The 130,108-nt window shown below is 47.4% G+C and overlaps 2 protein-coding genes across 2 annotated transcripts; one reads left to right on the top strand and one right to left on the bottom strand.

Moving 5' to 3' along the window:
* Nucleotides 1–36,906: 36,906 nt before the first annotated feature.
* Nucleotides 36,907–51,332, bottom strand: LOC139280424 (probable pancreatic secretory proteinase inhibitor). Its single transcript, XM_070899980.1, has 4 exons — nucleotides 51,131–51,332; nucleotides 39,174–39,205; nucleotides 38,962–39,074; nucleotides 36,907–36,980 (listed from the first exon to the last, which is right to left on the bottom strand). The coding sequence occupies exons 1-4, from the start codon at nucleotides 51,183–51,185 to the stop codon at nucleotides 36,935–36,937; spliced, it is 246 nt and encodes an 81-aa protein (XP_070756081.1). The 5' UTR covers nucleotides 51,186–51,332; the 3' UTR covers nucleotides 36,907–36,934.
* Nucleotides 51,333–58,548: 7,216 nt separating this feature from the next.
* On the top strand, nucleotides 58,549–120,864 carry LOC139280277 (trypsin inhibitor ClTI-1-like). Its single transcript, XM_070899978.1, has 4 exons — nucleotides 58,549–58,790; nucleotides 94,414–94,448; nucleotides 94,556–94,671; nucleotides 120,637–120,864. The coding sequence occupies exons 1-4, from the start codon at nucleotides 58,736–58,738 to the stop codon at nucleotides 120,701–120,703; spliced, it is 273 nt and encodes a 90-aa protein (XP_070756079.1). The 5' UTR covers nucleotides 58,549–58,735; the 3' UTR covers nucleotides 120,704–120,864.
* Nucleotides 120,865–130,108: the final 9,244 nt, after the last annotated feature.

The raw sequence follows: 130,108 nt of genomic DNA, 5'->3' as shown, positions 1-130,108 counted from the left end.
AGAGTGAGGTGTTGGGGAATGGAGAGTGAGTGTTGGAGAATGGAGAATGAGTGTTGGAGAGTGAGTGTTGGAGAATGGAGAGTGAGTGTTGGAGAGTGAGTGTTGGAGAATGGAGAGTGAGAGTTGTGGAATGGGGAGTGAATGTTGGGGAATGGAGAGTGAGTGTTGGAGAGTGAGTGTTTGGGAATGGAGAGTGAGTGTTGGAGAGTGAATGTTGGGGAATGGGGAGTGAGTGTTGGAGAGCGAGTGTTGGGAATGGAGAGTAAGTGTTGGGGAATGGGGAGTGAGTGTTGGGGAATGGGGAGTGAGTGTTGGAGAGTGAGTATTGGGGAATGGAGAGTGAGTGTTGGGGAATGGGGAGTGAGTGCTGGAGAGTGAGTATTGGGGAATGGAGAGTGAGTGTTGGAAAGTGAGTGTTGCGGAATGGAGAGTGAGTGTTGGGGAATGGGGAGTGAGTATTGGAGAGTGAGTGTTGTGGAATGGAGAGTGAGTGTTGGGGAATGGGGAGTCAGTGTTGGGGAATGGGGAGTGAGTGTTGGAGAGTGAGTGTTGGAGAATGGAGAGTGAGTGTTGGAGAGTGAGTGTTGGAGAATGGAGAGTGAGTGTTGGGGAATGGGGAGTGAATGTTGGGGAATGGAGAGTGAGTGTTGGGGAAAGGGGGAGTGAGTGTTGGGGAATGGAGAATGAGTGTTGGGGAATGGAGAGTGAATGTTGGAGAGTGAGTGTTGGGGAATGGAGAGTGAGTGTTGGGGAATGGGGGAGTGAGTGTTGGGGAATGGGGAGTGAGTGTTGGTGAATGGAGAGTGAGTGTTGGGGAATGGGGAGTGAGTGTTGGGGAGTGAGTGTTGGGGAATGGAGAGTGAGTGTTGGAGAGTGAGTGTTGGGGAATGGGGAGTGAGTGTTGGGGAGTGAATGTTGGGAAATGGGGGAGTGAGTGTTGGGGAATGGAGAGTGAGTGTTGGGGAATAGGGAGTGAGTGTTGGGGAGTGAGTGTTGGGGAGTGAGTGTTGGGGAATGGGGAGTGAGTGTTGGGGAGTGAGTGTTGGAGAATGCAGAGTGAGTGTTGGAGAGTGAGTGTTGGGGAATGGAGAGTGAGTGTTGGAGAATGGAGAATGAGTGTTGGAGAGTGAGTGTTGGAGAATGGAGAGTGAGTGTTGGAGAGTGAGTGTTGGAGCATGGAGAGTGAGTGTTGTGGAATGGGGAGTTAATGTTGGGGAATGGAGAGTGAGTGTTGGAGAGTGTGTGTTGGGGAATGGAGAGTGAGTGTTGGAGAGTGAATGTTGGGGAATGGGGAGTGAGTGTTGGAGAGTGAGTGTTGGGGAATGGAGAGTGAGTGTTGGAAAGTGAGTGTTGGGGAATGGAGAGTGAGTGTTGGGGAATGGGGAGTGAGTGTTGGAGAGTGAGTGTTGGGGAATGGAGAGTGAGTGTTGGGGAATGGGGAGTGAGTGTTGGGGAATGGAGAGTGAGTGTTGGGGAATAGGGAGTGAGTGTTGGAGAATGCAGAGTGAGTGTTGGAGAGTGAGTGTTGGAGAATGGAGAATGAGTGTTGGAGAGTGAGTGTTGGAGAATGGAGAGTGAGTGTTGGAGAGTGAGTGTTGGAGCATGGAGAGTGAGTGTTGTGGAATGGGGAGTTAATGTTGGGGAATGGAGAGTGAGTGTTGGAGAGTGTGTGTTGGGGAATGGAGAGTGAGTGTTGGAGAGTGAGTGTTGGGGAATGGAGAGTGAGTGTTGGAAAGTGAGTGTTGGGGAATGGAGAGTGAGTGTTGGGGAATGGGGAGTGAGTGTTGGAGAGTGAGTGTTGGGGAATGGAGAGTGAGTGTTGGGGAATGGGGAGTGAGTGTTGGGGAATGGGGAGTGAGTGTTGGAGAGTGAGTGTTGGAGAATGGAGAGTGAGTGTTGGAGAGTGAGTGTTGGAGAATGGAGAGTGAGTGTTGGGGAATGTGGAGTGAATGTTGGGAATGGAGAGTGAGTGTTGGGGAATGGGGAGTGAGTGTTGGGGAATGGAGAGTGAGTGTTGGGGAATGGAGATTGAGTGTTGGGGAGTGAGTGTTGGGGAATGGGGAGTGAGTGTTGGGGAGTGAGTGTTGGGGAATGGAGAGTGAGTGTTGGGGAGTGAGTGTTGGGGAATGGGGAGTGAGTGTTGGGGAGTGAGTGTTGGGAAATGGGGAGTGAGTGTTGGGGAATGGAGAGTCAGTGTTGGGGAATAGGGAGTGCGTGTTGGCGAGTGAGTGTTGGGGAATGGGGAGTGAGTGTTGGGGAATGGAGAGTGAGTGTTGGGGAATAGGGAGTGAGTGTTGGAGAATGCAGAGTGAGTGTTGGAGAGTGAGTGTTGGGGAATGGAGAGTGAGTGTTGGAGAATGGAGAATGAGTGTTGGAGAGTGAGTGTTGGAGAATGGAGAGTGAGTGTTGGAGAGTGAGTGTTGGAGAATGGAGAGTGAGTGTTGTGGAATGGAGAGTGAATGTTGGGGAATGGAGAGTGAGTGTTGGAGAGTGAGTGTTGGGGAATGGAGAGTGAGTGTTGGAGAGTGAGTGTTGGAGAATGGAGAGTGAGTGTTGGAGAGTGAGTGTTGGAGAATGGAGAGTGAGTGTTGTGGAATGGAGAGTGAATGTTGGGGAATGGAGAGTGAGTGTTGGGGAGTGAGTGTTGGGGAATGGGGAGTGAGTGTTGGGGAGTGAATGTTCGGAAATGGGGAGTGAGTGTTGGGGAATGGAGAGTGAGTGTTGGGGAATAGGGAGTGAGTGTTGGGGAGTGAGTGTTGGGGAGTGAGTGTTGGGGAATGGAGAGTGAGTGTTGGGGAATAGGGAGTGAGTGTTGGAGAATGCAGAGTGAGTGTTGGAGAGTGAGTGTTGGGGAATGGAGAGTGAGTGTTGGAGAATGGAGAATGAGTGTTGGAGAGTGAGTGTTGGAGAATGGAAAGTGAGTGTTGGAGAGTGAGTGTTGGAGAATGGAAAGTGAGTGTTGGGGAATGGGGAGTGAGTGTTGGAGAGTGAGTGTTGTGGAATGGAGAGTGAGTGTTGGGGAATGGAGAGTGAGTGTTGGGGAATGGGGAGTGAGTGTTGGAGAGTGAATGTTGGAGAATGGAGAGTGAGTGTTGGAGAGTGAGTGTTGGAGAATGGAGAGTGAGTGTTGGGGAATGTGGAGTGAATGTTGGGGAATGGAGAGTGAGTGTTGGGGAATGGGGAGTGAGTGTTGGGAAATGGAGAGTGAGTGTTGGGGAATCGAGAGTGAGTGTTGGGGAATGAGTGTTGGGGAATGGGGAGTGAGTGTTGCGGAGTGAGTGTTGGGGAATGGAGAGTGAGTGTTGGGGAGTGAGTGTTGGGGAATGGGGAGTGAGTGTTGGGGAGTGAGTGTTGGGAAATGGGGAGTGAGTGTTGGGGAATGGAGAGTGAGTGTTGGGTAATAGGGAGTGAGTGTTGGCGAGTGAGTGTTGGGGAATGGGGAGTGAGTGTTGGGGAATGGAGAGTGAGTGTTGGGGAATAGGGAGTGAGTGTTGGAGAATGCAGAGTGAGTGTTGGAGAGTGAGTGTTGGGAATGGAGAGTGAGTGTTGGAGAATGGAGAATGAGTGTTGGAGAGTGAGTGTTGGAGAATGGAGAGTGAGTGTTGGAGAGTGAGTGTTGGAGAATGGACAGTGAGTGTTGTGGAATGGAGAGTGAATGTTGGATGGAGAGTGAGTGTTGGAGAGTGAATGTTGGGGAATGGGGAGTGAGTGTTGGAGAGTGAGTGTTGGGAATGGAGAGTGAGTTTGGGGAATGGGGAGTGAGTGTTGGAGAGTGAGTGTTGGGGAATGGAGAGTGAGTGTTGGGGAATGGGGAGTGAGTGTTGGAGAGTGAGTGTTGGGGAATGGAGAGTGAGTGTTGGGGAATGGGGAGTGAGTGTTGGGGAATGGGGAGTGAGTGTTGGAGAGTGAGTGTTGGAGAGTGAGTGTTGGAGTATGGAGAGTGAGTGTTGGGGAATGGGGAGTGAATGTTGGGGAATGGAGAGTGAGTGTTGGGGAATGGGGAGTGAGTGTTGGGGAATGGAGAGTGAGTGTTGGGGAAATGGAGAGTGAGTGTTGGAGAGTGAGTGTTGGGAATGGAGAGTGAGTGTTGGGGAATGAGAAGTGAGTGTTGGGGAATGGGAAGTGAGTGTTGGGGAGTGAGTGTTGGTGAATGGAGAGTGAGTGTTGGGGAATGGGGAGTGAGTGTTGGGGAATAGAGAGAGAGTGTTGGGAATGGCGAGTGAGTGTTGGGGAGTGAGTGTTGGGGAATGGAGAGTGAGTGTTGGGGAGTCAGTGTTGGGGAATGGGGAGTGAGTGTTGGGGAATAGGGAGTGAGTGTTGGGGAGTGAGTGTTGGGGAATGGGGAGTGAGTGTTGGGGAATGGAGAGTGAGTGTTGGGGAATAGGGAGTGAGTGTTGGGGAGTGAATGTTGGGGAATGGGGAGTGAGTGTTGGGGAATGGAGAGTGAGTGTTGGGGAATAGGGAGTGAGTGTTGGGAATGGGGAGTGAGTGTTGGGGAATGGAGAGTGAGTGTTGGAGAATAGGGAGTGAGTGTTGGGGAGTGAGTGTTGGGGAATGGGGAGTGAGTGTTGGGAATGGAGAGTGAGTGTTGGGGAATAGGGAGTGAGTGTTGGAGAATGCAGAGTGAGTGTTGGAGAGTGAGTGTTGGGGAATGGAGAGTGAGTGTTGGAGAATGGAGAATGAGTGTTGGAGAGTGAGTGTTGGAGAATGGAGAGTGAGTGTTGGAGAGTGAGTGTTGGAGAATGGAGAGTGAGTGTTGTGGAATGGGGAGTGAATGTTGGGGAATGGAGAGTGAGTGTTGGGGAATGGAGAGTGAGTGTTGGGGAATGGGAAGTGTGTGTTGGAGAGTGAGTGTTGGAGGAATGGAGAGTGAGTGTTGGAGAGTGAGTGTTGGAGAGTGAGTGTTGGGGAATGGGGAGTGAGTGTTGGGGAATGGAGAGTGAGTGTTGGGGAATAGGGAGTGAGTGTTGGAGAATGCAGAGTGAGTGTTGGAGAGTGAGTGTTGGGGAATGGAGAGTGAGTGTTGGAGAATGGAGAATGAGTGTTGGAGAGTGAGTGTTGGAGAATGGAGAGTGAGTGTTGGAGAGTGAGTGTTGGAGAATGGAGAGTGAGTGTTGTGGGAATGGAGAGTGAATGTTGGGGAATGGAGAGTGAGTGTTGGAGAGTGAGTGTTGGGGAATGGAGAGTGAGTGTTGGAGAGTGATGTTGGGGAATGGGGAGTGAGTGTTGGAGAGTGAGTGTTGGGAATGGAGAGTGAGTTTGGGGAATGGGGAGTGAGTGTTGGAGAGTGAGTGTTGGGGGAATGGAGAGTGAGTGTTGGGGATGGGGAGTGAGTGTTTGGAGAGTGAGTGTTGGGGAATGGAGAGTGAGTGTTGGGGAATGGGGAGTGAGTGTTGGGGAATGGGGAGTGAGTGTTGGAGAGTGAGTGTTGGAGAGTGAGTGTTGGAGTATGGAGAGTGAGTGTTGGGGAATGGGGAGTGAATGTTGGGGAATGGAGAGTGATTGTTGGGGAATGGGGAGTGAATGTTGGGGAATGGAGAGTGAGTGTTGGGGAATGGAGAGTGAGTGTTGGAGAGTGAGTGTTGGGGAATGGAGAGTGAGTGTTGGGGAATGAGAAGTGAGTGTTGGGGAATGGGAAGTGAGTGTTGGGGAGTGAGTGTTGGTGAATGGAGAGTGAGTGTTGGGGAATGGGGAGTGAGTGTTGGGGAATAGAGAGTGAGTGTTGGGAATGGCGAGTGAGTGTTGGGGAGAGAGTGTTGGGGAATGGAGAGTGAGTGTTGGGGAGTGAGTGTTGGGGAATGGGGAGTGAGTGTTGGGGAATAGGGAGTGAGTGTTGGGGAGTGAGTGTTGGGGAATGGGGAGTGAGTGTTGGGGAATGGAGAGTGAGTGTTGGGGAATAGGGAGTGAGTGTTGGGGAGTGAATGTTGGGGAATGGGGAGTGAGTGTTGGGGAATGGAGAGTGAGTGTTGGGGAATAGGGAGTGAGTGTTGGGGAATGGGGAGTGAGTGTTGGGGAATGGAGAGTGAGTGTTGGAGAATAGGGAGTGAGTGTTGGGGAGTGAGTGTTGGGGAATGGGGAGTGAGTGTTGGGGAATGGAGAGTGAGTGTTGGGGAATAGGGAGTGAGTGTTGGAGAATGCAGAGTGAGTGTTGGAGAGTGAGTGTTGGGGAATGGAGAGTGAGTGTTGGAGAATGGAGAATGAGTGTTGGAGAGTGAGTGTTGGAGAATGGAGAGTGAGTGTTGGAGAGTGAGTGTTGGAGAATGGAGAGTGAGTGTTGTGGAATGGGGAGTGAATGTTGGGGAATGGAGAGTGAGTGTTGGGGAATGGAGAGTGAGTGTTGGGGAATGGGAAGTGTGTGTTGGAGAGTGAGTGTTGGAGAATGGAGAGTGAGTGTTGGAGAGTGAGTGTTGGAGAGTGAGTGTTGGGGAATGGGGAGTGAGTGTTGGGGAATGGAGAGTGAGTGTTGGGGAATAGGGAGTGAGTGTTGGAGAATGCAGAGTGAGTGTTGGAGAGTGAGTGTTGGGGAATGGAGAGTGAGTGTTGGAGAATGGAGAATGAGTGTTGGAGAGTGAGTGTTGGAGAATGGAGAGTGAGTGTTGGAGAGTGAGTGTTGGAGAATGGAGAGTGAGTGTTGTGGAATGGAGAGTGAATGTTGGGGAATGGAGAGTGAGTGTTGGAGAGTGAGTGTTGGGGAATGGAGAGTGAGTGTTGGAGAGTGAATGTTGGGGAATGGGGAGTGAGTGTTGGAGAGTGAGTGTTGGGAATGGAGAGTGAGTTTGGGGAATGGGGAGTGAGTGTTGGAGAGTGAGTGTTGGGGAATGGAGAGTGAGTGTTGGGGAATGGGGAGTGAGTGTTGGAGAGTGAGTGTTGGAGAGTGAGTGTTGGAGTATGGAGAGTGAGTGTTGGGGAATGGGGAGTGAATGTTGGGGAATGGAGAGTGAGTGTTGGGGAATGGGGAGTGAATGTTGGGGAATGGAGAGTGAGTGTTGGGGAATGGAGAGTGAGTGTTGGAGAGTGAGTGTTGGGGAATGGAGAGTGAGTGTTGGGGAATGAGAAGTGAGTGTTGGGGAATGGGAAGTGAGTGTTGGGGAGTGAGTGTTGGTGAATGGAGAGTGAGTGTTGGGGAATGGGGAGTGAGTGTTGGAGAGTGAGTGTTGGGAATGGAGAGTGAGTTTGGGGAATGGGGAGTGAGTGTTGGAGAGTGAGTGTTGGGGAATGGAGAGTGAGTGTTGGGGAATGGGGAGTGAGTGTTGGAGAGTGAGTGTTGGAGAGTGAGTGTTGGAGTATGGAGAGTGAGTGTTGGGGAATGGGGAGTGAATGTTGGGGAATGGAGAGTGAGTGTTGGGGAATGGGGAGTGAATGTTGGGGAATGGAGAGTGAGTGTTGGGGAATGGAGAGTGAGTGTTGGAGAGTGAGTGTTGGGGAATGGAGAGTGAGTGTTGGGGAATGAGAAGTGAGTGTTGGGGAATGGGAAGTGAGTGTTGGGGAGTGAGTGTTGGTGAATGGAGAGTGAGTGTTGGGGAATGGGGAGTGAGTGTTGGGGAATAGAGAGTGAGTGTTGGGAATGGCGAGTGAGTGTTGGGGAGTGAGTGTTGGGGAATGGAGAGTGAGTGTTGGGGAGTGAGTGTTGGGGAATGGGGAGTGAGTGTTGGGGAATAGGGAGTGAGTGTTGGGGAGTGAGTGTTGGGGAATGGGGAGTGAGTGTTGGGGAATGGAGAGTGAGTGTTGGGGAATAGGGAGTGAGTGTTGGGGAGTGAATGTTGGGGAATGGGGAGTGAGTGTTGGGGAATGGAGAGTGAGTGTTGGGGAATAGGGAGTGAGTGTTGGGGAATGGGGAGTGAGTGTTGGGGAATGGAGAGTGAGTGTTGGAGAATAGGGAGTGAGTGTTGGGGAGTGAGTGTTGGGGAATGGGGAGTGAGTGTTGGGGAATGGAGAGTGAGTGTTGGGGAATAGGGAGTGAGTGTTGGAGAATGCAGAGTGAGTGTTGGAGAGTGAGTGTTGGGGAATGGAGAGTGAGTGTTGGAGAATGGAGAATGAGTGTTGGAGAGTGAGTGTTGGAGAATGGAGAGTGAGTGTTGGAGAGTGAGTGTTGGAGAATGGAGAGTGAGTGTTGTGGAATGGGGAGTGAATGTTGGGGAATGGAGAGTGAGTGTTGGGGAATGGAGAGTGAGTGTTGGGGAATGGGAAGTGTGTGTTGGAGAGTGAGTGTTGGAGAATGGAGAGTGAGTGTTGGAGAGTGAGTGTTGGAGAGTGAGTGTTGGGGAATGGAGAGTGAGTGTTGGAGAATGGAGAATGAGTGTTGGAGAGTGAGTGTTGGAGAATGGAGAGTGAGTGTTGGAGAGTGAGTGTTGGAGAATGGAGAGTGAGAGTTGTGGAATGGGGAGTGAATGTTGGGGAATGGAGAGTGAGTGTTGGGGAATGGAGAGTGAGTGTTGGGGAATAGGGAGTGAGTGTTGGGGAATGGAGAGTGAGTGTTGGGGAATGGGGAGTGAGTGTTGGAGAGTGAGTGTTGGAGAATGGAGAGTGAGTGTTGGAGAGTGAGTGTTGGAGAGTGAGTGTTGGGGAATGGAGAGTGAGTGTTGGAGAATGGAGAATGAGTGTTGGAGAGTGAGTGTTGGAGAATGGAGAGTGAGTGTTGGAGAGTGAGTGTTGGAGAATGGAGAGTGAGTGTTGTGGAATGGGGAGTGAATGTTGGGGAATGGAGAGTGAGTGTTGGGGAATGGAGAGTGAGTGTTGGGGAATGGGGAGTGAGTGTTGGAGAGTGAGTGTTGGAGAATGGAGAGTGAGTGTTGGAGAGTGAGTGTTGGAGAGTGAGTGTTGGGGAATGGAGAGTGAGTGTTGGAGAATGGAGAATGAGTGTTGGAGAGTGAGTGTTGGAGAATGGAGAGTGAGTGTTGGAGAGTGAGTGTTGGAGAATGGAGAGTGAGTGTTGTGGAATGGGGAGTGAATGTTGGGGAATGGAGAGTGAGTGTTGGGGAATCGAGAATGAGTGTTGGGGAATGGGGAGTGAATCTTGGGGAATGGAGAATTATTTTCAGACACTGTTGCCCGGAATTTAAATCACAATGTGGAAATAAAAGCATCCTAATTCAAAAATGCTTTAACATTTTGGATTAAATATATATACACTTCCTACCTCTAGTCCTGCTTCAGTGTTTTTGGCTGTATGTATCAACATGGTATGAAAGAAATCATAGTCACTGCACTGGTATAACACAATTTATAAAAACAATGGGGATGAAATTGCCCCTATTACAGCCCCCTTAGCGTCTCCGGTGGGAGATAACCGGGGCGCAAAGCACTTTTCGCCCAGCGGAAGGGACGCTACCACTTCCTGGTTTAAAAAAATGCATGTGTTGATAAGGTCACTAAATCGAGCAATCAGACAATTCTTCCCCCATTGTCACTTCAAATCTGAAGCAATTTCAGATCAGACAGTATAAGGCACCAATAGAATATGTTGACCCCAGTTCATTACTAGCACATCTGTTACTTAACTCAGAAAACAAATAAAAACAGGTGATCGGGGAAATAGAAGTTCAGGGGCGTAAACAGTGATATTAAGAGGAATGTACCCACAGTGCAGAATAAGAACATGGAGAGAAGGGCAAAAGCTGAGAATGGTTTCATTCTCCTGCAGCAGAAGCCCTGGGTCAGTAGTGTGCAGTTGTCTTCTTATATTAACACTTGTCTCTCAGTGTTATGCTGCACATGATGGAGCTGGTTTATATAAAGGGAAGGCTGCTCAGTGACTCATTGAGCAATGTGAAATATACAGTTGGTTAATGTTTACAGAAAATGATTGTGTGTGTATGAGCCAAAAAAGGTGTGTGTGAGCCAAAAAGTATCAGTAATGACCTGGAACAGTGTTAAACACTGCACCAATGATCCAGGTACAGAACAGGCCTACAAGGACACAATCACTTAAGGGCCTCCCAGAGTTGCTATCCTTTCACTGTGTCATGTATGTACATTCTGTTTGTAGCCAACAGATGGCGTCATTGTTGGAGGCCACTGAGCAGCATGCACATGGTGCTGCTCAGATATAAAAGGCCAGCCATTTTGAGAGTCAGGCACTTTGGGCTTAAATAAAGCACAGCCAAGGTTGTACCTTGCTTCGTTAAACAGTACTCAGTTTGAACCTTTATTACATACATAACATTTATACCCCCCTCTGAGATCTTATCACAGTCTTTCACAGGTTAAGACGGTCTGGTGCTTTGCACTCCCGGGTTGACCGTCTCAGTTCGATTCCAGCCTTGGGTGAGTATGCAGGGTCTGTTGTGGCTGATGGCTGGATGACTGACTTGTTGGGGATGGCAGTGGCCATGTCAGGAATTGCAAGTCCGTTTTTATTGAACAGGTCCGTGATGGAAATTCCGGGTTCACTGATGACCCTTGAGTCCACTGAAGACTGCTGGTAGGTTGGTTCGTCGTCGATAGTTTCTTCGTCCGACTGTTCTGGCTCGGCTGTGCGCCTCAGCTTTGTCTGATCCATGTGTTTCCTGTAAGTTTGCCCATTCTTGAGCATAATAACGAATACTCTGTTGCCCTCCTTGGCCATGACCAGCGATCCATTTGGGACCCTGACCATAGTTCAACACATATACAGGATCATTAACAGAAATCTCGCGTGACACAGTTACACGATCGTGGTACCCTTGTTGACTTTGTCTTTTGTATTCAATATGATTATTTAAATCCGGGTATACCAGAGATAGCTTGGTCTTAAGACCTCTTTTCATCATGAGTTCAGCAGGCGAAACCTCTGTGAGTGTGTGGGGTCCTGTCCTGTAACTCAGCAGTATGCAGGACAAGCGGATCTGCAGTGACCCTTAAGTTACTCTCCTCATGCTTTGCTTGATAATTTGTACTGCACATTCAGCTTGCCCGTTGGACGCAGGCTTGAACGGTGCTGACCTTATATGTTTTATGCCGTTAAGTTTTACAAACTCATGAAATTCCTAACTAGTGAAGCACGACCCATTGTCACTCACCACTATGTCAGGCAGACCATGTGTCGCGAACATGACATTGAGATTCTCTATGGTTGTCGTGCACGTACTGGATGACATGATTATGCATTCCATTCACTTCGAATAAGCATCCACCACCACTAAAAACATCTTGCCCAGGAAGGGACCTGCAAAATTCTCATGGATCCTGGACCAAGGTTTGGATGGCCACGACCACAGACTCAGCGGCGATTCCGCTGATGCTTTGCTGAGTTGCATGCAAGTGTTGCACTGATGCACACATGTTTCCAGCTCAAAATCAATTCCTGGCCACCATACATGGGACCTGGCGATGGCCTTCATCATCACTATACCAGGATGTGTGCTGTGTAACTCATGCACAAACTTCACTCTCCCTTTCTTGGGCATTACAACGCGATTGCCCCACAATATGCAATCTGCTTGAATAGACAGTTCGTCCTTGCGACGAATGTGCAGTTTGGCCTCCTTGCACATTTGCTTAAGTTTGGCAGACCAATCCCCTTTGAGGATGCAACCCTTTACCACCGATAAAATCGGGTCCTGGCTGGTCCAGGTCTTAACTTGTTGAGCCATGACAGGGGTTCCTTCACTCTCAAAAGCATCCATGATTAACATTAAATCCGCCGGTTGTGGCGTTTCCACCTCCGGTGTGGGCAACGGCAACCAACTCAAAGCATCAGCACAATTCTCTGTGCCAGGTCTGTAGCGAATCACATAATCATAGGCAGATAATGTCAGCGCCCACCTTTGGATGCGAGATGAAGCATTGGTATTGATATCTTTGCTCTCGGAAAACAATGAAATGAGCAGTTTGTGATCAGTCTCTAATTCGAACCTCAGACCGAACAGGTATTGATGCATCTTTTTAACACCGCACACACATACGCTAAAGCTTCTTTTTCTACCATGCTGTCAGCTCTTTCCACTTTAGATAAACTTTTGGATGCATACGCGACAGGTTGAAGTTCCCCGACTCATTGGCTTGTTGGAGTACGCAACCAATTCCATATGACAATGCGTCACAGGCCAAAACTAAATGTTTACATGGGTCATAATGTATCAGCAGCTTGTTCGAGCAAAGCAGATTGGTGGCTCTCTCGAAAGCTCTGTCTTGCGATGCATCCCACACCCAGTTGTCACCTTTTCTCAATAGCATGTGCAGTGGTTCTAGTAAGGTGCTCAATTTAGGAAGGAAGTTACCAAAGTAGTTGAGTAGACCCCGGAACGAACGCAGCTCCGTCACATTCTGCAGCTTGGGTGCATTCTTGATGGCCTTGGTCAGTAGGTCTGATGCCGTCAGCGGCGATTTTCCTCCCGAAGAATTCGACCTCCGGTGCCGTGAAGACGCACTTCGAGCATTTCACTCTGAGTTCCACTCTGTCCAAATGCAGTAGAACCTCTTCTAGGTTATTCAGATGTTTCTTGGAGTCATGACCGGTGATCAGGATGTCATTTTGGAACACGACGGTTCTGGGAACGGACTTCAGTAGACTTTTCATATTCCTCTGGAATATTGCTGCAGCCGAGCGAATTCCGAAAGGGCACCTGTGGTAAATAAACAGTCCTTTGCGCGTGTTAATTCACGTAAGTCTCTTCGACTTCTCGACCAACTCCTGTGTCATATAGGCTGATGTCAAATCCCGTTTTGTGAACAACTTCCCTCCAGCTAGCGGCGCAAACAAGTCATCAGCCTTCGGTAACGGGTACTGATCTTGTTTCGAAGCCCTGTTGATTGTAACCTTGTAGCCTCCACAGATCCTGACTGTGCCATCACTTTTCAGCACAGGAACAATGGAACATTAAATTCAACCAGTGATATGATCCCTTCATGCTGGAGTCTGTCCAGTTCAATTTTGACCTTCTCCCTCATCATATACGGCACTGCCCGAGCTTTATGATGGACAGGTCTTGCATCTGAGCCCACGTGTATCTGCACCTTGGCTCCCGTGAAGTTGCCGATACCCGGTTCGAACAGCGAGGGGAACTTGCTCGATACTTGAACACATGTATCTTCCTCCGATGACAACGCCTTTATGCCGTTCCAGTCGCATCTGATTTTCTCCAACCAGCTCCTGCCGAGCAGCGTTGGGCCATTGCCTGGAACAATCCACAGCGGTAACTCGTGAACCGCACCGTTATATGATACATTAATTTGTGCACTGCCAATCACCTTTATCAGTTCTTTGCTGTACGTGCGCAGCTTGGCGTTAACAGGGCTCAGCCTGGGCCTCACAGTCTTAGTATCCCACAGCTTATAAAATGCCCTCTCATTCATGATCGATTGACTCGCCCCCGTGTCCAGTACCATCGATACCGGTATCCCATTAAACTTCACATTAATCAAAATTGGTTTACTCTTGGTTATTAAAGAGTACAGTCCATACACTTCCTCCTCTGGCATCTCAGATTGTGTTTCCCTCCATGAATCGCTCTAAAAATCCAATCGTGCTCATTTTGCAAACAAAGGTTCTTGTATTCTCGTCGCCAAATGTTATGTATGCAATAAAGGTTCAAATTGAGTACTGTTTAACTAAGCAAGGTACAACCTTGGCTGTGCTTTATTTAGGCCCAAAGTGCCTGACTCTCAAAATGGCTGGCCTTTTATACCTGAGCAGCACCATGTGCGTGCTGCTCAATGGCCTCCAATAATGATGCCATCTGGTGGCTACAAACAGAATGCACATACATGACACATTGGAGTACACAATGAGGTCGTTGTCTCACCCCACTCCTCCCTAAAGCTGAAAGTAACAAATGATGGCCATTGGCAGTTTCCTTGTATATAATGTTTTGATGAAGCACACACAACTCCCTGTTAAGCTTATCTTTATAAACAAGTCTAAAGTCACTGCAGGTTATATCATTACAGGTGATCTTTGTTCCAACAATAAACATCCTGTTCCCTATCTAGCTCACGGATGGATACACTACATTGCTTCAACAAAAGCAAAATACTGCAGATGCTGGAATCTGAAATAAAAACAGAAAATGCTGGAAATAGCAGGTCAGGCAGCATTTGTGGAGAGAGAAACAGAGGCAATGTTTCAGGTCAATGAAGGATCATAGACCTAAAACGTTAACTCTGTTTCTCTCTCCACAGATGCTGCCTGACCTTTGAGTATTTCCAGCATTTTCTGTTTTTATATACGTTACATTGCTTCTCTTTCTTTGATGTAAATTGACAACATAAAATAACCAGATTTTCTAAAACATAACGTGGAGATGTTTAAACAACATAGTCCTTTAGGTACACTGGGGGTTGCCTGATTCTTGAAAGGGAGATCACTGCTAAGCTTTCTTGCATGTAGCTTATTTGATATCAGCTACAGTGACCGCATTTGGTGTAGAATGGTGCGCGACTAAATTACTGAATTCTACAGCACGCACCAAATAACGATTTGTGGCAATATCCAGATCTGGCATAAGAACATAAGAAATAGGAGCAGCAGTAGGCCATTTGCCCCTTGAGCCTGCTCTGCCATTCAATATCATGGTTGATCTGATCTTAGCCTCAACTCCACTTCCCTGCCCGCTCCCCATAACCCTTGACTCCCTTATCGTTCAAGAATTTATCTACCTCCACCTTAAATATATTCAATGACCCAGCATCCACAGCTCTTTGGGATAGAGAATTCCAAAGATTCATAAGAACATAAGAAATAGGAACAGGAATAGGCCATACTGCCCCTCGAGCCTGTTCTGCCATTTAATAAGATCATGACTGATCTGATCATGGACTCAGCTCCACTTCCCTGCTCACTCCCCTTATCCCCTTATCGTTAAAGAAACTGTCAATTTCTTTCTTAAATTTATTCAATGTCCCAGCTTCCACAGCTCTCTGAGGCAGCGAATTGCAACACTCTGAGAGAAGAAATTTCTCCTCATCTCTGTTTTAAATGAGCGGCCCCTTATTCAAAGATCATGCCCCCTCGTTCTAGTCTCCCCCATCAGTGGAAACATCCTCTCTGCATCCACCTTGTCAAGCCCCCTCATAATCTTATACGTTTTGATAAGATCACCTCTCATTTTTCTGAATTCCAATGAGTAGAGGCTCAACCTGCTCAACCTTTCCTCATAAGTCAACCCACTCATCCCCGGGATCAACCGAGTGAACCTTCTCTGAACTGCCGCCACAGCAAGTATATCCTTTCGTAAATATAGAAACCAAAACTGCACGCAGTATTCCAGGTGTGGCCTCACCAATACCCTGTATAGCTGTAACAAGACTTCCCTGCTTTTATAGTCCATCCCCTTTGCAATAAAGGCCAAGATTCCATTGGCTTTCCTGATCACCTGCTGCACCTGCATACTATCCTTTTGTGTTTCATGCACAAGTACCCCCAGGTCCTGCTGTACTGCAGCACTTTGCAATCTTTCTTCATTTAAATAATAACTTGCTCTTTGATTTTTTTTCTGCCAAAGTGCAAGACCTCACACTTTCCAACATTAGACTCCATCTGCCAAATTTTTGCCCACTCACCTAGCCTGTCTATGTCCTTTTGCAGATTTTTTGTGACCTCTTCACGCATTGCCTTTCCTCCCATCTTTGTATCATCAGCAAACTTGGCTACATTACACTCAGTCCCTTCTTCCAAGTCATTAATATAGATTGTAAATAGTTGGGGTTCCAGCACTGATCCCTGCGGCACCCCACTAGTTACTGTTTGCCAACCAGAGAATGAACCATTTATTCTGACTCTCTGTTCTCTGTTAGTTAGCCAATCCTCTACCCATGCTAATATATTACCCCCAACCCCGTGAACTTTTATCTTGTGCAGTAACCTTTTATGTGGCACGTTGTCAAATGCCTTCTGGAAGTGCAAATATACCACATCCACTGGTATCCATCCTGTTCGTTATACGACCCTTTGAGAGAACAAATTCCTCCTCATTTCCATTTTAAAATGGCGACCACTTATTCTGAAATTATGTCCCCTAGTTCTAGAATTCCATAAGGGGAAACATTCTCTCTGCACTTACCTTGTCAAGCCCCCTCAGAATCTTATATGTTTCAATAAGATCACCTTTCATTCTTCTAAACTCCAATGAGTACAGGCCCAACCTGCTCAACCTTTCTTCGCAAGACTACGCTTCATCTCAGGAATCAACCCAGTGAACCTTCGCTGAACTGCCTCCAATGCAAGTATATCCCTCCTTAAATAAGAAGACCAAAACTGTATGCAGTACTCCAAGTATGGTCTCACCAACACCCTGTACAGTTGCAATAAAGGCCAACATTCCATTTGCCTTCCTAATTACTTGCTGTACCTGCATACTAACTGCTTGTGTTTCATGTACAAGGAACCTCAGATCCCTAGTACCACAATATTTTGTAATCTCTCCCCATTTAAATTATAATTTAAAAAACCATGTTTTTAATGTCATATACAAGACATATAGGGCTAGATTTTACACTTTCGTGCAGATCACCCAAAAATGGGCAGTATTTCTGGGGTGGCCGGTAAAAATGGGTTTTCAGATTGCCGCTTGTCGCCTATTCTCAAAGTCCCTAGCCTCCATTTTTGAAATTGGGCGTTACCGCGAGCGATATGAAATGGGCGGTAGCGTTAAATCTCTCTGACATTCTGCTGTAAAGTGTCGCCGTCCTTAGCAATGGCATGGCAACACTCGATTCCCGTTCTTCAGGAGGTCAAGGGTCATCATGACATGTGCAGAAGAGGAGACAGATAGAGAGGGAGCTGAGTGAGAGTGAAGGCATGTGTGGGTGTCGTGTGGCTGCTTTGGGAGGAAGGAGGGAGAGTTTAGAGCTTTAGAGCAAATAGGGAAACAGAAATTAGCTGTTACCAGCCAGATATTTGCCCGAATTTGGTGATTATAATGGAGGGCGAGGAGGAGGAGGCGACACAGCACGCTGTGGAGACTGATGCTGGCGAGAGCAGTGAGGTGGGAGAGGAGCACATTGGAGTGTGCAAAAGAGCGAGGAGGTTCACGAACGAGGTAAATGCCTCTCTCCTGCAGGAGGTCGAGTTACGCTGGGGTGATTTGACCCAGGGTTGGCGTTTTTAAATTTGTCCTATAAATAATGCTGGCCTAATGAAAATCATTGCAATGCAGAATGTGTTGATGGTCATGAAATGTGATGTCTGTGAGGATTTTGATAGTGGTGATGCTTTTGTCGTGCATATGCTGTGTGTAGCGCTGGAATCACCTTGTGACCCTAGCACCCCCTTCTCCTCTAATAACCTCATTTGTGTTTTGCAGCTCAGCCAGCAGCCAGCAGCAGCACAGAGGCCAGAAGATGGGGGCACGGGGCCCGACTCATCGGATGATCCTACATCTGGTGCTGAGGAGCTCCAAGTCTCACCCGTCAATCTGCAATGTCTGTTCTCTATGGATGAGAGCACAGACTTCGAGGAACCTGCATCGCCACGCTCCAGAAGCCATTCCACCCCAAGGCCATCTAGTGCTCCCCTGGTCATTCCCACTTCTACTCTGGAGGTACTGGTTCCAATCACCTCGCCACAGGGCATCCCATTTGTCCCCAGGATGGCGCCGACCCTGCAGAGGTTTCGTGGACGCAGCAGGTCACATGAGAGCAGAGAGATGGTACAGTTGTCCAGGAGGACTGTAGACATTGGCGACCAGATCCTCGATGCATTGAGGGGCATATCTCAACAGCTGGCCAACATGGCTGAGTACGTTCCGTGGATAGCGGAGGCCCTGGAGGCGATAGTCAGGAACACTGCTGGCACAGGCCTCCCAGTGTTCCCGGAGCACAGCACTCCACCACTAGGTTCCGCACCACCACTGCGAACGACAGATGAGAGGCAGGACCAAGATCCTGCTTCTGGATCAGAGAATGTTCCCCCCTCGGCACCTGCTCCAGTACCCATCCAACCACCGCCTCTGTCTTCATTCCCCCCCAATGAGGCACCACCTGAGGAGCTCTTCAGCCAGGTGGCATGGAGCGAGGAGGGGAAGGGGTAGAGGTGGGGAGAAAAAGGGGAGGGGGGAAGGAAAGTGAGGTGCATATCTGCAGATGATGGCTGTGTTATATGTCCATCTGGGTGTTGTGTATGTTAACTGGGTTTTACCTGCCACCGGAGGGCACGACTGTCGGAGTCCTAATGGTCACTGGCAGACATGTGCAAGCCGTGTATATAATGTTGGCAGCCATGTTGAATCCTTACTTTGAGAATAAATAAACTGGAGTAAGGTCATGCCTGAACTAACTCACCGTACTTAGCCTCATGGAGTTATTCGATACTTAACAATTGGCGACGAGTTAAAAATACGAACTTTCATGCAACCCTGTCTGTTGGAATTTTGGAGAGATTTGTGGAAGGGGAAGACTGGGAGGATTTCACTGATTGCCTCGACCAGTACTTCGTAGCCAACGGATTGGAAGGAACCGATAACGCAATTAAGCGCAGAGCGGTTCTCCTCACCGTTTGTGGGTCAAAAATTTATGGCCTTATCAAGAATCTACTCTCACCGACTCAACCAATGGATAAGACTTACAATGAATTGTGTACGCTGGTTCGGAACCACTTTAAGCCGAAGGAAAGCATCATCATGGCGAGGTATCATTTCTATACGCACAATCGCTCCGAGAGCCAGGATGTGGCGGAATTTGTCGCTGACCTGAGACGTCTCGCTGGGCCATGCAACTTCAGAGCTGCGTTGGAGGAAATGCTGCAGGACTTTTTCGTGCTTGGCATTGGCCACGAGGTCATCCTTCCAAAGCTGCTGGCTGCTGAATCTCTAGAGCTGAGCAGGGCCATCACGATCACCCAGGCATGCATGTCCACAGACGAAAACTCAAAACAGATATCTTCCCAGCATCGAAACTCACTGTGCATAAAATAATATCGTCGTCAGGCAGAGCTGCACATGGCAGGGACTACTCATCCGCGTTCGTACGACCTGTAACTGCTCAAAGTCCGCCATCGGGGGTGAATCAAATCTCGCCTTGTTGGCATTGTGGGAGCTATCATCGGGCCCATCAATGCCAATTCAAGCCATACGTGTGCAAAGGCTATGCAATAATAGGGCAACTTCAGCGAATGTGTCCGCAATCGAGCAAGCGTGCTGCGACACACCGCGTGGCTGAGGATGACTCAACTAAACTGGCAGGGGGATGGGAATCTATGCAGGGAGATAGAGGGAAGTAAAAAGGGAGCAGAAGCAAAAGATAGGAAGGAGAAAAGCAAGAGTGGAGGGCAGAGAAATCAAGGGCAAAAATCAAAGAAGGCCACATTACAACATAATTCAAAAAGGACAAAGAGTGTTAAAAAAAACAAGCCTGAAGGCTCTGAGTCTCAATGCGAGGAGCATTCATAATAAGGTGGCAGAATTGACTGCGCGGATAGCTGTTAACGGGTATGATGTAATTGGGATTACGGAGACATGGCTCCAGAGTAACCAAGGCTGGGAACTCAACATCCAGGGGTATTCAATATTCAGGAAGGACAGACGGGAAGGAAAAGGAGGTGGGGTAGCGTTACTGGTTAAAGAAGAGATTAATGCAATAGTAAGGAAGGACATTAGCGTGAATAATGTGGAATCTATATAGGTAGAGCTGCGAAACACCAAAGGACAGAAAACGTTAGTGGGAGTTGTGTACAGACCACCAAACAGTAGTAGGGAGGTTGGGGATGGCATCAAACAGGAAATTAGGGACGCATGCAATAAGGGTACAGCAGTTATCATGGGTGATTTTAAACTACATATTGATTGGGCTAACCAAACTGGTAGCAATGCGGTGGAGGAGGATATCCTGGAGTGTATAAGGGATGGTTTCTAGACCAATATGTCGAGGAACCAACTGGAGAGCAGACCATCCTAGACTGGGTCTTGTGTAACGAGAGAGGATTAATTAGCAATCTGGTCGTGTGGGGCCCCTTGGGGAAGAGTGACCATAATATGCTAGAATTCTTCATTAAGATGGAGAGTGACACAATTAATTCAGAGGCTAGGATCCTGAACTTAAAGAAAGGAAACTTCGACGTTATGAGACGTGAATTGGTTAGGATAGACTGGAGAATGATACTTAAAGGGTTGATGGTGGATAGGCAATGGCAGCCATTTAAAGATCACATCGATGAACTACAACAATTGTACATCCCTGTCTGGAGTAAGAATAAAAAAAGGAAGGTGGCTCAACCGTGGACAACAAAGGAAATTAGGGAAAGTGTTCAATCCAAGGAAGAGGCATATAAATTGGGCAGAAAAAGCAGCAAACCTGAGGACTGGGAGAAATTTAGAATTCAGCAGAGGGTTTAATTAGGAGGGGGAAAATAGAGTATGAGAGTAAGCTTGCAGGGAACATAAAAATTGACTGCAAAAGCTTTGATAGATATGTGAAGCGAAAAAGATTAATGAAGACTAATGAAGGTCCCTTGCAGTCAGAATCAGGTGAATTCATAATGGGGAACAAGGAAATGGCAGACAAATTGAACAAATACTTTGGTTCTGTCTTCACTAAGGAAGACACGAATAACCTCCCGAAAATACTAGGGGACCGAGGGTCTAGCAAGAAGGGGAAACTGAGGGAAATCCTTATCAGTCAGGAAATGGTGTTCAGGAAATTGAAGGGACTGAAGGCCAATAAATCTCCAGAGCCTGATAGTCTGCATCCCAGAGTACTTAAGGAAGTGGCCCTAGAAATAGTAGATGCATTGGTGGTCATTTTCCAACATTCCATGGACTCTGGATCAGTTCCTATGGATTGGGGGGTAGCTAATATAACACCACTTTTTAAAAAAGGAGGGAGAGAGAAAACATGGAATTATAGACCGGTTAGCCTGACATCGGTGGTGGGGAAAATGCTGGAATCAATTATTAAAGATGTAATAGCAGCGCATCTGGAAAGCAGTGACAGGATTGGTCCAAGTCAGCATGGATTTATGAAAGGGAAATCATGCTTGACAAATCTTCTAGAGTTTTTTGAGGAGTAACTAATAAAGTGGAGAAGGGAGAACCAGTGGATGTGGTGTATTTGGACTTTCAAAAGGCTTTTGACAAAGTCCCACACAAGAGATTAGTATGCAAAATTAAAGCACATAGTATTGAGGGTAATGTATTGACGTGGGTAGAGTGGGAATAAACGGGTCCTTTTCAGAATGGCAGACAGTGACTAGTGGGGTGCTGCAGGGTTCAGTGCTGGGAGCCCAGCTATTTACAATATACATTAATGATTTAGACGAAGGAATTGAAGGTAATATCTCCAAGTTTGCAGATGACACTAAGCTGGGTGGCAGTGTGAGCTGCAAGGAGGATGCTAAGAGACTGCAGGGGGACTTCGACAGGTTAGGTGAATGGGCAAATGCATGGCAGATGCAGTATAATGTGGATAAATGTGAGGTTATCCACTTTGTTGGCAAAAACAGGAAGACAGATTATTATCTGAATGGTGACAGATTAGTAAAAGGGGACGTGCAACGAGACCTGGGTGTCATGGTACATCAGTCATTGAAGGTAGGCATGCAGGTACAGCAGACAGTAAAGAAAGCAAATGGCATGTTAGCCTTCATCGCGAGGGGATTTGAGTATAGGAACAGGGAGGTCTTACTCCAGTTGTACAGGGCCTTGATGAGACCACATCTTAAGTATTGTGTGCAGTTTTGGTCTCCTAATCTGAGGAAGGACGTGCTTGCTATTGAGGGAGTGCAGCGAAGGTTCACCAGACTGATTCCCGGGATGGCAGGACTGACATATGAGGAAAGATTGGATCGGCTAGGCTTATACTCACTGGAATTTAGAAGAATGAGAGGGGATCTCATAGAAACTTATAAAATTCTGACAGGATTGGACAGGTTAGATGCAGGTAGAATGTTCCTGGTGTTGGGGAAGTCCAGAACCAGGGGTCATAGTCTAAAGATAAGAGGTAGGCCATATAGGACCGAGATGAGGAGAAACTTTTTCACCCAGAGAGTTGTGAACTGTGGAATTCTCTGCCACAGAAAGTTGTTGAGTCCAGTTCGTTGGACATATTCAAAAGGGAGTTAGATGTGGCCCTTACGGCTAAAGGGATCAGGGGGTATGGAAAGAAGGCAGGGGTGGGGTACTGAGGTTGGATGATCAGCCATGATCATATTGAATGGTGGTGCAGGCTCGAAATGGCCTGCTCCTGTACCTATTTTCTATGTTTCTATGTTTCTATGATCGATCCAGCGAGGATCAAGCAGCACAGGCAACTCAACCCGAGGTACAGGATAAAGAAGTGTATGGGTACATTCTTTTACCAAAAGTCCTCCGATAATGCTGGAAGTTAAATTAAATGGGGTTCTAGTAACCATTGAATTGGACACGGGTGCGAGTCAGTCAATAATGAGCCAGGGGGCATTTGAAAAGCTGTGGGATACTAAGGCAAAAAGACCCAAACTGAGCCCAATCTATGCGAAGCTGCATACCAACACCAAAGAGCTCATACCAGTCATTGACCATGCGGCTGTAAAGGTATCGTACGATGGAGCTGTGCATGAATTATCGTTGTGGATCGTTCTAGGCAATGGCCCAACGCTGTTCGGCATGAATTAGCTTGAGAAAATTAAATGGAACTGGAACGATATTAAAGCCTTATCATTAGTGGATAACACTTCGTGTGCTCACGTGCTGAGCAAGTTTCCCTCATTGTTCGAACCAGGCATTGGCAACTTTATGGGAGCCAAAGTGCAGATCCACCTCGGCCCGGATGCAAGACCCGTCCATCACAAAGCTCGGGCGGTTCCGTACATGATGAGGGAGAAAGTTGAGATTGAACTGGACAGATTTCAACGGGAAGGAATCATATCACCAGTCAAGTTCAGCGAATGGGCCAGTCCAATTGTCCCGGTATTGAAAAGTGATGGCACGGTCAGGATCTGCGGCGACTACAAAGTAACGATCAACCGAGTCTCGATACAGGATCAGTACCCGTTACCCAAGGCTGACGACCTGTTTGCAATGCTAGCAGGGGTGGGGGGGGGGAAAGTCGTTCACCAAATTGGACCTGACCTCCGCTTACATGACACAGGAACTGGTCGAATCATTGAAAAAAACTGACGTGCATCAACACGCACAAAGGACTGTTTATATACCACAGATGCCCTTTCAGAATTCACTCGGCGGCAGCTATATTTCAGAGAAACATGGAGAGTTTGCTGAAGTCCGTCCAGAGAACCTTCGCAATGCCACCGAACACCTGCACAACCTGGAAGAGGTTCTACGTCATCTGGATAGAGTGGGACTCAGGCTAAAACACTCCAAGTGCGTTTTCATGGCACCAGAAGTTGAATTCCTGGGGAGAAAGTTTGCAACAGACGGCATCAGACCTATGGACTCGAAAACAGAGGCCATCAAGAATGCACCCAGACCCCAGAGTGTGACGGAGCTGCATTCGTTCCTGGGTCTTCCCAACTATTTCAGCAACTTCCTACCTAGTTTGAGCACATTGCTAGAGCCCTTGCACATGTTGCTGAGAAAGGGTAATGACTGGGTTTGGGGCAAATCTCAAGACAGAACCTTTGAGAAGGCCAGGAACCTGCTATGTTCCAATAAATTACTGTACACTATGACCCATGTAAGCGGTTAGTGCTGGCCTGTGACGCCTCATCATATGGGGTCGGTTGTGTGCTTCAGCAAGCCAATGTATCTGGCAAACTCCAACCAGTTGCATATGCGTCCAGAAGTCTGTCTAAGGCTGAAAGAGCCTATAGTATGATAAAGAGGCTTTAGCATGCGAATATGGGGTTAGGAAAATGCACCAATACCTGTTTGGGCTTGAAACAGACCACAAGCCACTCATTTCATTGTTTTCTGAGAGCAAAGGTATAAACACCAATGCCTCGTCCCGCATCCAAAGATGGTTACTGACATTATCCGTTTATGATTATGTCATCCGCCACAGGCCAGGCACTGAAAACTGTGCTGATGCGCTTAGCCGGCTACCATTGCCCACAACCGGAGTGGAAATGCTGCAGCCCGCAGACTTGCTGCTGGTCATGGAGTGAGGGGTCACCTGTCACGGTTCGCCAAATTAGGACCTGGACCAGCCAGGATCCTGTACTGTCAAGCATAAAAAGGTGTGTCCTAAATGGAAATTGGTCTGCCATTCCCAGGGAAATGCAGGATGAAATTAAGCCTTACAGCCACCGCAAAGATGAATTGCCTATTCAGTCTGATTGTCTGTTATGGGGTAATCGTGTTGTTATGCCAAAAAAAGGCAGGGAAACTTTTGTGCAAGATTTACACAGTACCCACCCAGGCATTGTCATGATGAAAGCCATTGCCAGGTCTCAAGTTTGGTGGCCCAGCATTGACTTGGACTTGGAGTCATGCGTGCATCAGTGCAACACTTGCATGCAACTGAGTAACGCACCTGTGGAGGCTCCGTTGAGTCTATGGTCATGGCCATCCAAACCGTGGTCAAGGATCCACATAGACTTTGCCGGCCCCTTTCTCAGCAAAATGTTTTTAGTGGTAGTGAACGCTTATTCCAAATGGATTGAATGCGTAATCATGTCATCCAGCACGTCCATGGTCACTATTGAAAGCCTCCGGGCCATGTTCGCCACCCATGGCCTGTCCGACGTCATTGTCAGCGACAATGGACCGTGTTTCACCAGTTCGGAGTTCCATGAGTTTATGACCCGTAATGGCATCAAGCATGTCAGGTCTGTCCCTTTCAAACCCGCGTCCAATGGTCAAGCAAAGCCGGCTGTCCAAACCATTAAGCAGAGCCTAAAACGCGTGACTCACGGCTCCCTACAGACCTGCTTGTCCCGTATTCAGCTCAGTTACCGGACGACACCCCACTCGCTCACCGGGGTCCCTCCTGCCGAGCTGTTAATGAAGAGAGGCCTCAAAACCAAGCTCTCAATGAACACATCGAAACCAGAAGGCAACGGCAACAATGGTATCACGATCGCGCGGCCGTATCACGTGACATTGCTGTTCCTGACCCTGTGTTTGTCCTGAATTATGCTCATGGTCCAAAGTGGGTTGCTAGCATGGTTTTGGCCAAGGAGGGGAACAGGGTGTTTGTAGTCAAACTGTTAAATGGCCAAACGTGCAAGAGGCACATCGACCAAACCAAACTGCGATTCACAGACAACCCAGAACAAATTGAAGATGACATCATCATCGACCAACCAACACACATCCAACCATCAGTTGACCCTTGTGTCAGTCACGAAGATGAACCTACCATCCCCGACAGTCCTGTCAGACCAACTGCACCGCAATGCAGCAATGATTCTACTAGCTCACCCAAGCTTGGATTCGAATTGAGAAGATCAACCAGGGAGCGGAAGGCCCCGGACCGTCTCAACTTGTAAATACAACCTATACCAAGGACTTTGGGGGGAATGATGTTATGTATGTTAACTGGGTTTTACCTGCCACCGGAGGGCGCGACTGTCGGAGTCCTAATGGTCACTGGCAGACATATGCAAGCCATGTATATAATGTTGGCAGCCATGTTGAATCCTCACTTTGAGAATAAATAAACTGGAGTAAGGTCATGCCTGAACTAGCTCACCGTACTTAGCCTCGTGGAATTATTCGATACTTAAAGCTGGGTGTATGCAATTTGTTGTAATGTATGGAGGGAGGGGGGCTCCCTCTTACTTTGCATTTGTATTCTGTGTGGCTGGACATGGTGACCATTTGATTGAGGTCAATGGTCGAAAAAGTGGGGTGTGGGTAGGGGTGGGGTGTTTTTGGCTATGATACTTATGATGTCAGACCAATGTTCATATAACATTTTATTTATTCAACATAACCTTGTTGCGCATTGTCTCAGATAGCTGGACCACTACACACTGGTGATTGCTTAACATGAAAGGGTTAATTAAAACTTAACTTCAATCAACTTAAACTTTAACTGGCACCAAGGTGATGCCCACCATTAATGTCTGAGCTGCACACACACAGCAGTGTGTCAGCGTTGTCACGCACAGCAACGTTCTTTCAGGCAAATTGTTCAGTTATGAGCTCCTGACGTAAGAGTCTTGCAGCTATGTAGCCGCCACGGGCCCTTTCCTGGGAGGGGGGCGTGGGCATGGTTCCATAGTCAGCCTGATTGTCTGGCCCTAGGTCAGCATCCAGCCCCTCATCCTCCTCTTCCTCTCTCTCCTGAGGTGGAGCATCAGTCCCTTCTGACAATTCTTGTCCCCTCCTGATAGCCAGGTTGTGCAGCATGGAGCACACGACCACGAATTTAGCTACTTGCTATTGTATTGTAACTCTCCTCCTGAGTGGTCCAGGCATCTAAAGCGCTGCTTGAGCACAGTTACTGTTTTCTGGACCACATTGTGTGTGTCTCTGTGGCTTTGGTTGTATCGCTTCTCGACCTCGGTATAGGTGTCATGCAGGGGGGTCATCAGCCAGGTGGCTAGACCATGTCGGTTGTCACCAAGCATCCAGCATTGTCCTTGTGGCTGACTCTTAAACATGTCAGAGACAGCGCTCTCACGCAGGATGTGAGCCTCATCGAAGCTGCCCGGACATTTGACATTCACTGCCATAATGATTTGGCTGTGGTCGACCTTCAGGAAGTGAAATCCTTTTCTGTTACGAAAAAGCTCTGGGTCCTGAAAAGGTGCCCGCATGGCGATGTGAGTGCACTGTATTGCTCTCTGCACCCTGGGGAACTTAGCAATGCGGTCGAATGCTCCAGTCCTGTCAGTCTGAACCTCCATGGTCTTGGGGAAGCTGATAAAGTCCATCCTACGCGTGTACAGGGCTTCCATGACCTGTCTAATGCAGCGATGTGTGGCATGGTGAGACAGAGGGGAAATCTCGACCGCAGAGACCCGAAAGGAACCGGACACATGGAAAGTCAGTGCCGCGGTGACCTCGACCTTGACCGACACTGATGTCCTGATGGCAGGCTGCATATGTGGCCTGATGAGCTCACATATTTCATTGATCACCACCTTGTGGAAGCGCAGTCTCCAAAGGCAGATGTGCTCGGACACGTTGAGGTAAGACCTCTTCTCCCTGTAAGTGCGGGATGCGTAAGGTCTGAACCTCCTCTTCATTCTGGCACATCTTAAATTGGGCACATAATGATGTGCATTAGACATTGAGCCATCTGCATTCTGCAGCATCTGCATATTAATCGATGCAGGCTGAGAAATGGCTGGCACTATTGCAATGAAAGTATAACAGCGATTGATCCGAAGCAATAATTTCTTACTAAAATACACCTACATTAAACCCCCAATAGTCCAGAGTCTGAAAATATGTCTGTTGAGATGGTCACTTCACCTGAGAAGAACTCCAGAGTCAATCCAACCTCCCCCGAAGTTGAAGCAGCCTTTTGAATGAAGCGACCTACGATTTAAAAAATGGCGGCCATACCGTTGTGGTTTGTTCAGAACAGTTCCACTTTTTCTAGCGGTGTTTTGGGCGAGCGCTATTGTGGGCGATATGTGTGCGAGGTGGTGAAAGTGACGCTGGGCGATCTCCTGGCAACTAGTTTCGGCAAATGTGATCTTTACGACAAAAAAAGTGGACGGGCGGTATTATTGAATCTCGGCATTAATTCTGTGCAGAAAGTAAAGCTGGGCGATATTATGGACATTGGTTTTGCCCATTCTGATGATTCCGCCCAAAAAAAGTGAGCAGGCGGTATTATTTTTTGCCGGTGTTACGCACATGGGGAAAGTAACGCTCGGCGATAAGTTTCCGAAAAATGGCTGTCAGTTTCCATTTTGTGGCTAAATGGCCGATATCTGGGAGTTACACCTCATTTCAGCGGTAAAATGGATGTTAAGTGGGCGTTATGCATGCAAAAAAAGTGTAAAATCTAGCCCATAGTCTGTAGGATCATCATTCCAGGGCAACTGTAAATGAAAATGTCATAAGATCTGGATTTTCAGCAATCAGCACAGGCTTATAGAAGACGGTTTAAATAAGGAGATGCATTGGTGGAATCATGTCCAGTCTATAAAATTACCGATGCTTCACATGCAATCTGCCTGTAGTATTGTGCCACAAAATTGAATGAACGACTGGCACATTTAATAGGTCAAGTTGCACAAAAATTATCTTTTACATAAGGATGGCTCATAAACTCACTGGACAGCTATCAACATAGATCTCTATTGATTGCTTAGTATCAGAATAAGCCATCGCTGTACAACTAGATAGCGTCCACTTGACCTGGAGTAGGAATGATCACGCTAGCCTTTCCACTTGAAGAAGCTTCCTTTAGTTAATAGCTCTCAGCATGACTCTGCAATTGTAGCAAAATTACAATTAAAATGGGAACAATAAGTAGAAGACTGAGGACTTCTTATTAATTGTTTGGGGCTGCAGCATTTTGGATTGCATTGACCATCTTGACATCTGGCAATGTTCCTGTTTTGTAAAGAATTAGCCAAAATATTCTAGTCCTTACCAAATTCATACTTCTCGTGTTTGAGTGTCAGGCCATTTCCTTGTACCTATAAAGAACAAAGTGATGGTTTCCATATTTACGAAAGGATATACTTGCTTTGGAGGCAGTTCAGAGAAGGTTCACTAGGTTGATTCCGCAGATGAGGGGGTTGACTTATGAGGAAAGGTTGAGTAGGTTGGGCCTCTACTCATTGGAATTCAGAAGAATGAGAGGTGATCTTATCGAAACGTATAAGATTATGAGGGGGCTTGACAAGGTGGATGCAGAGAGGATGTTTCCACTGATAAGGAAGACTAGAACTAGGGGGCATAATCTTAGAATAAGGGGCTGCCCATTTAAAACAGAGATGAGGAGGAATTTCTTCTCTCAGAGGGTTGTAAATCTGTGGAATTCGCTGCCTCAGAGAGCTGTGGAAGCTGGGTCATTGAATACATTTAAGACAGAGATAGACAGTTTCTTAAATGATAAGGAAATAAGGGGCTATGGGGAGCGGGCAGGGAAGTGGAGCTGAGTCCATGATCGGATCAGCCATGATCGTATTAAATGGCGGAGCAGGCTCGAGGGGACATATGGCCTACTCCTGTTCCTATTTCTTATGTTCTTCTGTGTGTGTCATGTTCTGCTTGGTTGGGTTCGTGGATCAGAAAATCATCAATTACATTCAAAATGACTGAAGTTCCTTCAGGGATTGTTGGCACCTTCAAATACGATAGATATACTGAAATGTAACCTTGTGCATTGTGTGCTGCAAACAATGTAACAAAACAACTGTCTTCATTGAACTCTAGCCGAGAGTACCCAGATTTCAGGTCCAGCTTTGAGAAAATACGTGATCCATTTTACCTCTGTGATAATCCCATTCATGTTTTGAGTATTATGTTGTTCACACTTAATTGCTATGTTTGCTGTTCACACAATGACCCATTATATTAAGATTCTTGGGGGGAGAAATTCGGCTGCTTAGCGCCTCCTGTTAGCACCTGGGAGGGTTCTAACGGGGTGCTCAGGCAGTAGTGCCAAGCAGGGTTCATCAATAACATTCTGCAGCAATTGGAATCAGCAATGACTTGAATCGATATCCCTTGAAAATATACTATTATCCCTGGTACGTTGTCGTTCACCGAACTGGCAGTGTGTTGTTCTGGTACAGTGAATAAATGTGTGCCATCATCTCCAGAGCTGCAGAGAGTCAGCTCTGATTTAGTAACTTGCAGCAAGTTGTGTTGTTTTAACTGGGTGTATTATTGTGAGCCAACAAATTTCACCGGATGTTTTCGTAGAGATCTATGGTTGGATGAGTGACAGGAGACATGACTTTCTTCTCCCTTTTCTGGACAATCACCCATATGGTGGTAATTCCACCACAGCAATAACATATGCAATTGGAGTTGCTCTGACTTGACTATTGTTTCTCCCTGATGTGAATGAAGCGTTTTGTGTTTGATGTTTATCTGATTGTTAGAAATTTGGTTTCTACATCTACTGCTTGACATTGGACTGGATTAAGGACAAACAGTTCATCTAAGGTACATTCTTTCTCCAGAGCTGGCACATGCTATAATCTAGGTTTTGAATTTTACAATCTACATCAGTGAAATGATATTTTGCTGCACAAATGTATTTTGTGCTAAAGGGATCTACAGACTTATTTTTGTGCAGCCCACTGAAATATAGTTGATTCACATGTTGTACTTTGCTTGGGAGTGAAATTATATGATAGAGATGATAAAAAAGCTGGGTTTCAGTCTCCCGAAGAACCAGACAGATGCCTAATTCCCTCCTTTAACTCCTCACTAAGGAATCATCTGGAGTTATACCTCCCAGCGTAGTTCTAGGGATGAATGATGCCTGACTCAGCTAGATTTAACCCAGATCGAAATGAATTTAATTTACTATCATTAGCCAGGTTACCCCCAAGATGCTGAGTGAGTGAATTAATTCTTTTTGACAAATCACTGAGGAAGAAGCCAGACCAAAAGTCATGCACTAAGTACTGTTTATAGATCACAAATCACAATGTAAAGTTCGTTACACAAACACTTAATAGACATGCATAAATGTAATCACAGTTAACTAGCAGTTGAGCAGAAAATCATTAATGGACAGAGTTACTTAAAAAAATGAGTAGCAAAAGTTACACAGGCACTTCAGTGTATCACTGTAAATCAGCACTAATGGATGCTGAGTATTAATTATAGCAGCGACCAGAGTCTGAGGTTATAACTTGAAGAGATTACTTGGATTAATTTCTTAGATAGCTGAAATATTAAACGCTTTGAATACCAGTCTATCAAATAATTCATGTTTGTGTGTGTGAATAACAGTGTTCAGAGCTTACAAGACTTATCCTCATGAGTGACGTGGTTGAGTCAATCCCTTCCTTCCCTGAGATGCAGGTGCTAGCTTCTGGAGTGTTGAGTCGATGAATCCCTTCACGGTGGGCTTATCTTTCTCACTTAGATCTTGGGTTCTGATTTAACCCACTTTACACAGCAAGATATCTGAGCTGGCTTCCATCTCACCTTTCTCGAGCACTGGATACTTGTAATTAAGTCTAACCTGTGTCACTCTCTCCTTATAGGTACCTTGTACAGGTTGTACCTCTCCAGTCCGGCACCCTTGGAACCTGAGCGATGCTGAACCAGAGAATTTTCCAGACCACGGGAGGTCCAGCTGACCCTAGCATTGTCAGCGGTACCCTAGTCTTACCGGGTACTGCTGACAATGTGGCCCGGCCGCGTTCTGTGCATGCGCTGCACAGCAACCTACTGTGCAGCATTTCTCAGGCCCAGCTTCGGTGCCTCAGTCAACCGCCCAGCTCCTCGCTCCATCTCCACGTCGACCCGCCCAAGGAGGGAACGCTGGAGGCAGTGGGGAAAAGAGGAGCAGCCAACCCTAAGACACAGCATGGGTCGCGACCCCCCCCCCCTCCCCCCGCCGAAAATGATGCCGGATCAGGGATGTTGCCGGACCAAAGAGTCCCGGACTGGAGAGGTACAATCTGTACTGGTCGGATATCTCTTACAATTGCTAGGTTAAAGTACTTAGAGAAGAAAAATGGAGGAAACAAAAGTCATCTTCATTAACATAGAATGACTTGGAAAGACTGCTCCTTTTGCCAAAGACAAAAAGGTTCTGTTTCTGACTGACTCATATGTCAGAAGGGCTTACCCCCTTTTTGTGTCATTCATCCCCAACAAGTCAGTACTGAAGTATGGATCTCCGGACACACGGCTTCACATTTACAACACCCCCTACCTTGTAGCCTTAATTTTAACAGAAACCCACACAAATATGAGTGGATATGACCTATTTATGATGCATTATATGCTTCTTTCCAGGACCTGAGCCAGGGATAATGACTTTACAACTTAATTGCTTAAAAGCCTGTGTTCATTGTTCACTTTCCAGCACTCAGTTCAACAGCTGATCTCTATACTGCAGATTACAGGATATTTCCCTGACAAATCTCTAGGGCAATCTGTCATCAAATTCAGGGGGCACTGTACCTCCAAGGCTTTCCTACCTTTATCACAGTCGGCAGCACTTTCAGGCTCAGATGATGTGGCAAACAGCTTTTACAAATTTACTGCCTCATGATGTAAAGGTAAAAATCTCTTTCTTATATTACTAATTATATTAAATTCCATCATGGCCATCAAACCACTTCACTTATTGAAGTCAGCTAGTTGTATATGTGGAATGGGGTATGTGAGGCAATCTATAGCTGTCCTATGGCACAGTGGAGACACAATGGCTTATTTCTGCAGCTACCAATTTGCCAAGCTGAGAGAGGAAGAAAATGCACAGGATCACATAGGATTACATAGGATATGCGGCACAGAAACAGGCCATCCGGCCCAACCAGTCCATTCCGGCGTTTATGCTCGACTCAACCTTCCTCCCGTCTTTCCTCATCTAAATCTATCAGCATAACCCTCTATTCTCTTCTCCCTCATATGCTTGTCCAGCCTCCCCTTAAATGAATCTATTCACTTCAACCACTCCCTGTGGTAACGAGTTCCACATTTTCACCACTCTTTGGGTAAATAAGTTTCTTCTGAATTCCCGATTGGATTTCTAGGTGACTATCTTATATTGATGCCCTCTAGTTATGCTCTTCCCCACAAGTGGAAACATTCTGTATCCAATCTATCAAAACTTTTCATAATTTTAAAGACCTCTATTAGATCACCCCTCAGGCTTTTTTTTTCAAGAGAAAAGAGATCCAGCATGTTCATCCTTTCCTGATATGTATACCCTCGCATTTCTGGTATCATCCTTGTAAATCAACTTTGCACCCTCTCCAGTGACTCTATATCCTTTTTATAATATGGCGACCAGCACTGCATGCAAGTGTGGTCTAACCAAGCTTCGATACAGCTTTAGCATAACTTCCATACTTTTCAATGATATCCCTCTAGAAATAAGCCCTAGTGCTTGTTTTTTATTTATGGCCTTTCTAACCTGTGTCACAACTTTTAGTGATTTGTGTATTTGTACTCCGAGATCCCTTTGTTCCTCTACCCCACCTAGACTCACACTTTCCAAGTAATAAGTGACCTCCCTATTCTTCTTACCAAAATGTACTACCTCACATGTGTTGAACTTTATTTGCCAACTATTTGCCCACTCTGCAAGTTTATTCATGTCCTCCTGTAATTTGTTGCAGTCCTCCCCAGTATTGACTCTCTGCCCACCCCCCCTAATTTGGTGTCATCCGCAAATTTAGAAATTGTGTTTTTGATTGCAAAATCTAAATCGTTGATGTAAATTGTGAACAGCAGTGGTCCCAGCACTGATCCTTGTGGAACACCACTACCCACCTTCTGTCACTGTGAATGGTTACCCTTTACCCCTACTCTCTGCTTTCTGTCTTGAAGCCAGCTAGCTATCCATTCTGCTACTTGTCCCCTGACTCCACATTCTCTGACCTTATTCATTAGTCTATTATGGGGTACCTTATTGAAGGCCTTTTGAAAATCTAGGTAAATGACATCTAGTGCATTACCATTTTCTACTCTCTGTTACCTCTTGAAATAATTCAAGCGGTTCATCAAGCAAGACTTGCCCTTTTGAGATCCATGCTGACTATTCATTATTATATTTTTTGTTTCCAGCTGTTCTTCTATTCTCTCCTTTAATAGAAATTCCATTATTTTTCCTACCACCAATGTTAAGCTGACTGGTCTATAATTCCCTGGGCATGTTCTATCCCCCCTCTTTAAATATAAGCATTATGTTAGCTATCCGCCAGTTCTCTGGTACTACACTTTTTATTAATGAATTATTAAATATATGAAGTAATGCCTCTACTATCTCTTCCCTAGATTCTTTTAAAATGCGTGGATGCAATCCATCTGGACTAGGGGTTTTATCCTCTTTAAGTTTGATTAGTTTATTTAATATATCCCTTCTTTTTATTTTAAATGCACTTATCTCATTACTCATCTCATCATCCAATGTCATGTCTCCCTGGTAAATACCAAAGCAAAATAGTTATTTAATATTTCTGCCATCTCCCTGTCCTGTCTATCCCTTAATTGCCCTATTCCCATCCCAAACTGCCCTTTTTTATTGATGTGGCTATAAAATATTTTGTTTTATGTTCCTTGATAATTTAATTTCATAGTTCCTCCTTGCCATGGAGGGAAGGTCATTGATGAAGCAGCTGAAGATGGTTGGGCCTAGGACACTGCTCTGAGGAACCCCTGCAGTGATGTCCTGGGACTGGGATGATTGACAGCCAAAAACCACAACCATCTTCCTTTGTGCTAGGTATGACTCCAGCCAGTGGAAAGTTTTCCCCCTGATTCCCATTGACTTCAGTTTTACTAGGGTTCCTTGATGCCACACTCGGTCAAATACTGTCTTGATGTCAAGGGCAGTCACTCTCACCTCACCTCAGGAATTCAGCTCCTTTGTCCATGTTTGGACCAAGGCTGTAATGAAGTCTGGAGCCGAGTAGTCCTGGCGGAACCCAAACTGAGCATCGAGTTAGATTGGAGTCCTGTATACATTGTAGGAACTCATTTTCCTTATCATCTTTACCTACCTCTTCTGTCCAATGAATATCAGGGTAGTTGAAATCACTCATGATTATTATTCTATGTTTTTTACACATTTCCCCAATTTGTCGACATATTTCTTCCTCCATCTCCCTTCCACTATTAGGTGGACTGTAGATTACTCCTATTAGTGAGATTGATCCTTTATTATCTTTTATCTCTATCCATATGGATTCTATTTTTGTCTTGCTGATAGATGCTTCCATTTTATCTACAGCCGTTATGTTATCCCTAATAAATACAGCTACTGCACCTCCCATTTTTCCCTCTATATCTTTTCTAAATATGTTTTACCCTGCTATGTGTAATTCCCAGTCATGATTTTTATGCAATCCTATTTGTAGTGTATGGAGAAAAAGTTAGATTGAACACTGTGAGCTCAAAGTAAAGTGTGACCTTAGTCTTTTATTGCAAGTCTCCAGAGTGCCTCTCCAACTTGTGAAGCCTCTTTAAATACCTATGCTCCCAAGAGATTATGGGATCCCTTGGGACTCCAGGGGATGAGCCCTCTGGTGGCTGTATGGAGTAAATACAAGTTTACATATATAACACTATTTATGTTTGGTTCCTTGCAACGCATGATTGCCTCCTGCTCCCCTGTTTTATTACGGACACTGTGTGTATTGCTGTACAGACAGTTTAACTCATTTTTAATAGGATTTCCTCTCACTTTATGTTTAACCACCTTTCTAGACTCCTGTTCTATAACTTTATTTGCTCCCTTGCCGCCAATGTCCTCCCTTACTTTATTCTTTCCTATGCTCTCTTTTCCTGTTTTGTTTACATTTAGACTACTTACATTTCTTGTAGATCCTTCCTCCCTTCTTACTAGTTTAAAACCATTTGCCACCTCCCTATTTACCCTTTCTGCTAGGACACGGGTCCCATCCAGGTTCAGGTGGCACCTGTCCCATTTGTACAGCTCCTTCCTGTCCGAGAACTGTCCCATGAAAAGGGAGAGCAGAATAGAAATGTGGTAGTAATACGGGACTCTATAATTGAGTCCCCTATTACTACCACATTTTTATTCTGCTCTCCCCCCCACCCCCTTTAGGCAGCCTTCTGAGCCATGGTGCCTTGGTCTGCATTGTGGCTGAGAGAGAGGAGAGGCAATAGAAATCATTTTAAGAATAATCTCGGTATATCGAGGGCATGTCAAAATGACATTAGTTAAAATCGGACTGGAGGAAGTTATACAGTGGTGTTCCCCAGGGGTTGGTACTAGGAACACTGCTTTTCTTGATATATATTAATATAAAAACATAAGAAACAGGATCAGGTGTAGGCCATTTGGCCCCTCGAGCCTGCTATGCCATTCAATAAGATCATGGCTGATCTCCACTTCCCTGCCTGCTCCCATAAACCTTGACACCCTTAGCGCTCAAAAATCTGTCTATCTTCACCTTAAATATATTCAATGATCCAGCCTCCACAGCTCTCTGGGGCAGAGAATTTCAAGATTTACAACCCTCTGAGAGAAGAAATTTCTCCTTATCTCAGTTTTAAATGGGCGACCCCTTATTCTTGAACTATGCCCCCTAGTTCTAGATTCCCCCATGAGGGGAAACATCCTCTCTGCAGCCCCCTCGGAATCTTATACGTTTCAATAAGATCACCTCTCATTCTTCTAAACTCCAATGAGTATAGGCTCAACCTGCTCAACCTTTCTTCATAAGACAACCCCTTCATCTCAGGAAATAACCTAGTGAACCTTCTCTGAACTGCCTCCAATATCCCTCCTTAAATAAGGAGACCAAAACTGTACACAGTGCTCCAGGTGTGGTCTCAGCGAGTGGTTAGGATCTGGAATGCACTGCTTGAAAGGGTGGTGGATGCAGATTCAATCACTGTTTTCAAAAGGGAGTTGGATAAGTACCTTAAGGAAAGGGCAGGGGAGTGTGACTAGCTGAGGTGATCTTGCAATGTGCGAGGATGGGCTCGACGGGCTGAATGGCCTTCTTCTGTGCTGTAGCCATTCTATGATTGTATGATTCTATGAAAAACTCGTATGGCACACCTCTCCTTTCATGGGAATTTGTTCTTATAAGAACATAAGAACATAAGAACATAAGAGGATTGTTGGCTCATGGACTGCTTTGCCACAGAGATGGGTTGAGGCAGTGACCATTGCGGCCTTGAAAGCAAAAGTGGACAAACATTTGAAGCAGAGGAAGATACAGACCTACGGGGAGAGTGCAAGGCAGTGGGGTTAGTTTTGTATTGCACAAACAAAGAGCCGGCACAGACATGACATGCTGAATGGCCTTCCGTGCTGTAAACTTCTATGGTTTTGTAGGTTTTTTTAAGTACTTTTAAATAGTGAAAGCCTGAACATTATAGCTCAGGAAACAATTGTTTTTTATCGAGTGCATTTGCAAAATGTTTATTCAGAAATTGACAATGTTTAACTGATTAATTATATATTGAAGAGTGAACAATTCTCAAATAGAGTTGTCCAGAATGATTGTGTCATTTCAATGTTTAGCTGAGAGCCCTTGGAGGTGCCTGTAAACCTGAGTTCAACATTCTTCAAACTTCTGAATCTTGATCTTAAGTTTGGTTCTCCTGAAATATAAAAATCATCTGTTACAATGGAATCAGTCATACTTACTGAGCCTAGCTGAGAGAGAGTGGAGTGAGGCAACTGAGGCCCGATGGGAAAAATGACCTCTGCCCTCAGCCTCTCCATGGATACCACTGAGACAAATAGAGCCATAGGTTTACAGCTGTCCTTTTCTCACATTGTTCGAGCAGAAATGAGGGCAGACCTCTCCAACAGATTTCCATATCAAACTTTCACTGCTTTATCACAATAAAGGTGCCCAATAGACTGACAAACAAAATTTTCCCACTGGCCAAGAATTTTAATAGGTTCACCTCTTTATCCTAGCCACAGAATCACTATTCCAGCTACTGACACTCCTTAAGAGACAACAGCTTTCAATAATAATAATAATGATAATGACTTTACTGAGTACTATGGGATCTTTTACGTCTACCGGAGCCTGTATTTAATGTCCAATCTGAAAGACAGCACCTCCAGCAGTGGTGAAGTGTCAGCCTAGATTTTGTGCTCAAATCTCTGGAGTGGGACTTTAACTCACAACCCTCTGACTCAGGGGAAGAGTGCTATGACTGAACCAAGGCTGCCAGTCCAGTATACATTTTGTGTTACATTATGTTCATTATTATTTGCAAAGTGATATTCATGGTAGTACAAAATGTTGAAATCTGCTGTGCGAATGTTTTGCCAATGTTTCATTTCTACTCTGAGTACAGTCTGATGAAGTTATTCTTCCACTATCTGAAGGGCTAGGAGGACATGAGATGACTTTGTGTTATTTACAGTTACTAAATTACAGTAACAAGAGTTTGTTTTCAACCCTTGAAGAGCACTGCATTACCAGAAGTGGTTGTCGATAAAGAGAGCTACTTTACTGTGTCCATGTATTAATGTGGCACCCAAATGGAGTATACTTATGCATTCCTAATGTGTCACCTGCTCCCTTTACAGAGTCAAGAGAACCCTATCACTCAAATTAAAGAGCACAGCTCCTACTTAAAACAGACACCAGCACACTTTGGGAGATTCTGATATTGACATTGAGGAGGAAATAGTGAGGAAGGGATACCAGTGATTGCTGGTTGTTGGGGGGTCAGCTAGCGCATGGCAGGGCACACATGCTGTGGTGTCGCTTCCATACAGAGGAAAATGCAGCACCAACACCCAAGCCAAATCCTGGAACTCCCTACCTACCAGCATTTTGGGAGCACCTTCAGCACAAGAAGAAGGCCCACTACCAGCGTTTTAGGGGCAACTGGGGATGGCCAATGAATGCTGACCTTGACAGTGATGCCCACATCCTGAGAATTACTTTTTTTTTTAAATACCCTATTGAGGAGTTGCTTGCCTTCTTGTAAACAATAGTGGGATGTGTAGCGGGGTCCAGCACTGTTTCCCATGAATTTTCCCATTGCTGCTGGAAGGCTTTGGGCTTTGCGCTCATTTAGTGACTAATTATTGGGAAGTATGTGAGAGGGCTTCAAAAACTTCATAGATGCCCGTTAAACTATTCTCTGTGGTCATCATGAGGAGATACTGCTTGGCAGTAGCCTAGACTTTAGGGCGTCCCGAAGAGCTTTACAGCCAATGAGGTACTTTTGAAGTGTAGTCATTGTTGTAATGTAGGGAAACATGGCAGCCAGTTTGTGCACAGCAAGGTCCCACAAACAGCAATGAGATAATTGATCATATAATCTGTTTTAGATGTTAGTTCAGTGATAAATATTGGCCAGAACTCCCATGCTCTTCTTTGAAATAGTGCTGTGGAATCTTTTACATTCACCTGTTTTAAGTGACTTACAAGAGTATCAGAAGTAAGGGACATACATCATACAACATATCTCCCATCGACTGCACCCATCATAATACACTCTCCCAGCCCCTGGCAGAATTTTTGATGGTTGTAATAAAGTGTGAGGACCCAATTAACACTTTGCCCACCCAGATTACACAGATGCACCAAGCACAAGCCCATGTCTTTACCAGATTTTGCTGCAGAGGAAGCATTCATTTTTATATGTCACTCCGTCAGTTCCACAGACTGGTTCATATTTGATGGGACATTTCAAGTGTGACTGGGTCCTCCCACAGATTGGCTGGAACAGAGAAGAGAATTACTTGCATGTGCTAATAGCTCCAGATTGCAAAATTCAATGATCTTGTGAAAACAGAAAGTAAAAATATTTTTAATTTACCTCTATGTGACTATCAGCACTTTTTTCCACAGCTGCAGATGTGGGGAGAGAAATAATCAGTGCATTGGTCCAGTGACATGTTTCAGATAAAATCAATAATATATATCTAAGGGGAAAGAATGAAAGAAAGATATCTAGAAAGAATATAGTACCTTTCACGACCTTAGGCCGTCCCAAAGCCCTTTGAAGCCAATGAAGTACTTTTGAAGTGTAGTCACTGTTGTAATGTAGGAAACGTGGCAGCCAATTTACGTACAGCAAGCTCCCACAAACAGCAATGTCATAATGACCAGATGTTGGTTGAGGGATAAATATTAAGCTCTGGCGCAAGTGCATTACACCCATGATTATGCCACGCCAGAATTTCCTCTCTCTATCAGCCTCGCCTATCGATTCTTGCCCCTGAACGCCTCTGGATTCATTATAATAAATGCACATGAATTTCCTACAATTACCCTTGTTCAGAACGGGTATAAAGTGACACCCAGAGTTTGAGGCGCAACAAGAAACAGTCTGGTGTTTTATGATTTCTTCAAGGGATTAAAAAAAACATATCCATACTGAGACCTGCTCTGAATGTCCTGTTACTTTGAATTAATTTTTGTGGCATCAATATGGTTCACACTAAAAATTGAAAAGCTTCTCCGAATGCAGGTTCTTAAACATCATCATCATCATAGGCAGTCCCTCGAAATTAAGGCAGACTTGCTTCCACTTTAAAAGTGAGTTCTCACGTGACTGTACAGTCCAATATGGGAATTACAGTCTCTGTCACAGGTGGGACAGACAGTGGTCGAAGGAAAGGGTGGGTGGGATTGGTTTGCCGCACGCTCCTTCCGCTGTCTGCGCTTGGTTTCTGCATGCTCTCGGCGATGAGACTCGAGGTGCAAATGCCCTCCCAGATGCTCTTCCTCCACTTAGGACGGTCTTGGGCCAGGGATTCCCAGGTGCCGGTGGGGATGTTGCACTTTATCAAGGAGGCTTTGAGGGTGTCCTTGAAACCTTTCCTTTTGTCGTGTAGGAGTTCAGAGTAGAGCGCTTGCTTTGGGAGTCTCGTGTCGGGCATGCTGTCACTGGTGTGCACAAATGATGGCGAGATGGCTTGAAACTTTAATTTCCATACTTAAAGAAGGAATATGTGGTGTGAGCTTTCCAAGGAAACGTAGGCGTAAATTGACATTGGCAAAGTGGGCCTAATTTTGGGTTTAATTTCCCAATTACGCCCCAAAGGAAAGTCCACCCTCAGCACTCTAGTCTTTAGTTACACCTGTAAAGGTTGATAATGCACGAACTCATTCCCAAACAGTACTTTTAAAATCTGTGCTAGAATTTTCTACAAGTAGCATAAACTAATCACAAACTTTCTCCCTTTTTTTCGGTCATTTCCCGGCCCCATAACTTTAATGAAAAGGTGGATGGTGGGTGACGAGGTGAGGAAGCTGATCGAGGACAGTGGATAGCTGTTGTTTTTGTTTTGACCGTACTGCATCCTGCTCCCCTGCCACAATGCATTTAAAAGGTTGTGTAAGAATTGTGACATCCTTGTTAAATACCATCGAGTGAAAATTGGCCTTGTCACTTAAAGTCCGGGCCGTGCGGTAGTTGAGTGAATGAAAGGTAAGGTTTCAAAGTTTCAGCAGAGCCCTGAAAGAGGCAATGGGAGAATTCAAACAGTGGAGATTTGGCAATTTTAAAAGTGATTTTATTGTAAAGAAAAAGAAAAGAAAAAAGACTTGCATCTATATAGCGCCTTTCACGACCTCAGGACATCCCAAAGCGCTTACTTTTGAAGTGTCATCGCTGTTGTAATGCAGGAATTGCGGCAGCCGAAACTGGGTTGTGTTGACAGATAGGCATGTTGTAAACACCTGGGACCTGAGGAAAGGCCAAAGAGGGCACCAGGTATTGGTTGTGTATAGAAGAACTCCACGAGGCTGAGTACTGTGAGCTAAACTTAGTGTGACCTTAGTCTTCTTTATTAAAACTCCAAAGTGCCTAAACAACATGGCAGCCAACCTTTTATACTGGCCCTGCATGTTCATGCAGGTGACCATTAGGACTCCAACAGTCGCGCCCTCTGGTGGCAAGTATTACATAGTTACAGACATAACAGTATTGGTAACTGTTGACTCCAAAAATTAAGCTCAAATTACAATATAAAAATTGACATACTTGATGCCTACTCAAGCTACCCAGCATCTTGTAACGGTGCTTGAATGGCCATCTTGAAATCTTTCTTATTGAAGAATTTCCTAGATGACTTTGGATCAAGTTGAAACCAAAAGGTAGGAATTCCTTTTGGTGCTCCTCAACGTTGCTATTTGGAGGACGAAGGGAGAGATGTGAGGCTGGTTCCACTGCATTGGAGGGGTTATCTATGCACCTGCTCTTACCCGCACAGCCATGTCTACTGCCCACGGGATACTGCTTCACCCCAGAAGCAGTGACAAGAGTTGTGCTGCCTATTGCAAGCAAACTCCACCATGGATCATCATCATAGGCAGTCCCTCAGAACCGAGGAAGACCCGCCCCCTCTCCTGAAGTGAGTTCTTTGGTGGCTGAACAGTCCAATACGAGAGCCACAGACTCTGTCACAGGTGGGATAGATAGTTGCTGAGGGAAGGGGTGGGTGGGACTGGTTTGCCGCACGCTCTTTCCGCTGCCTGCGCTTGATTTCTGCATGCTCTCAGTGCTGAGACTCGAGGTGCTCAACACCCTCCCGGATGCACTTTCTCCACTTAGGGCGGTCTTTGGCCAGGGACTCCCAGTTGTCAGTGGGGATGTCGCACTTTTTCAGGGAGACTTTGAGGGTGTCCTTATAACGTTTCCACTGCCCACCTTTGGCTCATTTGCCATGAAGGAGCTCCGCATAGAGCACTTGCTTTGGGAGTCTCGTGTCTGGTATGTGAACTATGTGGCCTACTCAGCGAAGCTGATCGATTGTGGTCAATGCTTCAATGTTGGGGATGTTGGTCTGGACGAGGTTGGTGCGCCTGTCCTCCCAGGGGATTTGTAGGATCTTGCGGAGCCATCATTGGTGATATATCTCCAGCGACTTGAGGTATCTTCTGTATATCGTCCATGCCTCTGAGCCATACAGGAGGACGGGTATTACTACAGCCCTGTAGACCATGAGCTTGGTGGCAGATTTGAGGGCCTTGTGTTCGAACACTCTTTTCCTCAGGCTGCCGAAGGCTCCACTGGCATACTGGAGGCGGTGTTGAATCTCGTCGCCAATGTCTGCTCTTGTTGATAAGAAGCTCCAGATGTATGGGAAATGGTCCACATTGTCGAGGGCCGCGCCGTGGATCTTGATGACTGGGGGTAGTGCTGTGCGGTGAGGACAGGCTGGTGGAGGACCTTTATCTTACGGATGTTTAGCATAAGACCAATGCTTTCGTATGCTTCAATAAATACGTCGACTATATCCTGGAGATCAGCCTCAGAATGTGCGCAGACGCAGGCGTTGTCCGTGTACTGTAGCTCAACGACAGTGGTTGGGCTGGTCTTGGACCTGGCCTGGAGACAGCGAAGGTTGAACAGCTTCCCACTGGTTCTGTAGTTTAGTTCCACTCCAGCGGGGAGCTTGTTGACTGTGAGGTGGAGCATGTCAGCGAGGAAGATTGAGAAGAGGGTTGGGGGCGATGATGCATATATTCTTGGCCAGCAGTGGGGTGGGGCCTTGGGAGTTTGGACCGTAGGTGGCCTTGACTGCGATGAAGAATCCTCGCATATCGTGGCTGTCGGCCAGTTGTTGTATCTCCTGTGCTTTCTCCATCCACCACCTGTTCTTTAGGTCCCGGGTTTTTTGTTGGACCTCAGCCTTGAGCTGCCTGTAATGTTGTTTTGCTGCTCCCGAGTTGTGTTGTTGCTTGAGGCTCAGAAATGCCCTGCGCTTGCGATCTATTAGTTCTTGGATCTCCTGATCATTCTCATCAACCAGTCCTGATGTTTTCTGGTTGAGTGACCAAGTGTCTCTTCACAGGCATTGGTTATGGAGGCCTGGAGAGTAGACCAAGCGCTGTGGGCATTCTGCGTCTCAGATTCATCAATGCATGCCAGATTGGCTGTGAGGTGCTGGCTGTATCAGGCTCTATTAGCTGGGTCTTTAAGTGCCCCGGCATTGACTTTCTTGGGGCACTGCTTCTGCTGTCCCCTCTGCTTTGGGGCTATGTTAATGACGATGTTCCAGCAGTCGTCAGTTCCTGTCATGGCACGGGTGATGCGCACATCCTTGCAATCCCTGGCTCGGACAATGACATAATCGAGCAGGTACCAGTGTATGGAGCAAGGGTGTTGCTACTGTTGTGTATGGAGAAAGAGTCAGACTGAACACTGTGAGCTGAAAGTAAAGTGTGACCTTAGTCTTTTATTGCAGGTCTCCAGAATGCCTCTCCAACCTGTGAAGCCTCCTTAAATACCTGTGCTCCCAAGCGATTATGGGATCCCTTGGGACTCCAGAAGATGAGCCCTCTGGTGCCTGCACAGAGTAAATACAAGTATACATATATAACAACACTCTCCCCCAAAGTCAATAGTGTAACTATTTACAATGTGAGTCGATCTGGGCCCTTCTTGCCCTGGTTGATCATCTCGGTGTGAAAGCTGGTGTTGTTGAATCATTTGTTGGACCCTCGCTGGGCTGCTGTGCAGCTGGCCTTGCTGGGCTGCCTGGTGTGTTGGGCCCTGCAGGGCTGCTGTGGATGATGGGTTCTGCTTCGTGGTCAACCGTGGTGTCGGTTGCCACTGGTGTGTGTGTTGGGGGATCAAAAAAGCTAGGGTCGAAGGTGGGTTGCTCAGGGTAGTCCATGAACCTGAGTTTGATTTGGTCCAAGTGTTTCCGGTGAATGGTGTTTCCATTTGAAAGTTTGACCCGAAACACCCTGCTCCACTATTTGGCCACGACAGTGCCGGGAAGCCACTTGGAACCTTGTCCATAATTTAATACAAATACAGGATCATTGATTTCAATCTCGCGTGACACATTTGCGCTATCATGGTATGCACTTTGTTGAAGCCGCCTGCTCGCTACCTGTTCATGTAGATCAGGGTGAACTAACGAGAGCCTTGTCTTAAGTGCTCTTTTCATGAGCAGTTCAGCAGGTGGGATCCCAGTGAGTGAGTGTGGTCTCGTGCGGTAGCTAAGCAGGACTCGGGATAGGCGAGTCTGCAGTGAGCCTTCAGTTACCCTCTTCAAGCCTTGCTTGATGGTTTGCACTGCTCTCTCTGCCTGACCATTGGACGCTGGTTTAAAAGGGGCAGATGTGACATGTTTGATCCCGTTGCGGGTCATGAATTCTTTGAACTCAGCACTGGTAAAACATGGCCCGTTGTCGTTCACCAGGACATCGGGTAAGCTGTGAGTGGCAAACATGGCCCGCAGGCTTTCAGTGGTGGCAGCGGACGTGCTAGCCAACATTATCTCACATTCAATCCACTTGGAGTACGCGTCTAAAACCACAAGGAACATTTTACCCAAGAACGGGCCTACATAGTCGACGTGTACCCTAGACCACAGTTTGGAGGGCCAAGACTATAAAGTTAGCGGCGCCTCCCTGGATACATTGCTTAACTGCGAGCATGTATTACATCTATGAACGCAGGACTCTAAGTCCGCATCGCTATCGGGCCACCACACGTGGGATCTGGCTATGCTTTCATCATTACGATGCCTGGATGGGTACTGTGGAGGTCATTGATGAAGTGTCACTGCTCTTCTAGGGGACCACTACTTGATTGCCCCACAGAAGGCAGTCTGCCTGTATAGACATTTCATCTTTGCGCCGCTGGAATGGCTTTATCTCTTCCTGCACTTCCACTGGGACACTGGACCAGCTCCCGTGAAGCACACAGCTTTTGACTAGAGATAATAAGGGGTCCTGGCTTGTCCAGGTTTTGATCTGCCGGGCAGTGACGGATGATTGCTCACTCTCAAATGCTTCCATAATCATGGCTAGATCTGCGGGCTGCACCATTTCCACCCCCGTGGTGGTCAATGGCAACCTACTGAGAGCATCGGCGCAGTTTTCTGTGCCTGGCCTGTGGTGGATGGTGTAGTTGTATGCGGACAACGTGAGCGCCCATCTCTGGATGCGGGCCGATGCGTTGGTATTTATCCCTTTACTCTCGGAAAACAGGGATAAAAGTGGCTTATGGTCAATTTCCAATTCGAATTTTAGCCCAAACAGATATTGATGCATTTTCTTTACCCCATAGACACACGCTAACACTTCTTTTTCAATCATGTTGTAGGCTCTCTTGGCCTTAGACAGACTCCTGGATGCGTAAGCAACCAGTTGCAGTATCCCGAAATCATTAGCTTGTTGCAATACACACCCGACGCCGTATGACGACACATCACATGCGAGTACCAAACGCTTACATGGATCATACAACACCAGCAATTTGTTTGAGCATAACAATTTTCTCGCTTTTACAAAGGCATTTTCTTGGGTTTTGCCCCAAACCCATTCACCCCCTTTTCGCAGTAAGACATGTAGTGATTCTAGCAGGGTGCTGAGACCTGGTAAGAAGTTACTAAAGTAGTTCAAGAGTCCCAGAAATGATGCAGCTCCGTCACGTTCTGTGGCCTCAGTGCGTTCTCGATTGCCTCCTTCTTCGCGTTGGTGGGCCTGATGCCGTCCGCCGCAATCCTCCTTCCCAGGAACTCCACTTCAGGCACCAGGAAAACGCACTTCGAGCATTTTAACCTGAGCCTCATGCAGTTGAGTCGACTGAGAATCTCCTCCAGGTTCTGCAGGTGCTCGACTGTGTTCCGACCTGTGACCAAGATATCTTCCTGTAAGACCACGGTGTGCGGGACCGACTTCAGTAAACTTTCCATGTTTCTCTAGAATATCGCCGCCGCTGATCGGATTCCAAACGGGCATCTGGTAAAAATAAAAATACCTTTGCGCGTGTTGATGCAGATGAGGGCCTTCGATGATTCCTCCAGTTCCTGCGTCATGTCGGCTGAAGTCAGATCCAGCTTCGTGAATGTCTTTCCTCCCGCCAGCGTTGCAAAGAGGTTGTCGGCATTTGGTAGTGGGTATTGGTCTTGCAGGGAGAAACAATTGATAGTTACTTTGTAATTGCCACAGATTCTGAAGGTGCCGTCTCCCTTGAGGACTGGGACAATAGGACTGGCCCACTCACTGAACTTGATCGGTGAGATGGTGCCCTCTCTTTGCAGCCGGTCTAGCTCGATCTCTACCCTTTCTCTCATCATATACGGTACTGCTCTCGCCTTGCGATGGATGGGTCGCGCCCTCGGAATCAGGTGGATCTGCACTTTTGCTCCTTGGAATTTCACGATGCGTGGTTCGAACAGCAAAGGAAATTTGTTTAAGAGCTGGGCACACGAAGTGTTGTCAGCGGGCGATGGCACTCGGACGTCGTCCCAGTTCTAGCGTATTTTTCCCAACCAGCTCCTGCCGAGCAGCGAGGGACCATCGCCCAGTACCACCCAGAGTGGTAGCTTGTGCACCGCTCCATCGTAGGAGATCTTTACAGTAGCACTGCCGACTACAGAATCAGTTCCTTTGTGTAAGCTCTTAGTTTCGAGCGAATTGGAGTTAAGACTGGCCTTGAGGCCTTGTTGCACCACAATCTTTCGAAAGTCTTTTTGCTCATGATGGAGGGCTTGCGCCTGTGTCCAGCTCCATTGACACTGGGAGTCCATTTAATTCAACATTCAGCATTATCGGGGAACAATTCGTGGTGAATGTGTGTACCCCATGTACCTCTGCCTCCTCTATCTGAGGCTCTGTTTTGTCGTGATCCTCCTCTGCAACATGGTGGTTTGCAGGTTTAACAGGCTTAGCAGCTCACCTGCACACTCATTGGAGGTGTCCCATTGTTCCACAGCCCTTGCAAACGTATCCTTTGAATCGGCATGAATGGAAATGATGTTCACAGCTCCAACAAGGTGTTAATGGCCTTGCATTCATCACCCTTGATGGTAGACTCTGAGACATCTGCGGACATGCAGCTGTGTTTGACCTGCCCTGTACGTTACGATTCAAAAACAACATCATTTTGTTCACAGTACTTGTAGCAGCACTTGTGTGCTGAGAGATTTGCTTCGTATTGTCACTGGTGGCTATGAACACCTGGGCTATCGCTATGGCCTTACTCAAGGTTGGGGTCTCTACAGTCAAAAGTTTGTGAAGTATGGTTTCGTGGCCAATGCCAAGTACGAAAAAGTATCTGAGCATGTGCTCCAAATGTCCTTCAAATTCGCAATGTCCTACAAGGTGTCATAGCTCCGCGATATAACTTGTCACTTCCTGGCCTTCAGATCTTTTGTAGGTGTAGAACCGGTACCTCGCCATCACAACACTTTCCTTCGGATTGAACTGCCCTCAGATCAGTGTGCACAAATCATCATACGATTTCTCCGTGGGTTTCGCTGGAGTGTGCAGATTCTTCATGACGCCATATGTTGGTGCCCCACAGACGGTGAGGCGGATCGCCCTTCGTTTGGTAGCATTCTCTTCCCATCTCATTCTCATCTAGCTCGTTGGCCACGAAGTATTGGTTGAGTCGCTCCACAAAAGTTTCCCAATCATCTCCCTCCGAGAATTTCTCCAGGATGCCCACTGTTCTCTGCATCTTTGGGTTCGCTATCTGTATCTCGTTGCCAGTTGTTGTGTATGGAGAAAGAGTCAGACTGAACACTGTGAGCTGAAAGGAAAGTGTGATCTTAGTCTTTTATTGCAGGTTTCAAGAGTGCCTCTCCAACCTGTGAAGCCTTCTTAAATACCTGTGCTCTGAAGGGATTATGGGGACCCTTGGGACTCCGGGGAATGATCCCTCTGGTGGCTGTACAGAGTAAATACAAGTCCCATATATAACAGTCATGATGCTTTGTATTTGTCCCTCTGACGGAACAGGTGTTTGGTAATGAGGAGTTCATGTGCTAAACATTTTGTTAGGAGTTGGCTTTCCCTGTGTCCTCTCTGCCAATCATGCTTCCCCAGAGGGCTGTATCTTAGTCGACCCTGGCGTTGAAGTCACCTAGGGGGATAAATTTGTCGCCCGCGGAGAGGCGGGACAGGGATGTTTCGAGGTTGGAATAAAAACCCTATTTGTTCTCATCCATTGCATCGAGTGTTGGGGCGTATGGACTGATGACTGTGGCGCATTGCTTCCGGGATAGGGTGAGTCGAAGTGTCATGAGGCGTTCGTTAGCCCCGCAGGGGGAGTCTTTAAGGCGGTCGACCAGCTCATGTTTGATGGCGGAGCCGACCCCGTGAAGTTCTTCCTCTGGTTTTTCTTTCCAGAAAAAGATGTAACCTCCACCTTGTTCCATGAGCTGGCCTTCCCCTGCCCGCCAGGTCTCGCTTAGGGTGGCGATGTTAATGTCAAAGCGTTTAAGTTCCCAGGCAACTATGGCGGTGCGGCGTTCCGGCCTGTCGCTGATGGAGTTGTCCACGAGGGTCCTGACGTTCCAGGTCCCGAACTTCATGTTAACGAAGTGGAAGATGTCTGTACGTGAGTTCTTTTAACGTGGGGTGGCCGCTGCACACCGGCAAACACACGGGCTTAGCTGAGCAAGGTCTTGGTCCAGTGGCAAGGGGGTCCAAGACGACTGGAGACCAGGCACTGCTGTATGGGCCGAGTTGCCGACGGTGAGATGTTGGCCGCAGGCTCGGCACCGAGTAGCGTTCTTGATGGTAGATGGCCCGAGGCTTGGTTGGGGGCAGGCATTAGGAAGGTCAGTTTTCTGCTGGAGTTCCGATTGATGTTTTAAAAGTTTCTTCCAAAGTTTAAAAAAAAACTTTTCCAAAGTTATTTAAAAGTTTCTCCAGAGGTTTTTTTTTCTCCAGGTTGTTTAAAAGTTTTAAAAATTTCCCAAATTGTTTAAAAAGTTTCTCAAGTTGATTAAAAGTTTAAATGTTGATTAAAAGTTGATTAAAAGTTTAAGATGTAAATCAGTAGTAGGTTACTCCTTTGGCACTGCTCCATGGGTGCTGCCAATCCTCTGCAGCTGCACAAAGCCCTTGCCAGGCTGCACCCGGAGCTCCGCGGGGAAGTAGAGGCCCAGTCGTCCCCGAAGGGAGCCCAAACGTCCGGACTCCACTGGGGGGAGGCCTGGACGCCGTCGGGGAGAGGCCGAGATACCGCCGGGGGCCCGGATGCCTGGACGCCGTCGGGGGCCCGAGCACAAGCTGGGTGTGTTGAGCAGTAGTTTCGGGTAGTTTCCTGTGTTGTCCTGGGCCAACCCCGGAGTCCCTTAGGCCGGTATACAGCACTGCCAGCGGCACTCAGTGCAACTACAGTCTGAACTTCCATACCTGTGGTGTAAAAGTAGATGGGACTGGTGAGCTTCACTGCCATTGGTACTGTACAACGGCTGACTGTTGCTGCAGCTCTTCAGGGACTAGGAGCAGCACCTCAGTTACAACCTAAACTTCCTCAGGCTGTCCTCTTCCAATGTGCAGTTCTGTGAAGAGGTGCTTGGCTATTTACTCAATGCGTCCTCACAGAGAGAGAGAGAAGATCAGAGGGAGAGTCATCCCACCACTTGCCAGGCCTATGCCATGTGCTTACCACTGACCGGCTGAAGTGCGACACCAGCAATGGCCTCCAGCTGCCTAAACCTGTCGGTGAAGAAATTAGGGGGAGGAAAAAAGGGAGGAATGGAGAGATCGCATACCCTCGAGAAGCGAAAAAAGATATATATTTCCACCTTTTATGTACACACTTTGATCTAGAAATTCAGATGCGCCCATTTTTGGGCGTGCAGGGGGTGGAGTGATCAATACCTGCCCCTGAATGGTGAGCCAGAGGCGCCCCAATATTGAGCCTCGGGTCTCATTTCAATTTTACTGGCATCACAATTGCCCTTCGAATAGTGAGGAAGTGGGAAGACCAGGTCGGGAAGTAGATGTGGTCGGGGGGGGGGGGAGATAGTGAAGGGGCTCAAGGGGGGAACGAAGTCTGACAGTGGGCTGTGTTCTTTGATTGTGGGGATGGGAGGAGCACTCCTGCTGTTGCCGGCTCCAGATTCAGGTAAGATATTTCAAACATGTAACCTTGTTGGTTGCAGCCTGCAGCGGTTCCTTTAAGGGGTGCCTATTAGGCCGCACCTAGGCCTGATTTTCCTGAATGCGATTGGTGATGGCTGCTTCAGGGCAAACCAATCTTGCAGTCAGGACCTCAAACAACATCTGCCCCTTATTACATATGTAAAGGGCCAAAGACCTGTTTCAGGCATGGGCACTGCATCCCGATTTTTTGGCCTGTAACAAAATGGTGGCCGGCACACTTCTGGCCTGTAATGGGCATGCGCTTACTGCCCACTATTTTTGAGGCTTAGGGTCCTTTTAGCAGCCTAAGACCGACCAAATTTCTAGGCCTGATTTCAGAGACTGATCAAATTGTTGTATTTCAAGGTTCTCCATGGCCCTTTGAGCCCAATTACTCAAGGTTCAGTCAGTGTCTTGGTGCCTCACTGGCAGATGGTCAGGGCCAGAGAATGAGGCATGCATTTCGCGGAGTGTGATTGGGGCAACAAAAAACGGCATCATGCTACCAGACCGTGCGAGCCTCATTTACATGGATTAAATATTTAAATCTGCTCCCAAGCTGAATCTTGGAACTTTGGGCAGAGTTCTGTCCCACAGCATTCAAATTGTCCATATCAAATGGTTGTACGAGAGTCCTGATACTTGATCTCCTCGAGCAGGCTTTGTAAATGATGGTTTAACTAGTTGTTTGTTCAGTTGCTGTTTATGGGATCTTGCTTTGGGCAAATTGGTTGCTGTATTTGCCTACGTAACAACACTGATGTAAAGCGTGTTGGGACACCCTGAGGTGTCACATAAGGCACCATTAGAATGAGCTGACCCCAGTTCATTAGCAGCACAGACGTTATTTAACCAGAAAACAAAATGGTAGCAAATAAAACTTACAGTCCATGACCCTAAACAGTGACATTAAGAGGAACTTACCCACGGCGCAGAGGAGGAACATGGAGAGAAGAGCTAAAGCTGAGAATGGTTTCATTCTCCTGCAGCAGAGCTCTAGGTCAGTAGTGTGCAATTGTCTTCTTGTATTGACACTTGTCTCTCAGTGTTACGCAGCACACGATGGAGCTGGTTTATATAAAGGGAAGGCTGCTCAGTGACTCATTGAGCAATGTGAAACACACAGGGGTTAAATATGGACTAAGGATGGCCGAGAGTGTGTGTGAGGCAACAGTTAATGGTAATAAACTGGAACATGTGCTACAGTATTAAACAACGCACAGATCCAGGCACAGCATGAACCTACAAGGACACAATCACTTGAAGGCCACCCAGAGTTGCCAATTATTCACTGAGTACGCAGCAAGCTCTTTGTCTCATTGCACTCCTCCCTAAAGCTAAATGTAACAAATAATAACAACTGGCCGTGTCCTTGTGTACAAAGTGTCGATGAAGCACTCTGTGTACTGTGGGGAAATGGAACTAGAGCTGGAACTGTCCTAAGTTGCTGTAAGAGTCTTTTAGTGTTGACTGCATATAAACTACGGGTAGTTACTGCACACTCAGGGGCACAATGCCACATTCACACATGGAGGCACGGTGGGGGAAGATTTCCTCTGTGCATTCTTTGTAGTGAGGTCAGAAAGGGGTCGCTCCATGATCTGGCCACAATGTTCTGACATTCAATCCATGTGAACTCTGTTCTACGCTGGGAGTCGCAGCTCACAGAATCACTCCTTAGAAGTATTCTTCACAGATGTGTTAAAGATTTCATTACAAAAAGCACACAATAAAAATCTTCCCCATTGTCATTCGATGGTAAATTCAATTATTAAATTTGCCTCGAGTCTTTTCACTGTTCTTTTTACGGAGTTTGGAAGGATGTTGTGCAGAGTCTTACATAATGCCAGGATTGGGATGGGCTCAAAGGATGAGCTGATTTTTCCTGTTCTGTCTCCTTTGTTTGCGTGTTCTTAAGTTTGATGGATTCATCCAGTCTTAACCATTGGTTGTTCATGGTAAACCATGACACCATCAGGGAGCGCACATATATCATTTTAATAGGGTGGAGCAGTATATTCCTCTCGCCCCTTCCAAAACAACAGGTTCGAGCCATTGGCTTCTTCTGCCTGGCAGGATACAGGGAATGGTAGACGGAGCCTGTGTGAAAATGAGAGTGCCTTCAGGAACATGCCCCCCTCCCCATAGATGTACCACAGGGATCTATTCCCTGAATGTCCAGTTAGCGGCAGTCGGCGAGAGGCGGGAGCAGCGTGGTGAGGCCTATAAAAGGCCCAGCGGGTGTTCCACAGGCAGCGGCAGTCGGCGAGAGGCGGGAGCAGCGTGGTGAGGCCTATAAAAGGCCCAGCGGGTGTTCCACAGGCAGCGGCAGTCGGCGAGAGGCGGGAGCAGCGTGGTGAGGCCTATAAAGGCATGCGGGTGTTCCACAGGCAGCGGCAGTCGGCGAGAGGCAGGAGCAGCGTGGTGAGGCCTATAAAAGGCCCAGCGGGTGTTCCACAGGCAGCGGCAGTCGGCGAGAGGCAGGAGCAGCGTGGTGAGGCCTATAAAAGGCCCAGCGGGTGTTCCACAGGCAGCGGCAGTCGGCGAGAGGCAGGAGCAGCGTGGTGAGGCCTATAAAAGGCCCAGCGGGTGTTCCACAGGCAGCGGCAGTCGGCGAGAGGCAGGAGCAGCATGGTGAGGCCTATAAAAGGCCCAGCGGGTGTTCCACAGGCAGCGGCAGTCGGCGAGAGGTGGGAGCGCGTGGTGAGGCCTATAAAGGCATGCGGGTGCAGCTCCAGTCGGGAGAAAAAGCAGAAAAGAAGTAGAAAGGAATCAAAAGGTGATGTCACAGCCAAAGGGGTAAGTGATTGGCTGGTGATTGGTAAGTAGTTTTTCTTTTTCTTTTTTATATCAGTAAGTAACCTGTTAACATTGTTGTCACCAATTTAAGTGTATCTAAGGGTTAAGTCATGGCAGGAGAGCTCGGTCACGTGATATGCTCCTCCTGTACCATGTGGGAACTCAGGGACACTTCCGGTGTCCCTGACGACTACATCTGAGGGAAGTGTATCCGCCTCCAGCTCCTGACAGACCGCGTTGCGGAATTGGAGCTGAGGGTGGATTCACTCTGGAGCATCCACGATGCTGAGAATGACGTGAGTAGCACGTGTAGTGAGTTGGTCTTACCGCAGGAGAAGGGTCCACAGCCAGATAGGGAATGGAAGACCAGCAGGAAGAGCAGTGCAAGGAAGGTAGTGCAGGGATCTCCTGGGGTCATCCCCCTGCAAAACAGATACACTGATTTGAGTGCTGTTGAGGGGATGACTCATCAGGGGAGGGCAGCAGCAGCCACGTTCATGGCACCGTGGCTGGCTCTGTTGCACAGGAGGGAAGGAAAAAGATTGGGAGAGCGATAGTGATAGGGGATTCAATTGTGAGGGGAATAGATAGGCGTTTCTGCGGCCGCAACCGAGACTCCAGGATGGTATGTTGCCTCCCTGGTACAAGGGTCAAGGATGTCTCGGAGCGGGTGCAGGACATTCTAAAAAGGGAGGGAGAACAGCCAGTTGTCGTGGTGCACATTGGTACCAACGACATAGGTAAAAAAAGGGATGAGGTCCTACAAAACGAATTTAAGGAGCTAGGAGCTAAATTAAAAAGTAGGACCTCAAAAGTAGTAATCTCGGGATTGCTACCAGTGCCACGTGCTAGTCAGAGTAGGAATCGCAGGATAGCGCAGATGAATACGTGGCTTGAGCAGTGGTGCAGCAGGAAGGGATTCAAATTCCTGCGGCATTGGAACCGGTTCTGGGGGAGGTGGGACTAGTACAAACCGGACGGTCTGCACCTGGGCAGGACCGGAACCAATGTCCTCGGGGGAGTGTTTGGTAGTGCTGTTGGGGAGGAGTTAATATGGCAGGGGGATGGGAACCAATGCAGGGAGACAGAGAGAAACAAAAAGGAGACAAAAACAAAAGACAGAAAGGAGATGAGGAAAAGTGGAGGGCAGAGAAACACAAGGCAAAGAACAAAAAGGGCCACTGTACAGCAAAATTCTAAAAGGACAAAGGGAGTTAAAAAAACAAGCCTGAAGGCTTTGTGTCTTAATGCAAGGAGCATCCATAATAAGGTGGATGAATTAACTGTGCAAATAGATGTTAACAAATATGATGTGATTGGGATTACAGAGTCGTGGCTCCAGGATGATCAGGGCTGGGAACTCAACATCCAGGGGTATTCAACATTCAGGAAGGATAGAATAAAAGGAAAAGGAGGTGGGGTAGCATTGCTGGTTAAAGAGGAGATTAATGCAATAGTTAGGAAGGACATTAGCTTGGATGATGTGGAATCTATATGGGTAGAGCTGCAGAACACCAAAGGACAAAAAACGTTAGTGGGAGTTGTGTACAGACCTCCAAACAGTAGTAGTGATGTTGGGAAGGGCATCAAACGGGAAATTAGGGGTGCATGCAATAAAGGTGCAGCAGTTATAATGGGTGACATTAATATGCACATAGATTGGGCTAGCCAAACTGGAAGCAATACGGTGGAGGAGGATTTCCTGGAGTGCATAAGGGATGGTTTTCTACACCAATATGTCGAGGAACCAACTAGGGGGCAGGCCATCTTAGACTGGGTGTTGTGTAATGAGAGAGGATTAATTCTCGTTGTGCGAGGCCCCTTGGGGAAGAGTGACCATAATATTGTGGAATTCTGCATTAGGATGGAGAATGAAACAGTAAATTCAGAGACCATGGTCCAGAACTTAAAGACCTCAGTAGTGGGTAAAATGATGGAATCAATTATTAAGGATGTCATAGCAGCACATTTGGAAAGAGGTGACATGAAAGGTCCAAGTCAGCATGGATTTGTGAAAGGGAAATCATGCTTGACAAATCTTCTGGAATTTTTTGAGGATGTTTCCAGTAGAGTGGACAAGGGAGAACCAGTTGATGTGGTATATTTGGACTTTCAGAAGGCTTTCGACAAGGTCCCACACAAGAGATTAATGTGCAAAGTTAAAGCACATGGGATTGGGGGAAGTGTGCTGACATGGATTGAGAACTGGTTGTCAGACAGGAAGCAAAGAGTAGGAGTAAATGGGGACTTTTCAGAATGGCAGGCAGTGACTAGTGGGGTACCGCAAGGTTCTGTGCTGGGGCCCCAGCTCTTTACATTGTACATTAATGATTTAGACGAGGGGATTAAATGTAGTATCTCCAAATTTGCAGATGACATTAAGTTGGGTGGCAGTGTGAGCTGCGAGGAGGATGCTATGAGGCTGCAGAGTGACTTGGATAGGTTAGGTGAGTGGGCAAATGCATGGCAGATGAAGTATAATGTGGATAAATGTGAGGTTATCCACTTTGGTGGTAAAAACAGAGAACAGACTATTATCTGAATGGTGACAGATTAGGAAAAGGGGAGGTGCAACGAGACCTGGGTGTCATGGTACATCAGTCATTGAAGGTTGGCATGCAGGTACAGCAGGCGGTTAAGAAAGCAAATGGCATGTTGGCCTTCATAGCGAAGGGATTTGAGTACAGGGGCAGGGAGGTGCTGCTACAGTTGTACAGGGCCTTGGTGAGGCCACACCTGGAGTATTGTGTACAGTTTTGATCTCCTAACTTGAGGAAGGACATTCTTGCTATTGAGGGAGTGCAGCGAAGATTCACCAGACTGATTCCCGGGATGGTGGGACTGACCTATCAAGAAAGACTGGATCAACTGGGCTTGTATTCACTGGAGTTCAGAAGAATGAGAGGGGACCTCATAGAAACGTTTAAAATTCTGACGGGTTTAGACAGGTTAGATGCAGGAAGAATGTTCCCAATGTTGGGGAAGTCCAGAACCAGGGCTCACAGTCTAAGGATAAGGGGTAAGCCATTTAGGACCGAGATGAGGAGAAACTTCTTCACCCAGAGAGTGGTGAACCTGTGGAATTCTTTGCCACAGAAACTGTCTATCGACTCTGGATCAGTTCCTATGGATTGGAGGGTAGCTAATGTAACACCACTTTTTAAAAAAGGAGGGAGAGAGAAAACGGGTAATTATAGATCGGTTAGCCTGATACCTGTAGTGGGGAAAATGTTGGAATCAATTATTAAAGATAAAATAACATCGCATTTGGAAAGCAGTGACAGGATCGGTCCAAGTCAGCATGGATTTATGAAAGGGAAATCATGCTTGACAAATCTTCTGGAATTTTTTGAGGATGTAACTAGTTGAGTGGACAAGGCAGAACCAGTGGATGTGGTGTATTTGGACTTTCAAAAGGCTTTTGACAAGGTCCAACACAAGAGATTGGTGTGCAAAATTAAAGCACATTGTATTGGGGGTAATGTACTGACATGGATAGAGAACTGGTTGGCAGACAGGAAGCAGAGAGTCGGGATAAACGGGTCCTTTTCAGAATGGCAGGCAGTGACTAGTGGAGTGCCGCAGGGCTCAGTGCTGGGACCTCAGCTATTTATAATATACATTAATGATTTGGATGAAGGAATTGAGTGTAATATCTCCAAGTTTGCAGATGACACTAAGCTGGGTGTTGGTGTGAGCTGTGAGGAGGATGCTAAGAGGCTTCAGGGTGACTTGGACAGGTTAGGTGAGTGGGCAAATGTATGGCAGATGCAGTATAATGTGGATAAATGTGAGGTTATCCACTTTGGGGGCAAAAACATGAAGGCAGAATATTATCTGAATGGTGGAAGATTAGGAAAAGGGCAGGTGTAACGAGACCTGGGTGTCGTGGTACATCAATCATTGAAAGTTGGCATGCAGGTACAAAAGGTGGTGAAGAAGGCAAATGGCATGTTAGCCTTCTTAGCTAGGGGATTTGAGTACAGGAGCAGAGCAGGGAGGTCTTACTGCAGTTGTACAGGACCTTGGCGAGGTCTCACCTGGAATATTGTGTTCAGTTTTGGTTTTCTAATCTGAGGAAGGACGTTCTTGCTATTGAGGGAGTGCAGCGAAGGTTCACCAGACTGATTCCCGGGATGGCAGGACTGACATATGAGGAGAGACTGGATCGACTGGGCCTGTATTCACTGGAGTTTAGAAGGATAAGAGGGGATCTCATAGAAACATATAAAATTCTGACGGGACTGGACAGGTTAGATGCAGGAAGAATATTCCCGATGTTGGGGAAGTCCAGAACCAGGGGACACAGTCAAAGGATAAGGGGTAAGTCATTTAGGACTGAGATGAGGAGAAACTTCTTCACTCAGAGAGTTGTTAACCTGTGGAATTCCCTAGCGCAGAGAGTTGTTGATGCCAGTTAATTGGATATATTCAAGAGGGAGTTGGATATGCCCCTTATGGCTAAAGGGATCAAGAGGTATGGAGAGGAAGCAGGAAAGGAGTACTGAGGTGAATGATCAGCCATGATCTTATTGAATGGTGGTGCAGGCTCGAAGGACTGAATGGCCTACTCCTGCACCTATTTTCTATGTTTCTATGTACAATTTTAAAGTGGGGTGCAGGAACAGAGAGACCTGGAGGTTCATATACACAAACCTTTGAAGGTGGCAGCTCAAGTTGAGAAGGCTGTTAAAAAAAAAAATGGGATCCTTGGCTTTATAAACAGAGGCTTAGAGTACAACAGCTAAGAATTATGCTAAATCTTCATAAATCACTGATTAGGCCCCAACTGGAGCATTGAGTCCAATTCTGGGCACCGCACTTTAGGAAGGATGGCAAGAGGGTGCAGAGGAGATTACTAGAATGGTACCAAGAATTTGGGACTTCAGTTCTGTTGAGTGACTAGAGAAGCTGGGGTTGTTCTCCTTACAGCAGAGAAGGTTAAGGGGAGCTTTGTCAGAAGTCTTCAAAATCATGACGGGTTTGATAGAGTAAATAAGGAAATTGTTTCCAGTGGCGGTAGGACCAGTAACCAGAGGACACAAATTTAAAGTGATTAGCAAAAGAACCAGAGGTGAGATGAGGAAAATTTGTATACGCAGTGAATTGTTATAATCTGCAATACACTGCTTGAAAGGGTGGTGGAAGCTGATTCAATAATAAGTTTCAAAAGGAATTGGATAAATATTTGAAGGGGAAAAATTTGCAAGGTTGTCGGGAAAGGGAAATGTAATGGGACTCGTGCTATTTAATATTCAAACCTGCAATTAGCCATTTCTGGATTCCCAATTAGCCTTTTTTGGCTAACGGCTAACATACTGGACAACCCTGGTGCATACACAAGGACACAGCCAGTTGCCATTATTTGTTACATTCAGCTTTAGGGAGGAGTGGGGTGAGAAAAATAGCTCGCTGTGTACTTCAGTGAAGAGATAGTATCTCTGGGTGGCCCTCAAATTATTGTGTCCTTGTAGGTTCATGCTGTGCCTGGACCTGTGCATTGTTTAACACTGTACCACTTGTTCCAGTTTAGTACTGTTATCTGTTGCCTCACACACACACTCTCAGCCATCCTTAATTCGTAATTAGCCTCTGTGCATTTCACATTGCTCAATGAATCACTGAGCAGCCTTCCCTTTATAAAACCAGTTCCATTGTAAAACTGAGAGACAAGTGTCAATACCAGAAGACAACTGCATATTACTGTCCCACGGCTTCTGCTGCAGGAGAATGAAACCATTCTCAGCTTTTGCTCTTCTCTCCCTGTTCTTCTTCTGCACTGTGGGTAAGTCATTATAGTATCACTGCTTCGGGTCATGGACTTCCATTTCTATTGCCTGTTTTATTTATTACCACTTTTAGTTAAATAACCTCTGTGCTGCTAATGAACTGAGCTCAGATCATTCTGCTGGTGTCTTATACTTTTTGGTCTAGATTCGGTTTTAAATGAAGTCTGATATTTGGTGAAGTTTTCAAAATAGAGGAATGTCTCCAGCCAGTGGCACCTTGGATGCAACAGGACTCGTGATCTGAATCCCCTCGTGGCAGATGCAAGCCAAAGTAGCTTGTAAATGCTTCAACTAAGCTAACACACCTTCTGGAGCTGTCAAGCCTTATGATGTGTGAGAACAGGGAGTTGACCTGTTGGCATTACCCACTTGTAATGGAGGGAAAAAAAGCATAGATGCACGAAAGCCTAAAGGGAAAGTCGAGCTGTTGAAATCACAAAGTTGGTGGCATATTTCTAGGAGTCTGGGGATCTAAGATAGCCAATTAATTCACTAATAAGTTTGGTTAATTTTAAGCATTTTTATACTTAGGAACATAGGAAGAGGAGTAGTCCATTCAACCCCTCAAACCTGCTCTGTTATTCAATTAGATCATGGCTGATTTGTAGCTCAACTCCAATTACTTACCTTTGTTCTATATCCCTTAATACCCTTACCCAATAAAAATCTTTCCTCTCAGTCTTGAAAACCTCCAATTAACCCAGCATTCACAGTCTTTTGGGGGAAAGAGTTCCAGATAAGGCTTTGGTGAGACCACACCTGGAGTATTGTGTACAGTTTTGGTGTCCTTACCTAAGGAAGGATATACTTGCCTTAGAAAGGGTGCAACAAAGAGTCAATAGGTTGATTCCTGGGATGAGAGGGCTTTCCTATGAGGAGAGATTGACTAGAATGGGCCTATAGTCACTGGTGTTTAGAAGAATGAAAAGCGATCTCATAGAAATGTATAAAATTCTTAGAGGGCTTGACAGGGTGGATGCTGAGAGGCAGTTTCCTCTAGCTGGAGAATCTAGAACTAGGGGGCATTGTCTCAGGATAAGGGGTGGGCCATTTAGGACTGAGATGAGGAGAAACATCTTCACTCAGGGTTGTGAATTTTTGGAATGAGGGCTGTGAATGCTCAGTCAGTGAATGTATCCAAGACTGCAATCAATAGATTTTAAAGCACGAAGGAAATCAAGGAATATGATATCGGGCGGGATAGTGGAATTGATGTAGAATTTCAGCCATAATCTTTTTGAATGGCGGAGCAGATTTGAGAAGACATATGGCCTACTCCTGCTCCTATTTCTTATGTTCTTATGTTCTTATTTCCACTACCCTTTGGGACAGATTTCAACATAGATATTTCATTTTGGGAAGAAAAATAAGGAAGTCACGTATTACTTGGAAAAGAAGAAATTAAATGGGGTAGAGGAGCAAATGGGTCCGGAAGTACAAATACTCAAATCACTAAATGTTGCGATGCAGGTTAACAAGGCCATAATAAAAGAAAACCAAGCACTAGGGTTTATTTCTAGAGGGATAGAATTGAAAAGTAGGGAAGTTATGCTAAACCTGTATCAAGCCTAGGTTAGACCACACTTGAGGGCCAAAATTGCCCCTTCCCTTAAGACCTGTTACCGCCGGAAATCGTTGGCCATGCTACGGAGTGCAATGGCCGCCGATTTTTCGGGTAATGGCCGCCATTTATTAAATTCCGATCCTGCGACATCCCAGCAGTGACCCGCTCACCCCTTACCATTCCACTGCTGCTGTCATAAGACCGCGCCCCGCCGATGTTGCCCCCCCCAATGGCGAAATTCCGCTGAAAAAAATCTTGCTCCCGCCGTGCAGTGCCAAAAGCTTATTTTTTTCTGCCAGTGCACTGAGCTTGGAATCCTTGTAAAATGGCAGTGCTCCCATTAAAGGGGAGGACCTACTGCTGCTGCTGCCATGTTTTTTTTTGTCGGCCGACTGCCAGGTCTGGCCGACAGTTATGCCCCCAGGTTAGGCTGGGCCGCCAACAGGCAACCTGGCACCTTGTCTTGGGTGCCAGGCCTCTGGCCTGGCCAAAACCCTCCCTGGTGGCCCAGTGGACCGAACTTAAACAATCGCGCAGACTCTCCCCTTTAAGTGATAACGTCATCAGCGCTACGCTGAAGACAGACAGCAGCGGCCACTCCGTCCGCCCCCAACTTCTGTCCCTCTAGACTGCGAACTTCCACTCACCACCGCATATCCACCACCATTGTGACCGACTTCCGGTCCGCCGGGAAAAAAGAGCGGAATTTCAGTCAAGAGGCCACCTCAACCACTGCGCCGGTAAAAACACCAGAAACAGGGTAGCTGTTCCCCGTTTCCAATGGTTGGCAATTTCGGTCTCTTGGGGTACTGTGTGCAGTTCTGGTCATCATATTATGAAAAGGATATAAAGGCACTGGAGAGGGTGCAAAAAAGATTTACAGGGATGATACCAGAAATGTGAGGGTGTACCTATCAGGAAAGGATGAACCGGCTGGATCTCTTTTCTCTTGAAAAGTGAAGGATGAGGGGTGATCTAATAGAGGTCTTTAAAATGATGAAAGATTTTGATAGAGTGGATACAGAGAGAATATTTCCACCTGTGGAGAAGAGCAAAACTGGTGGCCATCAATATAAGATAGTCACCAAGAAATCAATAGGGAATTCAGAAGAAACTTTTTTGCCCAGAGAGTGGTGAGAATGGGGACCTCGCTACCACGGGGAATAGTTCAGGTGAATAAAATAGATGCATTTAAGGGGAAGCTAGATAGGCAAATGAGGGAGAAGGGAATAGAAGGTTAAGCTGACAGTGTTAGATGAGAAAGGATGGGTAGAGGCTCGAGTTGAGCAAAAATGTTGGCATGGACTGGTTGGGCCAAATGGCCTGTTTATGTGCAGCATACTTTATGAAATTCTACGTAATTCCTGAATGGTGCCTTGTTCTTGATTCCCTCACCAGAGGAAATCATTTCTCTGCATCTATCCTATAAAATCCTTTTAACATTTTAAACACCTTGGTCAGATCACTCCTTGGATTTTACGACAATCATGATTTATTGACCTCTAGCCCACAGTAACACTTCAACCAGACTTGGGTAGGAGCGGAGGGAAGGGGGCTCAGTCCACACTCACTGTTGTTCAACTGGACAGCAGGTCCAACATGCTGTCAGCGAGACACACTGAGGATTGGCAAGTATCATGCTGGCTGCTCTCTCAATATATTCAACAGACTCCCGTACTGTACAGCAGCTCCCTCTAACTCAATGGATGTCAATCTCAGGCTTCAATATGTTATAGGCTCTGCAATTTCATGCCACTGCTTTTAACAAATGCTCCTAAAAATGCACTGGATGCACCTCACATCCATTCCTACAGAGGAGCAGCTCCACTCAATCATGCAGAGGTATAAAGATCATAGAATTATAGAGGTTTACAGCACGGAAGGAGGCCATTTCGGCCCGTCGTGCCCGTGCCGGCTGATCAAGAGTTATTCAGCCTAATCCCACTTTCCAGCTCTTGGTCCATAGCCCTGAAGGTTACGGCACTTTAAGTGCACATCCAAGTATTTTAAAAATGTGTTGAAGGTTTCTGTCTCTACCACCCTTTCAGGCAGTGAGTTCCAAACCCCCACTACCTTCTAAGGGGAAAAAATTTCCCCTCATATCTCCTCTAAACCATCCCCAATTTACGTTAAATCTATGTCCCTTGGTTGTTGACCCCTCTGCCAAGGGAAACAGGTCATTCCTATCCACTCTATCCAAGCTCCCTGCTGGAGTGGAACTAAACTACAGAACCAGTGGGAACCTGTTCAACCTGCGCCATCTCCAGGCCAGGTCCAAGACCACCCCAACCTCTGTCGTCGAGCTACAGTACACGGATGATGCCTGCGTCTGCGCACATACAGAGGCTGGACTACAGGACATAGTCGACGTATTTACTGAAGTACGAAAGCATGGGCCTTACGCTAAACATCTGTAAGACAAAGGTCCTCCACCAGCCTGTCCTCACCGCACAGCACTGCCCCCCAGTCATCAAGATCCACGGCACGGCCCTGGACCACCTCCCATATCTCGGGAGCCTCCTATCAACAAGAGCAGGCATCGATGACGAGATCCAACACCGCCTCCAGTGCGCCAGTGCAGCCTTCGGTCACCTGAGGTAAAGAGTGTTTGAAGACCAGGCCCTCCAAACAGCCACCAAGCTCATGGTCTACAGGGCTGTAGTAATACCTGCTCTCCTGTATGGATCAGAGACATGGACCATGTACAGTAGACACCTCAAGTTGCTGGAGAAATATCACCAATGATGTCTCTGCAAGATCCTACAAATCCCCCGGGAGGACAGACGCACCAACACCAGCGTCCTCACTCAGGCCAACATCCCCAGCATTGAAGCACTGACCACACTCGATCGGCTTCGCTGGGCAGGCCGAATATTCCACATGCCAGACACGAAACTCCCAAAGCAAGTGCTCTACTTGGAGCTCCTCCATGGCAAATGAGCCAAATGTGAGCAGTGGAAACGCTACAAGGACACCCTCAAAGCCTCCCTGATAAAGTGGACCATCCCCAATGACACCTGGGAGTCTCTGGCCCAAGACCGCCCTTAGTGGAGGAAGTGCATCTGAGAGGGCGCTGAGCACCTTGAGTCTCATCGCCGAGAGCATGCAGAAATCAAGCGCAGACAGCGGAAAGAGCGTGCGACGAACCAGTCCCACCCACCCCTTCCCTCAACGACTATCTGTCCCACCTGTGACAGAGTCTGTGGCTCTCGTATTGGACTGTTCAGCCACCAAAGAACTCACTTCAGGAGTGGAAGCAAGTCTTGTTGGTTCCGAGGGTCTGCCTAAGATGATGATGATGATGATGATGATCCAGGCCCCTCAAAATGTTCACTATCCCCTCAGACACAGACACAGGGCCATGTTCACTCTTCTTCTTAGGCAGTCTCTTGGAATCGAGGATGACCTGCTTACACACTAAAGTGAGTTCTTAGGTGACTGAACGGACCAATGCGGGATCAACAGTTGCTGTCACAGATGGGGCAGATGGTGTTTGGAGGGACGGGTGGGAGGGGTCCTTGAGTTGTCGTGCGCTCCTTCTGCTGTTTGTACTTGGTTTCCGCGTGTGCCCAGTGAAGAGACTCGAAATGTTCGGCGCCATCTCGGATGCTTTTCCTCCACATTGCGCCGTCTTGGGCCACGGATTCCCAGGAGTCGGTGGGATGTTGTATTTTTTTCAAGGAGGCTTTGAGGGTGTCCTTGAAGCGTTTTCACTGCCTTCCTGGGACTCACTTGCTGTGACGCAGCTCTGAGTAGAGCGCTTGTTTCTGGAGTCTCGTATCGGGCATGCGGACAATGTGGCCTGTCCATCGGAGCTGATTGAGCATGGTCAATGTCTCGATGCTGGGGATGTTGGCCTGAGAGAGAACACTAACGTTGGAGTGCCTATCCTGCCAATGGATTTGCAGGATCTTGCGGAAGCAGCGTTGGTGGTAATTTTCCAGTGTTTTGAGGTGCCTACTGTACATAGCCCATGGGCTAGAACCTCCACTTTTTTTGCCTGCTTAACGGCCACTTAATGCCCATTTAACTGCTGAAATGACGTATAACGCCCAGATAGCGCCCATTTTGGCACAAAATGGAAACTGACGGGCTTTTTTAGGAGACTTATCGCTGAGCGTTAATTTCCCCATGTGCTTAACGGTGAGAAAAAATATTACCACCTGCCCACTGTTTCTGGGCGGAATCAGCAGAATGTGCGATTTTAACGCCCATATTATCGCCCAGTGTTACTTTCCTCACGGATTTAATGCCAAGATTCACTAATAACACTCGCCGACTGTTTTTTGTCGTAAAGAGCATATTTACCCAAACTAGCGGCCATGGAGATCGCTCACCGTCAATTTCACCACCTCGCACACATATCGGCCACAATATCGCCCGCCCCAAAAAACCGCCCACAGAAAGTGGAACTAACCGGGAGGGACACCAGCGGTGTGGCTGGCATTTGTTAAATCCCACTCTTACATGAGGAGCTGATATCGGAAAGATTTGCCTGAAAGAGCACAGATGTGAGTGACAACACTGACATACTGCTGTGTGTGTGCAGCTCAGACTTCAATGCTGCCCATCAACTTGGTGCCAGTTAAAGTTTACGTTGATTGATGTTAAGTTATATTTAACCTTTTCATGGTAAGGGATCACCAGTGTGTAACGGTCCAGCTATCTGAGACAATGCGCAACAAGGTTATGTTCAATAACAAAAGTTTAATACCAACATTGGTCTGAAATCATAAGTAACACAGCCAATAACACCCAACCCCCGCCCACATCCCACTTTTTCCACCATTGACATAAATCACATGGTCAACATGTCCAGCAACACAGAATACAAAGGCAAAGCAGGAGCATGGTCCCCAGCCCCCATACGTTGCAACAAATTGCATACACCCAGATGGAGATATATCACAGCCATCACCTGCACACTTGCATCTCACTTTCCTTCCCCCCTCTCTTTCTTCTCCTCTATCCCTTCCCCTCCTTGCTCCATGGTGCCTGGCTGAGGAGCTCCTCAGGCGGTGCCTCATTGGGGGGGATGAAGGCAGATGCATTGGTTGGACGGATACGGGAGCGGGGGGTGCCGAGGGGGCAATCTTCTCTGATGCAGAAGCAGGATCTTGGTCCTTGCTCAGATCTGTCGTTCGCAGTGGTGGTGTGGAACCTAGGGGTGGCGTGCCATGCTCTGGGACCACTGGGGGGGCTGAGGCAGCAGTGTTCCTGGCTATCGCATCCAGGGACTCCGCCATGCGTGGAATGTACTCGGACATGGTGGCCAGGTGTCGGGATATGCCCCCCAAAGCTTCGATGAGCTGGTCACCAATGTCTACAGACCTCCTGGACACCCGTACCATTTCTCTGCTGTCATGTCGTGCTCGTGGATCAGACCGGACGGGTCCACGAGACCTCCGCGGGGTTGGCGCCGTCCTGGGGACCAATGGGGTGCCCTGTGGAGAGGTGCTTGGGGCCGGCACCTCCAGAGTGGAGGCGGGAATAACCGGAGGAACAATAGATGGCCTTGGGTTGGAATGGGTTCTGGAGCGTGGCAATTCAGGTTCTTCAAAGTCCGCACTCTCATCCGTCGAGAACGGACCCAGCGGATTGACGGGCGACAATCGGAGCTCCTCAGCACCAGATGTAGTAGGATCCTCTGCCGACTCCTGCCCCACGCCCCTACCTTCTGGCCTCTGTGGCTTTGCCTGGGGCCATGCTGCTGGCTGAGCTGCAAGACACAAATGAGGTTGTTAGAGGAGAAGGGGGTGCTAGGGTGACAAGGTGAGTCCAGCACTACACACAGCATATGCACGACAAAAGCACCACTGCTATCAAAATCATCACAGACGTCACATTTCAAAACCATCAACACATTGTGCATTGCAATGATTTTCATTAGGCCAGCATTATTTCTATGACACTTTTAGAAATCATCGATCACATATGATTGTTCGGATATGAGTTGATGTGGCATCTATTGACTTTACATCACGCAATAGTGTAAGGTTTACTCACGTGGCATCACTTCAGGGTCTGCAGATGTATTCATGGCTGTCCGAGGGTGCTTCCCCACAAGTGCTAGCACTCGCTCCTCCATCTCAGTGATGTTGCTGGGGACTGGTGACCCCCCACCCGTTCGCCTCTGCACGGACCTCATCGTCGATAGCTTCTTCTGTAAAAGGTGACAGGACGACATGGCATGAGATCATTGCATGATATCATTGCGAGGTACTGTCACAGACACCGATACAACACATAACTGACAGATGTAATCATGATTATTATGATTATCATTCTTTCCCTAAAGACGTACACCGTGACCGCAGGCTTTGAGTAAAACATTCCCAGTAAAAGTGTAAGATCTCACATCTGCTGATACTCACTCATGACTGTTACAAATCAAATTATATAAATACATAAGTACATGTAAATCAATGTAATACTTACTCTTGCAGATCCCACAAGGTCATTCCATCGTTTGCAGCATTGGTTGCCCTCACGCACCTTGTTGGTTGCCGACGAGACCACCTCTGCTATCTCAGTCCATATCCTCTGGTAGGCCTTTGGGGTGGGCTTCCCACACCCTCCCTGTGTCAAATCACCCCAGCGTGACTCGACCTCCTGTAGGAGGAAGGCACTTGCCTCCTCTGAGAATCTCCTGGTTCTTTTGCGGCCTCCAATGTGCTCCTCTCCAACCTCACTGCTCTCTCCAACGTCAGTCTCCACAGCGTGCTGTGATGCCTCCCCCTCTCCCTCCATTATAGGGCAAATTCGGTCAAATATGTGCTGTTAACAGCTACTACTTGTTTGCCTACTTGCTGTGAAGCTCCAAAGTCTCTCCCTCCTTCTTCCCAAAGCAGCCACACCACACTCAGCCACGCCATCAGTCCCTCTGAGCTCCCTCTCTCTCTGTCTCCTCTTCTGCTCATGTCATGGTGACCCTTGACCTCCTGAATCGCGGGATTTGAGCGTTGCCATGCTGTTGCTAAGGACAGCTACACTTTATGGCAGAAGGGCATAAAAATTTAACGCTACCGGCCATTTATATCACTCGCGATAACGCCCATTTTCAAAAATGTAAACGAGGTGTTTTGAGAATGGCCGAGAAGCCGGCGATCTGAAAACCCTTTTTTAACGCCCACGCTGGAAATAACGCCCATTTTTGGGCGATAAGCTCAAAAGTGGAGGTTCTAGCCCCATGTCTCTGAAGCATATAGGAGGGCAGTTATCACTACTGTTCTGTAGACCATGAGCTTGGATGCAGGGTTTGAGATCCTGGTCTTCGAACACTCTTTTCCTCAGGCTGCACTGGCACACTGAAGGCAGTGTTGGACTTCATCGTCGATGTCTGTCTTTGCTGATAGTAGGCTCCCAAGGTATGAGAAGTAGTCCACATTGTCCAAGGTCACGTCATAGATCTTGATAACCGGGGAGCAGTATTGTGTGGCAGGGGCAGGTTGGTAGAGAACCTTTGTCTTACGGATGTTTAATATAAGGCCATGACTCTCGTACGCTTCAGTGAAGATGTCAGCGATAGTTTGGAGTTCGACCTACAAGTGTGCACAAACGCAAGCGTCGACTGCATATTGTAATTCAATGAAAGAGGTTGGAACAACCTTGGATCTGCACTGCAGGCGTCGGAGGCTGAACAATTTCCCACTTGTCCTGTAGATTAACTCCACTCCAGCGGGGAGCTTGTTAAAGGTGAGATGAAGCATTGCAGCGAGGAAGATTGAGAAGAGCGTTGGTGCGATGACACAGCCTTGCATGACCCCGGTCTGCACTTATATTGGGTCTGTGGTGGATCCGTTGGTAAAAATCACAGCTTGCTTGTCATTGTGAAGCAAGCGGAAGATGGTAACAAATTTTTGAGAACAGCCGAATTGGAGAAGGACACTCCATAATCCCTCACGGTTGACAGTGTCGAAGGCCGGTATGAGGTCAAAGAAAGCCATGTACAGAGGTTGATGTTGCTCCCTACATTTTTCTTGGATTTGTCACGCAGTGAAGATCAATGTTGTCGTGCCCCTTAGTGAGCGCAATCCACATTGAGACTCTGGGAGAGCTCTTCAGCCACTGGGAGGAGACGATTGAGGAAGATTCTTGCAATGATTTTCCCTGCGGCAGACAGCATGGAAACTCCTCTGTACTTACCGCAATCGGACTTGTCACCTTTCTTGAAGATGGTCACGATTACGCCATCTCTCAGATCCCGTGGCATGCTCCCCTCCTTCCAGATAAGAGAGATGAGGTCATGGTTTAGTACTCCATCTGTCCCTGCTACAAGTACAAGGCCTCATAGCAACACCCTCACTCCAGGCACTGGCATCTGCTAGACTACGCCATCATCCAAGTGAGGGACCGCAAGGACATCTGCATCACCCGCGCCATGACAGGAACCGACTGACCACTGCCCAATCCGTTCTGTTATCTCCATCAACGTAGCCTCAAAACGGCGGCGGCAACAGAAATGCTGCCGCAGAAAAATCAATGCTGAAACACTGAAAGATACTGCAAAGAAAGCCCAATTCAGCCAACGACTCACAGCCAACCTGATGACTTCCAATGAACCGGAGCTGCAGTGTCCATAGTGCCTGATGTGCCCTCAAGTCCATCGTAGTTACTACCTGTGAACTCTACATCAAGACTGGTTCGATGAGAATGACCAGAAGATCCAGGAGCTAATAAACCGCAAATGCAAGGCATTTTTGAACTGGAAACAACAGTACAACTCGAGTGAAAGAAAGAAGATCTACAAGCAACTGAAGGTCAAGGTCCAACAAGAAACTCATGACCTAAAGAATAGTTGGTGGGTGGAAAAAGCACAGAAGATCCAGCAACGAGCCGACAATCACGATGTGCATGGTTCTTTTAGCGCAGTCAAGACCATGTGCAGCCCATGCACTGAAGGTCCTATTCCACTGAGAGCCAAGAATGGAGAGGTGCTCATCAAGGACAGACAGGCAGTCAGTGCCTGCTGGAAGGAGCACTTCAAAGATCTCTTTAACCAAGACTCTGTCTTTGATCTGAGTGTCCTTGACTCCATCCCACAGCATGCCACCCGCCACCATGTCGGCACAATCCCAGCCTGACATGAGGTTAAGAACATAAGAACATAAGAGATAGGAGCAGGAGTAGGCTATTTGGACCATCGAGCATGCTTCGCCATTCAATAAGATCATGGTTGATCTATTCATGGACTCAGTTCCACTTCCCTGCCCACTCCCCATAACCCTTTACTCCCTTATCGCTCAAAAATCTATCTATTTCCGCCTTAAATATATTCAAAGACCCAGCCTCCACAGCTCTCTGGGGCAGAGAATTCCATAGATTTATAACCCTCTGAGAGAAGAAATTCCTCCTCATCTCAGTTTTAAATGGGCGGTCTCTTATTCTAAGACTAAGGGCCCAAGTTTCCACATGATTTGCGCCTGATTTTTAGAAGCAACTGGTGGAGAACGGACTATCTTAGAAATCGCAATTCTCCACATTTTTTTTTCTAGTCAGGTAGAACAGTTCTACTTTAGAACAGAATTTTTTCTTCAAAAGGAGGCGGGTCCGGCCACTGACGCATGATTTCAAAGTTTCCACAGTGAAAACGTACTCCAAACTAAAGTAGAATGGAGCAAGTGAAGATTTTTGTAGAACTGAAAAAACCTGTTCTACACATTAAAAAATCAGGCGCAGGTTACAAATTAGGCGTCCAGAACGAGGTGGGGAGGGAAGGGGAGGGGAAGGGAACTCATTAAATTCTACAATCAATCCTTATTTATACTTCTACAAATATTATACAAATAAATCCAACCTGAATTAAACATTTATAAGCAAAGAAAAGATTAAATAAACCATCTTCCTACCTATGTGAAAGTGCTTCAGCCATCGTTCGAAGGAAACCGCCGTTTGTTGCCGCGCAGGGGAGGGAGGGGAAGGAGACAGCGGCTTGTTACCGCGCAGGGGAGGGAGGGGAAGGAGACAGCGGCTTGTTGCCGCGCAGGGGAGGGAGGGGAAGGAGACAGCGGCTTGTTGCCGCGCAGGGGAGGGAGGGGAAGGAGACAGCGGCTTGTTGCCGTGGAGGGAGGGGAAGGAGACAGCGGCTTGTTGCCGTGGAGGGAGGGGAAGGAGACAGCCGTTTGTTGCTGCGGAGGGGAGGGAGGGGAAGGAGACAGTGAGAAGGGAAGCCTCAGTGCTGATGTGCTGATGGCAATGTGGTTTTATTAAAAAATGTTCAAAAATTAAACAGCTACAAAGAACTACAAAAATGGCCGAGTGCCAATGTTTTTTTTCACACTGAGCATGCGCGAACGCTCCAACGCGCACGCGCAGCGTTGCCGGCAGGAAAAAAACTAATTTAAATAGTACCCGCCCCCTCCCACTTACAAAATCGGCGCAAGTGTAGGCTCCGACCCCCTGGGCGCCGCGCCAAACAGACAAGGAGCTGCAGAGCGCTCAAGAATAGCGCGTTTTTTTTCTGGCGTCGTTTTAGGTGCGAAAAACGGGCGCCCAGCTCAGAGGGGCGCCCGTTTTTTATCCTGTGGAAACTTGGGCCCTATGTCCCCTAGTTTTAGTTTCCCCTTTGAGTGGAAATATCCTTCCTGTATCCACCTTGTCGAGTCCCCTCATTATCTTATATGTTTCGATAAGATCACCTCTCATTCTTCTAAACTCCAATGAGTATAGGCCCAACCTACTCAACCTATCTTCATAAGTCAACCCCATCTTCTCAGGAATCAACCTAGTGTACCTTCTCTGAACAACCTCCAATGCAAGTGTATCCTTCCTTAAATAAGGAGACCAAAACTGTATGCAGTACTCTAGGTGTGGCTTCACCAATACCCTGTACAGTTGTAGCAGGACTTCTCTGCTTCTATACTCTATCCCCCTTGCAATAAAGGCCAACATTCCATTTGCCTTCCTGATTACTTGCTGTACCTGCATACCAACTATTTGTGTTTTATGCACAAGGACTCCCAAGTCCCTCTGTACTGCAACATTTTGCAATTTTTCTCCATTTAAATTGTAATTTGCTTTTCTATTTTTTTTGCCGAAGTGGATAACCTCACATTTTCCCACATTAGATTCCATTTGCCAGATTTTTGCCCACTCACTTAGCCTGTCTAGGTTGAAAAGACCATCTGACAACTGAAGAACAAGGCCTCAGCACCCTGTTCACTATCCTCACAGACACAGGGCCCTGTTTACTATTGTGGTGTATTTGCTTGATGGGTTCATTGCTTAAGAATTAACAGCTACACATTTGCTGTAAAGAACAAGCTGGCTTACTAGCAAGGGTTTAACAATGAAACTGAACACTACCAATTCATCTACCAGCTTCACAACTGCACGCCTCATCATGGAGAACCTGGACTCAATTCATTGGGGTTTTACTGAGGCTTGTGAATATCACATGACTGGCTAAGCCACTCTAAATGCAACAATTCCATCCATTACACTGATTCTCCTATTTTTTGATAAGCAAGATATTTATCATTGTAGTTATTTATGCAATATTTCAAAAGATTATTTATCTACTTCATGACTCCAATTTTACAAATTCGACTGCTGGGCTTGAGTATCTTGTAAGCTTTTAGCTCTCTCCCCCTCAGACCTCCATTTCTTTTCAATTGGCTGGCCATGCCCATTTTCTATAATCTCCTTTGGCTCAAGACACCGTCTTGGGGAATTTCTGTTTTCAGGGCATGTGGCAGGATCCCGTACCTCTACCTTCCTGTGCCCTCTTGAGTTTCCTTGAAACCCTTACATCAGTCCGAGTGTTAGGTTTCTTCGTGAGATTTTGATATTCCTAGTTATCTATATCCTGTTTAGTTGGTTTGCATTTTCTCATTGATCTTCCCAACTGAACCACAACTCCACCTCCCCCCTCGGAAGATACAGGGGGGAAGAAATTGTCCCCCGCCGAAAATGTGGCACGCTCACCGGTTTTGTCGTTTTTTTCTCCGCCCCAATCCATGTGGTGGAGACTCGAGCAATATTCAGCTGTTTGGTTTGTTTTTGTCAAGGCAGTGTTGCTGTCTGCTGCGAGGCAGAAGTGCCCTTGGATTGGAGCGGCTGTCACTCCAAGTCATCAGCACCAGGCTGACATGCTGCATCACGCTGATGCATCACAACATCCCTCCCCTTCAGTTAAAGGGGAGGACCACAGCGAGTTCTGCAATAAGTTTAGTTGGGCTCACTGGGCCACCAGTGGCCCAGTACCCAAGAGGTGGCCACCATTGTCGGGCCCTTTAAGGACGGACGCGCCGCCCAGGCACACATAGCTTCCCACAGGAGAAATCTGTCAGAGGCAACGACTGGTGGTGGCGCCGCTCCCGCATGGTAATTTCCCATGGGGCAATTTTCCGCGGTCGGAAAAGGGGGTTGCCACTGGCCGGAAGGGGGTCGATGCATGCCCAATGGGCAACAGGATGGGCGGCACGGAAAACCATTACTGCCGCCCCCGGTCCGTGGCCAATTTAGGATGGGTCAGCCCATCCGTCTGCTGCCGGTTGGTAAGGCCTATCTGCTCCATTACCGCTTCTTAGAGGCAGTAAGGGGCCTTAAAGAGGGGGGCAATTTCGGCCCCAGAGTCTCTGCGAGATTGTCCCACACCCACAGAACCGTCTTCGGTCAGCTGCATGTGAGTCAGTGGGGGTTATGGACGTTGTGTCCATTGGGATACATGGACCTGGCAACTCACTCTGATCACCGTCCAAGTCAGACTCATAATCACATACTCGTGATACCGAAGGTGCATCGCTCACCAGAAACATTTGATGCACATGAATCTTCCTGATGTAGTCACCAACTTTGACTAAGTACTGCAAGGTGCCATATACCCGAATAATTGTAACAACGTCCCATTTGCATGGACTGAGAACTCTGACCTGATCATCCTTCTGAAAGCCACGCTTTTTGAAACCAGAATGATAATGACGTTTCTGCACCGATTGTGCCTTCTCTACCTATCAGACAAGTTCGGTTGCAATAAACTGAGACACGTCCTCAGCCTACGCATCATCAATAATTCAGCAGATGTGTACCCTGTTGTAGAATGGGCCATAGTTCTGTATTTGAAAAGAAAATTCGCTAACCTATGCTTCATGCTCACCGATGATCCAGTCAGTAGAACTTGCATCCGTAAAGCCTCCTTGACAATCCTGACCGACCTTTCAGCTGCACCATTCAAAACAGGATGCTAAACTCTCTTCTTACCTACATCCGCGACTCCTCCGACGCCCTCCGTCACTTTAATAGTTTCCAGTTTCCTGGCCCCAACCGTCTCCTTTTCACCATGGACATCCAATCCCTCTACACTTCCATCTCCCACCAGGATGGCCTGAGGGCGCTCCGCTTCTTCCTCAAGCAGAATCCCAACCAATCCCCATTCACCACCACCCTCCTCCTCCTGACTGAACTTGTTCTCACGTTGAACAACTTCTCCTTTCACTCCACTCACTTTCTCCAAATTAAAGATGTTGCTATGGGAACCCACTTGGGTCCCAGCTGTATCTGCCTTTCTGTGGGATATGTGGAACATTCTTTGTTCCAGTCCTACTCGGGTCCCCTCCCTCACCTCTTTTTCCAGTACATTGATGATTGTATTGGTGCCATTTCCTGCTCTCACCCTGAACTAGAAAATTTCATTCACTTTGCATCCAATTTCCACCCTTCCCTCATCTTCACCTGGTCCATCTCCGACTCTTCCCTTCCCTTCCTCGACTTCTCTGTCTCCATCTCTGGGGATAGGCTTTTGACCAGTATCCACTATAAGCCCACTGACTCCCACAGCTACCTGGACTACACTTCCTCCCACCCCGCATCCTATAAGGACTTCATTCCATTCTCCCAGTTTCTCCATCTCCGTTGCATCTGCTCAGATTATGCCACCTTTCACACTAGTGCCTCTGAGATGTCTACCTTTTTCCTCAACTGAGGATTTCTCTCCGCCATGGTTAACATGGTCCTCGACCATGTCCATTCTATTTCCTGCCCCTCTGCTCTCACCCCTTCCCCTCCCTCTCAGAACCACGACAATGTTCCCTTTGTCCTCACCTTTCACCCCACCAGCCTCCATGTTCAACGGATTATCCTCCGCCATTTCCACCACCTCCAGCGTGATCCCAGCACCAGTCACTTCTTCCCTTTCCCTCCCCTCTCAGCATTCCGAAGGGACCGTTCCCTCCGCGACACCCTGGTCCATTCCGCAGTCACCTCAGCAGTCCTCCCCTTCCCACAGCACCTTTCCGTGCTAGCGCAAGAGATGCAACACCTGCCCTTTTACCTCCTCCCTCCCCACTATCCAGGGCTCCAAATACTCTTTCCAGGTGAAAGCGATTTACTTGTATGTCTTTCAATTTAGTGTACTGTATTCGCTGCTCACGATGTGGTCTCCTCTACATTGGAGAGGCCAAGTGCAGATTGGGTGACCGCTTTGCGCAACACCTCCGTTCAGTCCGCAAGTGTGACCCTGAGCTTCCGTTCACCTGTCACTTTAATTCTCCACTCCGCTCCCACTCTGACCTCTCCATCCTCGGCCTACTGCACTGTTCCAACAAAGCTCAACACAAGCTCGAGGAACGGCACCTCATCTTTTGTTTAGGCACTTTGCAGCCTTCTGGCTCAACATCGGGTTCAACAATTTCCATTGCCCATCTTTGGCTCCCGCCGCCCCCCCCCCCCCCCCCCCACCTTCCCCCGAGCTTTTGCTTTTTTTCTCTTTGTCTCCAATGGCAGCTGGTCATTTTTTCGCCATTCACACCCTATCTTGACTTAATCATTTTCTAACTCCTGGCATTACCATTTCAATTCGGCCCATCATCCCTTTTGTCTCTCTAATCTCTCCTGCCTTCCACCCTATCACAGACCTTCCCTTTTGTTCTTTCTTTCCCTCCCCCTTTCAGTGCTTCTTAAGAATCTGTTCTTTTCAAACACTTGCCCGTTCTGATGAAGGGTTGTTGACCCAAAACACTAACTCTGCTTTTCTCTCCACAGATGTTGCCTGACCTGCTGAGATTTCCAACATTTTCTGTTTTTGATACCATTGTGCCTGACAAAATTCACAAATTGCATGGACCAAAATTGCAGATCATTATCTGACACCATTTCTTTGGCAAACCATGGCATGCAAAAAAAATCCCGCAATTCATCTAGTGTACACTCTGTAGTCGTAGTCTAAAATTATTGGAAAAAATTCTGAGGGTCAGGATAAATCTTCATTTAGAAACACACGGATTAATCAAGGACAGTCAGCATGGATTTGTTGAGGGAAGATCGTGTCTGACGAACTGGATTGAATTTATTGAGGAGGTAACCAGGAGGATCGATGAGGATAGTGTGTTTGATGTAGTCTATATGGATTTTAGCAAGGTTTTTGATAAGGTCACACATGGCAGACGGGTCATGAAAGTAAAAGTCCATGGGATCCAGGGCAAAGTCGCAAGTTGGATCCAAAATTGGCTCAGAGGCAGGAAGCAAATGGTCATGGTGGATAGGTGTTTTTGTGACTGGAAGGCTGTGCCAGAGGGGTTCAGCAGGGCTCAGTACTAGGTCCCTTGCTTTTTGTGGTTTATATTAATGATTTACATTTGAATTTGAATGTAGGGGGCCTTTCTCCAGTTTCTCTCTGATTTCCCCTCATGACTTCTCCATGCTCATCTTGTCCATGAGATCCACTTCCTGCTCTCTCAACCCAATTCCCACTAAACTGCTGACCATCCAACTTCCTTTTCTGGCTCCCACGTTAGCTGACATTGTTAACGGTTCTCTGTCCTCAGATACAGTCCCCCTCTCCTTTAAATCTGCAGTCATCACCCTCTCCTCAAAAAAACAATCCATGACCCCACCTGTGTTTGCTAGCTACCGCCCCATCTTCAACCTCTCTTTCCTCTCCAATGTTCTTGAACGTGTTGTCACTTTGTAAATCGTGCCCATCTTTCCCGTAACTCCATGTTTGAATCCTTTCAATCAAGTTACCGCCCCTGCCACAGTGCTGAAACAGCTCTCATCAGTCACAAATGCCATCCTTTGTGACTGTGGCAAAGGTAAACTATCTTCCTTCTCGACCTGTCTGCAGCCTTTGACATGGTTGACCACTCCATCTTCCTCCAACGCCTCTGCACCATCGTCCAGCTGGGTGGGACTGCACTCGCCTGGTTCCATTCTTATCTATCTAATCATAGCCAGAAAATCTCCTGCAATGGCATCTCTTCCCCCTCCCGCATCGTTACCTCTGGTACCCCCCCAAGAATCTATCCTTGCCCCCCTCCTATTTCTCATCTATATGCTGTCCCTTGGCGACATCATCCGAAGATACAGCGTCAGTTTCCACATGTACACTGATGACATCTAGCTCTACCTCACCACCACCTCTTGACCCCTCCATGGTCTCTAAGTTGTCAGACTGCTTGTCCGACATCCAGTACTGGATGAACAAAAAGTTTCCCCAATATATATTGGGAAGACCAAAGCCATTGTCTTTGGTCCATGCCACAAACTGCGTTCCCTAGCCACTGACTTCATCCCACCCCCTCGCATCTGTCTGAGACTGAACCAGGCTGTTTGCAACCTAGGTGTCATATTTGACCCTGAAATGAGCTTCTGGTTACATATTCGCAGCTTAACTAAGGCCGCCTATTTCCACCTCCCTAACATTGCCCGCCTCCGCCCCTGCCTCAGCTTATCTGCTGCTGAAACCTTCATCCCTGCCTTTGTTATTCCTAGACTTGACTACTCCAACAGCACTCCTGGCTGGCCTCCCACATTCTACCCGACGTAAACTTGAGGTCATCCAATACTCGGCAGCCTGTGTCCTAACTCGCACCAAGTCCTGCTCACCCATCACCCCTGTGCTCGCTGACCTATATTGGCTCCCGGTTTAGCAATGCCTCGATTTCAAAATTCTCATCCTTGTTTACAAATCTCTCCATGGCCTTGCCCCTCCCTATCTCTGTAATTTCCTTCAGCCTCACAACCTCCTGAGATATCTGCACTCCTCAAATTCTGCCCTCTTGAGCATCCCTGATTATAATCGCTCAACCATCGGTGGCTGTGCCTTCAGCTGCCTGGGCCCTAAGCTCTGGAACTCCCTCCCTAAACATCACCGCCTCTCTACGACTCTTTCCTCCTTTAAGACGCTCCTTAAAACCTACCTCATTGAAGAAGTTTTTGGCCATCTGCTGTAATTTCTTTTTATGCGGCTCGGTGTCAAAAATAATTTTTAGTCCTTATAGCACTCCTATGAAGCGCCTTGGGACATTGTACTACGTTACAGGTGCTTTATAAATACAGGTTGTTTTTGTTGTTGTTGGTATGATTAAAAAAATTTCAGATATACAAATTGGTCTTGTGATTGATAATAAAGACGAGAGCTGTAGATTGCAGGAAGATATCAATGTACTAGTCAGGTGGCAAATTGAATTCAATCCGGAGAAGTGTGAGGTAATGTATTTGGGGAGAGATATCAAGTCAAGGGAAAACACAATAAATGATTGGACATTGAGAAATGTAAAGGAGCAGAGGGACCTTGGAGTGCATGTCCATAGATTCCTGAAGGTAGCAAGACAGGTAAAAAAGATGGTTAAGAAGGCATACAGAATTCTTGCCTTTATTAGCTGAGGCATAGAACACAAGAGCAGGGCGGTTATGCTTGAACTGTATAAAACACTAGTTAGGCCACAGCTAGAGTACCACATGCAGTTCTGGTCAACACATCACAAGAAAGATGTGATTGCATTAGAGAGGGTACAGAGGAGATTTACGAGGATGTTACCTGGACTGGAAAATCTTAGCAATGAGGATAGACTGAGGTTGTTTTCTTTGGAATAGAGGAAACTGAGGGGAGACCTTATTGAGTATAAAATTATGAGGAGCATAGATAGGGTGAATAGGAAGGACCTATTTCCCTTAGCAGAGAGGTCAATAACCAGGGGGCATAGATTTGAAATAATTGGTAGGAGGTTTAACGGGAATTTGAGGTAAGATGTTTTCACCCAGAGGGTGGTGGGGGTCTGGAACCCTCGGTAGGGCGGTGCTTGTGTCTCAGGCAAATTCCGGAGCTCGAGCTCCTCCAGCTGATAACATTTCCTGCGCATGTTGTTATCCAGGACATGGGAAACGTCCTGGAGTTCCCACATGGCACAGGATGTGCATTCCATTGGACCATGCTGGCCTGCCATGCCTCTACTTAATAGACTATTAACTAACTTTTTTTTGAAGTAACTTAACAGAAATAAACTTAAGACTTAAAAAAAAACAATCACCAACTACTCACCAATCAGCTCCTTCCCTTGCACTGATGTCACTTACCTCACTCCCTGATACTTGCACTCCCTCCGGGCTCTTGGGCCTATCTTTATCTGCGGCTGCTCCTCTCGATGTCTCTCATGGCTATTTACTGAGAGACCTTGAGTTCTGTGGCTCCACTCCTCCTTTTCAGTCAGAGGACTCCACCGCCTTCCTTCTCCACTAATTCCTGCACTCACAAAATTCCTTACTCTGCTTGCAAAACACTCCATTTGAAAATCTCCCAGCTCTGTCTGCAAGCTCTGTGCTCAAGCTCATAATTTGATGGATAGTGTCAGTCCAAATCATTAACCTGCCTTTTCCATAATGAAAACAGAAAATGCTGGAAATACTCAGCAAGTCAGGCTGCATCTTCGGAGCGAGAAACAGAGTTAATGGCCTGAATTTTTGTACTTTGGCGGGTTGGGAGCTGGGTGGGTGGGGCGCTTGGAAGCGGTCGGAAATTCCAAGAGAACGGGTTTCCCAGTCACAGGCCCTGTTGAATTTAACGGCAGGGCCTGATTTGCATAGGAAACTACTGTTTCCCACCCACAGCCAGCCAGATTACGAGACTGTTGGCTGCAGCTGGGTAGACATGCAGCACTAGGCCACAGAGAGGAGGAAGAGATCATGAAGGGCCCAGGGGGTGGTCGGGCTGGTGGGACGGAGGAGCACGGGTGGGGGGGAGGGTTGTGTAACCGAGGATGAACAGATGGCCAGAGGAGCAGGGGCTGGAAACTCATCGGAGGGCTGGAAGAGCAGGGTGGGGGAGGTAGGGGGGTGGGTTGGGGGGAGTGGGCGGGAAGCACGTTGGATGTCTGGAGCACGAGGTGAAGGTGTCCAGAGCACATTGGGGAGCCGGAGGAGCATGGGTGGGGGGCCTCGTGTGGGTAATCGGAGACTTCGTGCAGGTGCAGTCTATGATTGCAGGACATGGATTAGGCAGGCATGCTGGATCCAAGGGGTAAATTATCTGCTGGATCCAGCAGTCTTCGCCTTCCATTACATAGAAACATAGAAACATAGAAAATAGGTGCAGGAATAGGTCATTCGGCCCTTCTAGCCTGTACCGCCATTCAATGAGTTCATGGCTGAACATGCAACTTCAGTACCCCATTCCTGCTTTCTCGCCATACCCCTTGATCCCCCTAGTAGTAAGGACTACATCTAACTCCTTTTTGAATATATTAGCTGGAAGGTTTCACGAAACCTGCAAAACCTGACCATGACTGTTAAATTGAAAATGCTAGTTAAATCTGAGGCATGCCAGCCTCATTATAGTATTTAAATGGCCGACCCGCCCCCTGGGAGTGGGCCGGCTGCCCACTCACCAGTTATGCCTCTGTTAAAACCGGAACTGGGCAGATTGGAGGCGGGTTCTGGTCAGAATTCAGATTTTTAACACATTAACTTCCCACCCGACCTCAACCCACCTGTGTTTTGGGGTTAAAATTCCCACCAACGTTTCAGGTCAATGACCTTTTACCAGAACTGCCTGTCTTTTCTCTTGCCAGGTGCCTATGTCAGTCTGTTGTATATTTCCAGCATTTTCAATCTTTATTTCAAACTTCTTTTCTTGTTATCTCCAGAGTTCAAAGATGTTGTTGGCACCCTGTTACGTCAGCTTGGCGGTATACCTGAACTGTGCCAAAATTACTGTTGCAGGGTGAAAAAATCTGTAATCCATGTAGCGAGAGGGAGCAGCCGAAGAGTGAGGCATCTGTGGTCTCAGTTATAGAATGGCAATAATGGGGGCCTGGTAATCCTTTCATTCAGGGGGGAGAATTCACCAAAAGCAGAAGCAGATTAACTATTGATAGAATGTCCTCGCACAGATTAATAAAATATTGTTTTTGGAATGACTTTATACACCGTCAATCTTTAGAGATATAGCTAAACTCCAGGGCCCAGAATTCCCTCAGTGAAATCAGGATAAATGGGATAATCTGGGCTAGCGTTAGGGTGGGAATGGAAGGGAGCGGAAATTTAGATGGGAACAGGTACCGCTGGTCTCCCCCCCCCGACTTATCCCCTATGTGGGCCTGGTTCAGTGCATTACCCAATAGTCACACCCTGGCAGTGCTTCTACAAGGAAGATTTGGGCAACCTGGTGTCTAGCATTGCTAGGGGTCTTGGGGAAGAGGTGGGGGGGAAAGGGGGACAGGTTCAATTTAAAATAATGATCAATTGCAGAGCACTTAATTAAAAAAAAAATGTGTTCATGGCATGTGGGCATTGCTGGCAAGGCCTGCATTTATTGTCTATCCCTAATTCCCCTTGAGAAGATGGTGGTGAGCCGCCTTCTTGAACTGCTGCAGCCTATGTGGTTAAGCTACTCCCACAGTTCTGTAGGGAGGGCATTCCAGGATATTGACCCAGCGACGATGACGGAATGGCGATATATTTCCAACTCAGGATTGTGTGTGAGTGGGAGGGAAATGTGGAGGTGGTGGTGTTCCCATGCACCTGTTGACTTTGTTCTTCTAGGTGGTAGAGGTCGCGGGTTTGGGAGGTGCTGCCAAAGAAGCCTTGGTGAGTTGCTGCAGTGCATCTTGTAGATGGTATACACTGCAGCCACGGAATGCCGGTGTTGGAGAGAGTGAATATTTAAGGTGGTGGATGAGGCGCCAATCAAGTGGGCTGCTTTGTCCTGGATGGTGTTGAGCTTCTTGAGTGTTGTAGGAGCTGCACTCATTTAGACAACTGGATAGTATTCCATCACACTCCTGACTTATGCTTTGTAGATGGTGGAAAGGCTTTGGGGAGTCAGGAGGCGAGACACTCGCTGCAGAATACCCAGCCTCTGACCTGCTCTTGATGTCAGAAATTAAGGATAGTGTTAAATCCAAGGAAGAGGCATATAAATTGGCCAGAAATCGCAGCAGACCTGAGGACTGGGAGAAATTTAGAATTCAGCAGAGGAGGACAAAGGGTTTAATTAAGAGGGGGAAAATAGAGTGCGAGAAGATGCTTGCCGGGAATATAAAAACTGACTGCAAAAGCTTCTATAGATATGTGAAGAGAAAAAGATTAGTGAAGACAAATGTAGGTCCCTTGCAGTCAGATTCAGGTGAATTTATAATGGGGAACAAAGAAATGGCAGACCAGTTGAACAAATACTTTGGTTCTGTCTTCACGAAGGAAGACACAAATAACCTTCCGGAAGTACTAGGGGACCGAGGGTCTAGTAAAAAGGAGGAACTGAAGGAAATCCTTATTAGGCGTGAAATTGTGTGCGGGAAATTGATGGGATTGCAGGCCGATAAATCCCCGGGGCCTGATAGTCTGCATCCCAGAGTACTTAAGGAAGTGGCCCTAGAAATAGTGAATGCATTGGTGATTATTTTCCAACAGTCTATCAACTCGGGATCAGTTCCTATGGACTGGAGGATAGCTAATGTAACACCACTTTTTAAAAAGGGAGGGAGAGAGAAAGCGGGTAATTATAGACCGGTTAGCCTGACATCAGTGGTGGGGAAAATGTTGGAATCAATTATTAAGGATGAAATAGCAGCGCATTTGGAAAGCAGTGACAGGATCGGTCCAAGTCAGCATGGATTGATGAAGGAGAAATCATGTTTGACAAATCTTCTGGAATTTTGTGAGGATGTAACTAATAGAGTGGACAAGGGAGAACCAGTGGATGTGGTGTATTTGGACTTTCAAAAGGCTTTTGACAAGGTCCCACACAAGAGACTGGTGTGCAAAATCAAAGCACGTGGTATTGGGGGTAATGTACTGATGTGGATAGAGAACTGGTTGGCAGACAGGAAGCAGAGAGTTGGGATAAACGGGTCCTTTTCAGAATGGCAGGCAGTGACTAGTGGAGTGCCGCAGGGCTCAGTGCTGGGACCCCAGCTCTTTACAATCTACATCAATGATTTGGATGAAGGAATTGAGTGTAATATCTCTAAGTTTGCACTGACACTAAACTGGGTGTCGGTGTGAGTTGTGAGGGAGATGCTAAGAGGCTGCAGGGTGACTTGGACAGGTTAGGTGAATGGGTAAATGCATGGCAGATGCAGTATAATCTGGATAAATGTGAGGTTATCCACTTTGGGGGCAAAAACGCAAAGACAGAATATTATCTGAATGGTAGCAGATTAGGAAAAGGAGAGGTGAAACGAGACCTGGGTGTCATGGTTCATCAGTCATTGAAAGTTGCCATACAGGTACAGCAGGCGGTGAAGGCAGCAAATGGTATGTTAGCCTTCATAGCTAGGGGATTTGAGTATAGGAGCAGGGAGGTCTTACTGCAGTTGTACAGGGCCTTGGTGAGGCCTCACCTAGAATATTGTGTTCCGTTTTGGTCTCCTAATCTGAGGAAGGACGTTCCTGCTATTGAGGGAGTGCAGCGAAGGTTCACCAGACTGATTCCCAGGATGGCTAGACTGACATATGAGGAGAGACTGGATCAACTGGGCCTTTATACATTGGAGTTTAGAAGGAAAAGAGGGGATCTCATAGAAACATAGAAGATTCTGAAGGGACGGGACAGGTTACATGCGGGTAGATTGTTCCCGATGTTGGGGAAGTCCAGAACCAGGGGACACAGTCTTAGGACAAGGGGTAGGCCATTTAGGACTGAGATGAGGAGAAACTTCTTCACTCAGAGAGTTGTGAACCTGTGGAATTCCCTACTGCAGAGTTGTTGATGCCAGTTCATTGGCTATATTCAAGAGGGAGTTAGATATGGCCCTTATGGTTAAGGGGATCAAGGGGTATGGAGAGAAAGTAGGAAAGGGGTACTGAAGGAATGATCAGCCATGATCTTATTGAATGGTGGTGCAGGCTCGAAGGGCCGAATGGCCTACTCCTGCACCTATTTTCTATGTTTCTATGTTTCTATGCCACAGTATTTATCTGGCTGGTCAAGTTAAGATTTTGGTTCATGGTGAGCCCCCCCCTAGGATGTTGATGGTGGGGAATTCGGTGATGGTAGTGCCGTGAATGTCAAGGGGCGATGGTTAGACTCTTGTTTGTTGGAGATAGTCATTGCCTGGCATTTGTGTGGCACGAATGTTACTTGCCACTTATCAGCCCAAGCCTAAATGTCGTCCAGGTCTTGCTGCATGCAGGCATGGACTGCTTCATTATCTGAGGAGTTGCGAATGGCAATCATCAGCGAACATTCCCATTTCTGACCTTATGTAGCTGAAGATGGTTGGATCTAGTACATTGCCCTGAGGAACTCCTGCAGCGATATCCTGGGGCTGTGAGGATTGACAATGAACCACCACAACCATCTTCCTTTGTGTTAGGTATGACTCCAGCCAATGGAGAATTTTCCCCCAATTCCCATTGACTTCAGTTTTAATAGGGCTCCTTGATGCCACACTCGCTCAAATGTTGCCTTGATGTCAAGGGCATTCACTCTCACCTCACCCCTGGAATTCAGCCATTTTTTCCATGTTGGCACCAAGGCTGTAATGAGGTCTGGAGTCAAGTGGTCCCAGCGGAACCCAAACTGGGCATCGGTGAGCAGGATTTGATGAGTAAGTGCCGTTTGATAGCACTGTCGACTTTCCATCACCTTGCTGATGATTGAGAGTAGACTGCTATGATGGTAATTGGCTGGATTGGATTCGTCCTGATTTTTGTGGATAGGACATACCTGGGTAGTTTTCCACATTGTCGGATAGATGCCAGTGTTGTAGGTGTACTGGAACAGCTTGGCTAGAAGCGCGGCTAGTTCTGGAGCAGAAGTCTTCAGCACGACAGCTGGGATGTTGTCGGGGCCCATAACCTTTGCTGTATCCAGTGCGCTGAACTGTTTCTTGATATCACGTGGAGTGAATTGAATTGGCTGAAGACTGGCTTCTGTGATGATGGGGACTTCAGGAGGAGGCTGATATGGATCATCCACTCGGCACTTCTGGCTGAAGATGGTTTCAAACGTTTCAGCCTTGTCTCTTTCACTCACGTGCTGGGCTGCGCTATCATTGAGGATGGGTATTTTCATGGAGCCTCCTCCTCCTGTTAGTTATTTACTGGTCCACCATTCACGACTGGATGTGGCATGACTGCAGAGCTTTGATCTGATCTGTTGGTTGTGGGATTGCTTAGCTCTGTCTATAGAATGCTGCTTAACATGCATGTAGTCCTGTGTTACAGCTTCCCCAGGTTGCCACCTAATTGTTAGGTACACCTGGTGCTGCTCCTGGCATGCTCTTCCACTCCTCATTGAACCAAGGTTGGTCCCTTGTCTTGATGGTAATGGTAGAGTGAGGGATATACCGTGCCATGAGGTCACAGATTGTGGCGGAATACAATTCTGCTGCTGCTGATGGCCCACAGCGCCTCATGGATGCCCAGTTCTGAGCTGCTAGATCTGTTCTGAATCTATCCCATTTAGCACGGTGGTAGTGCTACACAACACGATGGGTGGTGTCTTCAGTGTGAAGACGGGACACAATCTCCACAAGGACTGTGCGATGATCACTGCTACCAATGCTGTCGTGGACAGATGTATCTGCGACAGGTAGATTGGTGAGGATGAGGTCAAGTAGGTTTTTCCCCTCCAGTAGGTTCCCTCACCACCTGCCGCAGGCCCAGTCTGGCAGCTATGCCCTTCAGGACTTGGCCAGCTCGGTCAGTAGTGGTGCTACCAAGCCACTCTTGGTGATGGACATTGAAATATCCCACCCAGAGTACATTCTGTGTCCTTGCTACTTTCAGTGCTTCTTCCAACATGGAAGAGTACTGATTCATCAGCTGAAGGAGGGTGGTGATAATCAGCAGGCAGTTACCTTACCCATGTTTGACCTGAAGCCATGAGACTTCATGGGGTCCGGAGTCAATATTGAGCCACCCCTCCCGACTGTACATTACTGTGCCGCCACACCTGGTGGGTCTGTCCTGCCGGTGGGACAGGACATACCCAGGGCTGATGATGGAGGAGTGTGGGACATTGGCTGAAAGATATGATTCTGTGAGTATGATTATGTCAGGCTGTTGCTTGACTAGTCTGTGGGGCAGCTCTCCTAATTTTGGCATAAGTCCCCAGATGTTGGCAAGGAGAACTTTGCAGTGTCGACTGGGCTGGGTGTGCCATTGTCATGTCCATAGCTGGTGCCAAGGTCGAAGCCGGGTGGTCCGTCTGGTTTTATTCTTCTTATTGTTTCTCGTATCGGTTTTGTTACAGAGGGCAGTTAAGAATCAACCACATATAGGCCAGACCAGTTAAGAACAGCAGATTTCCTTCCCTAAAGGATATTAGTGAACAAAATGAGTTTTTACAAAAATCTGATAGTTTCATACTAGCTTTTTTAAATTTCAGATTTATTTAATTAACAGAATTTAAATTCCCCAGCTGCCGTGGTGGGATTTTAATTCATGTCACTGGATCATTAGTCCAGGCCTCTGGGTTACTAGTCCGGTAACATTACTACTATGCTACCGTTCCCGGTAGTAGAGAATCACCGAATAATCAAAACTTGGTCGCATTTCAGTTTTAACTCTAGCTATCCATATTTGCTCCATATCAACAACAACAACTTGTATTTTAGCGCCTTTAACATAGTAAAATGTCCTAAGGCGCTTCACAGGAGTGTTATAACAACAAAAACTCTGAAACTGAGCCACATAAAAAGGAATTACAGCAGATGTCCAAAAGCTTGGTTAAAGAGGTAGGTTTTAAGGAGCGTCTTAAGAGAGGAAAAAGAGGTAGAGAGGCGGTGAGGTTTAGGGAAGGAGTTCCAGTGCTTAGGGCCTCGGCAACTGAAAGCACGGCCACCAATGGTTGAGCAGTTATAATCAGAGATGCTCAAGAGGGCAGAATTTGAGGAACGCAGATATCTCGGTTGTTTGTGAGGCTGAATGAGATTACAGAGATAGGGAGGGGCGAGGTCATTGAGGGATTTGTAAACAAGGATGAGAATTTTGAAATTGAGGGGTTGCTAAACCGGGATCCAATATAGGTTAGCGAGCACAGGGGTGATGGATGAACAGGACTTGGTGCGAGTTAGGACACGGGCAGCCGAGTTTTTTATGACTTCAAGTTTACTTAAGGTAGAATGTGAGAAGCGGTAACAAAGGCATGGATGAGAGTTTCAGCAGCAGATGAGCTGAGGCAGGGGCGGAGACAGGCGATGTTATGGAGGTGGGAATAGGCGGTTTTAGTTATGCCAAGGATATGTGGTCGTAAGCTCATTTCAGGGTCAAATATGACACCAAGGTTGTGAACAGTCTGATTCAGCCTCAAACAGATGCTAGGGAGAAGGATGGAGTCGGTGGCTAGGGAACGCAGTTTGTGACACAGACCAAAGACAATGGCTTTGGTCTTCCCAATATCTAATTGGAGAAAATTTCTGCTCATCCAGTACTGGATGTCGGACAAGCAGTCTGACAATTTAGAGACCGTGCAGGGGTCGAGAGAAGTGGTGGTGAGGTAGAGCTGGGTGTCGTCAGTGTACATGTGGAAACTGATGCCGTGTTTTCAGATGATGTCGCCAAGGGGCAGCATATAGATGAGAAATAGGAGGAGGCCAGGATAGATCATAAGAACATAAGAAATAGGAGCAGGAGTAGGCCATTTGGCCCCTCGAGCCTGCTCCACCACTCAATAAAATCCTGGCTGATCTGATCATGGACTCAGCTCCACTTCCCTGCCTGCTCCCCATAACCATTTACTTCCTTATCGCTCAAAAATCTGTATATCTCCGCCTTAAATATATTCAATGACCAAGCCTGCACAGCTCTTTGAGACAGAGATTTACAACCCTCTGAGAGAAGAAATTTCTACTCATTTCAATTTTAAATGGGCGGTCCCTTATTCTAAGACTATGTCCCCTAGTTTTAGTTTCCCCTATGAGTGGAAATATCCTCTCTGCATCCACTTTGCCAAGCTCCCTTATTATCTTATAAGTTTCAATAAGATCACCTCTCATTCTTCTGAGCTCGAATGTGTATAGGCCCAACCTACTCAACCTATCTTCATAAATCAACGCCCTCATTTCCTTGGGAGACACCAGAGATAATGATGTGGGAGTGGAAAGGGAAGCCATTGCATGTGATTTTTGGGGGCTATGATTAGATAGATAAGAATGGAACCAGGCGAGTGCAGTCCCACCCAACTGGACGATGGTGGAGAGGTGTTGGAGGAGGATGGAGTGGTCAACCGTGCCAAAGGCTGCAGACAGGTTGAGAAGGACGAGGGGGGGAATAGTCACAGTCACAAAGGATGTAATTTGTGAGTTTGATGAGAACTGTTTCGGTACTGTGGCAAGCACAGAACCAGATTAAAGGGATTCAAACATGGAGTTCCAGGAAGAATGGGCACGGATTTTGAGGCAACAGCAATTTAAGGACTTTGGAGAGAAAAGGGAGGTTGGAGTTGGTAGTTTGCAAGTACAGTGGAGTCAAGAGTTGTTTTTTTGAGGAGCGGGGTGATGACCACAGATTTGAAGGAGAGGGATACAGTACTTGAGGAGAATACACTGTTAACAATGTCGGCTAACAGGGGAACCAGAAAAGGAAGCTGGGTGGTCAGCAGTTTAGTGGGAATAGGGTCAAGGGAGCAGGAAGTGGGTCTCACGGACAAGATGAGCGTGGTACCCTTGTCTAACAAAAATCTAACAATCTCAGTCTTGAAAGCCCCAATTATCCCAAGCATCCACAGCCCTTTGGGGGAGTAAATTCCAGATTTCTACAACACTTTTATGAAAAAATGAATCCAAGGTTCATAAGAACATAAGAAGATAAGAAATAGGAGCAGGAGGAAGCCATTTGGCCCCTTGAGCCTGGTCCGCCATTCAATAAAATCATGCCTGTTCTACCTGAACTCCAATTTCCTGCAATATCCACAAATCCCTTGATCCCCTTAATATCCAAAAATCTATCAATCTCTGTCTTAAATTGAGCCTTCACAGCCCTCTGGAGTGCAGAATTCCAAAGATTCATCACCCTCTGAGTGAAGAAATTCCTCCGCATCTCAATCCTAAATGGCCGACCCCTTATTCTGAGACTGTGACCCCTGGTCCTCGACTTCCCAGGCAGGGCAAACGTTCTCCCTTGATCTACCCTGTCGAACCCTGTAAGAATTTTGTATGTTTCAATGAGATCACCTCTCATTCTTCTAAACTCTAGGGAACATAGGCCAAGTCTACTCAATCTCTCATCATAGGACAATCCCCCATCCCTGGAATCAGTCTGGTGAACCTTCTTGACACTCCCTCTATGGCAAGTATATCCTTCCTTAGGTAAGGAGACCAACAGTACACAATACTCCAGGTGTGGTCTCATCAGGGCCCTATTTAATTGCAGTAAGACGTCTTTACTCTTATACTCAAACCCTCTGGTAATAAAGGGTCTTCCAATCAAATCTCTCCTGTGGCCTCCTGTGGAATTTTAGAGGCTGGGACTTTGTTGAGATTTTTTCCCAATGTTTTGTCCCCACACTGTTATATATGTGGACTTGTATTTACTCTGTACAGCCACCAGAGGGCTCATCCCCTGGAGTCTCAAGGGATCCCATAATCCTTTGGGAGCACAGGTATTTAAGGAGGCACTCTGGAGACCTGCAATAAAAGACGAAGGTCACACTTTACTTTGAGCTCACAGTGTTCAGTCTGACTCTTTCTCCATACACAACAACTGGCGACGAGATACAGATAGCGAACCCAAAGATGGAGAGAACAGTGGGCATCGTGGAGAAATTCTCAGAGGGAGATGATTGGGAAACTTTTGTGGAGCGACTCGACCAATACTTCGTGGCCAATGAGCTAGATGGGGAAGAGAGTGCTGCCAAATGAAAGGTGATCCTCCTTACCATCTGTGGGGCACGAACGTATGGCCTCATGAAGAATCTGCTCACTCCAGTGAAAGCCACAGAGAAATCGTACGACGATTTGTGCACACTGGTCCGAGAGCATTTGAACCCGAAGGAAAGCGTTCTGATGGCGAGGTATCGGTTCTACACCTACAAAAGATCTGAAGGTCAGGAAGTGGCGAGTTGGGTCGCTGAGCTAAGACGCCTTGCAGGACATTGCGAATTTGAAGGACATTTGGAGCACATGCTCAGAGACTTTTTCATACTTGGCATTGGCCACAAAACCACACTTCGCAAACTTTTGACTGTAAAGACCCCAACCTTGAGTAAGGCCATAGCGATAGCCCAGGCGTTCATTGCCACCAGTGACAATACAAAGCAAATCTCTCAGCACACAAGTGCTGCTATAAGTACTGTGAACAAAGTGATGTTGTTTTCAAATCGTAATGTACAGGACAAGTCACACATATCTGCAGCTACACATCCGCAGATGACTCAGAGTCCACCATCAAGGGTGATGAATGCAAGGCCATTAACACATTGTTGGAGCTGCGGGGGGAGTCATTGTTTCCTTTCATGCCGATTCAAAGAGTAGGTTTGCAAGGGCTGTGGAACAATGGGGCACCTCCAACGAGTGTGCAGGCGAGCTGCAAAGCCTGTTAAACCTGCAAACCACCATGTTGCAGAGGAGGACAGATCCATGGATGATCACGACGAACCAGAGCCTCAGATAGAGGAGGCAGAGGTACGTGGGATGCGTACATTCACTATGAATTGTCCCCTGATAATACTGATTGTTGAACTAAATGGACTCCCGGTATCAATGGAGCTGGACACGGGCGCGAGCCAGTCCATCATGGGCAAAAAGGTTGTGGTGCAGTTTGCACGAAACTAAGAACTTACACAAAAGAACTGATTCCTGTAATCGGCAGTGCTACCGTAAAGGTCTCCTACGATGGAGCGGTGCACAAGCTACCGCTTTGGATGGTAACGGGCGATGGTCCCACGCTGCTCAGTAGGAGCTGGCTGGTAATGATACGCTGGAACTGGGACGACGTCCGAGCGCTATCGCCCGCTGATGACACTACGTGTGCCCAGGTCTTAAACAAATTTCCTTCGCTGTTCGAACCAGGCATCAGGAAATTCCAAGGAGCAAATGTGCAGATCCACCTAATTCCGGGGTCCGACCCATCCATCATAAGGCGAGAACAGTACCGTACATGATGAGAGAAAGGGTAGAGATCGAGCTAGACCGGCTGCAAAGAGAGGGCAGCATTTCACCGATCGAGTTCAGCAAGTGGGCCAGTCCTATTGTCCCAGTCCTCAAGGGAGACGGCACCGTCAGAATCTGTGGCGATTACAAAGTAACTATCAATCGTTTCTCCCTGCAGGACCAATATCCACTACCAAAGGCCGACGACCTCTTTGCAACGCTGGCGGGAGAAAAGGCGTTCACAAAGCTGGATCAGACTTCAGCTTACCTGATGCAGGAACTGGAGGCATCATCGAAGGTCCTCACCTGCATCAACACGCACAAAGGTCTTTTTGTTTACAACAGATGTTCGGTTGGAATCCGATCAGCGGCGGCGATATTCCCGACCTGGACGCCCGTTTTTCGCGCCACAAAGTGCGGCTAAAAAAAACTCCTATTCTCTGGCTCCCTGCAGATCCTCTGGAACTGGGCACGGCGCAGCACGAGCTGTGGGGGGCGGAGCTAGGTCCCTGCACTGAAAACAGTGCCGGGACCTCTGCACATGTGCGCTACAATGGGCGCGCATGTGCAGTAGCTCCAGGCGCCCAAAACTGACCGATTGGCCTCACTGGGGCTGCGTGGATAAGGCTGCCTCCCACGCCCAGCTCCCGACCGGACCCGACCCGACACGACCCCCGCTCCCCCCCTGGACCGGACCCTCCCCACCGCCCCCGGACCGGACCCGACCCGCGCTCCCCCCCCCCCCGACCTGACCTCCCTCCCCCGCCCTGACCTGACCTGACCTCCACCCCCACCCCCCAGACCCGACCCCACCCGCACTCCCGACCCCCCGGACCGGACCCGACCCGTGCTCCCCTCCCACCGACCTGACCTCCCTCCCCCGCCCTGACCCGACCTGACCTCCACCCCCCCCCCCCCCAGACCCGGCCCCACCCGCACTCCCGACCCGACCTGACCTCCCTCTGCGCCCCCCCCCGACCCGACCCGCGCTCCTGACCCCCCCCAACCCCGCCAGCCCGACCCGCGCTCCCGACCCTCCCCCCCCGCCCGGACCAGACCGGACCCGACCCCGACCCGCGCTCCCCCCGACCCGACCCGCACTCCCGACCCCGGACCCCGGACCTGACTCGACCCGATGCCACCTACCTGTAAATCTGGTACTGGGGACGGGCCCTGCCCGAAGTCTTGGGCCCGGCTGGGCCCGGCCAGTTCAGCCTCCCTCTCCCTTCTCTCCCTTCTCCCCTCCCTTCTCCCCCCCCTCCATTCTCCCCCCCACCCCTCCTCCCTTCTCCACTCCCTTCTCCCCCCCCCCCCTCCCTTCTCCCCTCCCCCTCCCTCCCTTCTCCCCTACCCTTTGCCCCCCGCTCCCTTCTCCTCCCGCTCCCTTCTCCCCCCCTCCCTCCCTCTCTTCTTCCCCCCTCCCCTCCCTCGCTTCTCCCCCTCCCCTCGCTCCCTTCTCCCCCCCTCCCCTCGCTCCCTTCTCCCCCCTCCCCTCTCTTCTCCCTCCCCCCCTCCCATCCCCCTGCCCCCCCTCTCTCTCCACCCCCCTCCCCTCCACCCCCCCCACCCCCCTCCGCTTGCTGTCAGAAACACAGACACTGACAGACAGAGAGTGAGAGACACACACACAGACAGACAGAGAGATAAAGACACTGACAGAGACACACTGGAGGGGCCGTCCCAGCACGCTGTTGGAGGGCTCCCGGTGCTGCAGTCGGTAAGTAGAAAATATTTTATTTATTGATTTTTTACATTTTTTTTATTTGTTATTAATTTTTTTTGATTGATTTATTGGTTGATTTATTGATGTATTTATCATTTATTATTGACGATGGCTCTTTATTTGTAAAACTGAAGTGTTTAATGTTTGTAAACTTCCCTTTAAACCCCCCCACCACCCCGCCATTCCCTACGCCTGATTTGTAACCTACGCCTAATTTTCTAAGTGTAGACAAGGTTTTTCTGAGCGGACAAAAATCGACACTTACTCCATTCTAAGTTAGTTTGGAGTATGTTTTCACTGCCTAAACTTTCAAAATGGGCGTAAGTGGCCGGACACGCCCCCTTTTGGAAAAAAAAATCTGTTCCAAACTGAAACTGTTCTAACTGACCAGAACTGCCTCAACTAAATGCCGAGAATTGCAATTTCTAAGATACTTCATTCTAAACCAGTTGCTCCAAAAAAACAGGAGCAACTCAGGCCGAAACTTGGCCCCATTATCTCTCGTCAAAAGCTGTGTGCTTCATGGGAGCTGGTCCAATGTCTCAGTGGAAATGCAGGAAGAGTAAAGCTGTTCCAGCGGCGCAAAGATGAAATGTCTATACAGGCAGACTGCCTTCTGTGAAGCAATTGAGTAGTGGTCCCCAAGAAGGGCAGTGACACCTTCATCAATGACCTCCACAGTACCCACCTAGGCATCATAATGATGAAAGCGATAGCCAGATCCCATGTGTGGTGGCCCAGTATCGATGCGGACTTAGAGTCCTGCGTTCACAGATGTAATACATGCTCTCAGTTAAGCATTTGCACCCAGGGAGACGTCGCTAAGTTTATGGTCTTGGCCCTCCAAACCGTCGTCTAGGGTACACGTCGACTATGCAGGCCTGTTCTTGGGTAAAATGTTCCTGGTGGTTGTAGACGCGTACTCCAAGTGGATTGAATGTGAGATAATGTCGGCTAGCACGTCCGCTGCCACTACTGAAAGCCTGCGGGCCATGTTTGCTACACACGGCCTATCCGATGTCCTGGTGAGCGACAATGGGCCATGTTTTACCAGTGCTGGGTTCAAAGAATTCATGACCCATAACGGGATCAACCATGTCACATCTGCCCATTTAAACCAGCATCCAATGGTCAGGCAGTGAGAGCAGTGCAAACTATCAAGCAAGGCTTGAAAAGGGTAACTGAAGGCTCGCCTATCCCGAGTCCTGCTTAGCTACCGCACGAGACCCCATTCGCTCACTGGGAGCCCACCTGCTGAACTGCTCATGAAAAGAGCACTTAAGACAAGGCTCTCGTTAGTTCACCCTGATCTACATGAACAGGTAGAGAACAGGCGCTTCAACAAAGTGCATACCATGATAGCGCAAATGTGTCATGCGAGATTGAAATCAATGATGCTGTATTTGTATTAAATTATGGACCAGGTCCCAAGTGGCTTCCCGGCACTGTCGTGGCCAAAGAGGGGAGCAGGGTGTTTTGGGTCAAACTTTCAAATGGACTCATTCACCAGAAACACTTGGACCAAATCAAACTCAGATTCACGGACTATCCTGAGCAATCCACCTTGGACCCTAACTTTTTTGATCCCCCAACATACACACCAGTGGCAACCGACACCATGGTTGACCACGAAGCAGAACCCATCATCCACAGCAGCCCTGCAGGGCCCAACACACCAGGCAGCCCAGCAAGGCCAGCTGCACAGCAGCCCAGCGAGGGCCTAACAAATGATTCAACAACACCAGCTTTCACACCAAGACGATCAACCAGGGCAAGAAGGGCCCCAGATCGACTCAAAATTGTAAATAGTTACACTATTGACTTTGGGGGGAGGGAGTGTTGTTATATATGTGGACTTGTATTTACTCTGTCCAGCCACCAGAGGTCTCAAGCCCTGGAGTCCCAAGGGATCCCATAATCCTTTGGGAGCATAGGTACTTAAGGAGGCTTCACAGAGGCACTCTGGAGACCTGCAATAAAAGACTATGGTCACACTTTACTTTGAGCTCACAGTGTTCAGTCTGACTCTTTCTCCATACCCAACACACATAGTGAGGATCTTACCTTCACCTTTTGTCTTCCAGCTGCAGAATTCTCATTTTCCGATGAAGTCACTGAGGTGAGTTGTGTCTGTTTTACTTTCTTGTGCATATATGGCTCTCTCTTTTATTTTACTTTTGCTTTGGAGCTTTGAATGACTACAAGTGATCGCCTTCTCTGTTTCAGCCAATTTGTGACCAGCTAAGAGAACTATTCCAAATATGCCCGAAGAGCTATATTCCCGTCTGTGGAACTGATGGGGTCACCTATGACAATGAATGCCACCTCTGCAATGCAGTTCAGTAAGTCGTACCTTAAAGACAAGAGATACCTGATTTTTAGAAATGTCGATTGTTGTTTTATCTTAGATGGGAACATTTTTGTCGGGGGCCATTTATTTATCTACATGTGATGCCTCATCTTTGCTGCTGTTACTTAGCACTTGTAGAGTGATTCGATGAGGAAATCAATACGTTATCAATCAGCAATTTTAATGATCAAGTATGAGTTACGTGCAGTAACAAGTCAATAAAATGTACATACCCAAATAATTTGGACAGCAGGTGACCATGTGTTCAAGCTGTCTGATCCTTTGTTCTATTTCTGCTCCTCCTGCTCTGCCTGTTCCGCCTTAAGGATACCCCCAGTTCCATGCGGCTTCCACATAACGCTGACATAATCTGCCCTCAGCCAATCGGTAGCCGATTTTACCCATATATGGACACGCTTCCGTTTTGTTTCTTCCTGATTCTTCAACAGTTTCAGCCATTATGGTGCCTTACAAGTTACAATGTAACAATTTAAGATTACGCACTCTGCAAGTGCATGCAGTTGAATGTTCCTTTGACTCTGGCCTCTTGTGCATCCTCTCCCCTCCCTTCGCCTCATCATTGGCGACCGTGCCTTCGGCCACCTTGGCCCCACGCTTGGAAATTTTCTCTCTAATCCCCTCTCCTCTCTCTCCTCCCTTAAGACCCAGAACAGTGACTACATTTCAAAAGTACTTCATTGGCTATAAAGTGCTTTGTGATGTCCTGAGGTGACGAAAGGTGCTATATAAAGATGTTCTTTTTTCCCCTTAAAATCCACCTTTGACCAAGCTTTTAGTGAGACTGAGGAATGACCTGAAAATTCTTTCATTGGTTGTTATGAATTATATCTCACCTAATGTGTTGTACCTCCAATGGGTCTTTCTGCAAGGCATATGATCATTCTAGTTTGAGAAAGTGCGCTTTTGATATGAAACTGCAGCAAACAACATTTCCTCATAAAGCTGTGGAACCAGTAAGCCCTGTAGATGTGTTAAATTTGTAGCCACTTTTGAACTGAACACTAAATCTATGTGTGGTACATTGCTCTACTTAGCACTCTGCAAGTAAATGTTCCTCCGATTTGTTATGTTTAGAATAACTCCACGAGGCTGTGTTGTAAACTTAAACCATTGTGACCTTGGTCTGTTTAATATAACTCCAAAGTGAGGCAGCAGCATGGTTAACTGTCTTTTATACCTGCTTGCACCAGGGTACACACAGGCGACCCATAGGTCTCCCACAGGTGTGCACTCTGGTGGCAAGCCTTACACACAGGCGAGGTTCACATACATAACATCACTTCCCCCCAAAGTCTTGAGTACAAGTTATTTACAGGTTGAGGCGAACTGGCGATCTGCGTTCCATAGTCGATCATCTGAGTTGACATCCTGGCATGGATGAGTTGGTCGGGTCATCGCTGCACGGCAGCTTGGCTGGTCTGGTCAGACTGTCGGGCAAGGTGGCTTCATTCTCGTGGTTGACAGCAAGGTCACTTGCTGGTTGGGTATGTGTTGGTGGATCATAGATGGTGGGGTCTTCTTCAAACTGTTCTTGGTAGTCCGTGAGTCGCAGTTTGGTCTGATCCAGGTACTTTCTGCACGTTTGCCCATTCAACAATTTCACAACAAACATTCTATTCCCCTCCTTGGCTAAGACAGTGCCAGCAACCCACTTGGGACCGTGACCGTAATTTAGAACAAACACGGGGTCATTGACTTCAATGTCACGCGAGGTCGCCGTGCGATCGTGGTACACGTTATGCCTGTGCCATTGGGTTTCTACGTGATCATTGAGGTCCGGGTGGACTAAGGAGAGCTTGATTTTGAGTGCTCTCTTCATTAACAATTCTGCAGGGGGAAACCCGGTGAGCGATTGGGGGCGCGTCCTGTAGCTGAGCAGGACCCTGGATAACCAGGTCTGCAAGGAGCCGTCTGTTACGCATCTCAAGCTTTGCTTGATGGTTTGGACTGCCCGTTTCGCTTGGCCGTTGGATGCGGGTTTAAATGGGGCAGACCTGACATGCTTGATGCCATTGCGGGTCATGAACTCGTTGAATTCCGAGCTGGTGAAACATGGTCCATTGTCACTGACAAGGACGTCGGGTAACCCATGGGTGGCAAACATGGCCCTGAGGCTTTCAATAGTGACAGTGGCCATACATGATGACATTATTATACATTCAATCCATTTTGAGTAAGCGTCCATTGCTACTAGAAACATCTTCCCTAGAAAGGGGCCAGCGAAGTCTACATGGACCCTGGACCATGGTTTGGAGGGCCATGACCACAGACTCAGTGGGGCCTCCCTGGGTGAGTTGCTCCGCTGTGATCAAGTGTCGCATTGGTGAACGCATGACTCTAATTCGGAGTCGATTCTGGGCCACCATACGTGTGATCTGGCGCTAGCCTTCATCATGACTATGCCTGGGTGGGTACTGTGTAGGTCGCGTATAAACTTTTTCCTGCCCTTTTGGGGCAAAATCACGCGATTCCCCCCATAGGAGGCAATTCGACTGGACTGACAATTTGTCCTTGCGTCAGTGAAAAGGCTTAATTTCCTCTTGCATTTCCCCGGGAACCCCCAACCAGCTCCCATTGAGGATGCATCTTTTTACTCGTGATAACAGGGGTCTTGGCTGGTCCAGGACCTGATCTGGCGAGCCGTGATGGGCGACCCCTCGCTCTCAAAGGCGTCCATTGCCAGAAGCAAGTCTGCGGGCTGCGCCATTTCCACCCCGGTGGTGGAATAATGGCAACGGACTGAGGGCGTCAGAGCAATTCTCTGTGTCTGGTCTGTGGTGGATTACAGAGTCAGACAATGTTAGTGCCCATATTTGGATGTGGGATGAAGCATTGGTGTTGATACCTTTGCTTTCTGAGAGCAGTGATGTGAGCGATTTGTGGTCGGTTTCGAGCTCGAATCGGATACCAAATAGGTATTGGTGCATTTTCTTAACCCCGTATACACAAGCCAGCGCTTCTTTCTCAACCATACTGTAGGCTTTTTCAGCCTTGGACAAACTTCTGGATGCATATGCAACTGGTTGCAGTTTGCCTGATACATTTGCTTGCTGTAACACATACCTGACCCCGCACGACGACGTATCACATGCTAGTACCAAACGTTTACATGGATCATACAATACAAGTAATTTGTTGGAACATAGCAGGTTTCTGGCCTTGTTAAAGGCTGTTTCTTGAGATTTACCCCAAACCCAGTCGTCACCCTTGCATAACAGCAAATGCAAAGGTTCCAGCAAAGTGCTCAACCCTGGTAGAAAGTTACCAAAGTAGTTGAGGAGTCCCAGGAACGAATGCAGCTCCGTCACGTTTTATGGCCCGGGTGCATTCTTGATGGCCTCTGTCTTGGAGTCCGTGGGTCTGATGCCGTCCACCGCAATTTTTCTCCCCAGAAATTCGACCTCTGGTGCCAGGAAAACACACTTGGAGCGTTTCAGCCTGAGTCCCACTCTGTCCAGTCGCTTTAGAACCTCTTCCATGTTGTGCAAGTGTTCAGTGGTGTTTCGACCAGTGATCAAGATGTCATCCTGGAACACCACTGTACATGGAACCAATTTCAGCAGACTCTCCATGTTCCTCTGGAAGATGGCCACCACCAAGCGAATCCCAAAGGGGAATCTGTGATACACAAACAGTCCTTTGTGCGTGTTGATGCACGTCAACTTCTTTGATGGTTCAGCCAGCTCCTGCGTCATTTAAGCGTAGGTGAGGTCTAGCTTGGTGAACGATTTCCCTCCTGCTAGCATTGCAAACAGATCATCCGCTTTGGGTAGTGGGTACTGGTCCTGTAACGAGACTCGGTTAATCGTCACCTTGTAGTCCCCACAGATTCTGACCGTCCAATCGCTCTTCAGCACTGGCACGATGGGACTAACTGGCGATAAGATTCTCTCTCGTTGAAGTCTGCCCAGCTCGATTTCGACTTTCTCTCGCATCATATATGGGACTGCTCGGGCCTTGTGATGAACGGGCCGTGCCCCAGGAACAAGGTGGATCTGCACTTTGGCGCCTGTGAAGTTGCTGATGCCTGGCTCAAATAACGCCGGGAATTTGTTTAGCACCTGGGCGCACGGGGTGTCATCCGCCGAGGACAGGGCTTTGATATCGTCCCAGTTCCACCGGATCTTGTCTAGCCAGCTCCTGCCGAACAGTGTAGGGCCATCGCCTGATACACTCCATCGTGGTAACTCATGCACCCTTCCATCATATGATACTTTCACTGCCGCACTGCCAATAACAGGTATGAGTTCTTTGGTGTAAATGCACAGTGTAGTGTGAATCGGGCTCAGTTTTGGCCTCTGTGCAAAACTCCACTGTTTCTCAAAGGCCTTCTGGCTCATAATCGATTGGCTTGCTCTCGTGTCCAGTTCCATGGAGACTGGAATGCCATTAAGTTTGACTTTTAACATTATTGGAGGGCTTTTGGTGGTGAAGGTGTGTACCCCATACACTTCCTTCTCATCCTCCTGTTGGGTTGCCTCTCCTGCTCGTTCAGCGTGATCCGTCTCTGCTGACTTTGCCACGTGGTGAGTCCGAGGTTGCTTGCACAATCGCTGGAGGTGCTCCATTGTTCCACAGCCCTTGCACACGTAGTGCTCGAAATGACATTGATGGGCTCTGTAACTGCTCCCGCAGCATCAGCATGGCGTTAATGGATTCACATCAGCACTGCCCAGTGGCCTCTAAGTCACCCTGGGCCTGGCCTCTGAGACCGTGTGAGCCCTACCATGTACAGTCCTGCCTGCTGAAGGCATTATTTTAAGCCACAGTACTTGCCGGTGAGCCTCGATTCTGTGAAGATATCTGCTTCGTGATGTCGCTCGTGGATATGAAGGCCTGAGCTATCGTGATGGACCTGCTTACATCCAGGGATTCGGCAGACAGCAGCTTGCGAAGGATGCCCTCGTGGCCAATTCCAAGCATGAAAAAGTCCCGCAACATTTCCCCCAAGTGTCCTGCAAAGTCACACTGCCCCGCAAGGCGTCTAAGGTCAGCGATGAAACTTGCCACGTCCTGGCCCTCGGAGCGACAGTGCGTGTAAAAGCGGTACCTGGCCATCAGGATGCTCTCCTTTGGCTTGAGGTGCTCCTCAGCCAGCATGCACAGCTCTGTGTATGATTTGTCTGTTAGTTTGGCCGGTGCCAGCAAGTTCTTAAGGAGACCATATACCAATGACCCACATATGGTGAGGAGAATCGCCCTGCGCTTGATCTCTTTCAGCCGTGTCCAATTCGTTGGCCACAAAGTACTGGTCGAGGCGCTCAACGAAGGCTTCCCAATCATCACCCTCAATAAATCTCACAAGAATACCAATGGCAGCCATTTCCACATGAAAGTTCGTGATCTGTAACTCGTCGCCAGTTGTTATGTTTAGAATAACTCCACGAGGCTGTGTTGTAAACTTAAACCATTGTGACCTTGGTCTGTTTAATATAACTCCAAAGTGAGGCAGCAAAGTGGTGGCCTGCCTTTTATACCTGCTTACACCAGGGTACACACAGGTGACCCAGAGGTCTCCCACAGGTGTACCCTCTGGTGGCAAGTCTTACACACAGGTGAGGTTCACATACATAACATGACTTGGCCTCTTGTGAATCTCAACACCTCCCCCTCCCCACCGGCCGCCACTCTATTCGCCCCACTATTGACAGCAGGGCCTTCAGCCACCTAGGCCCCACTCTCTGGAATTCCCCCCCTTAACCCTTTCAATTGCATCTCCTCCTATAAGACCATCCTTAAAAGTCATCTCTTTGACCAAGCTTATAGTCACCCCATCTAATATCTCCTTCTTTGGCCCTATGTCGATTTTTATTCCGATTACACCTCCGTAGAGCATTGTGGGATGCGTTTCCATGTTAAAGACATTACAGTTGTTGTTGTTGCACAGCGCATGGAGTGGGATTTACCCTGAAATTAAATATTGCACTTTAGTGATCATAGCATGATTGAATTTCAAATTCAGATGGAGAGTGGGAAAGTTGGATCTCTAACCAGCGTACTAAGCTTAAATAAAGGAGACTATGAAGGTATGAGGGCAGAGTTGGGTAAAGTGGACTGGGAAAATAGATTAAAGTGTAGGACTGTTGATGAACAGTGGTGTACATTTAAGGAGATATTTCACAACTCTCAAGAAAAATATATTCCATTGAGGAGGAAAGGATGTAAGAGAAAAGATAGCCATCCGTGGCTAATTAAAGAAATAAAGGACGGTATCCAATTAAAAACAAGGGCATACAAAGTGGCCAAAACTAGTGGGAGGACAGAAGACTGGGAAGCTTTTAAAAGCCAGCAAAGAATGACTAAAAAAATGATCAAGAAAGGGAAGATAGACTATGAAAGTAAACTAGCACAAAATAAAAAAACAGATAGCAAAAGTTTCTATCGGTATATAAAAAGGAAAAGGGTGGCTAAAGTAAATGTTGGTCCCTTAGAGGACGAGACCGGGGAATTAGTAATGGGGAACATGGAGATGGCAGAAATTCTGAACAAATATTTTGTAGAGGACACTAACAATATTCCGACAGTGGATAGTCTAGGGGCTATGAGGGGGAGGAACTTAACACAATCATAATCACTAAGGATGTGGTACTCAGTAAGATAGTGGGACTAAAAGCGGATAAATCCCCTGGACCTGATGGCTTGCATCCTAGGGTCTTAAGAGAAGTAGCGGCAGGGATAGTGGATGCATTGGAGGCAGAGCCTGCATGAATTTATGAAGGGGAAGTCACGTTTGATAAATTTGCTGGAATTTTTTGAAGATGTAACGAACAGGGTGGATAAAGGGGAACCAGTGGATGTGATGTATTTGGACTTCCAGAAGGCATTTGACAAGGTGCCACATTAAAGGTTACTGCACAAGATACAAGTTCATGGGGTTGGGGGTAATATAGTAGCATGGATATAGGATTGGTTAACTAACAGAGAACAGAGAGTCGGAATAAATGATTCATTCTCTGGATGGCAACCAGTAACTAGTGGGGTGCCGCAGGGATCAGTGCTGGGACCTCAACTATTTATAATCTATATTAACAACTTGGAAGAAGGGACTGAGTATAACGTAGCCAAGTTTGCTGCCGATACAAAGATGGGAGGAAAAGCAATGTGTGAGGAGGACACAAAAATTCTGCAAAAGGACATAGACAGGCTAAGTGAGTCACTTCGGCAGAAAAAAAATCAAAGAACAAGTTATTATTTAAATGGAGAATGATTGCAAAGTGCTGCAGTACAGCAGGTCCTGGGGGTATTTGTGCATTAAACACAAAAGGATAGTATGCAGGTACAGCAAGTGATCAGGAAGGCCAATGGTATCTTGGCCTTTATTGCAAATGGAATGGAGTATAAAAGCAGGAAAGTCTTGCTACAGCTATATAAAGTATTGGTGAGGCCACACCTGGAATACTGCATGCAGTTTTGGTTTCCATATTTACAAAAGGATATACTTGCTTTGGAGGCAGTTCAGAGAAGGTTCACTAGGTCGATTCCGGGGATGATTGGGTTGACTTATGAGGAAAGGTTGAGTAGGTTGGGCCTCTGCTCATTGGAATTCAGAAGAATGAGAGGTGTTCTTATCGAAATGTACAAGATTATGAGGGGGCTTGACAAGGTGGATGCAGAGAGGATGTTTCCACTGATGGGTGAGACTGGAACTAGAGGGCATGATCTTAGAATAAGGGGCCTCCCATTTAAAACAGAGACGAGGAGAAATTTCTTCTCTCAGAGGTTTGTTAATCTGTGAAATTCACTGCCTCAGAGAGCTGTGGAAGCTGGGACATTGAATAAATTTAAGACAGAAATAGACAATTTCTTAAAGGGGATAAGGGGTTATGGGGAATGGGTGGGGAAGTGGAGCTGAGTCCATGATCAGATCAGCCATGATCTTATTAAATGGCGGAGTAGGTTCGAGGGGCCCTATGGCCTACCCTGCTCCTCTTTCTTATGTTCTTATTGTTGTTCCTCTTTGGACAGTTGACAAGGGAAGGGGCTAGACTGGAAACAGTAACGGTGATTTTCCTACAGCTTGTGCCCAAGTAGTCCTTATTTCCTAAGAGCAAAACAAAGGGAAAAAGAGGCAGAGATCTGTCGGCTATTTCTCCACCCCTTTTGCATTGCCCTCTTACTCCTTGGTTTCCCCCCCCCCCCCCCCAACACTGAGGGCAGACCAATAGTTTGCCCTTAGACCATTCATAGGCCATGCAAATGAGGCCGACAAAGCATCTACTTATTTCCCACCTCATTGTTTTTGGTCTCCACTTTGCAGAGGCCTAAGTACAGCAAAGCCACAATTACTAGACTTAGGACCTTCCTGGAGTAGTGTCTGAGATGATCTGTAGGACCGGGAGTCCCCTCCTCCCATCCCAAGATCAGAGGAGCCAAGAGGGAACAGGCGGTAAGTACTCTTTTTGTTTCCAGTGTCCCCATTGGACGTTCAGAGCTAGAGACCTGTGGATAGCACAAAGAAGGTCTCGTGGTGACAGCCATTACCTCTTCTGTAGGCCGCTCAGGCCAGCAGTAGTGGTTGGATTGCCATCCGGGGTTTCAAGTGCAAGGCCCTGTCAAGGGGCAGACCAGAGCCTGGAGCGTGACAGGCTGAAGTTAATGACCTGAACTCACAAATGCAGGCAGGTCCAGGACAGGTTGCAGACACTTCAGATGTAGTCTGCCTGATATGCACCCAGCAGACACAGAGAGGAAAGTCAGCCTGACTTCTCTGCTTCAGTTATTGATGTGAAATAACACTGTATTTAAAAAAAATAATTATGAACTTTTCATGCATACATAATTTATTAAGAAGATAGTACCTACATAATATAACACAATGCAGACATTAAAAGAGAAATGGAACAAAATAACCTCGATGAAAGACCATCGTACCTCGATAAAACATCAAACTAAGCAGCTCATGACAACATACACTATCATCATCAACACAATCAAATGACTACGAGCAGCTGAAAATTTGGGAATGCAACGGTGGATTAATGAAGGTGGGTAGGTGAGGTAGGGTGAGGGCAGGGATCATGGCTTCAGTCTTGTCCCTAATCCCTCTGAAACCAATTCTAGTTCAGTGGACTCCATAGAATCAAAGGGCCCAGCATTGGCCATGACTTGCATCAATTTTTTTGGAGTAAGTTGTTTTTTCTGATGTAAGTTAGAAAAATGCCATTTCCCCCCCCCACCCCCAAATTTGCTCCAGAGTAAGTCAGTTAGGTACGATTTTTTTAAGGTCAGTTTTTTTTTTCAAAAGGGGGCGTTTCGAGACACTTGCGACAGTTTTGGCCATTTATGCCACTTTGGCCAGCAAAAACGTACTCCAAATCCACTTAGGTCAGTGTATGTGGCCAGCTCTGAAAAACCTTGCAGGCAGTTAAGAAAAAGCAGCGCACATTCGGCAGACATTAGGGCAGGGATAGAGGAGGGAAGGGAACTGGTGAGGACCTCAACAACCAAGCAGCAAAAGGAAAAGCTCAAACCATTAAAATACAATAAAAAAGTAGTAAATCCTACCTTATCTTTAAAGTCTGCCCAGGAAGACGTGCACCGGAGGAATCACAGCTCCTGGGTGTGGAAGTCTCGGGGGCGGTGGGGGTGGGGGGGGGACACACCGAGCGACCGGAGGAATCGAAGCTCATGGGTCTGGAAGTCTCATCTCTCCCCCCCGCCAAAAAACCCTCCTCCTCCCCCCCCCTCAAAACTCTTCTCACTCCCCCCCCCAAAACTCTCCTCCTCCCCCCAAAAACTCTCCTCCTCCCCCTCCCCCCCACAAACTCTCCTTCCCCCCCTCCCCCCCAATCAAAAGTTTCAAGCACAGCCACAAAAGCACAGCCAGTAAATAAAAAATAAAAGCAAAGTCCTTACCTGCCCGGGAACTCAGCGGGCCGGCCGGCCGGTGCGGGAGGCCACTCGGCCGGGGATAGGGTGCGGGGAGATCGGGCGTCCCTTCGGCCTGGGAAAAGGGGCTGCGAGCATCGGGTCTTGCTCACAGCCCACAGGACGCGCTGGAAGGGCAGGAGCATGCGCGCAGGTGCCGGCAGTGCTTTCTGCGCTGGTCTGTTGCTCCGCCCCCTCCTTCAGCCTCCACGCCACTCCAGGACTCTGGGAACTCCGAAGAGCGGCCAGGATGGAGCCCCTTTTTTCTGGCGCCCTTTCCAGCGCGCAAAGTCGGTGCGCTTCAGGTCAGTGTGCCGAGAAAAGGGGTTGGGCAATGTTGGGCCCAAAGAATCAGTGAATTGTTAGAGCACAGAAGGAGGCCATTCGGTCCGTTGAGCCTGTGCCAGCTCTCTGCAAGAGCACTTCGGTTGGTCCCACTCCCCGCCCTTTCCCTGTAGCCCTGCAATTTTTTTTCCTTCAGGTACTTATCCAATTCCCTTTTGAAAGTCACCATTGAATTTGCCTCCACCAACCTTTCAGGGAGGGCATTCCAGATCCTAACCACTCGCTGCATAAAAATGTTTTTCCTCATGTCGCCTTTAGTTCTTCTGCCTGTGTCTTCTGGTTCTTGACACTGCCATCAATAGGAACAGTTTCTCTCTATCTACTCTGTCCAGACCCCTCGTGATTTTGAACACCTTCATTAAATCTCCTCTCAACCTTCTCTGCTCTAAGGAGAACAACCCCAGCTTCTCTAGTCCATTCATGTAACTGAAGTCCCTCATCCCTGGAATCGTTCTCGTAAATCTTTTCTTCATCCTCTCTAATCCTTTACATCCTTCCTAAAGTGCGATGCCCAGAATCGGACACAATGCTCCAATTGAGGCTGAACCAGTGTTTTATACAGATTCATCATAACTTCCTTGCTTTTGTACTCTATGTCTCTATTTATGGAGCCCAGGATCCCATATGCTTTTTTAACTGCTTTCTCAACCTGCCCTGCCGTCTTCAATGATTTGTGCTCATATACCTCCAGGTCTCTCTGTTCATGTACCCCCTTTAGAATTGTACCCTTTAGTTTATATTGCCTCTCCTCGTTCTTCCTACCAAAATGTATCACTTCGCACTTTTCTGAGTTAAATTTCATCTGACATGTGTCCGCCCATTCCATTAGCCTGTCTATGTCTTCCTGAAGTCTATCACTATCCTCCTCACTATTCTTGCAAGCTTTGTGTCATTTTCAAATTTTGAAATTGTGCCCTGTACACCCACATCCATGTCATTAATATATAGCACCATTGTATACCTTCCACCAGTCCGACAAACAAACATTTATCACAACTCTCTGTTTCCTGTCACTTAGCAAATTTCATATCCATGTTCCAGAGGATCCTACAGATCCTACACCAGGAAGTGAGGCTATATTCAGAGACAGTTAAGCTGATTTAGTTCAGAGAAAGCTTGGTCTTCTCACTGCAAAGCCTTCTATCTAGATATGGACAAACAATATTGTCTGGTGCCAGACAATGGGCTGACATTAAAAAAAAGAAAGAAATGCATTTATATAGCGCCTTTCGCGACTACCAAACATCCCAAAGCGTTTTACAGCCAATTAAGTACTTTCTGAAGTATAGTCACTTTTGCAATGTAGGAAACGTAATGCAAGTAAAACGATAAGGGGATAAGGGGTTATGGGGAGCAGGCAGAGGAATGGAGCAGAGTCCATGATCAGATCAGCCATGATCTTATTGAATGGCGGAGCAGGCTCGAGGGGCCGTATGGCCTACTCCTGCTCCTATTTTTTATGTTCTTATGTCCTTCTGAGAAAGTAAACATGCATGAGAACTACTGCATCACTGATGCTGCAATCGTTGTCACTAAGGCTCGATCCACTCTGTCATGTATGTATGCTTGGGTTTACTAGCCACCAGGTGGTGCCACTGTCGGAGGTCATTGGGCTGTGCACATGTGTGTGTGGCCCAGGTATAAAAGGCCAGCCATCTTGTAATGTAATCACTTTGGGCCCTAATAAAGTAGAGCCAGGTTTGTACCTGTTCGGAGTTTACAGTATTCAGTATTGCATACAGTACTGCATACACAACATTTAGCAACGACGTAACAAGAACCTTCACATGCAAAAATGAACACAATTAGAATTCTGGAGTGATTCATGGGGGGAGAAGATTGGGCAGACTTTGTAGCCCGCTTGAACCAGTACGTCGTGGCCAACAAAATGGAGAAAGAGGCAGACGCAGTTCCGTGCCGGGCTCCTCGCGGTTTGCGGTCCGAAAATCTATGGACTCATAAAGAATCTCCTCTCGCCCTAAAGGCCAACGGACAAGGACTATGAAACATTGTGTGCTCTGATACATGACCATCTCAAACCAAATGAAGGCATCATCATCTCAAGATATCGATTCTATACGCACGTTCATTCTGAGGGCCAGGATGTATCGGAATTCGTTGTCAACCTAAGACGTCTAGCTGGACCGTGTAAGTTCGAAACTGCTTGGCAGACATGTTGCGCGACTTCTTTGTAATCGGCATCAACCACGAGGTGATCCTGCGTAAGCTACTGGCATTGGAGACTCTGGATTTCAGCAAGGCCATCACGAATGCCCAATCATGCATGACAGCGGACAAAAGCTTAAAGCAGATATCATTGAAAAATTGAAACTCAGCAAGTCCTGCAAACAAGATTGCGTTGTTGTTTGGCAGAGCTGCATATGGCAGGGCCTACTTGACTGCACACGCGAAACCTGTGGCTGCTCAAAGTCCGCCAACGGGAATGAATCCGATATCACCGTGTTGGCTTTGTGGGGGAAATTATCGGCATCATCAGTGCCGGTTTAAACAAGTATATTTGTAAAGGCTATTCGAGAGTGGGGCATCTCCAGCGCATGTGCCCGCAACTGAGCAAGCGTGTTGCGACACAACACATGAAGGATGATGACCAGTCTAGCACGGATCCGGATATGCAATCCGAGATACCAGAGGAGCAAGTGTATGGACTGTATTCGTTCTAACAAAGAGCCAACCGATAATGATTAATGCGAAACTTAATAGTGTGACGGTATCGATGGAATTGGACACAGGTGCGAGTCAATCAATAATGAGCCAGAGGAGATTCGACAGGCTGTGGGATACTAAGGCTGTGAGGCCTAAGCTGAGTCCAGTCAATGCCAAGTTGCGTATGTACACTAAAGAACTCATAACGGTGATTGGCAGTGCAGTATTTACCGTTATGGCTTGTTTCAGGCAATGGTCCAACGCTGTTCGGCAGGAACTGGTCAGAAAAAATCAAATAGAACTGGAACAAGATCAAAGTATTGTCGTCATCGGCGGACACTCCATGTGCTCGTGCTGAGCAAGTTCCCCTCACTGTTTGAACCAGGCATCGGCAATTTCACAGGAGCTAAGGTGCAGATCCACGTGGACTCAGATGCATGACCCGACCATCATAAAGCTCAGGCAGTTCCGTATATGATGAGGGAGAAGGTCGAAATCGAACTGGACAGACTCCAGCGTGAAGGGATCATATCACCAGTTGAATTTAACAAATGGGCCAACCCCATTGTTTCCGTGTTGAAAAATGATGGCACTGTCAGGATTTGTGGAGACTACAAGGTTATGATCAACCAAGTTTCGAAACTGGATCAATACCCCTTACCGAAGGCTGATGACCTGTTTGCAACGCTAGCTGGGGGGAAGTCGTTCACAAAACTGGATCTGACGTCGGCCTACATGACACAGGAGCTGGTCGACCCGTTGAAGAAACTTACGTGCATCAACACTCATAAAAGACTGTTTATCTACAACAGGTGCCCTTTTGGAATTCGCTTGGCTGCAGCCATATTTCAGAGGAACATAGAGAGTCTACTGACGTCCGTCCCCAGAACCTTCGTGTTCCAAGATGATATACTGGTCACAGGTCGTGACTCCACCGAACATCTGAACAACCTGGAAGAGGTTCTACATCGTCTGGATAACGTTGGAAATGCATCTTCATGGCACGGAAGTCGAATTCCTGGGGAGGAAAATTGCTGCTGACGTCATCAGGCCTATGGACTCGAAAACCAAGGCCATCAAAAATGCACCCAAGCCTCAGAATGTGATGGAACTGCATTCGTTCCTTGGTCTACTCAACTACTTTGGTAATTTCTTACTTAGCTTGCTCACCTTATTAGAGCCACTGCACATACTGCTCATCATCATCATCATCATAGGCAGTCCCTTGGAATCGAGGAAACAGAGAAACATAGAAACATAGAAAATAGGTGCAGGAGTAGGCAATTCAGCCCTTCGAGCCTGCACCGTCATTCAATAAGACCATGGCTAATCATTCCCTCAGTACCTCTTTCCTGCTTTCTCTCCATACCCCTTGATCCCTTTAGCCGTAAAGACCATATCTAACTCCCTCTTGAATGTATCCAATGAACTGGCATCAACAACTCTCTGCGGTAGGGAATTCCACAGGTTAACAACTCTCTGAGTGAAGAAGTTTCTCTTCATCTCAGTCCTAAATGACCTACCCCTTATCTTAAGACTGTGTCCCCTGGTTCTGGACTTCCCCATCATCGGGAATACTCTTCCCGCAACTAACCTGTCCAGTCCCGTCAGAATCTTATAAGTTTCTATGAGAACCCCTCTCTTCCTTCTAAACTCCAGTGTATAAAGGCCCAGTTGATCCAGTCTCTCCTCATATGTCAGTCCCGCCATCCCGGGAATCAGTCTGGTAAACCTTTGCTGCACTCCCTCAATAGCAAGAACGTCCTTCCTCAGATTAGGAGACCAAAACTGAACACAATATTCCAGGTGAGGCCTCACCAAGGCTCTGTACAACTGCAGTAAGACCTCCCAGCTCCTATACTCAAACCCCCTAGATATGAAGGCCAACATACTATTTGCTGCCTTCACTGCCTGCTGTACCTGCTTGCCAACTTTCAATGACTGATGAACCATGACCCCAGATCTCGTTGCACCTCCCCCTTTCCTAATCTATTGCCATTCAGATAATATTCTGCCTTCGTGTTTTTGCCCCCAAAGTGGATAACCTCACATTTATCCACATTATACTGCATCTGTCATGCATTTGCCCATCCACCTAACCTGTCCAAGTCACACTGCAGCCTTTTAGCGTCCTCCTCACAGCTCACACTCCCACCCAGTTTAGTGCCATCTGCAAACTTGGGGATATTACACTCAATTCCTTCATCTAAATCATTAATGTATATTGTAAAGTGCTGGGGTCCCAGCACTGAGCCCTGCGGCACTCCACTAGTCACTGCCTGCCATTCTGAAAAGGACCCGTTTATCCCGACTCTCTGCTTCGTGTCTGCCAACCAGTTCTCAATCCATGTCAGTATGTTACCCCCAATACCATGTGCTGTGATTTTGCACACCAATCTCTTGTGTGGGACCTTGTCAAAAGCCTTTTGAAAGTCCAAATACACCACATCCACTGGTTCTCCCTTGTCCACTCTACTAGTTACATCCTCAAAAAATTCCAGAAGATTTATCAAGCATGATTTCCCTTTCATAAATCCATGCTGACTTGGACCGATCCTGTCACTGCTTTCCAAATGCGCTGCTATTTCATCTTTAATAATTGATTCCAATATTTTCCCCACCACTGATTTCTGGCTAACCGGTCTATAATTAATTACCTGTTTTCTCTCTCCCTCCTTTTTTAAAAAGTGGGGTTACATTAGCTACCCTCCAGTCCATAGGAACTGATCCAGAGTCGATAGACTGTTGGAAAATGATCACCAATGCATCCACTATTTCTAGGGCCACATCCTTAAGTACTGTGGGATGCAAACTATCAGGCCCTGAGGATTTATCGGCCTTCAATCCCATCAATTTCCCTAACACAATTTCCCGCTTTATAAGGATATCCTTCAGTCCCTCCTTCTCACTAGACCCTCGGTCCCCTAGTATTTCCGGAAGGTTATTTGTGTCTTCCTTCGTGAAAACAGAACCAAAGTATTTGTTTAACTGGTCTACCATTTCTTTGTTCCCCATTATAAATTCACCTGAATCTGACTGCAAGGGACCTACGTTTCACTGATCTTTTTCTCCTCACATACCTATAGAGGCTTTTGAAGACAGTTTTTATATTCCCAGCAAGCTTCCTCTCATATTCTATTTTCCCCTTCCTAATTAAACCTTTTGTCCGCTTCTGCTGTATTACAAAATTCTCCCAGTCCTCAGGTTTGCTGCTGTTTCTGGCCAATTTATATGCCTCTTCCTTGGAGTTACCACTATCCCTAATTTCCCTTGTTAGCCACGGTTGAGCCACCTTCCCCGTTTTATTTTTACTCCAGTCAGGGATGTACAATTGTTGAAGTTCATCCATGTGATCTATAATGTTTGCCATTGCCTATCCACCGTCAACCCTTTAAGTATCACTCGCCAGTGTATTCTAGCCAATTCACATCTCATACCATCGAAGTTACCTTTCCCCAAGTTCAGGAGCCTTGTCTCTGAATTAACTGTGTCACTCTCCATCTTAACAAAGAATTCTACTGTGGGTCACTCTTCCCCAAGAGGCCTCGCACAACAAGATTGTTAATTAGTCCTTTCTCATTACACATCAGCCAGTCTAGGATTGCCAGCCCTCTAGTTGGTTCCTCGACATATTGGTCCAGAAAACCATCCAGGAAATCCTCCTCCACCGCATTGCTACCAGTTTGGTTAGCCCAGTCAATATGTAGATTAAAAACGCCCATGATAACTGCTGTACCTTTATTACACACATCCCTAATTTCTTGTTTGATGCTGTCCCCATCCTCATTACTACTGTTTCGTGGTCTGTACACAACTCCCACTTGCGTTTTCTGCCCTTTGGTATTCCGTAGCTCCAAACATACAGATTCCACATCATCCAAGCTAATGTCCTTCCTTACTATTGCATTAATTTCCTCTTTAACCAGCAACGCCACCCCACCTCCTTTCCTTTCTGTCTATCCTTCCTGAATGTTGAATACCCCTGGATGTTAAGTTCCCAGCCTTGGTCACCCTGAAGCCATGTCTCCGTGATGCTAATTACATCATATCCGTTAACTGCTATCGGCGCAGTTAATTCGTCCACCTTATTCCGAATACTCCTCGCATTGAGGCACAGAGCCTTCTGGCTTGTCTTTTTAACACCTTTTGCCCCTTTAGGATTTTGCTGCAATGTGGCCCTTTTTGCTTTTTGCCTTGGGTTTCTCTGCCCTCCACTTCTACTTTTCTTCTTTCTATCTTTTGCTTCTGCCCCCATTCTACTTCCCTCTGTCTCCTGCATAGGTTCCCACCCCCTGCCATATTAGCTTAACCCCTCCCCAACAGCACTAGCAAACACTCTCCCTAGGACATTGGTTCTGGTCCTGCCCAGGTGCAGACCGTCCGGTTTGTACTGGTCCCACCTCCCCCAGAACCAGTTCCAATGTCCCAGGAATTTGAACCCCTCCCTTCTGCACCACTCCTCAAGCTACGTATTCATCTGAGCTATCCTGCGATTCCTACTCTGACTAGCACATGGCACTGGTAGCAATCCTGAGATTACAACTTTTGAGGTACTACTTTTTAATTTAGCTCCTAGTTCCCTAAATTTGTCTTGTAGGACCTCATCGCGTTTTTTACCTATTTCGTTGGTATCTATATGCACCACGATAACTGGCTGTTTACCCTCCCCCTTCAAAATGTCCTGCACCCACTCCGAGACATCCTTGACTCTTGCACCAGGGAGGCAACATACCATCCTGGAGTCTCAGTTGCGGCCGCAGAAACGTCTATCTATTCCCCTTACAATAGAATCTCCTATCACTATCACTCTCCCACTCTTTTTCCTGCCCTCCTGTGCAGCAGAGCCACCCACGGGTGCCATGGACTTGGCTGGTGCTGCTCTCCCCTGATGAATCATTCCCCTCAACAGTAGCCAAAGCGGTATCTGTTTTGCAGGGGGATGACTGCAGGGGCCCCCTGCATTATCTTCCTTCCACTGCTCTTCCTGTTGGTCACCCATCCCCTATCTGGCTGTGTAACCTTTACCTGCGTTAAGACCAACTCACTAAACGTGCTATTCACGTCATTCTCAGCATCGTGGATGCTCCAGAATGAATCCACCCACAACTCCAGTGCCGCAATGCGGTCTGTCAGGAGCTGCAGCCGGACACACTTCCTGCATATGTAGTCGTTAGGGACACTGGAAGCGTCCCTGACTTCCCACATAGTACAGGAGGAGCATAACACATGTCCGAGCTCTCCTGCCATGACTTAACCCCTAGATTAACTTAATTTGGCAAAAATAATGCTAAAGGTTACTTACTGATAAAGAAAAGAAAAAGAAAAACTACTCACTAATCACCAGCCAATCACTTACCCCCTTGGCTGTGATGTCACCTTTCGATTTCTTTATACTTCTTTTTTGCCTTCTCTCCCTGCTGCAGTTGCACCGGCTGGCCTCTCCAAACTTCCGGGACTCCCTGCTGTTGGGCCTTTATAGGCCGTTGGCTGCGCGAACTCCCGCCTCTCCGAACTCCCCGGGCTCCCTGCTGCTGAGCCTTTATAGGCCGCTGGCTGCTCGAACTCCCACCTCTCCGACTCCCCGGACTCCCAGCTGCTGGGCCTTTATAGGCCGCTGGCCGCTCGAACTCCCACCTCTCCGACTCCCCGGACTCCCTGCTGCTGGGCCTTTATTGGCCGCTGGCTGCTCGAACTCCCACCTCTCCAAACTCCCCGGACTCCCAACTGCAGGGCCCTTATAGGCCGCTAGCTGCTCAAACTCCCGCCTCTCCGACGACGCTCCCCAGACTCCCGACTGCTGGGCCTATATAGGTCGCTGGCTGCTCGAACTCCCGCCTGAAGACTTGCTTCCACTCCCAAAGTGAGTTCTCTGGTGGCTGAACAGTCCAATACGAGAGCCACTGACTCTGTCACAAGTGGGACAGACATTCGTCGAGGGAAGGGATGGGTGGGGCTGGTTTGCTGCGCGCTCCTCCTGCTGTCTGCGCTTGATCTCTTCACGCTCTTTGCGTTGAGACTCAAAGAACTCAACGCCCTCCCGGAGGCACTTTCTCCACCTCGGGGGGTCTTTGGCCAGGGTCTCCCAGGTGTCAGTGGTGATGCCGCACTTTACCAGGGAGGCTTTGAGGGTGTCCTTGTAACGCTTCCGCTGCCCACCTTTGGCTCATTTACCATGAAGGAGCTCCGCATAAAGTATTTGCTTAGGGAGTCTCGTATCTGGCATGCGAACTATATGGCCTGCCCAGTAAAGCTGATCGAGTGTGGTCAGTGCTTCAATACTGGAGATGTTAGCCTGGACGAGGACACTGATGTTGGTGGGCCTGTCCTCCCAGGGGATTTGCAGGATCTTGCGGAGACATCATTGGTGATATATCTCCAGCGACTTGAGGTGCCTTCTATACATCGTCCATGCCTCAGATCCATACACAAGGGCGGGTATTACTACCGCCCTGTAAACCCATGAGCTTGGTGGTAGATTTGAGGGCCTGGTCTTCAAACACTCTTTTCCTCAGGCGGCCGAAGACTGCACTGGTGCACTGGAGGCAGTGTTGAATCTCCGCATCAATGTCTGCCTTTGTTGATAAGAGGCTCCCGAGATATGGGAAATGGTCCACTTTGTCGAGGACCGCGCCGTGACTCTTGATGATTGGAGGGCAGTGCTGTGCGGCGGTGACAGGCTGGTGGGGGACCTTTGTCTTATGGATGTTAAGCGTAAGGCCTATGCTTTCATATGCCTCAGTGAATACATTGACTATATCCTGGAGTTCAGCCTCAGAATGTGCGCAGACGCAGGCGTCGTCCGCGTAATGCAGCTCAACAACAGAGGCTATAAAAGGCGACAACTGGGTTTGAGGTGCATCTCAAGATAGAGTTTTTGAGAAAGCTACTAATCTGCTTTGCTCTAACAAGCTGTTGGTGCATTATGATCCGTGTAAGCGTCTAGTATTGGCCTGTGATGCTTCGTCATATGGGAGTTGGTTGCGTGCTCCAACAAGCTAATGAGTCGGGAAAATTACAACCTGTTGCATATGCTTCAAAAAGTTTGTCAAAGGCGGAAAGAGCCTATAGCATGGTAGAGAAAGAAGCACTAGCCTGTGTGTATGGGGTTAAAAAGATGAATCGGTACCTGTTTGGTCTTCGGTTTGAACTGGAAACAGATCACAAGCCACTCATTTCATTGTTTTCGGAAAACAAAGGCATCGTCCCGCATCCAGAAGTGGGTGCTGACATTATCTGCCTATAATTATGTCATTCGCCATAGACCTGGCACTGAGAATTGTGCCGATGCATTGAGCCGTATGCCTTTGCCCACACCAGAGGTGGAAACGCCACAACCGGCAGACCTACTGTTAGTCATGGATGCTTTTGAAAGTGAAGGAACCCCTGTCACGGCCCAACAAGTTAAGACCTGGATCAGCCAGGACCCGGTATTATCGGTTGTGAAACATTATATCCTTAGTGGTGATTGGTCTGCCATACCCAAGCAAATGTGTGAGGAGACCAAACCTTACATCCGTCGCAAAGGTGACCTATCCATTCAATCAGATTGTATACTGTGGGGTAATCGTGTTGTTATGCCCAAGAAAGGCAGAGAGAAATTTGTACGTGATCTACATAGCATGCATCCCGGTATTGTCATGATGAAAGCCATTGCCAGGTCTCATATATGGTGGCCTGGAATTGACTCTGATCTGGAATCATGTGTGCATCAGTGCAACACTTGCATGCTGTTAAGTAAAGCACCAGCGGAATCACCGCTGAGTCTGTGGTCGTGGCCATCTAAACCATGATCCAGGATCCACATCATCTTTGCAGGTCCCTTCCTGGGAAAGATGTTCTTAGTTGTGGTGGATGCTTATTCCAAGTGGATATACTGTACAATCATGTCATCCAGCACATCCACAGCTACCATTGAGAGCCATCATGTCATTTTTGCTACACATGGTCTGCCTGACATCGTTGTAAGCGACAACGGATCTTGCTTCACCAGTATGGAGTTTCAAGCATTCCTGAAACTCAATGGTATCAAACATGTGAGGTCAGCACCATTCAAACCAGCATCCAATGGACAAGCAGAGCATGTGGTCCAAACCATCAAGCAGAGTATGAAACATGTAACTCAAGGTTCACTGCAAACTCGCTTGTCACGCATATTGCTTAGTTACAGGATAAGGTCCCATACACTTATCGGGGTCTCCCCTGCTGAACTATTGATGAAGAGAGATCTCAAGACCAGGCTCTCTCTTGTCCACCCTGACTTGAATAATTGTGTCGAATACAGACGTCAAAGTCAGCAAGGGTATCATGATCGTGGTACTGTGTCACGTGACATTTCTATCAATGATCCTGTGTATTGGATTATGGTCAAGGTCCCAAATGGATCGTCGGTACTGTTATGGTCAAGGAGGGTAACAGAGTGTTTATTGTTAAGCTCAAGAATGGGCAGACATGCAGGAAACATGTTGATCAGATAAAGCTGTGGCACACGGATGAACCGGAACAGTCTGAGGAAGACTCAATCAGTGACCAACCTACCTTCAGTCATCAGAGGACTCCGCTGTCATCAATCAATCTGGACTTTCAATCCCTGATGTGGTCATTGCCACTCCCATCAGATCAGCTACCCAGCTCCCAGTCATTACAGACTCAGAGCGCTCGCCCAAGGCTGGAGTTGAACCGAGACGTTCAACTCGGGAGCGGAAAGCCCCGGACCGTCTCAATTTGTAAAAAGACTGTTACTAATATCTAAAGGGGGATATTGTCATGTATGTATACTTGGGTTTACTAGCCACCAAGTGACACCACTGTATGAGATCATTAGGGTGTGCGCACGTGTGTGCAGCCCAGGTATAAAAGGCCAGCCACCTTGTAATGTAATCACTTTGGGCCCTAATAAAGTAGAGCCAGGTTTGTACCTGTTCGGAGTTTACAGTATTCAGTCTATTGAGTTATTGCATACACAACACTCTCATAGGCTTGATTTCCTTCAATGCCATAATTTAAAACTGTTGGATTCCTGGGCAGGACCTGAGTATATGAGTAACCTATAGCTGGAGCCATTTCAATCTGTTGTTTGGAAGATGCTCCGAAGTCTTCAGGATTTTTTTCCTCTCTCTTAATTTGGCTCCTGATTTTACTGGTGCTGCAGCAGGGTCTGGGCATTCCTGTCAACCATTCCCACTTGCTGCCAGAAATGAAGCAACACCATGAATATCTAACAGGCCAAGGTGGGGCTGAAGGGCCGACATCCCACCCAGATAAGGAAAAGCCAACCCTCGAAGTGGGAGAAGGTGGAGGCAGAGATTGCCACAATGGCAGTAGAGAGGGTACAGCTTCGCCATACCTACAATATTGACAAAGATTAGTTACATAGCTTCTCGTTCATGAAATCTCTGTTGGCGGAGTGACAAATATTGGCCAGGCCAACTCACCTCTGCTTCAAACAGTGTCATCAGGATCATTTATAGCCAAGCCCCCAACAGGCAAGATCTTAATTTAAAGTATTAGTTGAAATACAGTACAGCACTCCCTCAACACTACACTTAGAATATGGGCTCAATTATCTGGAGTGTGGCTTGAACCAATGACACTCTGATTCAGCGGCAACAGTGCTACCACTGAGCCAGGGCTGACACTTCAAAATTAAATTTATTTTTATTCGTTCCTGGGATGTGGGCATCGCTGGCAAGGCCAGCACTTATTGCCCATCCCTAATCGCCCTTGAGAAAGTGGTGGTGAGCTGCCTTCTTGAACTGCTGCAGTCCGTGTGGTGAGGGTGTTCCCGCAGTGCTGTTAGGGAGGGAGTTCTAAGATTTTAATCCAGTGACGATGAAGGAATGGCGATATATTTCCAAGTCAGGGTGGCGTGTGACTTGGAGGGGAACTTGGAGGTGGTGGTGTTCCCTTGCACTTGCTGCCCTTGTCCTTCTAGGTGGTAAAGTTTGAGAGTTTGGGAGGTGCTGTTGAAGAAGCCTTGCTGAGTTGCTGCAGTCCATCTCGTAGATGGTACACACTGCAGCCACGGTGCGCCAATGGAGGAGGGAGTAAATGTTCAAGGTGGTGGATGGGGTGCCAATCAAGCAGGCTGCTTTGTCCTGGATGCTGGAAAATTTCTTAACTGATGTTGGAGCTGCACTCATCCAGGCAAGTGGCGGGCCTTCCATCATACTGCTGACTTATGCCTTGTAGATAACAGACTTTGAGAAACCATTCACCAAAGAAAACCTAGGGCCCGAATTTGGTGAAGGCCTCCGCCCGCCCAAGTGCCGCCCAAAGGACCACCAATGGCCGCCGAGGTACCTGATGGGACTTTGAGCGGGGTTTTCATCAGAGAGGTCCCTCGAAGGATGGCGGGCGGCAAATAAGCGACTTATGCTGCCAATCTGGGCGGCAGCCGGCGGGACCTCTCATTCTCGGCAGCAAAGGCGTTTGCCGCCCAAGTGCCGCCGAGGATGGAGTCGGGCCCACGGAGGGTCGAAGAGCTGAAAAGCAATGGCATAAATAAACATTTTAAACCATCTGAAGACCTTCAGGGGACCCCATCCAGGTAAGTCCCTGTAAAGAAAAAAATTACAGAAAGTGTACTAACCTTTTTTTCAGCTCTTCCTACCTACCGTTAGGGACAGCCTCGAGCCCAAGTCCACCCCCGTTCTGCCACCGACTTCCACCGACTTCCCGCATCAATATTGCAGCTCGGCGGATGGGAAGTCAGTTGCGCCACTCGGCCGTCCGCTGACGACGGTGGGCACTTCCCGGAGGCTCTCCCCTCCCGCCCTCTCTCGCCCGCTCCAGCCCACGTCGAAAGCGGCACTGGGCGGTTCGACGAGAGGAATGTCGGCGGCAATCGGTGGCAGTGGGCGGTAAGTTCTTCAATTACGGGCTCCCAGTTTCTGACCTGCTCTTATAGCCGCAGTATTTATGTGGCTGGTCCAGTTAAGTGTCTGGTCAATGGTGATGCCCAGGATGTTGATGGTGGGGGATTCGATGATGGTAATGCTGTTGAATGTCATGAGGAGGTACTTAGACTTTCTCTTTTTAGAGATGGTCATTGCCTGCACTTGTGTGGCGCGAATGTAATTTGCCGTTTATCAGACCAAGCCTGAATATTGCCCAGGTCTTGCTGCATACGCACACAGACTGCTTCATTATCTGAGGAATTGTGAATGGAACTGTACATTGTGTAATCATCAGCGAATATCCCCACTTCTGACCTTTTATTGGAGGGAAGGTCATTGATGAAGCAGCTGAAGATGGTTGGGCCTAGAACTCCTGCAGCGATGGCCTGGGGTTGAGATGATTGTCTTCCAACAGCCACAACCATCTTCCTTTGTGCTAGGTATAACTCCAGCCAGTGGAGAGTTTTCCCCCTGATTCCCATTGACTTCAATTTTACTCGGGCTCCTTGGTGCCACACTCAGTCAAATGCTGTCTTAATATCAAGGGCAGTCACTCTCTCCTCACCTCTGTAATTCAGCTCTTTTTGTCCAAGGCTGTATTGAGGTCAGGAGCCAAGTGATCCTGATGGAATCAAACTGAGTATCGGTGAGCAGGTTATTGGTGAGTAAGTGCCGCTTGATAGCAGAGTCGACGACACCTTCCATCACTTTGTTGATGATTGAGTGCCGTAGGATCTCTAAAAACAGCAAGTTGAATTTATATAGTCTCTTTAATGTAGTAAAGCATCTCCAAGTGCTTCAACAGGAGCGTAATTAAACAAAAAATAACACCGAGCCAAAGGCGATATTAGGATGGTAACTAAAAGCTTGGTCAAAGAGGTAGATTTAAGGAGTATCTTAAAGAAGGAGAGATGGAGAGGCTGGGACATTTAGGGAGGCAATTTCACAATTAGGGCTAAGCCTGCTAAAGGCACATCCACCAGTGCTGGGGCGGAGGAAGTGGAGGATGCACAAGAAGCAGATGGAGAATAATGTGGGGAAGTGTGAGGTTATCCACTTTGGCAGAAAAAATAAAAAAGGAAATTATTATTTAAATGGAGATTACAAAATGCTGCAGTGCAGAGGGACCTTGTGCATTAAACACACAAACTTAGTCTGCAGGTACAGCAAGTAATCAGGAAGGCAAATGGAATGTTGGCCTTTATTGCAAGGGGGATAGGGTATAACAGCAGGGAAGTCCTGTTACAGCTGTACAGGGTATTGGTGAAGCCACACCTAGAGTACTGTGTACAGTTTTGAGCTCCTTATTTAAGGAGGGATATACTTGCATTGGAGGCGCTTCAGAGAAGGTTCACTAGGTTGATTCCTGAGATGAAGGGGTTGTCTTATGAAGAAAGGTCGAGCAGATTGGGCCTATACTCATTGGCGTTTAGATGAATGAGAGGTGATCTTATTGAAACATATAAAATATTGAGGGGGCTCGATAGAGTAGATGCAAAGAGGATGCTTCCACTCGTGGGGGAACCTAGAACTAGGGGGCATATTTTAAGAATAAGGCATCGCCCATTTAGAACTGAGATGAGGGGGAACTTCTTCTCTCAGAGGATTGTGAATCTGTGGAATTCTCTGCCTCAGAGAGCTGTGGAGGCTGGGTCATCGAATATATTTAAGGTGGAAATGGACAGATTTTTGAACGATAAGGAAGTAAAGGTTATGGGGAGCGGACAGGGAAGTGGAGATGAGCCCAAGATCAGATCAGCCATGATCGTATTAAATGGCGGATCAGGCTCGAGGGTACAAATAGCCTACTCATGCTCCTATTTCTTATGTTCTTATGTAAGCCAGAGTTGGAAGAACGCAGAGTTCTCAGAAGGTTGTAGGGCTGGAGGAGGTCACAGAGATAGCGAGGGCAAGGCCATGGAAGGATTTGAAAATGAGTACGAGAATTTTAAAATCGAGCCATTGCTGGACTGGGAGATAATGTAGGTCTGAGAGCACAGGGGTGATGGGTGAAAGGACTTGGTGTGAGTTAGGGTACATGGAGCTATCTACCTGTATATTATTATTACTTGAAAAAAAGTGCCAGACTCAGCATTACGTATTAGCAACAATAATCCTGCCTTAAGATTTTGATCTCAGTATAACTGATGCTTTTTATATTTCAGAAAAGATCAATCTGAGATTATGATTCAGAAGTTTGGACCATGTGGAAATCAACGTCATGAGAACTGATGAGGCTCCTCTCTTTCAGTCAAATTGATAATCATTATTGTCTGTTGTATTTACGAGCTGTTTATTCCTGAAAATGGAGACAATCAAATCATTTGACAGTTATGAGTGTTAAGTGTTATCTTTACAATTGTTAAATCGATTAAAAGGTTTTTGTATGTGAACCAAGATACTGTGACTATTTACTTCAACACTCTCAACACTAGCCATCTCAACAACAACAATATAGCACCTTTAACCTAGTTAAATGTTCCAAAGTGCTTCATAAGAGCACAGGGGTAAAGGGTGAATGGAATTAATGCGAGTTAAGATACGAGCAGCAGAGTTTTGGATGAGTTCAAGTTCAGAGAGGGTGGAAGATGGGAGGCCGGCCAAGAGAGCATTGGAATGGAAAAGTCTAGAGCTAACAGCAGCATGGATGAGGATTTCAGTAGCAGATGGGCTGAGGCAAGGATAGAGACAGGCAATATTATGGAAGTGGAAGTACGTGGTCTTAGTGATGGAGAGGATATGGGATCAGAAGCTCAGCTCATTCAATCACAATCCATTTATATAATTAAAAGTCCTGCAACCAGCATGCACCTGTCATGCCACATCTTTCAATGATGTCATACATTTGATATTGACTCAAAAATCAGGAGCTCTGCAAATTGAGCAGACTAAAAAAATCAATGGAGGGAGAATTGTGGTCGGAGGTTTCCTTTGTACGAACGCCTCCGACCCGAAAAAAATCTACAAGAATACCTGGTGGTCCCAGAGGAACGTAAAGGTTCCAGACAGAGGCCGAGATTTGCTGCGCATGGGAAGATGCCTTTCGCTTACGTACGTCTAAGCTGGAGTCACATGCACCTGGACCACCAACCACTATTCAGTATTCTCATTGATAAAAATGGGAGCTCTGTTTGTACGGACTCCCATTACTATCAATGAGAAAAACCCCTAAAACACCGAAACACCGCATAATAAATAAATAAAACACCTCACATATTTAAAATTAATTGAAATTAAATGTAATTAAGTGTTTTAGAAAAAAAAATGTTTTTGGAATTTTTTTTAATGTGTTTTAATAGTGCTAAAAATAAACTTACCTTAATGGACAGGACATTTAATATAAAAATGAGTGTTTAAATTTAATTTTTATATGTTTTAAAACTCTTACACTAGTAAAAGTAAGCTATGCGCCTGCTTTTACCAGGTGTAAAGTTTGAAGGACATTCACTGGGCATGAGTTGGGCAAATAACCAATCTCTCCCACGCAGATGTCCGTCTCCCGGAGGATCTCTCGACAGAAATCTTGACAGATCGGAAAAGCCAGTTTTTGACGCATGCGCATCGCGTCCCGAAAACCAGATTTTGCGAGGCCTCGCTGGGTCCGTGCGCACTTCGTACGGACCCGGGAAGGCAGGAATTTTCGGCCCAATGCGTATAGAGGAAGCCCCATTGGGTTGAAGCAAGCCCATGTTGGAATTATTCCTCATTCAAAAAAAATGGATGCAGAGCAAAAGACGGAGATATTACGAGGGTGACCAAAAGCTTGGTCAAGCAGGTAGGTGTTAAGGAGGTGAGAAAGGAGGAGAGGCAGAGGTGTGTAGAAAGGGAATTCCAAATTATGGGGCCTAGATGGCTGAAGGCACAGTCGCCAAAAATAGAGTGAAGGGAAGAAGGATGCACATGACCCAGGGACAGAGAAACAAAGAGTTCCGTATTGAAGGTCTGGAGAAGGTTACAGAGATAGGGAGGGGTGAGGCCTTGAAGAGATTAAATCACAAGGATGAGAATTTTAAATTTGAGGCACTGTGGGACTAGGATTCAATGTAGATCAGCAAGGATGGTATGATGGGTGTGCAGGATTTGGTGCGGAATCTGGCAGCAGAGGTTTGCATGATCTGAAGTTTATTAAGGGTGGAGGATGGGAGATATGTAAAGTGTAGAAAATTTGCCAGCTTGCATTAGTATGATTCGGTATACAACACATTTATATAGTGCCTTTCACTTAGGAAAACATCCCAAGGGGCTTTACAGGAGCAGTATTAAACAAATGTTGACATCGAGCTACACAGGAAATATTAGGACTGATGATCAGAAGCTTGGTCAAAGAGGTAGGTTTTAGGAGTTAGAGAGGCAGAGGTAGAGAGGCGGAGAGGTTTAGGGAGGGAATTCCAGAGCTTGGGGCCTAGGCAACTGAAGGCACGGCTGCTACTGGTGGAACAATTAAAATCGAGGATGCGCAGGAGGCCAGAATTGGAGGAGCGCAGAAGGGCTGTAGGGCTGGAAGACATTACAGAGATAGAGAGGGGGAGATCATGGAGGGATTTGAAAACAAGGATGAGAATATTAAAATCAATGCGTGGCCAGACCACAAGACAATGTAGGTCAATGAGCACAGGGGTGATGGGTGAACGGGACTTGGCACAAGGAAAGCTAGCGACAGCAGAGTTTTGGATGTGTTCAAGTTTACAGAGGTTGGAAGATGGGAGTCCGGCCAGGGAAGCATTGAATAGCGTTGAAAAATATGTCTTCTCCTGCAGTCTCTTTGTCGGGCCAGAAGAGACTAGTGGGGGAAGGTAGAGCAGGTTCAGAGACCCGAGGTGAGTGGGTAAGATAGAGCAGATTTAGAGACTGGTGAGGTGAGAGAGAAGGAAGGCCAAGGATGAGGAGGCCCAAGAAATCCTTGTGGAGCATGGGGACCCTTGGGGGCCGAAATTTCCCCCCCTCTTTAAGGTCCATTGCCACCTCTTAGAGGCAGTAATGTGGCAGTAAGGCTTTTCCGACCGGGGAAGACAAATTTAGTGAAGACAAATGTAGGTCCCTTGCAATCAGAATCAGGTGAATTTATAATGGGAAACAAAGAAATGGCAGACCAACTGAATAAATACTTTGGTTCTGTCTTCCCTAAGGAAGACACAAATAACCTTCTGGAAATACCAGGGGACCGAGGGTCTAGCGAGAAGGTGGAACGAAAGGAAATCCTTATTAGTCAGGAAATTGTGTTGGGGAAATTGATGGAATTGAAGGCCGATAAATCCCCAGGGCCTGATAGTCTGCATCCCAGAGTACTTAAGGAAGTGGCCCTAGAAATAGTGGATGCATTGGTGGTCATTTTCCAACATTCTATAGACTATGGATCAGTTCCTATGGACTGGAGGGTAGCTAATGCAACACCACTTTTTAAAAAAGGAGGGAGAGAGAAAACAGGGAATTATAGATCGGTTAGCTTGACATCGGTAGTGGGGAAAATGTTGGAATCAATTATTAAAGATGTAACCGCAGCACATTTGGAAAGCAGTGACAGGATCGGTCCAAGTCAGCATGGATTTATGAAAGGGAAATCATGCTTGACAAATCTTCTGGAATTTTTTGAGGATGTAACTAGTAGAGTGGACAAGGGAGAACCAGTGGATGTGGTGTATTTGGACTTTCAAAAGGCTTTTGACAAGGTCCCACACAAGAGATTAGTGTGCAAAATTAAAGCATATGGTATTGGGGGTAATATATTGACGTGGATAGAGAACTGGTTGGCAGACAGGAAGCAAAGAGTAGGCATAAAAGGGTCCTTTTCAGAATGGCAGGCAGTGACTAGTGGGGTACCGCAGGGTTCAGTGCTGGGATCCCAGCTATTTCCAATATACATTAATGATTTAACGAAGGAATTGAATGTAATATTTCCAAGTTTGCAGATGACACTAAGCTGGATGGCAGTGTGTGCTGTGAGGAGGATGCTAAGAGGCTGCAGGGTGACTTGGACAGGTCAGGTTAGGTGAATGGACAAATGCATGACAGATGCAGTATAATGTGGATAAATGTGAGGTTATCCACTTTGGTGGCAAAAACAGGAAGGCAGAATATTATCTGAATGGTGACAGATTAGGAAAAGGGGAGGTGCAACAAGACCTGGGTGTCATGGTACATCAGCCATTGAAAGTTGGCATGCAGGTACAGCAGGCGGTGAAGAAGGCAAATGGCATGTTGGCCTTCATAGCTAGGGGATTTGAGTATAGGAGCAGGGAGGTCTTACTGCAGTTGTACAGGGCCTTGGTGAGGCCTCACCTGGAATACTGTGTTCAGTTTTGGTCTCCTAATCTGAGGAAGGACGTTCTTGCTATTGAGGGAGTGCAGCGAATGTTCACCAGATTGGTTCTCGGGATGGCAGGAATGACATATGAAGAAAGACTGGATTGACTAGGCTTATATTCACTGGAATTTAGAAGAATGAGAGGGGATCTCATAGAAACATATAAAATTCTGACGGGACTGGACAGGTTAGATACAAGAAGAATGTTCCCGATGTTGGGCGAGTCCAGAACCAGGGATCACAGTCTAAGGATAAGGGGTAAGCCATTTAGGACTGAGATGAGGAGAAACTTCTTCACCCAGAGAATGGTGAACCTGTGGAATTCTCTACCACAGAAAGTTGTTGAGGCCAGTTCATTAGATATATTTAAAAGGGAGTTCGATGTGGCCCTTACGGCTAAAAGGATCGAAGTACTCCTGAACCTATTTTCTATGTTTCTATGTCTATGTTTCTATGGTCTGACCCATCCAAAATTGCCCCACCGGAGGCGGCAGAAACAAGTTTTTGCGGCGGGAAGCTGCCAGTGGCTGGGCAGCGCGTCCGCCCTAAAAGTACTCGCCTGAGTGGGTGTCCATATTTGTCATTGTCTGCTGTATGCTGCACAACCTTGCCATCATGAGGGCACAGCTGCCACACCTCAGGAGAAGGTGGAGGACCAGCAACAGCAGGAGAATGAGGAGGAGCAGAAGCAGCAACAGCCATGATGGAGGAGGCAGCGACTCCATTGCGACCCTGCAAGGGAGGTCCACAACGGTCTCTTCAGAGCTTGTTTCTACTGATTTCCATCCCACTTCCCGGACGTCCCCATCACCACATCAATTTGCCTTTCCATGCCAAAGCCCCAAGACTGAAATGAGAGACAACAGCAAACAAACATTCCAATCAACATTTACCAAACAACAATAAAATGTTTAACTGTATTTATTCATCACCCTGTGCATTTCCTTAGATTCCCTCTTTCGTTGACCTATTCTAATACTGCTCCATGTGGTTACAGCATGGCTGGTGGAAGGCTGCTGTGTGCCAGGGCCAGACTACAGATGGCCTTGCAGGACGCCCTCGACCAGCTCTGGGCCTGAAAGACCCGGCTGTAAACTGCACCATCTGCAGTCTGGGCTGGCTGGGTGACAGGCAACAACAAGTGCAATGGCGGACTGGCAGTGGTGGGATCAGGAATGCTATCATCCTGAGAGAAAACAACAGGTTCCTGCTTGACTGGCCCACTGCCGCTCCACCGGGGCAGCACCTCAGCATCCCTGACAATCTGCTGGAGCACAGATCGCTGGGCCGCTGCGACACCATGAGATCCTCGGTCGACTGTGGTGTACCCAGCGGTGATGGCAGCAGTCAGAGCTTGCGTGGCATCAAACTGTGACTGCACGAGAGCAACCATTGACTCCATTACAGCACCAAGTCGTTGCGTTGATTCCGCCTGTGCGGCAATGGAAGCTGCCATATCGCCCATGACACGCGTCATGAGGTCTGGATCCACACGGTCTCTGAGAATCCACTATCATCTGCACACTGGCAATCATGGTCTCCGTGGTGTGCACAGAGCTGTGTATAATGCGGGAGGTGGACTCCTCCATGCTCTTTGCCATTTCCGACAGGCTCTTGGTTATCCTTGCCATTGCACCTATCATGTCGGAATGCATGGCCAGCATCCTTTGTGTGAACGCCTCCCCGTCGGTGTCCTGCGCACCAGAACTCAAGTGGGAACTTGCCCTCCGGGGAGATGGCTCCCGAGGTTCTCTTTCCCCTTGACCATGCTGCAGCCTGCTAGGCCCTAGTGCATCACCCAGTGCAGATGTTTAAGGACCGCCTAGCGCCAGTGTCTGAGCTGGTGCCGGAGAAAAGCAGTGGCTCCTACTCCTCATCATCGCCCCCATCATAGAAATTTACAGCACGGTAGGGGGCCATTTCGGCCCATGATGTCCGCGCCGGCTGACGAAGAGCTATCCAGCCTAATCCCAGCTCTTGGATGTGCACTTGAAGTGCACCAAGTGCTTTGTAAATGTGGTGAGGGTTTCTGCCTCTACCACCCTTTCAGGCAGTGAGTTGCAGACTTCCAGCACCCTCTGGGTGAAACTATTTCCCCTCAAATCCCCTCGAAACCAATTACTTTAAATCTATGCCCACTGGTTATTGACCCCTCTGCTAAGGGAAATAGGTCCTTTCTATCCACTCTATCTAGGCCCCTCATAATTTTATACACCTCAATAAGGTCTCCCCTCAGCCTCCTCTGTTCCAAAGAAAACAAACCCAGCCTATCCAATCTTTCCTCACAGCTAAAATGTTCCAATCCAGGCAACATCCTCGTAAATCTCCTCTGTACCCTCTCCAGTGCAATCACATCTTTCCTGCAATGTGGTGACCAGAACTGCATGCACTACTCCAGCTGTGGCTTAACCAGTGTTTTACAGTTCAAGCATAACCTCCCTGCTCTTATATTCTATGCCTCGGCTAATAAAGGCAAGTATTCCGTATGCCTTCTTAACCACTTTGTCCACCTGTCCTGCTACCTTCAGGGATCTGTGGATATACACTCCAAGGTCTCTACATTCCAAAAGTACTTTATTGGCTGCAAAGCGCTTTGAGATGTCCGGTGGTCATTAAATGCTATATAAATGCAAGTCTTTCTTTCTTTTCCCCTTGTTCCTTAGCACCTCAGTGTCCTACCATTTAATGTATATTCCCTTGCCTTGATTGCCCTTCCCAAATGTATTAACTCACTTCTTCAGATTGAATCCCATTTGCCACCGTTCTGTCCACTTGACCAGTCCATTGATATCTTCCTGCAGTCTACAACTTTCTTCTTCATCAACCACAGTCAATTTTTGTATTGTCTGAAAACTTCTTAATCATACCCCCTACATTTAAGTTTATATCATTGAGATATGCACTGTATGCTTAATAAATCTATGAATGCTTAACCTCAATGTTCCAAGAACCTTACTGATTTTGAGGATTTGATTGAGCATCGAATCATAAATAAAAACTGTGGTGTCTCTGCACTGTACTATAAAGTCACACGAGGCATATATTGCAGACAAGGTCACTACATGACCTGCACCTTTATTCCTCAGGACAAAGGAGTGCTGAGCCTGCGTGGAACCTCTCTAAGTACCTGGCTGACCAGGTGAGGAGTGTCTCCCACAAGGTCACCCCCTGTGGTCAAGGTGTGTATTTTACAGTTGTATACAGTGTACAGTGTTGTTACATATTGATTACAGTTATGTGAAGGTTACAAACATGACATCACCTCCCCCCTAATGTCTTTGGGTCAAAGATTGAGTCTTTCAGGCGGTCGACGCTCTCTCGTGGAGCGCCGCAGTTGTGGCTCTGGTGGTTGAGCCGTGGCATGCGTCTTTGTCACCTGAGTTGGTTCCGGCTCATCCAGGCTGGCCGCAGGGACTGTGCATGCTGGTGAATGTCCTTGTTGCTCGTTCACTGGCAGTGGTGTGGTTGACATTCCATGGTCTTCTTCAGGTTCCTCAGTGTCCATACTGAACTTTTTCTTTACCTGGTCCAGATGTTTGCGGCATATCTGCCCATTGTTTAGTCTGACTACTATGACCCTATTCCCCTCTTTGCCTATTACAGTGCCCTCAAGCCACTTGGGTCCCAATGCGTGATTGAGAACGAATACAGGGTCATTGATTTCTATGCATCTCCCCACTGAGTTACAATCATGGCACTCGAATTGGGACTGGCGCTTGCCCTCAACAATGTCCGACAGAGCAGGATGAATGAGGGACAGTCGCATTTTAAGCATGCGTTTCATGAGTAGCTCCGCGGGCGGGACTCCCGTGAGCGAATGCGGGCAGGACTTATAGGCCAGCAGGAGGCGCGATAGCCGGTACTGAAGAGAGGGTCCTTGAATCCGGTGCATACCTGGTTTTATGATTTGGACCGTACATTCCGCCTGGCCATTGGAAGCCGGCTTGAACGGCGTTGCCCTGATGTGTTTGATACCATTACCTGACATAAACTCCTGGAATTCATAGCTCGTAAAAAACGGGCCATTGTCACTAACTAGGATGTCTGGTAAGCCGTGAGTCGCAAATACCGTGCGCAGACTCTCCACAGTAGTGGATGTCGTGCACGAATTCAATATGATGCATACTCGAAATGGATCGAGTGCATCGACAACAATCAGGAACATTTTTCCCATAAACGGGCCCGCGTAGTCTACGTGAATGCGTGACCATGGCTTGGTGGCCCAGGGCCATGGGCTGAGGAGGACCACCCTAGGGGCATTTCGCAGCTGAGCACACGTCGTTCCAGGTCTGAGTCGATTCCCGACCACCATACATGGGCAATGGCCTTCATTAACACGGTGCCTGGGTGCTCGTTGTGGAGTTCCCTGATGAATACTTCCCTTCCTTTCTGGGGGCATGACTACCCGGCTGCCCCCTAGTAGGCAGTCGGCTTGGATGGAGAGCTCATCCATCCATCTGTGAAATGGTCTGACCTCCTCCGGGCACGCTCCGTGTGCAGGCGCCCAATCCCCAGTCGGGACACATTTCTTTATCAGTGATAGGAGGGATCTCTGTTGGTCCAGATTTTGATCTGGCGGGCTGTGATGGGGGAGCCTGTGGTGTCGAAAGCCTCAAAGCCATGACCATCTCTGCGCTTTGCTCTGACGCCCCCTCAGTGGTCGCCAGTGGGAGCCTGCTGAGCGCATCAGCGCAATTTTTGGTGCCTGGCCGGTGCCGTATGGTGTAATGATACGCAGCCAGCATGAGAGCCCATCGCTGTATGCTAGCTGATGCATTGGCATTGACAACCTTGCTGTCGCACAACAGGAATGTTAACGGCTTGTGGTCCGTTTCTAACTCGAACCTTCTGCCAAAAAGGTACTGGTGCATCTTTTTTACCCCATAGACACATGCGAGTGCTTCCTTTTCAACCATCCCATATTCCCGTTCTGCCTGGGAGAGCGACCTGGAGGCATAACCCACAGGTTGAAGTTGGCCCTCATCATTACTCTGCTGCAACACACACCCAACCCCATAGGATGATGCATCCCACATTAAAACCAGTTTCATACAGGGGTTGTACAAGGTCAACAGCTTATTAGAACAAAGCAGGTTCCACGCCTGATTGAAAGCCCATTCTTGACAGTCCCCCCAAAACCATTCGCAACCCTTATGCAAGAGCACGTGTAGTGGCTCCAACAATGTACTTAAACTACTTCGGGAACTTTCTGCCGAACTTAAGAGTCCCAGGAATGACCGCAACTCCGATGTGTTGCCGGGCCGGGGCGCACGACGGATCGCCTCCGTTTTGGATTCGGTAGGCCAGATCCCGTCTGCGGCAACCCTCCTGCCCAA

This window comes from Pristiophorus japonicus, chromosome 1 (genome assembly GCF_044704955.1).
Source record: "Pristiophorus japonicus isolate sPriJap1 chromosome 1, sPriJap1.hap1, whole genome shotgun sequence".
Classification (NCBI taxonomy): domain Eukaryota; kingdom Metazoa; phylum Chordata; class Chondrichthyes; family Pristiophoridae; genus Pristiophorus; species Pristiophorus japonicus.
This window is presented reverse-complemented; position numbering and strand designations above follow the sequence as displayed.

What these genes read in the sequence shown, in the direction of transcription:
- LOC139280277 (XM_070899978.1), top strand. Translation starts at nt 58,736, where the DNA reads ATGAAACCATTCTCAGCTTTTGCTCTTCTCTCCCTGTTCTTCTTCTGC. An exon ending in GTTCTTCTTCTGCACTGTGG is followed by an intron (nt 58,791 to 94,413) that starts GTAAGTCATTAT and finishes TTTGTCTTCCAG; the next exon opens with CTGCAGAATTCTCATTTTCC. An exon ending in TTTCCGATGAAGTCACTGAG is followed by an intron (nt 94,449 to 94,555) that starts GTGAGTTGTGTC and finishes TCTCTGTTTCAG; the next exon opens with CCAATTTGTGACCAGCTAAG.
- LOC139280424 (XM_070899980.1), bottom strand. Translation starts at nt 51,185, where the DNA reads ATGAAACCATTCTCAGCTTTAGCTCTTCTCTCCATGTTCCTCCTCTGC. An exon ending in GTGCTGATAGTCACATAGAG is followed by an intron (nt 39,075 to 39,173) that starts GTAAATTAAAAA and finishes TCTCTGTTCCAG; the next exon opens with CCAATCTGTGGGAGGACCCA. An exon ending in TTCCTCTGCAGCAAAATCTG is followed by an intron (nt 36,981 to 38,961) that starts GTAAAGACATGG and finishes TTTATATTTCAG; the next exon opens with GAGAACCAAACTTAAGATCA.